General features: G+C 43.1%; 3 protein-coding genes across 7 annotated transcripts; 1 reads left to right on the top strand and 2 right to left on the bottom strand.

Annotated features, from left to right (window-relative positions):
- Positions 1-35,730: 35,730 nt before the first annotated feature.
- Positions 35,731-59,398, bottom strand: PUS7L (pseudouridine synthase 7 like). 4 transcript variants are annotated; one of them, XM_083182664.1, is made up of 9 exons: positions 59,333-59,398; positions 56,043-56,923; positions 50,144-50,303; positions 48,858-49,053; positions 44,205-44,303; positions 42,210-42,291; positions 41,193-41,473; positions 41,035-41,088; positions 35,731-36,393 (listed from the first exon to the last, which is right to left on the bottom strand). In XM_083182664.1, the coding sequence occupies exons 2-9, from the start codon at positions 56,905-56,907 to the stop codon at positions 36,052-36,054; spliced, it is 2,079 nt and encodes a 692-aa protein (XP_083038790.1). In that variant the 5' UTR covers positions 56,908-56,923; positions 59,333-59,398; the 3' UTR covers positions 35,731-36,051. The 4 variants fall into 4 exon arrangements, with proteins under 4 accessions (XP_083038790.1, XP_083038791.1, XP_083038788.1 ...); XM_083182665.1 differs by lacking the exon at positions 59,333-59,398 and adding an exon at positions 58,823-59,106 and having other exon boundaries at positions 56,592-56,923; XM_083182662.1 differs by lacking the exon at positions 59,333-59,398 and adding an exon at positions 58,823-59,103.
- IRAK4 (interleukin 1 receptor associated kinase 4) lies at positions 58,929-95,404 on the top strand. Of its 2 annotated transcripts, none has more exons than XM_083182668.1 (12): positions 58,929-59,016; positions 62,120-62,289; positions 66,041-66,186; positions 67,247-67,387; positions 72,587-72,747; positions 79,564-79,628; positions 82,506-82,620; positions 82,855-82,964; positions 91,538-91,721; positions 94,834-94,896; positions 95,026-95,184; positions 95,288-95,404. In XM_083182668.1, exons 2-12 carry the CDS (start codon positions 62,129-62,131, stop codon positions 95,345-95,347), a joined length of 1,365 nt encoding a protein of 454 aa, XP_083038794.1. In that variant the 5' UTR covers positions 58,929-59,016; positions 62,120-62,128; the 3' UTR covers positions 95,348-95,404. The 2 variants fall into 2 exon arrangements, with proteins under 2 accessions (XP_083038794.1, XP_083038792.1); XM_083182666.1 differs by lacking the exon at positions 58,929-59,016 and adding an exon at positions 59,151-59,338.
- A 20,598-nt stretch (positions 95,405-116,002) lies between these two features.
- Positions 116,003-139,259, bottom strand: TWF1 (twinfilin actin binding protein 1). Its single transcript, XM_083182661.1, has 9 exons — positions 139,031-139,259; positions 128,526-128,603; positions 127,460-127,638; positions 127,058-127,153; positions 125,571-125,675; positions 124,931-125,056; positions 121,319-121,469; positions 120,030-120,151; positions 116,003-118,981 (listed from the first exon to the last, which is right to left on the bottom strand). Exons 1-9 carry the CDS (start codon positions 139,242-139,244, stop codon positions 118,811-118,813), a joined length of 1,242 nt encoding a protein of 413 aa, XP_083038787.1. The 5' UTR covers positions 139,245-139,259; the 3' UTR covers positions 116,003-118,810.
- Between the last annotated feature and the right edge of the window lie 4,920 nt (positions 139,260-144,179).

Raw genomic sequence — 144,179 nt, 5'->3', positions numbered from 1 at the left:
CAACTGATCACATAGATGTATTTTTTACATAGGCCGGGCGATGATCGATAGACTGCGCATACGTACTACCAGTAGTATGCGTGCGCAAGGCTGTCCTGCAATAAAATAAGCTACTTTTTTATCATTGGCCATTCACAAGGTAATTTACAGGAAGCTGGCTTTTGGAGGGCGGTAACTTGCCGGTTTTTGGGAGTGTCGGGGAAAACGCAGGCGTGCACAGACGTTTTATAGGAAGTCATAGGCCATAGTATAGGCCACGAACAGCCTGTTTCTATCACAGAAGCTGAGTCCTGGACTACGCACAGACTGTACACACACAGGAAAAATCATTAGATGGTGAGAAACTTGCAAATGGATTTGAAGCTATTTGCAAGCCTGTGATATTTTTGCAACCCATGCTAAGCAATTTGCAGGCTTGCACAGGGGGTGGGATTTCATTCCGGTGGGGCAGTGTATACATGATTGCAAGGCTCTGAGAATTAGCAGCCCAGTGATCAGGTCTGAATTAGGCCCTGTGTATGGAACTCTTCATAGAATAAAACAGGGCAATAAAGGATATAGCAGATAATGGGCCAGATACACTAAGCTTCAAAAGTGATAAAATGGAGAGTGATAAACAGCCAGCCAATCAGCTCCTAACTGCCATGTCAAAGGCTGTGTTTGAGAAATGTCAGGCAGGAGCTGATTGGTTGGCTTCCATTTTCTCACTTTTGAAACTTAGTGCATCTGACCCGATGTAGTTTATTGTTTAGGCAGGTGTGGCATAATAGGTAGACAATGAAAAGGTTGATAGTGTCTAGGTCAGGCCTGGGCAATTGCGGCCCTCCAGATGTTGAGGAACTACACATCCCAGGATGCTTTGCATTAGTTTTGCTATGTGGCCATGCTGAAACTGATGCAAGGCATGCTGGGATGTGTAGTTCCTCAACATCTGGAGGGCCGCAATTGCCCAGCCTTGGTCTAGGTTGATGTGTGCTAGATTGACATGGGGAAAATGTTTGTATGTTTTATGTGTCAATTTGTAGAATTTAGTAAACGAGACCCCAATTAGTGTACCGTGCTTTGCTTGTCATGCTCCAGGCAATGACATTGTTCCCAGTCGTAGTCCATGTGGATGGTAAAGTATACAGATGGGGCTGCACTCATCCTTGCAGCCAGATCTCACACACTCGCGCATCCATTGCCGAGAATGTGGTGCGCGAGTGTCTCACCGTGCATGCGCATATAACACTAGGACATACACAGAGATCAGTTGATGTTGGAAATATATTTAATCACGGTAGGTCGTACAGCCATTACATTCATTCAGTATTCAAGCACCGTAAATAATAAAATAATTTTACTGGTGAAATATAAAAATCTAAATGTATATTAGGGTAATCGACCCGCCTTTGTTCCCAGGGGAACGCCCAGCATTCTTATGGCGACACCCTTAAAACCCTGGGCGTTCCCTGCTCCAGCCCCATGTCCACCGAAATAAAACTCAACAAATCTGTTCCCTCCCAGAGTTTGCACATGTGCATAAACGCACATGATGAACCCCCCCCCCCACCATCGGACAAGGGGACAAATTTGGACACGACCGAACGGGACTGAATCGGCCCTCTTAGAACACTGTTTTTCCACTCCTCATGAAGTTCGCACATGCTCGGCGCTCTATACATTGCAAGGTCCTGAAATATACAGAAGTATAGATGCTATTTAGCTTAATAAAGAGTGATATTTCACCAAATTCTTTACACTTGTGTAGTGCGAGCTCATATGAAATTCTCCCATGATGTTGAAAGAGTCAATCAAGAGTGTACAGTGTCCACTGGAAGAGGTCTCTGGTTGCTGTAATTGAGCACACCAACATATGATATATCCTTTGGATTCTACACTTGCTTTTTACTGAATATTTCGGTACTTGTTTATTATCACGGTGCCCGATTTTAGCTAAATCGTATACGATATCGCATACGACTTTGCGGCCGATTTGCTTCCGATTCGATCCGTGATACAATTTGGCGGCCGATTTGGCGCAAATTCCTGCCGATTTGCATGCTTTTCCATCCTTGCACACCCCACTATCCAAGTCAGCCTGAAGCGTGGTGTGCGGACGCAGTATGCGTCCTCCCGACCTGTTCATACCCCCACTATTCACGTTGGCGTGGAGTTGATTCTATATAGCGTGGCGAGCGCAGCGAGCAACCGAGCCTGAAGCGTGGCTAGGTGACGCAGAAACTGATCCCGAAGAGTGGCGAGAGGACACGGAATACACGTCAAGTAATCCGCATCCGCTCGCCACGCTTCAGGATCGTTTTCCGCGTCCGCTCGCCACGCTTCGGGCTCGGTGGTACGCTGTGCTCGCCACGCTTTGGGCTAACTTGGATAGTGAGGGTGTGCAAGGATGGAATAGCATGCAAATCGGCAGAAAATTGCGCAAAATTGGCCAAAAATCGGTAGAAAATCAGCCGCTAAATCGCATCCGATTTGTGCATGCGATTTGCGGCCGATTTCGCGGGCGCCATGATAATACACAAGTAGCAATATTTCTATATAAGGTGATTCCTGCATAGTTTATGCTTCATCCAGATGTGGCAACTCGATGGAACTGTGCAGAAATGAATCAATCAAGGATCTTTTCTGTATTATAAATCACAGCTGAGAGCTCATAGTTATAAGTAGGGTGGCCAATACCTGGATCGGGATCATCAGGATCCTGGGATTTGGCCGCAAAATGTCTGGGATTTCAATCTCAGGAATGGAGTATCCAATCCCAGGATTTTGGGATCAGACTGCGCATGCGCAATCTAAACCCGGGCAGCATCTGAGCACTAGCTCAGATGCTGCCTGGCTGTTTTTGACCCAGTGTGCGGCCTGTACAGCATGACTTGGTCATGGGTAAGGCTCTGCAGGCCGCACATCCACCTCCAGATTATTGCTTCCAGCTCTCTCCCCCCAGCGCTCCATGCAGGGATGGACTCTTGACAACCACTGGACCCGACTGAAGGGTCCTGAATCGACTCCTTAATGTCTAAGCGATCTAATTAGATCGTTTAGAATTTAGGCAGAAATTGCTACGTGTGTAGGGGCCTATATATTCTAATATTGTATACACATCAACTGCAGTTTCAGGAGTGTTAGACAGCTGCTCATCAGTTCACTGTACTCTAGCATCTCACAAAATAATCATAGCTAGATATACATTTATATGGACATGTGAGATTTATTTATTAATAGTTTCTTATATAGCGCTAGGAATTCAGTTGTGCTTTAGAGATAAGATAAACACTGGCACAGTTCCCATTCTCATGGGCGCTATAGATAGCCTAGGCGCATTTTGCACATAGCATGTTTATAAATGAAATAAAGTATAAAGCCAGAGAGGAAGATTAGTTCTCAACAGTGACCAGAGGTAGCAGACTGAGGGGGTAGATGTATTAAAATGTATTGTACATTTTGTAATGATGGGGTTCCGCTTCTCCTGCATAACGTGGAGAAGCGGGCACCGGTATCTCTTTAATGTATTGTTATCCTCCTTGACGATAAGGAGAGTGGTTATGTTCTCCGTCCATGGCTCTCCTTAGCAGCACCTCTGTTAGGACCGTGCATGCACCTTTTATTAAAAAAAAAGTTCTCTCTCTCCCCGGCTGGCTCACTGTGTATGCGCACAGCCAGGAGCCAGCAGCTACTGTTGTCCCTGCTGTGAGAATAGGACAACGCTAGCCCGGGGCCATGTATGCCTGACAGCCAGTCATACATCTCCCGGGCCATAAACAGGAGGGGGATTGAAGGGGACAGCCACGCCAGTTAGTACATCTACCTCTGAGTGTCAGGATTGCACAAACATGCCAGGGTATCTGGATGGCTGACAGACAATGTCTAGATCCACTGTCCAACATGCAGAAGGTCAACACTGACCTTTCGGTCGACGCATGAAAAGGTCAACATGAGTATTTGGGAATTTATTTTCTTTGAACTCTTTCATACTTTATCATCAACGTGGACTCTAATTGGGAATGGAAAAATGTCCCAAGTACAGTGAGGCACCTGTTCTGAAGCATGGGGAGTGCAGTGAGGCATGCAAGGGGACAATGATTGGAGGTCCATGTGTAGATATTGAAACAAAAAAAAAAAATCTGAAAACGTCATATCAACATTTTTATAATGTTGACATAGACATTGTTTGTGACCTATACCACACACACACACCATAATGTTTAGACATGGGATTGAACAAGGGACTTCATAGACACAATATTGCTCGGGTATGGATCATTAGGTCACCAACATTACGCTCGACACCACTAGGTCGATATGCATTTAGGTCGACAGGGTCATTAGGTCAACATGAGTAATGTCGACATTGAAAAAGTCAACATTTTGTTTGTTTGTTTTTTTAACCGGAATGTCAACATAAACACTAAAACGTAGCACCGCATCCGCTCGCCATGCTTCGGGCACACTATTTTGTTCTCCCACCACACCCTAGTGGATGGTAGGGCATGACATACCGCCTGTAGGCACATTTTGGCTAAAAAAAACCCATTCCAACCTAATGACCCTGTCGAGTCGACCTAACCCATGTTGACCATCATGCTGGTGACCCAATGACCGTATCCCTATTGCTCACAAGTAGCCCAGAGACTAAATGCAGGATTGCACGGTATAGCTCTGATAGCAAAGTGTCAGGTGCTCACAATAGAACAATATTAGCAGCGTGTTGGGAATGTGAAATGACACACTAGCAGTAAGACATCAGAAACTAAGCAATTGCATTTAAAACAAAGTCATTAAATTGTTACAAGAAATGTTATAATTATTAGATATTATATATTGTAACACTGTAGGGGAACTGGATGCCTTTTCCTGGGGTAGAAGGCAGCAAGCAGCAGCTGAGAAATCATGCAAGTCCAGTCTTTGGGGTGCAACTGGCCGCAACCAGTTTTATTCAGCAGAAAATAAAAATAAACAACAAAAGAAAATACCTTGCCTGTCTGGCACTAACTAAACACAGGATATTCCTATCTATCTCTAAACAAAACACCAAGTTTTACAGTCACTACTGGATGGCTTACTTGCATCAGAAAGCATGTTCCTCTCACGGAGATTCTGCAGCCTCCCCAGGCAGTCTGCCCACACTGATCAGTCCAGCAGCTCTACATGGGCCTTGGACAGTTGAAAGTGCTGATTAGCCCTCTGTGAGGCCAAACACCTGAGCTGGGCCTTTACTCAGCTTTAACAAAACAGAAACATTATCCTGAAAGTTTTCCTGTTTCTAAAAGGTGTAAGACAAGAACCTGGGACAAATATACCTGCCCTCAAATACTATTCCAGTATTCTTGTCACATATTATATATTAATAGTATTAATGACATGGGAGCATTTACATTGAAAACAAAATGCAGTTATATCCTAATATATTATTATATGTCGAGTTATACTCATTTATGAAGTCATACCATCCATATACTTGGTAGCATAGCTACCATTATTACCACACATATCCATGGTGTAAGACAGGGGTTGCCAAACTGGTCCTCGAGATCTACCAACGGTCCACATTTTCCAAATGACCTAGCTGGTGCACATTAACTGTCACATTTTCAAACATACTGTATTCATTCCTACTATAGTTCCAAAGGTTGACTGAAAAACATGAACTGTTGGTAGATCTTGAGGACAGGTTTGGCCACCTTTCCATTTGCAATTAGATAAATCTCTGCACTTTGCATACTTACAAATCTGCATGGCCTGCAATCCTGCCTCTCTAAATTAATATTCAACAGTATGTAACTGCTCCTTTACCAATCAAATATTCCTATTTAGCTTTAAGGGCGTATGCAAATGACACATGTACAGTAGGACTCTGAATAATGTGCAGATGTTATGTGTGTGTAACTACAGCATAACTCCTATATATGTGGCCTGTCCAGTCTCAGCTGCTACATAATTAGTTTCTCCTTTACCAGCCATCCGGATTGTGCCTTGCTCCCTATACTAAGCAGCCTGCCCTAGAATCAATGCTGCTTATATCCTGATAAACCTTGATCCTGTCTGTGTGCATATTGACCAAGCCTGTGTTATTCTGTATCCTGACTCAGTCCTTGCCTGTATACTCTGATCCTAAATCAGGGTTGCACCTGCACTCTCCTCCTTCAGCTTGCTGCAATACAAATCTCTGTAGGTAAGACCTCACATATTGTTTAGGGCTGGGGTAGCCAACCCTAGTCCTCAAGATCTACCAACAGTGCATGTTTTGCAGGTCTTCTCACAGAATCACAAGTGAGCTAATTAGCTCCATCTATGTATCTTTTAAAATGTGTCAGTGATTAATGAGTGCAGCTGTGCAGCAGCTAGGTTGTCTGGATAATGTGCACTGTTGGTAGCTCTCGAGGGCTAGGGTTGGCTAACACTGGTTTAGGGTGTGCAGTCTAGGGCCCCTCCCCCTATGTATTCTTGTCTGTCTGACCCTTCCTTTGTGTCCTAGCCTGACTCCATTTCTGTACTTGCCTTGCCCAGCCTCCTGTAGCAGCCTTGTCCCTTAGTAAGTCCTGGCTGCACCCCAGTACCTGGTGGCCCTAATCCACTGGGGAAATGTGGCTGTTAAAGGTGAAGTTTTAGTATGCAGGAGGCGTTAAGGACTGCTGGATAGGGATGCCCATCGAACATCGATGATTATAAATGATAGAGATTATATAAATTATGGCTGATGTTGACTAGTTTTGACATCGATGGGGGAGAACCATCGATGTCAAGCTGAAACAAATAGTTTTTGCTGTTTCCTCAAGGTGCCGAGACACGGAGCATAGCTTCGCCCCCCAACACCCGTGAAGCCCGTCCCCATATTTTGATTGGCCCTCAGACCAATCAAAGAAAATGGATGACCATCGATATGTAAAAACATTAATGGTCATCCATTGAATGGTATTACACTATCGATGGCCAGTTGTACTTTTGCCATCGATGGCAAAGGCAACGATGGCCATCCCTACTGCTGGACCAGAGCACTAGTGCCACCTAGTACCACCTGATGACCATCATAACAGTAGATGTGTTCACCCACCTACACAGCATTAACATTGCTACAAAGTCACAAGATTTGTCTGCAAGACGGACTTGTGTGCAACTGTGCATTAGCCCTATGTGTAAACAGGAAGTGACCAATACAATGATGAAAAATAATAATCATTTGAGAAGTAAATCTGAAATAGAAAATCAATGTGAACTGTACTTTAACTTCCAGTTACTTTACCATGTAACTGTAGCATTGGAATTAGTAACATGAATAACAGCATTTGTGTACTGTACACTGTATATGGCAACACTACACCTACAAGCTATTGCATGAAATATGGGACAAATACTATAGATTTCAATTAGTGTGTGCAATCCGGACATGGAATATTTCATATAAATCATAGTGAGCTACAAATCCCCAAACACTAGAAGCCCTTCAAACTGCTTATCTCTCATCTCAGAATATTCTCCCACATACCCTTTTACATCTACCCCATGCACATCATCTGCTCATTTCATTCTCGCCTACAAGCTTCTATGCCTAGTCATGTTAATGCTTGTAGTCCTGTAAGCACCTTCCTACTATAGCAGCCATTGTTTTGTGCAGACAGTCATATCTTCATGCATTTTTGTTCACATTATACTTCAATGTTTTTTCAAATGTGACCAACTCTACATGGGGCCCACGGTGTCAATCTTGTTACATTCCCAGTTTCATCCAATACATTTAATTTATTTTCTAATGTTTAACTAGATGTTCTGTCATTGTTTAGTGACATATAACCATTATTGCATATACAATGAGACTGTTACTTAAAAGAGCAATGACTAAAGTTCTTTGTTACATGGAATTCATGACTTACAGTTGTTGGCAGACAATTACTGTTAGTAAATCTTTCCATGGTCACAAAATAGCCACTGTGTATTCAGTCATTCTTATTCATGGACAGTGGTGTTAGAATTTCTAAATTGTTGCATCAGCCCCTTCTTTTTAGGCGCCTAAATAATAGGGAAATATGATACATTTGACACAATCTAACATTGTGATGCTAAATTTGAATTACTGGAAATATAGTAAAAGTTTTTCATATGTAAAATAACTTTTTATTATAATACTTATAATTATTTATTAACAGTTATTTATATAGCGCATACATATTCTGCAGCGCTTTACAAAGAATATTTGAACATTCACATCAGTTCCTGCCCCAGGGGAGCTTATATTATATTTAAGAGCTTAATTAATTATATTCCCTACCACATGTACATGCACACATGCAAGCACGGAGAGAATATACCAATTCTGCACAGTTGGGGCCGTGGTGGGAATCGTACCTATGACCTCAGTGCTGTGAGGCAGTAATGCTAACCATTACACCATCCGTGCTGCCCAATTGTGATATGCTATTTTTACTCCTAATATGGGAAAGAAATGTATTTATGAATAGATATGTTTTCTGTATATATTTGTGGTGTTTATTAAAATGTTGTAGAGAAGAAACGCCACTCCGTGACTTGTACAATTGTTTTTTATTAAAATAAATGTGAACATACGGCACACAATAGTATAGGAAATGAAAATTAGAAAAGGAGAGTTGGACAGTTTGTGATGTGGGGGCAGGAATTTTAACACATATGTAGTGCTTCCAATCCAACTACTAATTTCAGCAGATAGACAATCTAGGTTTTTAAAATTCTATTCATTTTGATGTTATGGGGGAAATTCGTTTGGGTGCGAGGGTTATCAAGGTGCGCTGCTGATACTCGCATTATCCAATTTTTTTAAATGGTTGCAGCATCTTCAGCACTGAAACCCCTCCTCATAATTCCTAATGAGGAGATGACTACTGAGAGCCTAAGAGACTACTGAGAAGCACCATGTGTTTTGAGTTTTTCAAATTTCCCGCTGTCAATTAGATTCCCCCAAGTTTTTTCAATCTTAGCCCAACTATTTCTCACAGCAACATTTATCTACCTGTCAAAACACTCACATTGGGGGCAGATTCTGAGTTGGAAGTAAAGCAAGTATCATGTACATACCATGTTGTAACACAAATCATGCAAATTTTATGTCCCCAAAGATTGTAAGCTTGCAGCAGGGCCCTCCTACCTCCAACTCTGTCTGTTGTTACCCAGTTTGTTTTGTCACTGTTTACTATTGTAAAGCGAAACAGAATCTGCTGCGCTATATAAGACACTGTAAATAAATAAAATTATTTGTTTTTATTATTTTTTTGCGTGCAGTGTATTTACATTGTCTGCTTTACATGTAGCCCCCAAATGCTGGTCAGCTTTATTGGTTTAATTTTGAATATACCCTTCTTAACTCTAAGGGAAAATACAAAAACCCTGAAAGAAAATGGGACTTTTTATAGAAATCACCATTTTTTTTGCACCCCCAGAGCAAGGCTGGTTTTTCCTAATATCGTTAAATTTATGAAAACCAGCGACACTCCATCTGAGGACTAATTTAAGTAATTGGACGTATCCACTCCGCTCAGTCTGTAATTACCTTCCAAATCTTCTTCTCCTCAATGCTCAAGTTCTGGGTCTTCTGCAGCAGGGTATATAAGGTGTGTGTTATTGTGAGTGAGTGACTCCATGTGTGTGTGTATGACACACCCATGTAGCATACGTCTCCCTGAACCCGGCTGCTGGGAGAACAACATCTCCCAGCAGTCCCTGATGAGAAGAGAGTACGGAGAGGATATTTCATTCATTACATATTTGTTCAAGTATTATTTGTAACTGATAGAACAATTTTTTGTATTTTTTTTAAACTATTTCCTAATTTACTTGATGTGGATAGTCATATGTCAGTACTGTAATTGCTCACTGTAATTTGATAATTATTTATCATGTAACTATATCCAGTCATGAGTATTCAGGGGGCTATTACTGTATCCTGTTATTATTAGTATCAATAGTTTTTTATTCAGATTGTATAATAGAAAAGTGGTACAGAAAATAAAGAAAGGGAAGGGGTCAGAGACACAATAGAAAATCAATAACATATTTCAATATACATACAATGCAATACATAGTACAGAAATCAACAAAAATGAAATACACAAACTAATCTAATGGTACTTGTTTCCTAGCACGGCCACCCCGATTTGCATCGGGGTGATCGTGACGGAAAAATTGCGTTGGTCGCATCGCATGCGATGCGACCGACGCGATCGCCCCGATTTTTACATTGAATGAAATGTGAATAGGGTCCCTGGGACCCTATTTTACATTGGATTCAATGTAAAGTATTCCCCAGACCCCCAATTTTACCCCCTCAATGCCACCCCACGATTGACGCCAACCCGAAGCGTGGCGAGCGCAGCGAGCCCGCGAGGGGTGGCGGTGCGCGTCCTCCGACCTTTTCATACACCTACTATCCACGTCGGCGTGGAGTTGAGAATATAAAGTGTGGCGAGCGCAGCGAGCCACCGAGCCCGAAGCGTGGCGAGCCCCGCGAGGGGACGCGTATAACTTCACAGGTATAAGTGTCCCCTCGCGGGCTCGCTGCGCTCGCCACGCTTCGGGTTGGCGTCAATCGTGGGGTGACGCTCACAATGGGGTTGCGTAACCCATGACGGGGCCATATACAATGTGAAATGGGTCATATTGGCCCATTTCACATTGTTTCCTATGTGAGATGGACTTAATCAAGTCCATCTCATCTTGTGCCATTATAATGGCACAAGACCGACGCGATGCTCCCGATTTCAATGTTAAAAATATTTTAACATTGAAGCCTATGGCAAAATCTCGGGCTTTGCGTCGGGGGCCATGTTAATGCACGTGACCGACGCGATGCCCCTGATTTTGCCTTTGCCGGCAAAATGAACCTGATTTCAAAGGAAATCGGGTCCATCGCGGGCATCGTGTACCTTAACTTTAAGGTACACGATGCCCGCGATTGTGGCCGTTCTAGGAAACAAGTACCAATCTAATAAATGGAAAACTAAGCCCAGAGGACTGTATTACACTTGGAAACCCATGAAAGACTTGCAAATACTGTCTGTGGAGAATAAGAAGTAGTGTGTTTATAGTGGAGAGAATGAGAAAACTATTACACTCCAATCACACCAATTTTTACCACAGCTCTGAAAGAAAAGGCAGGGATGGGATTGAAAATTCCAGAATCCAAGAAACAAATTTATCCCAGACATGCAAAAAGGCTTTAATATAAGAAAGAAATAGGAGGGCAGGTGGTGCTTTTGTGTGGGAGCCCACACTAAATCAAATATAAAAGAACCTGGACAACAAGTTTCTGAAAACCAGGTTGAAACATAATTTTATACTGTATATGAGCAATCAACATACTTTACCAGGAATGTGTGTGAGCCTCCAAAAATTCAGGGGCTTTCCCAGACTCCCAAGTAAGTAGGCCAGCTGTCTGGCTTCATGCCATGTCAGTGGCTTCATGATGGCATTCCATATTTGCAGGGAGTGCCCTGAACCCCTGGAAGAGCAGACCATCCTCCTGTATCCATAAATATCCTAGTGAATTAGGTAGGATATGAGCCATAATGGGGCGGAGGAAGGGCCATTTTGATTAAATTGTATGAGAATTAAGGATTTTGGCCCCTTCCCCACTTGTCAGCTGCATCTACATTCCAAGCTTCTCCTGGATGCAAGAAATCAAAGTAGGCAAGTATGAGTTATTAATAGCATCATGTTCCTGTGCCCCTCCACCACACGTTCCACCTGGCTTTCCCTCTGGGATTCTACTGGAGTGCCATTATTTAAGTTGGTAAGTGTGGCTTTAAAACACACTATTAAAATGGTTTACTCAGCATACAAGCTGTGGTAATCAAAATATAATATAAGTAATGTTTCTAGCTCTGATATTTGCTGTTTGTGGGGGACTGGAATGTGACAATCTGAGGACAGTGATCACTGATTTATTACTAAGATGAACTTCAAGGCTATGGACCGAGAAATTGCTTTGGAATTCACTGTGTGATAAACTACACTACAGGCATTCTCTGTATTAAACCAACTGCGTTCCGCAATGCATAATTCATTTGCTTACTGTATACTAATTGTTCATTGTACTCTTATTTGTTACTCCTCATTCAGTATATTTTTCCATAACAAATATTGTGTGCAATGAAAGCATGATAATGAATACAAACTCAATGATTCTGTGTTTTATAAAAATGGATAATCTCAAAAAAAATAAAATATATAAGTGTTGTAAACATTTAATCAAAATATAAAAGAAAACTAAATTTCCCTCTCCCATACCTCGATAATATGTTATTTTATACTAGTTTTATGGCATTAGATTCAGTGTGATGTCTCAGCATGGGCAGATCTATACATGGTGCAGGGCACATGGGCCCCTGAGATAAGGGAACCCGCACAGTACATCCTGTTACCCATACATGATAACTAGCTCTCCGGTGTCCAGCATAGAATTCACCAGGAAAATAACTTAAGTGCCATGTTTCCAGAGACCTGAGCATGTGCAGAAAACTGTAGCACAGTATCAGAGTCTACCTTGCAAATGCTTTGGCAATAGAAGGGTAGTGTACAGAGACTGCACATGATTCCCCATTTCTCTTAAACTGTGCCTGTGCCTCAGATTATAATTTGTGGCCCAGACAAGTCATTAACTACAAAGGGATTAAAATACTATATGAGTGATGTTGTTAATTCAGTGTTACCCTTAGGCTATTCGTTCTGACCCGAATCATTGCCATGGTTGCTGGAATGATTACTGGATTCTGTGCTATTTACTAGAACTAAAGTTAGCTGATTCAACGCAACAGTGATTTCCATCAGGGACCCACAAGTAAATGTGGGCTTCTCTGCATAAAATACAGAGGTTACAACCACCTGCTCAGCTTTCTAGTATAATAGGCTGGCGTTATATAATAGATTAGTATGTCTAGCCAAGTATTGGCGAATCTACTGTATACTGTAGAAAAAGTGACAGAAAGTAGGTTTAAAGAGAATAGTCAACAGTAGCCAAGTGTCAGAACCATATGGACACCAAATTAAGGCAACTTATACATAGGCAATATGGAACAACAAAAGTCAAAAAATGGGAGTCAAACATAATGTAACAGGTTGATGGCAGTCAAATATGGTGGAGAAACATGTCAGAGATCTTTTAGGTGGACAGTCCTGGAATCCACATATGTTGCTATCCACATATGATGTCTCCTTAATGGATCACAAGCTCTGGATACATAGAAGCGATCCTGCCCGGCTGATATTCACCTGACCACAATTGCCAGAGCCCAGACAGCAGTAAGACTCATCAGAGCCAAGAGCTGCTTGCCCGGTGCTGCTGTGTTGGAAACTGCGCTGGTTAACCCTGTTCAGTAAATTCTCCAAAGTCATTTTGCTTGGAAAATTGTGTGTGGCTGATTAACACACTACCGAAGCCCACAATGCTAATACTGGCAGTATTCCATTTCCTCAATACAGCTATTTGAAATGGCATACAGGGCAGAAAACTAAAGAGGAGCACTGATTTGATCATTATTCATACATATAATTAATTACCTGAAGTCTAATAATATTTTTCCTCGGGACCATTATGTTAATATGACATTTATGTATATAAATGATCTATGATTAGTCTGTTTTTGAACTATTGTCTAGGTGTATCTTTTAATGTACAGTATTAATAAATTTGGCTACTTTTAACGATTTTATACACTAATATCTAGGGCTAGCCTTTGAATGAAAATACATACTTTAAGCATGTTATTTTTAATAAAAAAGTGTTGCTTAAGTCATACTTGCCTACCTGACACTCTCCATGTGGGAAAAAAATGCTCTGTTCCTGGACTTCCCTGGTAATGTGGTGAGCTACGCAATTGATAAGAAAGGTGTTTCACCGCCTCGTGCGTGTGCGCCCCTGGCGGTAGCTGGCGATGGAATCACCAGCACCTGCAAAGAAGAGAGGGGCTACATCTGTAAGGGTTGTATGAGACCAGAATATTATTTCCTAGTCCCCAGGTGTAGTCCCTTAGGTATTTAATACTGTCTTGTGTGTGATTCCCCTTGAAGGACTAAGACCCCCCTTTTCTGTCCTTTTATTATTGCTAGTTGATGGTTGGTATTGGTCACATTTCATGTATATAACTGAAAAGTTTCCATTTTCCTCATGATATCTCTAGTAAGGCTATATTGTTTAAGAGTACAATTTGCAATGTGTCCAACATGGTGCTTATATGTATATGTGTTATTTATATAAAACAGTATTAAAGTGTCAACATAAATGCAAGAAATTCAGTGTTGCACGCATACTACAAGTCTTTTATTACAAAATAGCGGACTGTTGGTAGCTCTTGTGGACTGGCTTGGTTATCCCTGATCTACAAGAACTCACATACCAACAACAAATAGAAGCAAGATTTGCTAATTGCTCTATTTATTTGGAATGCAGACACTGGTATAAGCAGAACAAGTGTATGTGGAGCACAACTGGCAAATAAAAGGCCCATTACTAGAGCTGACTCACACTCATCTTACGACACAGAGAAGGTTGGTCAATCGCACAGGACCCTCATTATTACTTGAGGAGAAAGTAGTGGACCCCCCAGGATTTCTGTATACTAGGTATTTTCCTAGAGATAAATTCTGTGGGAGGTGTGCTACCACTGGACACAGTATGGGATATACACAAGACAAGAAAAGAGAAAAGTGTGTCTCAGTGTGGTGCACCTTTAATGACTCTCACACATAAAAATTAACTTTTATTATTGTAGTATAAAACTAGCGAAATATAAAAACACACAAGACAAAGACAACATGAATATGGTGTGTTTAAAAAACGGCGGCTCACTCCCTCAGCACAATGTGAAAATTGTAATGCACTGTTGACAGGTAATTCCCGTCAACACCTGTTTATATTACGTCAAATGGATTAATATCCTATATATTGGTGTTCGATTCGGGTTACATTTCCAGTATAGGGGCGCGTATCAACTGCGTGAAATACCCTCACGTATGGTAGGCTTAATGTGACCTATTATTTGATCAAATGAATTATAACCATTGTATCATTCTCTATATCTTATATTTATGGTAAATGCGTCGTGTTGACCTGTGTCGATGGTTCTGTGTAAGAGTTCTTTTAACACATATACATTCTTATAGACCAAGGCCAATTTGAGTAGGCGATATTCAACAGGTCAGCTCAACTGTCTTGTCACCTGTCACAGGTCGTCACACTGAGTTATGCTACAACAGTGTGTTTTTACTATAAATTCTAAGTGCAATGGAATGATATTACCTAAGTGCGGCCACACTTGATTGTGGATAGAAATGCACTTAGAAAACACACAGTGCTGTTAAATAGGTTATGCTATGTAGCAATATCCTATCTAGCAGTGTTTTGTTTTACCATAAATTGTCTTTAGGTTAAATAGACCCTGCTAATAATAGGTTATACTCTATAATAGTGTCATATATCACACTGATTGGTTACACAATTGAGTCTATGTCACAATGTATTAAAATTTTAATAGTAAGCCTGGAAAGCCATATACTAAGTATTAGTTGAAAATAACAACCTGTGTGTCGACCATTATGTCAACATTTGTGTGCTGGGTTTTCACTTAACCAGTTTCTGTAGATACAGGGCATATGACCAACACTATCCGCATAGATCAGTGCTGGTTAGTATGTTTCTATCTCAGAGCTTGTAAACAGTAACAATTTCTATTGATAGGGCTGTATCAGCTGTGTAGAATAGCTAGAATTGCTATATGTTACTATATAAGTAGAAGCCGAGCAGTCCTATTATAGAGTGATCGGTACTTGTTTCCTAGAACGACCACACCGATGTTGATCGGGTCGGTCGCATCGCATCGATCGCATGCGACCAAATCGCATGCGATGCGACCAAATCGCATGCGATGCGACCGACGTGATGGTCCCGATTTTTACATTGATTAAAATGTGAATAGGGTCCCTGGGACCCTATTTTACATTGGATTTAATGTAAAATTCTCCCCAGACCCCAATTTTAACCCCCTCAACGGCACCCCACGATTGACGCCAACCCAAAGCATGGCGAGCGTAGCGAGCCCGCGAGGGGCGGCGGTATGTGTCCTCCGACCTTTTCATACCCCTACTATCCACGTCGGCGTGGAGTTGAGAATATAAAGTGTGGCGAGCGCAGCGAGCCACCGAGCCCGAAGCGTGGTGAGCGCAGCGAGCCCCGCGAGGGGACGCGTATAACTTCACAGGTATACTCGTGCGCTCGCCACGCTTCGGGATCGGTGGCTCGCTGCGCTCGTCACACTTTATATTCTCAACTCCACGCCGACGTGGATAGTAGGGGTATGAAAAGGTCGGAGGCCGCGTACCGCCGCCCCTCGCGGGCTCGCCACACTTCGGGTTGGCGTCAATTGTGGGGTGACGTTCACAATGGGGGGGGGGGGGCATATACAATGAGAAATGGCGAATATTGGCCCATTTCCCATTTTTTTCCCGATTACAATGTTAAAAATATTTTAACATTGAACCCTATGGCAAAATCGGGTCCATCGCGTCGCGTGCCATGTTAATGCACCCGACCGACACGATGGACCCGATTTTGCCTTTGCCGGCAAAATGGACCTGATTTCAAAGGAAATCAGGTCCATCGGGGGTAATTGTGTGTACACGATTACCCCTGATTGTGGCCGTTCTAGGAAACAAGTACTGAGTGATCACTCCCTAGTGTGCACAGGTTTTTATAGACCAGTAACAGCAGACAGAGTCATTAAGTATGTACTCTGTCCACAAATGGTCCAGCGTGAAACATTCAAATGTGGCGTACCCAGGCTGTGTTTGACCAATAGTAGTGTGTAGTCTTACAGTATAATAGTGCACCCCCTGGTTATGATACCTGTTGAAAAAAATTACAGATCAAAATACATTTCTAAGTGCTGAGAATGAGTGAGCGTCACCGCTAGCCGGCGTACGCTTCGCTATTAGCTTTTTCAAGGCCAACCCGACTGGCCGCATCTAGGCTGCTTAAGTACCTCCCCGTCCTGGACGCGTCATCTATTCCCTTCCCATTCTTCAGATTGACAGCTGCCGTCTACCACACGGCTTGCGGTATCGCATGTGTACCCTCCCATTGGTCGGTTGAAGGACCGACCATACGTGAGAGTATTATGTTTCTATTTCCATAGTGTGGAATCGAAAAGTACATTCTATGTCTCAGGAGATCTTACCGGAATATCTTTAAGGAGTTTAGTTTGAGACATTTTATATTTGATCCGAGCATCCCCGTCTCAGGGGACCCGGGTTTCTTCTAAGTGTAATGTGCTGATTTCAAACATACATGAATATGATCAATTAACTCAATTGTGCCTATGTCTCGCGCATTCACGTTGATATAATCTGATGGCTGCTGTGACATATCCTTGGGGGCATTTATTACGAGACCATAGGGAAGGATTATATATGTGCATTAATTGCAGGTTCACAGGAGAGAATTCTTCATGGTTATGTGTTAAAAGATCAGAGAGGAGGATTCTTCACATGCATATACTGCAAAATCCACATTAGAATCCCAAAGAAAAGTTCTTGGGGGAGGATTCTTTACAGGCATATGTTGTGGAATCATCAGAAAAAAATCATCAAAAAAAAATTCAGAAAAAATCTTTTATAGACATGCGTTATAGGATCAGAGAGGAGGATTCTTTGTGAAGAATAGGGTAATGATGAGAGGAAGGGATAATTGTGGTTGGTTTACAGGAGTATTATAGACATAACTATCCCAGCATGATTATATCCCTACCACGGGATCTCTAGTGCCGATCGATGTCATATAGAGTTTCCTCCTATCTTAAGGAGGATGCTCTATTACGGATTATTCATTGGGTTGGATATGCAATCATATCCGCAATTTCAATGGAATTCTCAGTGGGCATGTGCATTGGATGTCCCTTCATGGATTTTATATCCATGTCTTAGGTTTTATATCCATGAGATAGTATGGGGTGAAAGAGGGAGAGCATGTGGACTTTCGTCTCAGTATTATCATGGGTGGTAATATTATACAGATATGCTGGCACCTATTGTTACCATGACAGTATATTTTTCTCTAACTGTCATACATTAGTAATTCTTGAGTATTGTTATCCATTATAGTGTCTGTGTGGGGTGATATTGGGTATGGCTGTTAATGTTGTGCCAATATTAGTGTGATGTGATAGGGTGAGGGAGGCCTGTGTATTGGTATCCAGGATAACTCATCTTAAGATTGTGGTGACTTCGCATAAGGTCATAATGGTGCCTTTTTCAATTATTGCAAAATTGAGCCTGCAACTTGGGATGCAGTTACAGCCAACCCTGCATAAAATGATGATCCATAGTGGGTATCTGATACTTACTGTTCCCATTGTCTCTGCAGTTCCGGTCATCTCTCCTCCAGCTTTCCACTGCGGAGAAGGATGCTGGGAGGGGAGGTGGCTGATGAGAGATGTAGTTCTCCCTGCACTGTGACCCCCAAACTGGGGTCACATACCTGACATGTGTCTCACAAACACTCTTACACACACCACTGATAAGCTATTATAAACATAAGTTGAACTAGATGGACGCAAGTCTTTATTCAGCCTCACCTACTATGTAACTATGGGCCTTATTCTAGTTCACTCTTTCTGGCAAAATCCTTCTTAGATGGACAAAACCATGTGCACTGCAGGTGGGGCAGATGTAACTTGTGCAGAGAGAGTTAGATTTGGGTGGGGTTTTATTTCAAAGTGAGATCTATATTGCAGTGTAAAAAGAAAGCAGCCAGTATTTACCCTGCACAGAAACAAAATAGCTCACCCAAATCTAATTCTATCTGCACGTTACATCTGCCCCACCTGCAGTGCACATGGTTTTGTCCATCTAAGAAGGATTTTGTCAGAAAGAGTGAACTAGAATAAGGCCCTATGTAACACTGCTTTAGAAGACATTATTTTGGAAAGGGAGTAATTAAGTAATAATTAAGCTACTACCAAATGCCAGAGCAAGTCCCAAAAGTTTTTCGTAGAAACAATGATTTCAGAAAAATCAAACAATCTGGGGGTGCAATAAAAAAAACAAAAAAAAACAGTGATTTCTATCGAAATCAGTGTGTCTCAATTTCTATCTGTCAATTACCCTGCACTGCGCAGTTATTCAAAGCTTTGCATCCAATCCAGTTTTTCTACTGCTACATCGTTTCCTAAAAAGACAAGGGGCTGGATGTAATAGAGTCCGAGAATGCTGGAAGTGTGAGATGCAAGACCATCTCAAATGTGTTTTTTTTTTTTTTTAAATGGGCAGTTATTTACAAGGCAAAACCATGTATTATAAATGACTGTCCGACTTGAACAGGGGTGTGTAAATGTAACCATCCTTATTAACCAGAATATGGTCCTGGCATTGATGGACACTAATAGTGAACTCACTTTGATCTCAGGTTCTCTGATCCTAGCAGAGCCAGCACCTATTTTGCCAAAAGTGAAGGTCTTGTGTATTTAAGTGACATCGGAAGAATAAGTGAATACCCTCCTTCCAGTCCCCCTCAAGGGCAAGACCATGTTGACTGTGGTGGCATTATCTCCTAAGCTGCCATTTACACTTATCTTGGGACATGATTTTCCATTGCTGAAAGAGGTGATTTTACAGCAAGGCCAACTGGACATACCAGCAACTAATTCACCAGCCAGGTCATAGGTTTTAATGGAACTGCCCAAGGGGTAGATCTACACCACAGGACAGCAGAATTGCTGTTGCAGGAAGCTGCTCTACCGACTGCAAGCAATGCAACATGAAAAATGCACTGGTTGAAGAACATGGGTCGACAATTCATGGGCCTCCCCAGGGAACCCTCTGATAAGCACATTCTGGAGGACACGGACTGATCACCGATGATGAGACTATTTCCATCACTGATCTTTACACATTACAAAGTTAATGAAGTCACCCTGGAAGACGTCTTTAAGACTGTGACAGAGGCTACCAGGAGAGGTAGATGTGTCCGATATCCAACAAATTGTTGTTAAATCTCTGTGTTTTAGGCCTAAATAAGACCTGTTCGCAAAGCTCCAGATGGGGCAAATGTAAAATGTGCAAAAAGAGTCAGATTTGGGTGGGGTCACTGTCAAACTGAAAGGTACTTGTGTAGTTTCATGGCGCTGTGCTACTTCCGGGTTCTACGCTCTGCAAACTATCTAAAATAAAGTTACTTAACTCCATGCCAACGTGGATAGTTCATACCCCCACTATCCACATTGGCATGGAGTTGATTTTAGATAGTGTGGCAAGTGCAGTGAGCCCGCAGCGTGGGCGAGCGAAGCGAGCCCCCAAAGGGGACTCAGACGCACTGCACCATGCTAGCGCCATGAAACTACACAAGTACCCCCAAATCTAACTCTTTCTGCACATGTTACATTTGCCCCACCTGCAGTGCAGTATGAATTTTCCATCTGGAAAAACTGCAGCCTTGTTCGCAATTTCAATCAGACCCTTTAAGTAATTTGTGTTAGGGGTCCAACAAAATCCAAACTTCTTTGCATGGGTCCCTGGTTAAAAAGCACCAGTGCATTAGACTCTGCACTCTTGTCTCATGTCTCGGTTGAAAATCATTTAAGTCATCTCTAGTAATAATGTGTTTGTATTATTAACATTTTTGCATTTGTAAATACTGGTCAGTTTGCAATGTCACTTTATTTTACAGAAGAAAAAATGGTTGTATCTATTCTGTTCAATTCACTGTTTGTATTAATATTCTTGTGCCCTCAGATGGGTGCAATACTTTGCAATAGAGACATTTGGAAGTAGATAGGGAAACCAGTACTCTAAATAATCATGGTTTCATCTAACTTGGTTCTGAAAACTCATTTTTTCTGAAAACACTTGATTATTAACATGTGTTAATTGTGATGTACAGTTAAAGCAAAATAGAATATATAGCAATCAGCTTTTAAACTTAAACCTGAATATACAAAGCCGGATTATACTATTTATTTCTTTACAGTCTATTTTTGCATCCAGAAATGAAATATCTGTATTAGAAGATAGCTTTCTACTATGACTGTTTAGAAGATGTACAGCAGAAATTATGTTACACAAGGACATTCTCTCTGTGGGGTTACTTGTTTCAGTAGCAGCGTGGAATGGTAAAATTGCTAGCATACATGTGGAAAGATAAGCCATCATGCAAAATGACAGATAACATAGTGGATGCTTGTGTGAAAGAACACATGGCCCAATGTGATGGTGAGAGCAATACGCATATATAGAGGATGCACTGCAGAACAGAGTTACTTTGTGTTGAGATGGGCTAAAGCAGGCATGTCCAAACTATGGCCCTCCAGCTGTTGTGAAACTACAAGTTCCATCATGCTTTGCCACAGTATTGCTATTAGGGAGTGCTAAAACTATGGCAAAGCATGCTGGGATGTGTAGTTTTACAACAGCTGGAGGGCCACAGTTTGGACATGCCTGGGCTAAAGGTCCCCATACAAGGTGCAATGCACACCATGGGTTTTAAACTAGATTGCATTGCATCTAGTTCAAAACGCATAGGTTGGGCTAAAGCACCATGGGTTTTGAACTAGATGTGATGAAATCTAATTCAAATAGTACGGGCAGCGCTTAATTTATTTGCTGCGCGATGGGATGTGCTTGGAAGCGCATCTCATCGCACCCGTACATCACACGGTGTATGGGCACCATAAGAAACCAAGTTAACCTATTGTATTTATGTATTTTATATTTATATATAAATTTAATGGAGATGTTATACAAAGAAGATTTTGTGGATCTACCTCTGTTTTAGGATTAGGAGCGACTTGAGAATCAGGGATGGTGAATCTGGCAGGATAGCGTCTGTGCATACACCAGTTGACATGGGAGATGACAGAACTCCTAAGCCATGGAGTCTAACTGCCTGGCTGTGTTTACCAGGGACTCCCAGAAGGAGATTTGGGCTTAGCTGCGTTCAGAGAGCAGATCACAGCCCTCTGCTGGGAGTACCCAACGTAGTCCAAAGTATGGTGACTGAACTGTGGCTGAGGTTCTGACTGAGAACTGAATCCAGGGTAGCCGGAATGGTTTAAGACTTGACAAAGTGGAACGTAGCAGGATCCGGGCATACCAGTGAACTCTGTTTGCCTAGTTGGAAATAATGAAATTCTAGGATACCAGAAATAACTCAGGAGTACCTACTTGGCAATAACAGATCCGGGGATACTGGAAATAACTCAGGAGTACCTACTTGGCAATAATGGAATCCAGGGATACTGTAAACAACTCAGGAGTGCCTGCTTGGCAATAACAGAAGCTGGGAATACCGGAACAAGGAGTCTAGATTGTTGCAGGTCACAAGGAGCTTGGATAATAGTTGACACAGGATACAGGAGAGTAACTGGATGATTTCCTGTCACTGGCTATTGGGGAATGACTCACAATAGATCCTGGAGACTGAACTTGGATGTGGCTGGTAGCCAATATTGAATTGGTAGCTAGTAGCAGTTAGTTGGCCAATAGCAACTCAGTAGCTGGTAGTAGCTACTCAACCAATAGTAACTCAGTAGTTGGTAGCGGTTGGTTAGCCAATAGCAACTGGATGACAAGCGCTCAGAATGTATAGTAAGCTCAAGTGTGGTAACACAGGAAGTCCACAATGTAGGAAGTTGTTCTTAGGGAGGAGGAAATCCCAACACGGGAATGTAATCCCCTGAGAGGTAGGTCATTGGACGAGAATAGGACATTGCTGCAATTTATTGCTGATGTATGGGGCCATAATCCTACAATCATTACTGGACAGATTAAAAAGGGTGTTTCTAACATTGCAGAGAAGTACAATTGCTTTGTATTCTGATACAAAAGCCACCCTACATTGCTAGGCACAATTGAATATCCTAACCCAGCGGTTCTCAAGCTGTGGGTCCTGACTCCAAAGTGGGTCCCGACCTTCTCAGTATGGGGTCGTCTGAAAAATCTGTTCAATTGTGTTATTTTAGATTCCTCCCATCATTTTATGCCTCCACAATGCTGCCATGTTTGTGCTGTCTGCTGACTACATACACGTGATGTGATGACCTTCTGCAGTAACTTGCTGGGGTCCTGTCATTATTTTTATTGTCTGATGGGGTCCCAGAGCAAAATAGTTTGAGGACCCCTGTCCTAACCTAATAAATGGATCCCTTTTTCTTTGAGATTGCTGATGAAAACACAATAATAAAGATAATTGCTCCTGAACCTATTTACTGTACTTGATAACGTGAAACTTGACATTACAGACCACCGGGAAATCAGATGTTTAAGACGTTAATGGCAAAATGATGGGAAGTGAGAAACATCAAACATACTAGTACAGGTCGAGTATCCCGTATCCGAATATCCGTTATCCGAATTATTCCGAAATACGGACATTCCAGAAAGTGAAAAAAAAAATTTTTTTTGCTAAAAACTCACTGGGGACATTTGTAACAGCATCACTGAGGACATGATATGTAACTGGCACTATATATGTACAAGAAAATGATTGCTTGGCATTCAAATTCAGTGCTGAGATAGTACACACATTTTGTTTCACGTTTTGAAACCTTGTTTTTTGAACAAATAAAATATATTTGTGTGTATTTTATGTGGTAATAAAATATATTTGTGTGTATATTATGTGTTTATACAGCATAAATGCAAGATACTTCAAAATACATCATTGAAATATTAAAATATTCCGAAATACGGAATAATCCGTTATCCAAAATTCTCCTGGTCCCGAGCATTTTGGATACGGGATACTCAACCTGTACAAGTTCTTGGAGCATGGCAGTAAAATGCAGGATGTGCTTCATCAGCAGACTTATTACCGACATGGTTACAATTAGCTCTAGTTTCCTAGTTCAAAAGCTGTACAAGCTAAGTACTCATGCAGAGATCAGAGGTGTAGCTATGTAAAAGGAAAATCTGCTATTTTCTGAAGTTTTGTGAAATGTTTCTCTGTAGTAGGTAGCCAAATGAAACAATATATTTCTTTGAATTAATCACAATAGGTGATAGTTATTTTTTATAATGATAGTATATTTAACATGCCTGGTAGACAAGTGGATTGAAGGAGGCATTTGGCCTAATTCAGACCTCACTGTACAGCTGCAAATTATCAGCGATTATCGATAATACGCATGTACGAGGCTATCCTGCAATAAAATTATGCGACTTTTTGGATAGCTGGCCACAGGCAAGTTAGTTGACAGAAAGACCGCGTTTGTGGGCGTTAATCATCCATTTTCTGGGAGTGTTAGGGAAAACACAGATGTGCCCAGGTATTTGAGGGGAAGGTGTGTGACATCAGCTCCGGCAATGATCAGCCTGTTTCTATCGCAGCCGCAGAGTAAGTTCTGCGCTACGCAGACTGCACACAGTGGAAAAATCATTCGATGGTGAGCAGCTTGTGAATTTGGGAGGCGTATACCTGATCTCTGGGCCCTAAAAATTAGCAGCCGTGTAACCAGGTTTGAATTAGGCCCTATTAACGGGTCTCTTATCAATCGGCTGTCCCAGATGTATTGGCAGTCCTATACATGGTGATTAAAAACTTCCCTTCCACAACATGAAACATATATCAACTATATGATTTCCACATCTAAATTGCTTAAATAAGTCCTATTGGTGCATTAAGGTGGGTGGTGATCCTTGGTGACTGGATGTGAAGTGGGGGATGCGGCTCCTGTGTATAGCTCTAGGTAATTAAAAAAAGCGGTTACTAATGGTAAGAGGGCATGCCTAAATGCTTCCATACACTAGTGAGATGTATTGGAGCCTTGAAGTCACATGTGGTTTCCCTTGAACGGGGGCAGCTTCCCAGGTGGCAGGACAACATGTACAAAACATACAATGTATCATATGCGATCCCAGTCATGGCTGCGGGATACTATAAATCTTGATTTTCAGCTCCAGTCCAATGAACATCGGATCAGAATCGGAGGTACTGTAGAACACATACAATTTGACACTTTTCACAAGATTTCTAAGCACGAGGCATAGGAATTAGGTGAACGGGGTACAAGTCACACTGTATGAGCACCTTAAGGGCTATTTCACACGCTTCGGCTCCTGCCGGGCAGCGAAAACCCCGGACGGCCAGGAAGCCGTGCCGCACACAGCAGTTTACAATGATGGGGATGGCCACAGCCCGGCAGCTGTCCCTTCCAGTGTTGGGATCCGGCTGCAACTGGGAGGCCGGGCCGTGGCCATCCCGTGTGAATGGACACATTTGTGTCCATTATTAACTACAGTGTGTGGCACGGCTTTTTGCCATGCAGGGTTTCGCCGCTCGGGAGAAGCCGGAGCGTGTGAAATAGCCCTTAGAGTTGTAAAAGGGGGTAAAGCTTTTTCATCTTTTTTTTGGGGAAATCATACACTATCACCTGTGACAGCCCCTCAACCTAGAAAATCATTTTCTGCACAATATCTTAGATCATATATACTTGAAAACCCTCTAAAAAACATTTCATATAACAATCAGCATACAGCTACAGTATAACTCTCATAAACCCCCTCTTTTCATTTGATCAAAATAAGCAATCTGCTGGAAATTGAAGATAATTCATATACAGATATGTCCACATACATCTATCCTCCATGCGCTACAAGTCAAGTTACACATGAGTGGGCTCTGTATGACTTTCTGTTAAAATGCAGAAAATGGATGCACAAGCAGCTTCTGTTGATTAAAATTATATGTGGCATGCCTAACATATGTTTGTGACTGCTGCTGTATCTGCATACGAAATGCTATGTTACAGTGTTTTACTGGAAAGTGCAGACAACGCAGTGCAACTGTGTAAGCACAAACTTCTGGCTTCTATGAACTACATCAGTTGCAGCAGGGAGTGCCTTCATAAAAGGTAGCTAGCTCTCTGCTTATTCCAGAGGGAGGGATTGCCTGTAGTGTCTCAGAGAGAGTTAGATTTGTGTGAGTTATTTTGTTTCTGTGCAGTGTAAATACTGGCTGCATTATTTTTACCCTGCAATTTACATTTCAGTTTCAACACACCCCACACAAATTTAACTCTCTCTGCACATGTTACATCGGTCCCACCTGCAGTGCACATGGTTTTGCCCATTTTCCAAACAAATTTGTACTGCAATCAGATCTGAATAAAGGCCATTGTTTTAAGAAGTACACAAGATTAAAAAAAATACCCTTCTTTTTAAAGTAAGCAACATAAGTGACACTCTGATGAAGCCTGAAAAGACCAAAACATACATTTTCACTTTAACAAAAATGGGTATGTATCCCTGGCTCTTTTTCATTATACACAAGTTTACAATTATTATCAAAGCATTAGGAGTCAACAACTTGTGAATTACAACATACTCTGTATGCTATCAAATATTTTACTACTTTGGCAAATTATTAGAATTCTAGAGTCTTTCATATGAGATATGGTGGTGAAATCAGAAAAGTCTTAACTTTCATGGATCCACATGGTATGTATTGTTATTAGAATGTCACGCAAGTTGTTTGACAAATCAATCTGAACCACAGCTGTGTGATTACACAGATGTTTGGACTTGTATGTGAAAGTTTCAATCACATGGTCTGCTGCTTCACTGAACGGTTTGGATTTATATACATAGAACGTTTGGGGTAGATGTATTGTACCAGTGCATATCTGCCATTCTAAAGCTTCTGTCTAATCCTCTATACTGAGGCAAAGCAGTAGGCCACACAGCCAAAATGTATAAATGGATCAGCTCCTGGCGATTCTATCACCAATCGCCACTGTGTGCCATCTGCCAGAAGGGGACGGCGCCCTCTCCACTAACCCTGCCTGTCTCCCTGAAGCGGTAAATCCCCTCTCCGCTGCCGAGTGGCTGGGACTGCGAGCATGTGAGACACTAGCACATCCCCATCAGATGGAGCGCCTCTCCCCCAGCTCAGGGAATCTGGCTATTCCCTGAGCTGGTGGAGAGGCGCTCCATCTGTATTAACATTTTGTCTGCTGGAACGACAAAAGCAAACAATGCATCAGCCTAGGGCTCTCTCTCCACTGAGCATGCGCAAGATCTCCTATGCAACTCTGAGACGGCAGACGCTGCAGAGTGATCACTGCTATGGCAAATGGGAAACAACACCTGCAACTGTCAATACCGATAGCTGCAGGTGTTAGAATGATCAGTGCTACTGATCATTCATACATTCTCCCGCATATCGGCATGCTATTTTGTAAATAGCAGAGCAGATAAGGACTGGGGTAGTGGTCATACTTGGAAAATATAATAGGACTGTCCCCTAGGGGTCAGAATTTGGGGGCGCTAGGTCACAAGTGAGCTTAACCTGCAGCTGTTCGATAACCGGGGTAGTTAGTCCCGTGAAAAATGTGGAGAATGCAAAAGAGTTTGAACAGCGCAATAGTTTTGAGAATCGATATGAAAATGTATTCAATAACAATACATATATAAAAAGAATCAATAACGGTACAATGATAAAAAACTGTGGTTATAAAAAACAACAATGGATAAAGGGCGGGTATAAAATGAGGGGGTCCCCCTGCAAATGAAATGGAGCTGGAACCGAGGTTTAAGCATGAGATCCTATTTAAGAGGAAACATGCGGGGGGTCTCCAACTCCCTCACTTCTCTTCATATTACAATGCAGTCTTACTGACAAGAATAATGGAGTGGTCCTCTCAATCGGGTAAAAAACAGTGGGTAGACCTAGAATTAGCCACCATTCCAAAAGCCCACCCCGACCTCCCCTGGTGCAAAAAACCCCCGAAAATCACACATCCACTAGCATCCCCCATGTTTGACTGTTGGACTCGACTCCGCTCTTCCCCCATGATTTCCCCTCCCGGGTCCCCTCTAATGCCTCTATTTGGGAATCCGGAATTCCCTCCGGGTATGGTTGAAAATTCATTCGCCGCGTGGAGATCTAGAGGGATATCCCGAATAGATCAATTAATAACCACGACGGGGGTCCTGCCATTCCCGGAAATTCAAGAGAAATGGGACTTACCGGGTAGGGAGATTTGGAGATACCTACAGCTCAAACATTTTCTCCTAAGCCTAGGCCCCCCAACAAAAAAGCTGAGGCCCAATACCCCATTTGAAAAACTATGTAGTGCTGAAACATACCCCAGACACCTCCTTTCATACATCTACAAACTGGTCATTGAAGATATCTTTCCATCTAAACCGAAATTTATGGCGGATTGGGAAAGAGATCTCCACGACCTGAAAGGAGATGATGATTGGCCAGAAATTTTTAGAAACACCTTCTCCTCGTCACTAAATGTCTTGACAACGGAAACCCACTATAAAGTCCTTACTAGATGGTACCGATGCCCGACCTTGCTGGCAAAAATATACCCTGGAGTCTCCAACCTATGCTGGAGATGTAAGGCACACCCAGGTACAATGCTGCACATATGGTGGGACTGTCCGCTCATTCAGACATATTGGAAAAAGGTAATTGAAACTGCAAACATTGTCCTGCAAGATGATTTCCCCGCCACCCCTAGCTTCTGGCTACTCAACCTTATACACAGACCCCAATCCAATTATAAAAAATCCCTAGTACGACATATTCTTAGTGCATCAAAAGCGGTGATCCCAGTATATTGGAAGTCCACTACTATCCCCTCAATGGCGGACTGGTGCAACCGAATTGATCAATATATGGCAATGGACGACCTCGTATACTCCATAACCTCCAAAGACCAAACATTCAATGCGATTTGGCTCCCATGGTTAACATATAAGGAATCGGATCACTACAAAACATTAAAATGATATCCTCTGGGGTCTTTTTATCTAAAAAAGTAAATAAATAAATAAATAAATAAATATAAAAAATAAAAATCTTAATACCAAAAATATCTTCCAAATTACACAGTACAAGGCATGAGAGTCGCACCGACACCCAAACCCCCTTTCCCCCACTTCTTCTTTCTTCCCTTATACAACTCTAAAACTTTTCTTCTTCCTCTCTCTGAAATGAGAAACAAGGAGATTTTCGCCTTAGTATCTAACAACATTTGAATATTAAAGATATCTTTGCTCTTTGGTTTATTTTGTAACAGAGAGTGTGAAGCGTTCGGCATCGCTCAATATTTGCTTACTCTGTTTCTGATGTGATATGTTCCTGTTTGAAAATCTTAATAAAAACTATTTGCAAAAAAAAAAAAAAAAAAAAAATGAAATGGGGCTGGAGAGTCCGTTCCTATATTTCCCTTGGATTAGATAGATGAAAACATGTATAGTTACCACCCTTGATGGGTATGGAATGTCCTCGTCCGAGTGTCCACTAATCGGCCCAAGTTGGCACAAATAACCGATGGTGGGATGTTAGCACTATGCTCGGATGCTCCAAGGATAGATGTTGATAGGTATATTACCAATGCTGGTCCTTTTAATGGAGGCACGAGGAAACAATGTCCTTTGGTGGTGTTTTGTAAATCCAAGGAATGGTTCGGGCTGCAATCCAGGATGGTGAAGGTAAGTGCAGGGGGGGATGGGTTCCCCAGTAGCTCCCTGACGCGTTTCACCACTCCAGGTGGCTTTATCAAAGGTGGTCATACTTCTCTTCCTTCATAAGTGGCGGAAGAGCGGAATAAGCTCACATTACTGCACAGACACCGCTTCTCCCTGAAGACCTATCTTACACCTTCTCCTAAGTATGTTTTTTTCTGCCTATTTGATTGGATTTGACGTTCGTTATTGGATTAGTCCATAAGCAGAGATCCTGCTCTTTGTTTCATGCCTTATGATTCCCTTCTGTAATATCACACATTTTGGGACATATGCAGATAGCCGCGACTATGTATGTGCCTCTTTGTGTATGTAGTCTTGCCTTTTGTAATGTGACTACCTGCTACATGGCTAGTAATTAGTCCAGCTTGAGCGATGGTTTAGCGAACTCAAAGCTCACCTGGCGTATATGTGGATGATTCTGTTCATTTAACCTACAATCCTTAGGATTTTGCGATGAGAAAATGCAACTTTCACAATTTGACAACAAAACGCTAAAACATAGAAATCAAGTTATTTAATCTAAGCTTTCCGTAATGCTAGTAAATAGCCATACTTAAATAAGTTATCATTATCTCAAACTCACTGTAGTCAAGGTGGGAAAGCAGATTACTTTGCTTCCTCAATTTTTCCCAAATGTAGCTCTCCACACACACACAAAAAAAAATATATATATCAACAAATTAGAAAGCACCATTAAGTATTATTTGATGAAACAGTTAAAAAAAAAAAATTGATATGAGAGATTTATCAATTCTTGGACGGATATATAACCAAGAAGTTGCTCATAACAATCCACTTCTGTCACTCTACAGGCTGTGCTAGAAAAAGGAGATATAAAGTGATTGGTTTTCTATGAACTTCTCCAATTTCCCGCTCTTGTTTTATTTTAATGCAGCAGCAGTTACTGGATTAGGCTACACAACCTTTTCATTTAAAACTGGAAGTACTGAAAACACTATTGCTGTTACTAGTCAGAACTGCTTACAACATAGCAGCCCCAGCGAGGCATGCATGGAGAAATCTAAACACAATCAAAGCAACTGCCTGAGTTCAAATATATGTTATGCCCACAGCTGTCGCGGGGCTGGTACTTGTCTATAGCGGTCAAGAACTTAGCTACAGTTTAAATAAAGTTGCATGACTTACATTCTATTATAGACTTCACACGTAAAACAACTGTACAAATATAAAAATTTGTTCAGCGTGAAATCATTAAAAGGCATGAGGTCACACATAAATGTACTACAGCAGGGATTCCAAATTTAAGCACTACAGGTAGCTGCACTCTATAAACTCAGATTTTCCTCCACAATTGTTCTTCAGGTTAGTGAGGGTACAGAAGGGTGTTCACAGAGTGATATAATAATCAAATTACAGCATTCATTACAGAAAGGTTCTCATTCTTTTAATCACCAAAACTAAACATGTTAGAAGATGCTCATATATAGTATGCCTTACATGATTTCTGAGAGAAATTAGTGTTGTTTTGGACTCCACTTTTCTCTTATGCTGCTTTCCCACTGCCTACACGGGTAATGACCCGTTTTTTTTAAACGGGTCTTTAAACGGGTAAGAGCCATAAAGACTCTTTCCCACTGCAGCTTTTAAACGGTAAATTACCGTTTAAAAGCTGTTTTTGTCACATTCACACTTACCCGTTTAAAAACCCAATTAAGCAGTGTAAAGATAGGGGGGGGGGGGGAGAATTTAAAAAAAAAAAACGGCGTGGGGTCCCCCCCACTGCCGTAACCAGCACCAGGCTGAAAGAGCCGGGGCTGGTAATAAAAAAATCAGGAAACCCGACAAATAGGGGTTCCCTGATTTTTTACAACCAGCCCCAGGCTCCAGTTCCGGGGCTGGTTCCCAAAATACGGGGGACAAAATGACTAGGGGTCCCCCGTATTTTAAGAACCAGCCCCAGGCACAACCAGCCAGCAGGGTAATGCCACAGCCGGGGGACACTTATGATATAAGTTCCCGCGGCCAAAGCATTAACCCTACCGACCAGTCAGCCTGGCCAGGGGCCCTGGGGGAGTGGGGACCCCCCCAATAAAGGGGTCCCCCCCCTCCAGGACTTACCTGACCAGGCTGAAGCCTGGTGCTGTCCTCGATGCCCCTGGGCGGTGGGCATCGAGCTGATGGTATGGTGTAAAAAATAGAATAAAAACCATTGTCTTTTACTGGTGAACTATGAGTCCCAGCAAGCCTCCCCCGCAAGCTGGGACTTGGAGAACCACAAGTCCCAGCCTGCGGGGCATTAAAGGGCCCGCTGGGTCTTGTAGTTCCACAGTAAAAGAAAGAGTTAAATAAACACACTGACACACGTGAAAAATAAAAGTTTAATACATACATAACACATACATACTGATACTTACCTATCTTGAGCCCGTAGGTAGCCCTGGTCCTGATGTCCTGGTCCGTGTCGGCGTCTGTATCCATGTCGGCATCCCTGTCGGCGACGGCGTCGGCGGTCCGGAGTCCGCAGAAATCTATTTGGGAAGCTGTGGAAGGAAACCATACTCACCTGTCCCAGCGCGACGTAGTCCAGGTAAGGTCTTTGCAAAAAAAACAAACCGAACACCCGAACCAAGCGAACAGGCAGAGAGCCGCACGGTGTTTGTTTACATCGTGCGGCTCCGCCCCCGAATGCCGCTATTGGCCGCTAGGCCGCAAGGCGGCCAATAGCGGCATTCGGGGGCGGAGCCGCACGATGTAAACACACCGTGCGGCTCTCAGCTGTCCGCTTGGTTCGGGTGTTCGGTTTGTTTTTTTTGCAAAGACCTTACCTGGACTACGTCGCGCTGGGACAGGTGAGTATGGTTTCCTTCCACAGCTTCCCAAATGGATTTCTTCGGACTCCGGACCGCCAACGCCATCGCCGACAGGGATGCCGACATGGATACAGACGCCGACACGGACCAGGACATCAGGACCAGGGCTACCTACGGGCTCAAGATAGGTAAGTATCAGTATGTATGTGTTATGTATGTATTAAACTTTTATTTTTCACGTGTGTCAGTGTGTTTATTTAACTCTTTCTTTTACTGTGGAACTACAAGACCCAGCGGGCCCTTTAATGCCCCGCAGGCTGGGACTTGTGGTTCTCCAAGTCCCAGCTTGCGGGGGAGGCTTGCTGGGACTCATAGTTCACCAGTAAAAGACAATGGTTTTTATTCTATTTTTTACACCATACCATCAGCTCGATGCCCACCGCCCAGGGGCATCGAGGACAGCACCAGGCTTCAGCCTGGTCAGGTAAGTCCTGGAGGGGGGGGACCCCTTTATTGGGGGGGTCCCCACTCCCCCAGGGCCCCTGGCCAGGCTGACTGGTCGGTAGGGTTAATGCTTTGGCCGCGGGAACTTATATCATAAGTGTCCCCCGGCTGTGGCATTACCCTGCTGGCTGGTTGTGCCTGGGGCTGGTTCTTAAAATACGGGGGACCCCTAGTCATTTTGTCCCCCGTATTTTGGGAACCAGCCCCGGACCTGGAGCCTGGGGCTGGTTGTAAAAAATCAGGGAACCCCTATTTGTCGGGTTTCCTGATTTTTTTAATACCAGCCCCGGCTCCTTCAGCCTGGTGCTGGTTACAGCAGTGGGGGGGGACCCCATGCCGGTTTTTTTTTTAACGGGTAAAGGGCTACCCCTTTCCCACTGCCGAAAAAACGGCTCTTACACGGTAAAAACACTGCTTTTTACCCGGTTAACAAATACCGGTATTTGTTAACCGTGTAAAGCAACCTGGAGCTTTCACACTGCAGCTCTAGCCGTTTAAAAAGGCTAAAAAAACGGCATTTTACCGTGTAAAGCCTGCAGTGGGAAAGGGGTATGATACTAACAACTAAATCAGCGGTTCTCAAACTGTGGGTCCTGACCTCAAAGTGGGTCCCTACCTGCTCAGCATGGGGTTGGGACTCCATGTTGCTGATCATCAGGCTGATGACTTTTCTAATCTCAGTCAGTGATTCAAGGAGTCTGAAAAATCTGTTGAATTGTCTGTTATGTTAGACTCCTCCCATAATTTTGTGCCTCCACAATGCTGCCATGTATGTGCTGTCTGCTGACTACACATGTGATGTGATGACCTTCTGCAGTAACTTGTTGGGGTCCTGTAATTTTTTTACTGTTTGATGGGGGTCCAGAGCAAAATAGTTTGAGGACCCCTGAACTAAATAAATTAAATATCACCCAGTATTACCCTCTTTTCTGCAAATCTCAAGTAAAATTTCGGGTTCTTGTTTAGTTTCACAGCGGCAGCATGGCCGGCCGCTACTTCCGGGTTCGGCGCTCGGCAAACTTTCTAAAATAAAGTCCATGCCAACATGAATAGTTCATACCCCCACTATCCACATTGGCATGGAGTTGATTTTATATAGCGTGGCGAGCATAGCAAGCCACCGAGCCCGTAGTGTAGGCAAGTGAAGCAAGCCCCGCAAGGGGACACAGACGCTGCTGCGACTGAGATGCTGCCACCGTGAAACTAAACAAGTACCAAATATCTTAAGTTGTTATTTATTTTACAAGGCTTATAAAAACAAACCAGATCACTTTTGGCCACATCTAGAATCTACAGTGTTTATGCTGAGGCATATAATAATGTAATGAATACATACATTAACCCTTAGAGTGCTAATGTTGCTGTGAGAGATCCTCAAAATATCCGCAAAAAAATAACTGCGTCACTCACAGCGACTGTTCTTTTTTGGGTGATATATTTAACTAAACTTCAATTAATTGACCTGGCTGTATTTGTATTTATGCATACTAAAAGAACAGTTGCTGTGGGCGACACTGGCATTTTAGCAGATATTTTGAGGATCGCTCACAGCAACATTGGCACTCAAATGGTTAAGGAAAATACTACATCTGAAATTGAGAGTTCAAATACAATTGCTTGGCTTAATTCATACTGCCACCAGCTGGATAAAAACTTTATTGCAGTGTAATCAATACACACTAAATATAGTGATTTGGTTGTGTCAACCCTTTTTGTATCCGCATTTGTGGGATCATTACATTATAAAGTGGGAGTACCGTAATATTTATTATTCAATTGAAGATACTTTTGCGTGGAGAACATACCTGATGCTAAGCAAATCTTGCATTATAAAATATACATTGTATTGATGCTGTGTGTTATGGTTTCTCCTATAAACAAAGTATATACCAAATATGCATCGGACTTCTTAGCAGCCAACAATATATAGAAGGATTTCATCGACCCTTCAACATAAAAAAACAATAAAAGTAGTATATTGTCACCTGCGCTTGAGAGTAGGTTTAGGGCGGTATACAATAACGGGTCACGAACGTCGGGCCAGCTCGACAGTCATGACCTGGTCCCGTTCTGGTCCCGCTCAACTGCATCTTGGCAGGCAGGACTCAATTTCCCACCTGCCGAGTACCGAAAAGGAGGCGTGGCTGCCAGAAATGCTGTGATTCGTCGAGATCCAGCCGTGAACTCGACAATCCACGGACGTTCTCGGCAAAACAAGCCTGACTGGTTTTAAAATTGGTCTTGTTTTGCCGAGATGCCTGTTCAATGCTGTCTGGAAAGACAGCATTGAATAGGCACCCGCCGCTATTTCTCCCATCGGATATAGTGGCGAGGGATTGAATACTCTCCTTGGAGTCCAAAATCACGCTGACACTTTAAGGGTGATTATGAGTCCCAGTGTGAAGCTTCTGACGAAGGACTTTCAGTCCAAAATGCATTGAGCTGGTGTGTCTTGGCAGGAGGAGAACGCTGTTATTTTGTTGATATTGATGCTATTGCCTTCATTTCTTTGACATCCGCACGCCCCTGGTCCATCCTTTGAGGTTCCGGAGCCATAGAAGGATCCAGTAGCGGCGTGGTGAGGTCCAAATCGCAGATGCTCGTTATATGGGTTTTCCTATAGCTATAAGCTTATTGACCTAACTTCTGGGTGGCTAAATTATCCAAGTAGCGGTGTGGTGAGGTCCAAATCGCAGATGCTCGTTATATGGGTTTTCCTATAGCTATACGCTTATTGACCTAACTTCTGGGTGGCTAAATTATCCAAGAAAGAGAACTATCCTTGTGTAGAAAAAAAGCAACAAACACTGGGACTCATAATCACACTTAAAGTGTAAGTGTCATTTTGGACTCTAAGCCTACTCAAGCGCCGGTGACAATATATTACTTGTATTGTTTGCTTACAATTTCTCCCATGTAAGGTGCTTTGTGAGAGCTAACAAAACATAATACTAAAAGAGGTACAATAAAAAGGTGGAAAGTTATTCTTTATTGTATTTATTATGGAATAAGGATGCGGGTGGTGGGGGCGGAACTCTACCTCTTTATACTGATACAAGTACTTCATAGATTTATACAGATTTTATTTGTATTAACCATGACAGCCTTAAACAATTGTATTGAAAAGCACATTGGCCCAACACCCCATGACCCCCTCAACAACTCTTGGTAAATTGACGTTTTCTGTTTACAACAAAAAAAGACAATGCAATTGGATAATATTAGTATATTTTCTCTGGAGCTAAAAGGTTTGTGTTTTTTTTCCTATTAAACCCCCCAAAATAGAAGATTAAAAGTTGCATTTCATCATCTCTCTGAGTAGAACAGTGGCATAACAGGAAGTATCTAATTCAAATGACAGTTTTAATGATGTTTCCTGTGATTTTAGACCTTTGGTATTAGTCCAGTCTGCCATTTCTTGACATTGGTCATCACTTCCAGAAATAAGTTTGTATAACAAATTGTGAGGATATTTTACCATATGCCTATAACAGCCAGGAACATTCAGCTGCAATTCGCCTATCCGAAACTTACAGGACTGCAGCCCAGCTTTGGCAAGCGCTTCAACATACCACTGTCCAACCTGGTTAGTGGGATATGCGATACTGTGTCCTGGCATCGGAAGAACTACCTAGAATCAAAGGATTAGAAAACATAAATCCAGGACAATCAAGTAATTCATTTTCTGAACAGTGTAACGAAATAAAAGGTGAATGGAAAGTGCAGGCTGAATTTTGTCAATTAGCAAGATTGGGCGGAAGGCTCAGCAGCAGCAGAGCATACCTGGCTGATGCCTGCATCACATGAGTGGATGTGAGAGTCACAAGATCTGCTGGCATCCACTCATGTGATATCCCTGTTAATTGGATTTACTGCAAAGTGCAAAGATTTTATTAAATACATAAACATTGATTAATAATGAAAATATATTGCATTGTTATTTTTTTTCTTGCTTTTGTATAAATTAATTAAATAATGTTATTTTTTAATTCAAACATATTCTTTTAAATATTACAAATTTCTAGGAAACACTTGTGAACTAACTGCTTACTGGGTAAATGGAAACAGGAAAATGAAACCTGTAGCCCCCTCTTTACACATATACATAGGACACATATACATAGGACACATATATATACCGTATTCAGATAAACATTGCAGTTTTTACAAGTAACAGCTACAACTACCCATACATCCCTCTCCTCATTTTTTATTTTTGTTTACAATAGCAAAAGGCAAGTTACTAAAATAATCCCTTAAGCAGTCAAATCTAGGTGTCCTTGCAGTTTTTGTCTTAGTCCAAAATGTCCACTGCCCTCCCAGTAAAATCTGCCACCTGCATGGACTGCCAAGAAGTGCCTTCCATCAGGAATCCCTCTCTTCTAATCACAGCCAGGCTGGAAGTCCCAGGGGGAGGTGATTTTCCCCCTGGGACTACCACTCCAGCTCCAATAGCAGAGAGAGCGCTTAACATGGGAAGCCACTTTCATGATATGACATCAGTCCTATCTGGCTTCTATTGGCCTCAGCAAATACATTCTACAGAAACAATACACAAATAAAAATGCAGCGCCTAAAAGTAATAAAAACCAATGAAAGATTGCATTGACTTTACATTAGTTTATATTTGTAGAGCATCAATGGATAATACAATTTCTTTTTCGTCCACTAGGGGGCACAGGAGTTCACGCTGGGTATGAGAGGTGAGGTAGCAGAGCGTGCACCAAAGGGTTACAAAAATGTACCCAGCATGCTCCCTGCCTCCCTTCTCCCTCATAACCCGCCCCCTGACCCTGGGTCACCAGTTTTTTCTTTGGTGCCAAGGAGAGAGCAGCACCATTATCGCGGCTGTTAGAACAGCCATGGGTTAGAGCTGCTGCGGCGGGTGCTCTTTTAGTGAATCACCGGCAGCGCAGCTCCATCACTCGGCGGCGGCGGCGACGGCAGCGCTGGCGACTGGGCTGGGGACTTCCGTCGCGGGACCCTCTCTCGGAGGCTCCCGCATGCTGCACTCCGTCGAGGGTGCCCTGTAAAGATCCGGTCCGACAGCACCATGCCCGTGGCCTTTATCAACAGGCAGGGCGGGACACGCAGCAAAGGAGCGATGAAAGAAGTCTCCAAGATATTCAGGTGGCCGGAGAAGCAGATTTCTGCAATCTCTGCAGTCTTCATCCCAGGGGTTCTCAATTTTGAGGCAGACTTTTTAAGTCGGCAAGATAGTGTACGCATTCCCCCTGTTTCAACTCCTACTTCGCCTTCTGTGGAAGTTCAGGAAGGAGGGAGGAATGATGATCCTAGTGGCCCCAGATTGGCCCCGTCGAGGTTGTTACGCGGATCTATGGAACCTGTTGGTAGCCTCTCCTCTGAGTCTACCTCTTTGTCCAGACCTAATTTCACAGGGGCCATTCCGACACCCGGTCTTGAGTCGCCTGGCCTTGACGGGCTGGCTGTTGAGGTGTCCCTCTTTAGAGGTTTTCCGGGCACTTCAATCGTCTCCTTTCGAGCCTCTGGAGGAGGTGGATCTGAAATGGCTATCCTGGAAGGTGGCTTCTTGTTGGCTATTTCCTCAGCACGAAGGGGGTCTGACATGAGTGCATTATCATGGAAACCGTCTTTTCTGGTATTTCACCCGGACAGGGCGGTTCTTTGTACCAAACTGGATTTTCTTCCAAAGGTGGTGTCTGAGTTTCACCTTAACCAGGAAATAGTGGTGCCTTCTTTTCCAGGTTCTTCTGAAGCTGAAGCTTCTCTTGATGTAGTCCGTGCGTTGCAGATTTATCTTCGCAGGACTAAGTCAACTTGTAAGTCGGGTTCACTGTTTGTGCTTTATGGGGCCAATAAGAGGGGCTGGCCCGCTTCCAAACAGTCCTTGGCGAGATGGCTCAGATCAGTGGTTCGCCAAGCGTATCTTTCCGCACTGATTACTCCCCCGGAGGGGATTACTGCACATTCTACCAGGTCTGTGGGTACATCCTGGGCCGCTAATCGAGGCGCCTCGGCTGAACAGCTCTGTAAGGTGGCTACTTGGTCCTCTTCCCAGACCTTTATCAAGTTTTATGCATTTGATACCTTTGCATCGGCTAATGCACAGTTTGGTAGACATGTGCTTTCCGCAGTCCAGGAGCGTCCCCCACCCGTGAGGGGACAGCGTTAGGACATCCCAGCGTGAACTCCTGTGCCCCCTAGTGGACGAAAAAGAAAATAGGATTTATGGACTTACCTTGATAAATCCCTTTCTTTGAGTCCATAGGGGGCACAGGACGCCCTCCCAGACGCACCTGGTAGCGGGGCTTCCTATGTAGGAAAGTTCCATGGCTTTAGGGCCTGTATGCTATGTGGGCGTGCGTTTGCTCTTCCTTCTTCTCTGGCTCTGCTCCTACCTTGGGCTTGCTAACGAAACTGGTGACCCAGGGTCAGGGGGCGGGTTATGAGGGAGAAGGGAGGCAGGGAGCATGCTGGGTACATTTTTGTAACCCTTTGGTGCACGCTCTGCTACCTCACCTCTCATACCCAGCGTGAACTCCTGTGCCCCCTATGGACTCAAAGAAAGGGATTTATCAAGGTAAGACCATAAATCCTATTTTTTAATCAATAAAAATACTAACACAAAAAAAAATTGACTAAGGGTACACAGATGTAATCTATCCACCCCATTTAGTAGGGTATAAAAGTACCAACATCATGCAACCACTCTATTCCCTTTGGAAAAGCTTTTTTCTAGCGAAACGCGTCAGTGAACCAGCAGCAGCAACACTTATTATCACCTTGGACACTATCTGGACCACTGTGCTTTTTGTTACATCATCTCAAGCCATAGCAACGTTTATTCGCCATACTGCACCTTTACCAATATTCGGATTACAAATAAGGGACGTTGACACCCCCCACATCTCCAATGAGACTTTGGTAATTCCTGCGGAGGAACCTAAGTATTTATTACTATCAGGACACTTCAAGCCCCTAATCCGAGAAGGTGGATGGTAAATATACATTTCTTCGATTAGTCCATAACATTGTTCCAGGTATATATAGGAACGGATGGTGACAAAACTATGCTGCTCATGCTTACCAATCAATTCATTGATCTAGTGTGGTTACTCATTATAAAAATTTTATATTCATATAAAAAAAAAAATTGTGTTCGTATTTTTATTGATTAAAAATTGTATTATCCATTGATGCTCTACAAATATAAACTAATGTAAAGTCAATCAAATCTTTCATTGTTTTTTATTACTTTTAGGCGCTGCATTTTTATTTGTGTATTGTATCTTTCTCCCCAGGTTAGACTAATAGCCCTTTCACATCGCACTTTTAAAACGGTAAATTGCCGTTTTTTTCCCTTTTTAAAACGTTTAAGCCTGCACTGTGAATGCACCACAGCCGATTTACCGTTTAAAGTTAACTGGCATTTCGAACCGTGTAAAAAGCAGAGTCCTACACGGTTCCTTGCCGTTTTTTGTGCAATGTGAATGTGTACAATGCTATGCATTCACAGTGCAGGCTTAAACGTTTTAAAAAAGGGGAAAAAAAACCGGCAATTTACCGTTTTAAAAGTGCGATGTGAAAGGGGTATAAACCGGTATTTAAAACGGTAATCTGCGGCAATGTTAAGGCTCTGACCCGTTTTAATTACCGTTTTAAATACCGGTTTTTAAAACGTGTCGGCGATGTGAAAGTGGTATCAACCTGTTGTTTTGCAGCAGCCATCTAGAGTTAACCAGCTCATCCGTTGCACCCCCTATCCTTCAGTGTACCTGCGCCCCTTTTAGGAGACAGGAGCATCGATATTTTTATCTACATTCTACAGAAGCCAGCCTGTATAGCAGCACTGGACAGACGCTCTGGACCTAAGCCCCACCTCCCAGCGACATCAGCCATCGATCATAGGGAAAGCATGGAATCAGAAGAGGAGGTCTGCAGACTCCCCAGCTAGACAGGTAATGTATCACTGCTGTATTGTGTGTGTGTGTGTCTGTGTGTATATGTGTATGTATATATATATATATATATATATATATATATATATATATACATATACATACACACACATTCTATTAAAAACAACTTTTAAAATACCAATAGTATAGGGTGACTAATAGCATGGATTCATCTTTAATCATTGTCAACAAACTTTATGTATTCCCTAAATATATTTACTTATTTAATTATGGTATGGTTTGCTGTTCTGTAATAATATGGGGGCAGCAGTTCTGCCACTGTTCACCAAAAATGGCAGTGTTAGCAACCATAATCCTTTTAATAAGCTTACCTGATGTATCGAATATACATTTTCTTCCTCTTCAGAAGCTGTAACAACCCGAACCTATATATGTATATAAAAAAAAAACAAGCCTGCTAGATCTGGGCATGCAAATACAATATGTGCACTCACAAGGTTATTAACAAGAACAGATATAATGTACTCACTCTATCGCTTAATGAAGATTTTTCATGTGAATCCTCATTGCGAAGCACCAGGTCTCCTTCTACAACCTTTGGGCCATATGTTTGAATCCTGTAAGATGCAGCTTCATTCCAGACCTTACTGCAATAGGCATGGAGGTAGAAGATACGCATGGCATGCGGAATACTGAGCCAGCTACGTACACATCCCTCAACACTCCACCCATACCTATTCAATGCCCGCAGCACCAGTCTTTCACGTATTTTATAACCAGGCATTAATGCAAGTGCACCTTTAGCATCTTCTGAAATAAGAAGGGAAAAAATCTATTGAATTTGGAGGTGCGGCAGGTGGTTCCATCCTGCTGAAAGTAACCAGTACAGATTTTTTTTCCTCCTGTACTAACTGATTTCAAACTCATTTAACATACATACACTGCTGTGTGTAGATGAATAGGCCGATAATATGGTTCCATGACAAAGCATACCAAGTTTTTCAGCATATTTTTTATGGTCTTTGGCATGCCTTTATCGACATGTCTGGACAATAAATACGCACTGTACCAGTCCAAATTGGCAGGTAACACACAGACACGATGAATGATGACACCACAGTACACACCACCACTGTCAGCAGCAGGAATATCTACTGACTAGGCGGGAGATGAAAAGCTGGCCTTCTCTTTTGGCATTCACAAGCAGCTAGCCTGGATGCTAATGGCGAACTCTGTCAACATGGAGGGCCTTATTTAAAAAAACCTTGTAACTAATTTCTCAAACAAAAAATTGCATGCAGCCCATGGGCACAGATCTACTAACTGGCTTGTGGTCAGTGATATCAATGGCATACCATTACTCACTCCATCTGATTTATGCATGGACAGCACAGAGCAATGCATATAAAGGATTAATGTGCTGAGATACACTAGTGTCCACCTTCAGCCGTCCTAAATAGTATTTTGGTATTTAAGAACAAAGTTCTGGTGAGTATACGGTGAGTAGATTCCGAGAAGCAGGCAACAATTAATGCTTGAAGCTTACCAGTTTCAAAAAAATATTTTTTTGCTTTGTTTACAGGATCATCACCATCTTCCGGAGTGAACAACAACTTTGTAGCATGTGTCTAAGAAAAGAAAGCACAATCTTTTAGTGCAGAGCCCATCCCTTCCATGTGTATAGTTTTCATTCTAGCACTTTGCACCAGTCACAACCCGTACAGTTCTTTCCTGTGAGAGCTCTCGCTCTAGCACACTTTGGTCTGCATCTCAGCACCTACAATGAACACTAGATGTACATGAATTTGATTACATGCTTTTTTACTGAGAATTAAGGAAAAGTGTGATTCTTTCACAGATTACATAATAGCTGGAATATTTTGACAATTTTCATACTTTTCTATGCATTCAAGTTTTGCACCATTTAGAGTATCTGGTGGGTAAAATGTGGTGTGTCTCAAATGCAAAAAAACAAAACACAACACACTTAGGAGTACAGTGGTCATAAATATTTAAGAGGGTGTCCCACTGAAGTAGTAACATTGGGCTTTATTTACTAAGCCTTGGAGAGCACCAGCCAATCAGCTCATGTCTGTTAGTTTACAGGTTGCGTTTGAAAATGATAGTAGATTGGTGCTTTTTCTCTCTCCAATGCCTAGCCGATAAACCCCACTAAATGTAATAATCATGCTCTCAAGTAAAAGAAGTTTCTCTGTAATGTTTTTATAAATGGGAGTTTAAAGAGGGATGTACACCCCCACCGCATAACCCCTGTGTTTGATTTCCTGCCACATTGCCATGTCAGAAAATGCAAGGAACAAACGCTATCTCTACTCAATGTATACAGTGAAGTTAATATAATATACTGCTACTATTTTCTACTATATCTAATATTGGCAGGGTTTCATCCATCCATATATTGAAGCTGTAGGGACTGCAATCCAGAGCATGAAGAGCTGTCACCAGGCTTATTAGGTAGAGGAAACATTTCCCATCCCCAGCATTCTGAAGACACCTTGCTGTAGAAATAACTTAAATCTGAAAAGCCCAATACAGATCAAATGAACAGTATATTTAAGTGGCTGGCTATAAAATATACACAGTGACAACGGTTTCAGTACTTGGTTCTTTTCTTCTGAATTTCCAACCTTTGGCTGCAATGAGCCACAAAGTATGTACACTGTAAGCAGTGATTGGCAACAGAAATCTTGGGGACCAGTACTGTGATAGCTCTAGCGCATGGGTCCTCAAACTGCGGCCCTCCAGATGTTGTGAAACTACAAATCCCAGCATGCCTTGCCACAGTTTTGCTATAAGGGAGTGTTAAAACTGTGTCAAGGCATGCTGGGATTTGTAGTTTCACAACATCTGGAGGGCCGCAGTTTGAGGAACCATGCTCTAGCGGGACCATTGGGTCTGGCATAGCCTGGAGTCAGTCACAACACTGCTTGTTCCATATTTTGTTTATTTATTGCTAATTATTTAGTTGCCAATCATTCTCATCAATTGTGTTTTCTTTTGCAACTATGTTTGCCAATGTGCAGTATTTCATACATGTCAGCACTATCATTTCTTATTTTACTCACCAGTCCAGTCAAGCAAAATGTATTGCATACACAAAATGTCCTTATGTCTCACATATACATTTTATACAGAAAGCCTGAAGATAATTCTATTCAGTATTTGTAAGAATTGTGTTATCCCCGGACTGTAAATGTATATGTAGCTGTAGGAAAGGGAACTACTATTTGGGAGCTCAGAAGGGAGAAAAGTTTATCCTTCTACAGCACATTATTTAAATAAAGGCGCACAGACCGGAGACAGAATTAGTCTGAATTATAAATAAAGCTCATGTTTTATAATTATATATCTATATCTCTCTCTCTTTATTACACATTTGATGTATTGTGTTTCTCCTTCAGCCTATGGCTATTTTTTAAAGGTGCATATGTCAAATATAAAACAATGCAAACAGTAAGATAATCTTCTTTGTATGCCAAACTACTGACAAGGAGATGGTACACGAATCCCGGATACCTACCATTTCTTCTTTCAGCAAAGCCAATCCAATTTCATGTGATTGCATATTCTGCCCCTTCCCAAAGCGCTGGGGTCCATAATAGTTTAGAAAACCTGTGGTCTGAAATAAAACACGGAGACATTAGAAGATTCCTACAGTGTATGGGTTATATATATATATATATATATATATATATATATATATATATATATATATATATATATATATATATATATATATATATATATATATATACATACACATACACACACACACACACATACACACACACACACGTAGCAATCATTGCAAAATCTTCGAATATGAATGTATCACAAATAAACAAAATTGTTACTTTAGTGAGTAAAGGTAACCTATAACATGACCATCAAGAGCAAATCAAGAAATATAATAAAAGTACTTTGTGAACCTGCAATGAAAGATATCATGTGTATTCTTGTATATGCATATTAGTGTTCCCGCTAGGCTGTTTTAGCGGGGCGCTGCGCCCTGCCCGATTTTTAAAGGGCAAAATGCGCCCTGCCCCTCTTGCAGCACCCGCTAAAACAGCCTCACGGGGAAGCCCAGCATCGCCGTAGACGGCGATGCCCGGCACTTCCCTGGCAGCATAGTGGCTTTGGAGGGGCCGGTCCCACCCCCTTTGACGATGCCGGCGGCCCGGGCACGCCCCTTTGATGATGCCGGCAGCCCGGGCGCACCCCTTTGATGACGCCGGCAGCCCGGACATGTCCCTTTGATGACGCCGGCGGCCCGGGCACGCCCCTTTGATGGCGCCGGTGGCCCGGGCACGCCCCTTTGATGGCGCCGGTGGCCCGGGACCGCCCCCAGCTGTGGCCCGGTCCACCCCCCGGCGCCCTGCCCGGTCTCCATCCTAGAGTTAACACTACATATAACATGGCTTCTACCCCAATATAAACTGTCCTTGCAACAAAAAGAGGGGGGTGAACAATCGCACTGGCAGTGTTTATAAGGTAACCCCTTGTTTCAATCAATATTCATAGACTTTATTATGTGGGGTGTGCTGTCACTTCAACAGTAATTTGAGCAATTACAAGGGAAGAGAAGAAAGACTGTTATGTACGTGACGCACTGTCAGGACAAGAAAAATTTATAAAATTTAACCTTTAATTGTTTATTTTAAGATTTGCGACATATAAAAACAATTGCCAAGGAGGCAAAGAGGAAGAAACAAAGTGTTTTTAAAAAAGGGGATATAGATCCTCTCAAATTGAACCCCAATGTCCAGTTCCCAGTGTAATTGCTAGATTAGGTGCGTGTTGCTGTATATCTTACAGTGTGTACCCACTCATGAAATTAACAAATCTGTTACAATTTTCACTTAATTAAGTTACTTTTGTTTAATATTAGTTTATAACACAGATTGCTCCCAAGGACTGTGCAGATAAATTAGGACAGCAAAGTAAATATGTCTGTTTGGTCCTTTTAAACATCAAAAAAAGGGGTTGCCGTCTAGTATCTGCACAGATATTGCGCAGTGTGTAGCACAGTCTTAAATAATAACAGACTACGGGGCCGGCTGGTAGTATACGTGCCGTATTTCACATCTAAAGTGTACCCGTTAGATCTGATATTGGGAACACAAATCGGCTGTTAGTGTTCTCCGCCGTTTGTTTGGTTCCTCTCCGCAGGGAAAGTGGCTTGTATGTATGCCGCTGTTCCCGGCTGTGCTGGTAGTGCGTCGGTGTCTGTGGGGAGATCACAGTCAGTGGTGAGGCTGTGATTCTCCAACTCGCAGACCCGCGTCGCGCTCCGTCACTTGACACTGCGCCTAACAGAGGGACGCACCGGCCGGGTGCTGTATCTGCACTGGCGTGCTGTAATCACATCTGAGTCTTGGGAGACCGTGGTCAGGTTCTGACCCCACAGCTCCTATCAGATGCGCCCTCTGTGAGTGGATACTGTAACGCCCTATACATCAATCAAAATACATTTCATGGGGGAAGGGGACATGGGGATATTTCACACGCTAAGTGTGTCTGGTCAACGCGCGTGTCTGGTCCAGGTGCTGATGAAGCTGGTGGCGACACGCGCGTTGACCAGACACACTTAGTGTGTGAAATATCCCCATGTCCCCTTCCCCCATGAAATGTATTTTGATTGATGTATAGGGCGTCAGATGTGATTACAGCACGCCAGTGCAGATACAGCACCCGGCCGGTGTGTCCCTCTGTTAGGCGCAGTGTCAAGTGACGGAGCGCGACGCGGGTCTGCGAGTTGGAGAATCACAGCCTCACCACTGACTGTGATCTCCCCACAGACACCGACGCACTACCAGCACAGCCGGGAACAGCGGCATACATACAAGCCACTTTCCCTGCGGAGAGGAACCAAACAAACGGCGGAGAACACTAACAGCCGATTTGTGTTCCCAATATCAGATCTAACGGGTACACTTTAGATGTGAAATACGGCACGTATACTACCAGCCGGCCCCGTAGTCTGTTATTATTTAAGACTGTGCTACACACTGCGCAATATCTGTGCAGATACTAGGCGGCAACCCCTTTTTTTGATGTTTAAAAGGACCAAACAGACATATTTACTTTGCTGTCCTAATTTATCTGCACAGTCCTTGGGAGCAATCTGTGTTATAAACTAATATTAAACAAAAGTAACTTAATTAAGTGAAAATTGTAACAGATTTGTTCATTTCATGAGTGGGTACACACTGTAAGATATACAGCAACACGCACCTAATCTAGCAATTACACTGGGAACAGGACATTGGGGTTCAATTTGAGAGGATCTATATCCCCTTTTTAAAAACACTTTGTTTCTTCCTCTTTGCCTCCTTGGCAATTGTTTTTATATGTCGCAAATCTTAAAATAAACAATTAAAGGTTACATTTTATAAATTTTTCTTGTCCTAACAGTGCGTCACGTACATAACAGTCTTTCTTCTCTTCCCTTGTGAACTGTCCTTGCACCTAAACAAAGTAACTGAAAATAAGAATTATTCATTTAGTACCTTTGCTGCAGTCACCTGTTTTTTTATGCACCTTACAAATAAAGTTGGCCATACATCAGAAAGATATTGTACCCAATCATACAATCTCAATTGATTGTAAGATGGATTGTATGCAGATTGTGTGCACATCTTGTGTACACAATCATACAATCAATCAGCATATGGATTGTATGACTGATTGTATGATGGATTGTGAGTAGATTGTGTGTCCAAAAACCACCAAGGACTGCCGGGGATTTCAAGGGAAATTGTACACAATCATGAGCGCAATCGATCTTAAGATCGATCTTTCAATGTATGGCCAGCTTAAGTATCGTGCCTTGTTATTGATACTGCTTTCCTATTCTGTTTATAGCATCAAATGCTGACTAACAAAGCCTAACATTTGGAACTGTGTAGCAACTGCATTACTAACTTGAAGGGACTTCTAGTAAAACCAGGACCTTCTAATCATGCCATTATCCTCTTAAGGTGGCCATACATCAGAAAGATATTGTACCCAATCATACAATCTCAATTAATTGTAAGATGGATTGTATGCAGATTGTGTGCACATCTTGTGTACACAATCATACAATCAATCAGCAGAGGGATTCTATGACTGATTGTATGATGGATTGTATGCAGATTGTGTGCACATCTTGCGTACCCAATCATGCAGAAGATGGATTGTATGACTGATTGTATGATGGATTGTGAGTAGATTGTGTGTCCATAAACTACCAAGGACTGCCGGGGATTTCAAGGGAAATTGTACACAATCATGAGCGCAATCGATCTTAAGATCGATCTTTCTGATGTATGGCCAGCTTTAGCTCAGAAAAGCTCTATTTGCACTAATATTTTCAGTGCAATATTTGAACGTACTGTTTTTTTAATACAGATTAAAACCGGAGTGCAGAGTCTGGGGGGAGCTGCAGGAAAGGTAGTGGTAGTGGCAGGGTCCGATTCCATGGCAGGGAGCGGGGACCGGAGAGCAGAGTCCGGGGGGAGCTGCAGGAGAGTTAGAGGTAGCAGTGGTGTGGAGCGAGGACCGGAGAGCAGAGTCCGTGGCATGGAGCGGGGACTGGAGAGCAGAGTCCAGGGTAGCGGCAAGCGGCAGGAGCACAGAAAAAAATCCTATTAAAAAACTGGGCGGCCACTGATTGGCTGAGCTCTTCCTGAGAGCTCAGCCAATCAGTGGCCACCCAGTTTTTTGGATAGGTTTTTTATTCTATTCTCCCGCCGCTTGCCGCGGGGAGCGGACTCTGCTCTCCGGTCCCCACTCCCCACCCCCTGCTGCTACCGCTCCCCATCCCTCTCCTGCAGCTTCCCCTGGACCCTGCTCTCCTGCTGCTGCCCCGGATTTACATATGATAAATCGAGACGATTTATCACATGTAATAAATGGCACATCCAGTGCCAAATCTTATCAAGCTCTCCCAGGGAGCTGCTGGGAGAGCTCAGGGAAAGTCGAGGCCGACTTGTCCTTAGGATAAGTCGACCTAATGTACGGGGGCCCTTAGATTTGGGTGGGGTGTGTTCAAACTGAAATCTAAATTGCACTGTAAGAATAAAGCAGCCAGTATTCACCCTGCACAGAAACAAAATAACTCCCCCAAATCTAACTCTGAAGAGAAAAATATCCAAGACAATGCATTAAACCTCAGAAGGGGACCCCATACCGTGACATTATGAACTGCCTCATCAACTCTCTTCTGCAAATCTTCACAGGTATCACCATTGTGATGTCTGACGTCCCTCACAATAATCAAGAAATGGTTTCCAGCCATCTGGCCAAGATGCAGGTGCTGGCTTGCAGGATGTACATTATGTATTTTCAGCCCTTTTTTTTCAAGTGAGCTTTCAACTTCATGCAATCTGAAGATAGGATAAAAAAAAACAAGTCTAGTCAAAGTGAATTTATTGGTATTTTTTTATTATGGTGGGGAATATCAATTCTAGCTACATCCTACCCCTATTTGCCTGCATTCCAGCACACTATATTGCCAGTATGCATGTACATTTATGCCAGGACAGCTCTTCTGGTATAGAGATGTCCCAACAATTTAGAAAAAAACTACCGGAAGTCCTAATGCACATATGCAGCCATGGTTGCACACGCCGCGGGGTATGGAAAGGAATTCTTCAGATTCCTCTCTGGGGATTTATTGTGTAAAGAAGCTCCTATGCTTCTGTAAAGCAACACCATCTATAGATGGAATTGCCATTGGCTTGGTGCATGTGGACTATATAATCTTATTCTGTGTTCATACATATGGGGATGTAAATAGATGGAGGTTTAACTGTATAATAGCTTCCAATCTTAGTATTAAACCATAGTTCATTTTCCAGTGGGACACTTAATACAGTACTGCGTACTGAAATCCGTGAGATGTGGAGGTTATTAATCTTCAGGCTAAAAAGAGGGCAGAAATAGGTTCAGTTTTGTTGATTTATACAATTCCAAAAATTGTCTAAGTAAGAAAAAACAATACACAATGAAAAGATTAAACAAATATTCAAATCTAAAATATAATAAAAAGTCTAAAGGTGCCCATACACTGCTGCGATGTCTCGCAGCAGTGTACGGACACCCGATACCCTGCAAGCCGCCCGGGGCCTTCCCGGCGGCAGGGATGCATGCGATCCATCACAATTTGTTGTGATGATCACATGCGTCCCTGGTTTCTGCCCGTCTAGCCACCAGGAGGGAGGTCCAAGGTTGGGTGGTCGGATGGCCAGCCGATCCGACCACCTGCTCGGGTCTGCACACAGGACCGCGCATCAGACCCGATGGCATGTCAGGAACAGTCGATTTGGTCCGATTTAACCGCCCGATTGGCCGCAATTGGACCAAATCGGCTCAGTGTATGGGGGGCCTTAAGATTTACACATAATCCCATGAATAAATAGATTATTGCTTTTTGTATAGACACAACAAACAGCAAAGAAAAGACAAATATCACACCTCTGAGGAGTCACTTTCTTTACAACCATAGACTGATAGGTGACGGCTTTCTTATCTTTAATTCCAGCATAACTAAAGTCTGACGGTAGCACGCCGAGTGAGGAAGAGAGGTAGCTGATTGCTTCCAGCGTTTCCAGGTTCTCTTTCTCAAGTGTAAATGCTGAAACAAAGATGTCGTCATTTCGGATGAGACAATTATGTTAAATAGACAATATAATGTTAAAAGGGAAAAAAAATAGAAAAATTGTTTATCAAAACACATATTGATGAAAATGTATTTTCCAGTTCATGTGATCAATAATCAGCTCTGTGGCCAGCATGGCTACACACAGGATAGGGTCCCACTGGTTCATTATAAGGTGGCTGTTATTAGACCTCCCCAGTAAAATCTTCTTTTGACCTATTATGTAATATGTATAAACAGCCCAATATCAAAACCCAAAATGTTAAAGACTATAGGGATGTAGTTGATGGTACTGCATCTCAAATACACTCCACACAATCTGCCACTATATTTGCAGTGTAACTACATCACATCGCCAAAGCAACATGGTATTAAACATTGCTTTTATGCAGCTGAAGTTGAGATGAAGCGTTCACATGTCTATCAGTCATTCAAACACTCTTTGGCAAGTTGCCTAAATCTGTCAGACTGCGCCAATATTGAATCCCACCACATTTACTACTTTGGATCCAATTCCAGAACCCTGCTAATGTTTCCTAGCTGATCACTCTACGGGGGTGATTCTGGTGGGTTTGCAAAAGCAAACTCCTTCTTTAATGGACAAAACCATGTGCACTGCAGGTGGTGCAGATGTAACGGGGGTGGTATAGGGTTCTGACAGTCATTAGCCGACGTTGGGATGCTGACTGGCTGGACTCAGACAACATGGCGAGCGCAACAAAGCCCCTTGCGGGCTCGCTGTGCTCGCCACGCTGCGCTCGCCACCTATTCTATTCTCCATCATGGGGGTTGTGGACCCCCACGAGGGAGAACAGCCGGTGACCGTCGGGAACCCGTCTGTCGGTGTTTTAAGTTGGGATCCAGACGTCGGTTAAATGACTGTCGGGACCCCGTCCGGCACCCGATGTAACATGTGCAGATAGAGTTACATTTGGGAGGGGGATGTTCAAACTTAAATCTAAATTGCAGTGTAAAAATAATGCAGACAGTATTTACCCAGCACAGAAACAATAACTCCCCCAAATGTAACTCTCTCTGCACATGTTACATCTGCCCCACCTGCAGTGCACATGGTTTTGTCCATTAAAGAAGGAGTTTGCTTTTACAAACCAAACAGAATCATCGGTACTTGTGAGTTATCTGGGCGTCCGATTTTTTGATTGTATGCCTTAAGTTAAGGCATACAATCAGATGCGATGCGATGCGATATCGCATCGCATCGCATGCGACCATCGGATGCGATGACCCGATTTTTCCATAGGAATCAATGTTAAAATGGACGGAGTCCATTTTAACATGGAATTCAATGGGAAAAAGGGGTCCTTTTCATACCCCTACTATCCAAGTGGGCATGGAGTTGGATATAAACCTGTGGCGAGCGTAGCGAGCCACCGAGCCTGAAGCGTGGCGAGCGAAGCGAGCCCCGCGAGGGGACGGTATTCCGTGTCCCCTCGCCACGCTTCGGGCTCGGTGGCTCGCTACGCTCGCCACAGGTTTATATCCAACTCCATGCCCACTTGGATAGTAGGGGTATGAAAAGGACCCCTTTTTCCCATTGAATTCCATGTTAAAATGGACTCAGTCCATTTTAACATTGATTCCTATGGAAAAATCGGGTCATCGCATCGCATCGCATCCGATGGTCGCATGCGATGCGATGTCCCGATCCGACCCGATTTAAAAATCGGACGCCCGGATAACTCACAAGTACCGAATCATCCCCTACTTCTGTTTTATCTGCTTCGAGTGTAAAGACCCATACACACTAGACGATATTCAGCTGAAAAATCGCTCAATAAAAGGTATTTTGAGCGATTTTCAGCTGAAAGTCACCTAGGGCCTTATTTTGGTTCATTCTTTCTGACAAAATCCTTCTTAGATGGGCAAAACCATGTGCACTGCAGGTGGGGCAGGTGTTACTTGTGCAGAGAGAATTAGATTTGGGTGGGGTTTTACTTCAAAGTGAGATCTATATTGCAGTGTAAAAATAAAACAGTCAGTATTTTCCCTGCACAGAAACAAAATTACTCACCCAAATCTAATTCTCTCTGCACATGTTACATCTGCCCCCCTGCAGTGCACATGGTTTTGTCCATCTAAGAAGGATTTTGTCAGAAAGAATGAACCAAAATAAGGCCCCTAGTGTGTATGCGCCAGCAATGCCAGACTAGCGATAATGCGTGCTCCTGTATCAACATTAGAAAGGTGGGCCATCAGCTGGTTTTACCAGCACATCTAGCAATGATGGCTCATATTTGAGCCATTATCGCTGTGTGTGTGCGGTCGCTAAGATCTTTTGTCGTTTCATATTACAAGTGTTTAATGGTCATATGCAAAAGTCTGATATAAAGATAAAATTAAGTCAGACTTTTTTCCCCTCCTTTAATGTTACCATTCAGCCAACTAAATTACCTTTTTTCCTATTTTTTTTTAGGAAAGTAAAATATAAACTCTACAATACTAAAATACAAATGTGGAGAGGTCTTCTCCTTGACCAATACAGTTCTCAAAGCATACTTTCATAAATCACCCTCTCTAATGGTGTGTACACATGGGCCCAAGGTTTTGAATTTCGCAGCCTTGCAAGTCCACCAACAGCTGATTTGCATAATCATCCGTTCGCAGCCTTGGAAATCATTCGATGGTCGGCGATCATCGAATAATTTCTTCAGCGCTCACAGACCTGAGACACCTCTATGGTGTCTCATACCTGTAGGCGCCCTGTGTGAGGATAGGGCAGCTAATATCCCCTGAGGTCTACTGCCCGCCCCACCAGGCAATTTGCATGGGAACCCCCAGCATTCCCATGGGAACGCCCATGAAACACTGGACGTTCCCATATGCAAATTGCCTGGCCCACCACCGCATGCCTGGATTGAATCAAAATACCCCCCCCCCCCATGGTGCTATTCAGGGCAATTTTGACTATCCAATTTTGACTAACTACACATAAGATATACACTATCCTACTATGTGGCCCTAGGCCAAATACATTTTACAAGTGACATAGTCAAGATAGACCTGTACATACTGACGCTGCAGGGCCGCCAATCGGGATCACATTTGGCTGAACACTGCTCCATTTTGAATAACTTGCAATGCACCGTGTATACACAGCTTATCCCTTTGATTTGCATACCTTTAAACATATTCAGATTGCCACCACTAAAGGACACAACTGTTAAGAGCCCATTAAATTAGAACGATTTGGGCAGATTCCGACCATTCGGGCCGATATATCGACTGAAAAGTGACACATCATTTGTGTTTTCCATCCGATCCGATGCGCGGTCCCGTGAGAGTCGGATAAGAGCCTCTAGGTGGGTCGGACCACACCTGCAATATATCGGAATTGGATGGAAAATGGAGTGTTTTTTGCGCATGCGATATATCATATGTTATATATTGCAGAAAGATTGACTGACAGTTTCCAGTCCCTGTAGCCACTAATCCAGCCCATCAGATATATTTTATGGTACAATAGTATACCATAAGATATATCTCATTCGATTTATCTCGGCTTGATCAATTGTATGAGATATATCTTATGCAAAAAATGACAACAAAGTACCAAACCATCTGGAATCACTCCCGGGAAGGTCCAGGGGGAGTTCAAGGGAAATTGCATCCAATTTCAGCATTAGATATATCGTTCTAGAGTACTGGGCAGGGGGCTACAATGCTTCTTGCAGTATCATGAAAATCTTTCAGGTATTCCTACTGTTAAGGGTAGGAATACCTGAAAGCCTAGAATGTTACTTTCTGTATTCTATAACATGTGCCTTTGATTGCCACTAGGGAACATATTCTCCGGTTGTTGAATGTGCCACTGTGATTTATAATCCTCCCTTTCTCTTTTCTGTACCCCTCCCTTTCTAGGCTTACTGAAATCTAAAAAACTTCAAGAAGAAATAGATGAAAAAATATATATTTGTGGCGTTAATACACATTTATTCTCTGCTTTGCTACATCTGAGCAGAGTGATTTGAAAGCACAGCACTATTGCCAGCTTCCCTAAAGAGCTCTTACATCGGCTGGAGGGTAATTTATCCGGCTGCACCACTGGCCCTGGTGGGCTCCTAAGGAGCTCATTACCTCTTGCTAACTTGTGCTCCATTCCAGCAAGCCATACAACACTGGTGGATGTGCCCCACTCTGCTCTATATCAACACTATACTAAAACCCAGATACTCTTCAACAAGTCACTTAACAGGGAATACCAGTGAGTGACAGTTTGCTGTGTAAAGACTGACGAGACAACATTGAGAGTCTCCACAGCATTAAAATGGTTTGCCATCCATCGATGGTTACTATCTATCGAATTTCTTGCTGAAAGTGTGATTCTGAGAACCATTATTATACAGTTTTTCACTTTTATATTTGTTAATATACTATATTGTTTTTTTAACTGCTGATTCAGAGCTACAGTTTTATTCCAAAGAAAATATGCTGATCAATGTATCTTTCTTTACTCTAAGTACATTGTTACACAATCTATCTTTCTTTACTCTAAGTGCATTGTTACAAATTGTATACAGTGTGTTACAAACTGTCAAGATCTCAGTAAATCACCTAAAGAGGGCTTGTGTACAGGAGATTCTCTAACTATTTGATGGACCTTAAGACTTGTTTACAGGATAGAGTAGGAACGAATTGCAAAGCTGATAGGAGCTTCTTCAAATCTACTCACTATAATGCTGCTTAAAACGGGTCTGAGACACCAAACCCCTTTCACATTGCAGGTGAAAACCGTTTTAAATAGCATTTAAGTACCATTCACATTCAACCCGTTTAACTCCCAAAGAACACGTTTTAAGCCATAGAAAATAGAGCCATTCACAATGCATAAAAAATGGCTCTGAAATGGGTAGGACCCTGCTTTTTAGCCGTTTAAGAAATATCGGTATTTCTTAAACGGTTAAAGCATGCTGGAGCTTTCACACTGCAGCTCTAACCGTTGTAAAAGGCAAAAAAACGGCAATATACCGTTTTAAGAGCTGCAGTGTGAAAGGGGTATAAGTAAAAGGGTCTTCACAGAATTAGGTTTAGGGGTGTACATAATTCTGCAATCAAAGGTATCTGGCTTTATTACGATCACCTCTTTTTACTTACATTTTAGTGATTGCAAGGTCATATTAATGTTGGAAGAAAGTCTGACTGGATTTTTCTTAATGTCAGGCTTTATATCACAAAAAAAACTGTATAGCCACTTTATAAGCACAATTTTTCTCTAACGAGAAAAACTTGTATTTTAAAATCCCAGGACATCCTTGAAGGGTGTGGTAGTGTTCATTTTAGCACCCTCCATCTTTGAAAACCCATGCAGTTCCTCTTCCCTGCCTGGGGTGTCGCGGTCTGCTGTGGTGTTTCTAGCACAGTGTGGTCTGTATATCAACACTGATATGCAAGCCAGAACTGTGTTTGCAACACAACAGCAGAGAGCGACACCCCAGGCAAGGAAGAGGGTTTTCAAAGATGGCGGGTGCTGGTGGTATGACAATCGAGATCCCGACGGTCAGTATCCCGACATCAGAATCTGACTGCCGGTGCTCTGACAGGGGGGCAAGCACAAAGAAGCCATCGGCCAGTCATCCGGCACCCATCCTTGAAAGTAAGGTAACTCCCAATTTCCTTATTAGTGGGAACGCTTTTGTTTCTATAAATAAAATAAAATGTCATTATTAATGGAAAGGTCAGTAGCAGAAGATCTCCTACCTGTAAATATGTCAGAAGTTTCTTCTGTCCTTTGCCTCTTCCCAGATGAGCCCTTCCTCTCCCTGAATCTAACAGTTATAGATATTTTTTGCAATCCATCATTGCTTTCCTCAGAAAAAGATTTGGTTTCTAAAAGCTTCCCGAATTTCTTACTGATGAAATGGTGCACAGATGTTCTGTGTTCCTTACTCACATCTGGCTGAAAGGTAAACCTGGAGTTCTCAACTTTTGCATCTAAAAATTTAAAGAATGCATCTGTTTCCTCTTCAGTAGTCAGCAGGGAAAGCTCTAGGTAATCCAGGTTTGGTTTAACAAGTAGCTCCGTACTTCTTGTAACAGTGAGGAGAAACGGGAATGTCTGCCGGACAGCACTATGGATGTTGGCTCTGTTATTTTTGTCGGAAAACAGGCCCAAGGACAGTTCACAATGATCACTCCCAGATATAGTGGATTCAAAAGAAGATTTTACTAAGCATGCAAAGTCATTTAAAGAATTCAGCACATCTACACTCAACAATGTGGTAAGTAGGTTATACTGGTCTGACTCACATTCAAGCAAAACGCGGTCAGAGACATCCACTTTCTCCTTCACTGATCCAGATATGCCTTTGACACATGCAGAAATACTGTGTGCGATATCCACAACATTTGGGCCTATCCTTCGCTTTTTAATGTCATTTTCATTGTTGTCTCTTTGTATTCCTTCACTTCGATTCGTGCAGTCCTTTGTGACTAACTGGCCACTGACATCTATCTCTGTTACCACAAAGTCAGAAGAAGATTGTTTGATGGTTCCATAAAATCCAATGTGACCACTTATATAGTAAAGTGGAACAAGAAACGTGTCTAATGAGTTTTCTTCCATTTTACATATGAACAATCTAAAAACAAAAACAGCTTGTTAATACATACTTGCCAATTTTGGAACATTACATCAAATTATTTACCTCCCTCTCAAAGTGTAGCTGGGACTTATCACTTTTCCTCCATTCCAACTCATGGTGTCTCACTAGCTGAAGCTGCAAGCTAGTCCTGTACCTGCCATTTTACCTCTTAGGCTCCAGTCCTGTTGTATGCTGTTTTATATTACTCAAGCTTATACTATGCGGTCTCCAGCCAATTGAGAAAGCCTCTACTGCTGCAGTTTATGCCCTGGCGGCATCCTAAGTACCAGTGTGCATTCAACAGTAAAGCCCATTACAAACTGGCAAATAAATGAGCGATATAGCTATTTTTGCCCTTATGTCATATCACTTATTATATTGGCCATTGGGTATGCTCCTGCTCCTTCTGTGCATGTACAGATGAGGGAGCGGATCATTAGCGAGTGCCATGCATGCCTCCACCCCCGCCGTCATTTGAAGCCCACCAGTATTGTCAAGTGTGTATGAACATGCTGATGTCTGCACCCCTCTGGGCCCCAGCGGCTAAAAAGGATTGTCAGTTGTGTACAGTACGGAGCTTATGGGCACAACAGTTGGCTGTTAAAGGCAGAATACTCCTTGGTTGGTTCTAGGGGTCTTACACATAGGCTTCAGAGTTGATCGCAGATGCAAAATCATTCTCATATGGGCAAAACCATGTGCACTGCAGGTGGGGCACAATTAACAAGTGCTGAGAATTAGATTTGGGTGAGTTATTATCTTTCTTTGCAGGGTAAAAACAAAATGATATCTAAATTGCAGTGTAAAAATAAAGCAGTTTGAACACACCCCATCCAAATCTACTCTCTCTGAACATGTTGCATTTGCCCCTCGCAGGGATGTCAACAGCTCGGTCAGGCCCCGGTAAATTAAGGAGGGGCGTGGCTACTGGGCGGGGGCGTGACCTGAAAAAAAAATAACCAAGAGGGAGAGAGATAACAAGTAGGCACATCCCCCATCGATGGTTGCCATCGATGGCTTCTAGAGCAGGAACCATCGATGGCTATAAACCATTGTACCTCACATCATCGATGGTTCCTGCCATCCCTTAGCCGCGCATGTGCAGAGCAACGGGACGGGTCGCTGCGGGCAGCCTGCCCGGCCGGGATCCGGGCGCATGCGCAGAAGAAACTTTAGCCATCAATCCAGTTGAAGTTTCTTTTGCGCGTGCGTGCACCTCCCGGCGGGCCGCCCGCAGCGACGCCGCTGGACGCAATGATGCTGCGCACGCAATGCACATGCGCCCCCAAATTTTACCATCGTAAGCCATCCATCGATGGCATATGCATACCTCCCAACTGTCCCGCTTACCGCGGGAACGTCCCGATATTCGGGGACGTTCCCGCGTCCCGCCCGACACGGGAACGTCCCCGAATAGCGGCGGAAAATGGGGACGCGCCCCCTTTTCGGGAGTGCGCGCGGCCTCGCCGCACGAGAGTTTCGACCTCCCAACTGCAGAAGTTGGGAGGTATGCATGTAACTATTCGACCACCCACTATCGATGCCCAAAACATCGAGCACTAGGTCCCAACCATCGATGTTTTGGGAACATCGATAGTCATCCCTAATAACAAGCTGCTGCTGCTGTCTTTCTTCCCAACTTAGCACATGGCACTGGTAGCATGTGCTGAGCTGCTGGGGAGAGAGGCTGTGCTGTAGCCTGTCATCTCTCTCCCTACTGTTCGGCTCCTTACAACAGTGGGGAGCAAGGCCAAAGCCACTCCAGCAGACCCGGGCCAAAAGTATGACACCCGTAACCAAGCCCAGGGCAGATCTCAGCATGCTGAGACTTGTAGTTTTACAGAAACAGAAGTCTATGCTATCCGTGTTGTTTCGTGATAAAATGTCAGTACATACACGCTCCCAGCTCATGGCTCTGACCTGACCACATGCACTTGCACTAGTAACGACGATCACCGCCGCCGGTACAGCATGCATACATCCTCTGCTTCCTGTCAGCAGGACTCAGCTCATCCTGATTGCTGGAACCATCACACCGCGTCACACGCCGCCGGGCTGCCCCTTAAAGGCGCAGTACCCATAGCAAGCAGGTCGCTGGATGTTATTATGTAGCTGTAGTAAAAGTCTGTAAAGTAGGCTGCAAGTCACTGACTGAATGCAGTGTGTTTGGCTGTCACCGTGTGTCTGACACACACACACAGTATACGGCACACACACACAGCGCGCCCCCTGCTGGCGGCTGCCGGCGCTGGGCTGGACTCGGGAGTTTCTAGGATTGTGAAAGAGGAGGATGCGGAAACGGGTGTGTGTGTGTGTGTGTGCAGTGAGTGAGAGGCTGAGGCTGGTGCTAGTAAGTAGTGTCCGGCGCTGGGAGTTCATTCACTCTCCTTCCCCGCACCTGTCTACCTGGTGGTAAGTGCTCACTGGAGATGCAAGTTGTGGAGTAGTGTGAGTGTGACCACTGCAGGGCCGCCTGCGTATGTGGGGGGGCGGGGGAGTGCCGGAGCCTGACGTCATTTACTGGGTACCTGCGATGGTGTTATAGGAGAACTTCCAGAAAGTGTCATGGGCAGATGTATTAAGCGCGGTGAAGAGATAAATTGGAGATAAAGTGGAAGGAGATAACGCACCAGCCAATCAGATCCCAACTGTCATATTTCAAACATAGGGGCAGATGTATCATAGCAGCGCTTATCGCGCCGCTATGATACTTCCTGCTTCGCCTCATTAGCGAGGCGAAGCAGGAAGGGACATCGACAAGATGTATTAACATCTTGTCTGCCGAAGCGGGGGAGCGTTAACTCCCCCCTCCGGCGATGTCCCTTTCTGGAGATAGCGCATCAGTTAATACTGATACGCTATCTCCTGTCCCCCGGCCGGCCGCACTGGGCATGCGCGGGATCTCACTGTTCACGCGAGATCCCCAGCGCAGCCCAGACCTAACAGCAGGGACAGCGCTGTCCCTGCTGTTTAGATAGGGCTTCGCCAGCCTGATGCTGGCGAAGCCAAAGCAGGCTTCGTGCGGAACGGTCAGCGATGCTGACCGTTCATACATTCGGCCTGCTATCATTTTGATAGCAGCGCCGATATGGACAGGGGCGCATAGCGCCCCTGTCCATTACCGCATCCCGGCCGCTTCATACATGGGGGAGAAGCGGTAACAGTGCACATAACGTGCGCTGATACCCCTTCTCCCCCATAACGACCCTTCATACATCTGCCCCATAGCTGATTGGCTAGTGCGTTATCTCTTCCATGTTATCTCCACTTTATCTCCAGTTTATCTCTTCTCCAGGCTTAATACATCTGCCCCATGCGATATTAAGACCCCGATGTTACTATGATCCCTTTAGCGCAGACGCTCATCCCTTTCCGTATACGGCCGCCTACACCCCTACTCTTATAACCATGTCGCGGAATGCGGAATGACGGCTGCTTGCTATGGAATGACTGCAGTTTATCACCACTTCTGGCACTGTAAAGATGCACCTAATTAAATGGTGGGGGTCTTAAAAATCACCAATTTAAAGGACTGTTTTGTTAATTTTAGGGCTGACTAGTATTTTTAGATGTGACTAGTATGGTGGTACTTCATCTTTGCAGCCACCCCTATGCCAGTTAGCTGTTATTCTGAAAGAAATTGCTGAGGTCTGGCCACCTGTCTCCGATAACTAAAGGTACTTTCACACCACCCTCCTCTGTCCACGCCACCATTTATTACCTTTAGTAAAGTTGTGGCGAGCGGAGCGGCCCACTGCGCCAGAAGCATGGCGAGCGAATAATGATGCTTATCAGCACCAGTATGCAAGTTCCGTAGTGTAGGAGTGGCCGCAATGATGACGAAGTACCAAAAGTATTCCGAAATACGGAATAATCTGTTATCCAAAATGCTTCTTGTACCAAACATTTTGGATAAGGGATACACAACCTGTATATACAACCAGAAAAGCAAGCAACACATCTAGTTTTTATTTATTTATTTTAAATGAATACTGTAGATTTCATGACACTGCTTAATATGCCCCTTACATTTATATGAGGATTTTACCAAAATGATGATACACATTGATAAGTCATGAAAATATAACAAAATATGGTACTCTTTACCTAGAACGGCGCCCATCGCGGGCATCGCATGTACATCGCATGCCATTATAATGGCATGCGATGCCCGCAATTTTACATAGAAATGCATGTTAAAATGTGAATCGCATCGGTCGCATCGCATGCGCCCAAAAAAATCGCATGCGATGCAACCGACGCGATTACCGCAATTTTACATAGGGAACAATGTTAAATGGCCCAATTGACCCGATTTTACATAGGGAACAATGTTAAATAGCCCACAGACCCCAAATAGCCACCCTGAAGTGTGAAATGGCCCCCCCAGATGTTAACGCCACCCCACGATCAACGCCAACTTGAAGCGTGGCGAGCGCAGCGGTACGCGTCCTCCGACCTTTTCATACCCCCACTATCCACGTCGGCGTGGAGTTGAGAATAGAAAGTGTGGCGAGCGCAGCGAGCCACCAAGCCCGAAGCGTGGCGAGACCCGCGAGGGGACGCGGATCCCTGTGAAGCCCGCAAGGGGACGTGGATACCTGTGAAGGTATCCGCGTCCCCTCGCCACGCTTCGGGCTCGCTGCGCTCGCCACACTTTCTATTCTCAACTCCGTGCCGACGTGGATAGTGGGGGTATGAAAAGGTCGGAGGACGCGTACCGCCGCCCCTCGCGGGCTCGCTGTGCTCGCCATGCTTCGGGTTGACGTTGATCGTGGGGTGGTGTTAACAATTGGGGGGGCCATTTCACACTTCAGGGTGGCTATTTGGGGTCTGTGGGCCATTTAACATTGTTTCCTATGTAAAATCGGGTCAATTGGGCCATTTAACATTGTTCCCTATGTAAAATCGCGGTGGTCGCATCGCATGCGATTTTTTGGCCGAATGCGATGCGACCGACGCGATTTTCTACCTTGCGATGCCTAAGATCAAAATCGTGGGCGCCGTTCTAGGTAAAGAGTACCCAAAATATTTTTCTTTAAAAGTACTAAATATTTTAGTGGTTTTATTTCCCTAATACGTAGCACAGTGTAGTAAGAGAACACAGTGACATATGTTACATTGCATACAAATACTATTTTTTTTTATTATTTTTAATGTTTTTCATTGGTACATTGTTTATTTTTATTATAGGATTTAGGTATGAGCAAAATAATAACACCATCAACTTATGTCCGTAACCTGGGCCCTGGCCTGTTCAGGCAACTGGCTGATTTTCTTGATCCCCAAGAAGGGTGGAAAACAATAGCTATGGATATATATAAAGTTTCTGGTGAACCCCGATACACACAATTTCATATACGGTATGAAACCTTTGTTATTTATACTATTCCATGATGGTGGTAATTCAATTATGCCCGAAATAATTTTAAGGTGAAAAACACAGGCTTTAATGTCATTTTTGGTCTGGTGGGGGTTTTTTTTTGCGGGGGGGGGGGGGGGGGGGGAGAGGCAATTCAATTGAGTGAAATAAAAATCCTGTTTTAAGGCTAAAACACATAGCATTTAGTATAAATTCCCAGATTCACGTGTTTTCACGGCAGCAGTCAAAAAATGGGTAATCTATCAGGGATCTCTTTTGATTCCCTATGGGCAAGTGAAGAAATGCCCAGATAATCAGGACAGCCGCCGGGGGGATTTAATTAGCCACATTAAATTACAATGGCCAATAGATCACCTAATTAGTGGAGGTCATTTATCGAAGCTGACTGATTTGCCGGGGTCTATTCAGTAAGCCCTGATACCCAGTACTTATTGAAGATTATACTTCGGGTGCATCAGGCATAGAAAACATTATCCCCGATAAACAGCCAGGACAGCCATCACAGATTATGTGGCCCAGGACTGACAGCCCTGTATAGACTAAAGGTACCCATAGACGGTCCGTTCCCGGACCGTCCGTTTTGTACTATGCGATGCGCGCTCCCGCGCATCACATAGTACGGTACAAAAAGTATGTGCTGCACATACTTTTTGTACTAGCTAAACATCGTATCGGATCGCATTGCATGCACTAGGCATGCACTAGGCATGCGATCCGATACGATGCATGCTAATTAAGACCCAAACGGATCCGTTTAACGGACCGTGTATGGGCACCATAACACAAACACACAAGCGCTCCCCCTATAGTCACATTCTCCTTGATCTCTGTGCCCTTCCCCCCCTCCCCCACACACACACATACACACACCACTCTGTCTCTCAGCGTCCCTTCCGACATTTCCATCTCTGTTGCCCCCCACACATTTCCCTCTGTGTCTCACAATAACCCTCCCAACACACACATACATTTCTTTCAATATTCACCCCTACATTTCACATTTCACATTGGACATGGGTCCATCCTGGGAGCGACCTGGTATTTGCGCTTTAATACAAAAACACAAGAATAAAAAGTCCCAAGGCGCAAACAATACAAATCTTCAGCCAAGTCCACAAAAGAAGGGTCACCACTCAACTCAACCCTAGGTAGGTACGATTTGTTTGGAGAAATGGACCAGAGGTGATGATGAGCTGTTCACACAGTTGTCCGATGGTCTCGGAAGAATGTGGATAAATAAACACATAAAAAATATATGTATCAGAAATGGATTCCGTATAAATGATAAATAAGAGTGCATACAAAGGGTCATTAGCAGCGTACCCTCACTCACGATTAGAAAAGGAAGCATGTGTACATAAAGATACCTTTATGTACACATACTTCCTTTTCTAATCCAATCCATTCTAATATGGAATCCATTTCTGATACATATATTTTTTATGTGTTTATTTATCCACATTCTTCCGAGACCATCGGACAACTGTGTGAACAGCTCATCATCGCCTCTGGTATTTGCGCTTTGTATCTTGTTTTCCACCTCCAATCTTAAAACTTTTCAAGGGAACACCTCCAATATTTATTAGACTCACATGATACCATAGTTAAGGTTTGTAACTTCACTATTTAATTCATACAAAATACAGTATAAGGATTAAAAACCACTAAATGACAAATAGAAATTATTTGAATAAAGTCTCTGGTGGTGTTGTATTTGTGTGGCTAGTGTTAGGCAGACGTGTTCTGAGCAACCAATATTAAATCTGCCAATTGACAACTGAATGTGCATCTTATGCTGTTATATAGTGGTATGTTATCTCAACATTCATAATGAACACAGTGATGAAATAGAGAATGGGTAAATAATGCAGATTAGGGCCTTATTCTGGTTTACTCTCAGAGGCAAATTCCTTCTCGCATGGACAAAACCATGTGCACTGCAGGTGGGGCAGATGTAACATGTGCAGAGAGAATTAGATTTGGGTGACTTATTTTGTTTCTGTGCAGGGAAAATACTGACTGCTTTATTTTTACACTGCAATATAGATCTCACTTTCTAATTCTCTCTCCACAAATTACTTTTGACCCACCTGCAGTGCACATGGTTTTGTCCATTTGAGAAGGAATTTGCCTCTGAGCACAATTACTTTTAGGCACACTAAGTTCTTTTATTTTCAAAGGATTTAATTCAAGTCAAATATAAAAAAACACAGAACATTTCGGTCATAAAAACATGGGCGATATCCTACCAAAAAGTGGTGGTGCGTGTCAAAAGGAATGATGACAGTATAGGGAGTCCATATTAACTCCCTATCTTTGACACTCACAGGCGTTTCTGATCCGATATCTCCAATAACAATATTCAGAGTAAATATGCAAACAACATCAAAGTGCAGAGTAAAATAAAGTGCAAGTTGGTCCTAACAAATAGCGGAGGTGAGTGTCAGGAGGGATGGTAAGGAATAGGGAGTCTGCAGTTACTCCCTATTTCTGACACTCACTCTGTTTTTATGATCAATCTGATGTAACATGTGCAGAGAGAGTTAGATTTGGGTGGGGGGTGTACTTCAAACTGATATCTATATTGCAGTGTAAAAATAAAGCAGCCAACACAGAAACAATAAAACACCCAAATCTAACTCTCTCTGCACATGTTACATCAGCCCCACCTGCAGTGCATATGGTTTTGTCCATTAGAGAGTGATTATGCATTTGCGAGTGAACCAGAATAACCCTCTAAGTGCACCTAAAAGTCCCTGTGCTTATCCTTTTTACAGTGATAAAATGGTGACTTGTTAGAATGTCGACATGTCCTTGGTGGCCCAGTGGTTGCTTACCTTCTCCTGGAGGCTCCAGAGCATGGGTCCTCAAACTGCGGCCCTCCAGATGTTGTGAAACTACAAATCCCAGCATGCCTTGCCACAGTTTTGCTATAAGGGAGTGTTAAAACTGTGGCAAGGCATGCTGGGATTTGTAGTTTCACAACATCTGGAGGGCCGCAGTTTGAGGACCCATGCTCCAGAGTAAGATCTGTGATCCTTTGACATTCCAGTGATTATCCCAAACCCTTACCCTACCTCTAGTACCCAACCCTAAATTTCCCCTCAACATATTGTCAACATCAATATGTTACATTGTTAACGTCATAATTGTCAACTTTATGAATGTTGACATTGTCATCTTTGACTTTCTGCCTACATCCCATGATAATGTATGCTTCTATATTTGTGGAATGTACATGCATAGTAAAGCTGGTAAAATACATAGATCCATCAAGTTTAATCATACATTTTATAATAATTCTACAAAAGCATATCCTGATTGGGTGTGTGCCCCCTCCCCCTTTCCCAGCCAACATCTGTCACTGCTGCTACCGTGATGGATCAGGGGAGTGAAGAGCCCTGCAGCGCTGGGGTAAATGTGGGTCGGGGATGGCAGCCCTGGGAGATGAGCTGGCTTATGCTGTGTCCATAGTACTACTACTGGTGGAGAGACAAGCAAATTCTCCCGTGCAACAGTTACCATTTTAGCCTCTCAGAAGAGAGAAATGAATTCACTCAGTCACACCCTCCTCTATCTCTGCTAATTATAGTTATTTCTTACAAGAAATGTAACCAATCCATTTTGTTACTGCATTTCATAAGGAATTTTTCATCTTGTCTACCTTTTACTGTGAATAAAAGTATAGGTACATGTCATTTATTTGTTTATTTCAATCATTTATTTTAAAGGCGTTTTGAAGGAATTATTCCAAAGGGGAAAAGTCCAACACATGAATTGCTGTATGACTGGGGAACGACTAACTGCACTGTCCGCGATCTTACTGACCTGCTAATGAGGAATGGTTTCTTAGCTGCGGCTTCACTTTTCCCTCATGGTAATTATATTTATTCAAGTGAAAGCTGTACTGTAGAAATAGAAGAAAGTGACTGTGTGGGTAGTTAAATATTTATCTGATTGAGGACCTGCTTGTATGTTGTGTTCTTACTGTACTGGTAGTATTCAGGGAGAAACCAAACACAGGGTTACTTGTTCAAGATCCCATGATTGGTATCAAATAATAATAATAATATGACTGCTTGACCTACTGTAGAATGACTTTAGTCTACAATCTTTACCAAATCTCATTATCACACCACGCCCCCTTCACTGCAGCAGTGGATGGGATCTTGGCGGGTGACATTATTGGACAGTAAGTAACTATGGGCTTGATTCATATTTGTGTGGAATTGCACAGCTGCATAAAAGGGGCTGTGCAGCGAAGTCTAGTTAAAATTCTAAGCAAGAGGTGCCTGTAGGAGAAAGATGGCCCTTTTTAGCATTAGTGAGGATGAGGGCTTCATCCTTGTATTACCATCACACCCATGTTTACATGCACTGGCCAGCCTAAGTTAGCTGAAGTCGTCGCATCTGGACATAGGGGTCCAGGAAATCTGTATCTGACAATGCAGACCCTGAATTCCTCACAGCTTCAAAATGGGGGATTACATGCCCCAGTTTCAAATGGTGGGGTGCCACCATCCCCAAATACCACAGCATGTCAGTCATATGGTTGACGGGGCTGCAAGCGTCATTACTAAACCCATTCTGCACATGTGGAAAATGAGAAATGCGCATGTGCAGAACAGTTCTTGTGCCTGTGCAGACCCCCAAACATTGTATTTGTACGTAAACCCTTGGGTATGAGTACAAATAGGAATCGGCCCTATGGTGTGAAGGCTCCTTCTATAGTATGCCGTCTGTGTCCTTTTGTTTGCCGTCAACTCTGTTGTCTACTTAATCCCCTGATTGTGTTACATCTATTCCCTTCCTTTCTAACCTTTGTGTTACATCTATCCCCTTCTTTATCTAACCTTACACTTCAAAAATTGTGCAGCTATCAATTTTGTCAAATAACAATATATTAATACATTTTCTGTTTATCTGTTTGTGACCAGAACAAAAGACAGAATCTGTGTGTATGGTTCCTGTAGAAGAATGTCAGACACATCAGTTAACACCACAGACTGCTCTCAGAACCGAACATGGTAACCCTGTTACTCAAAGCACAGATCCAAAGGAGAATGATGAAGAAACAGGTACATGTGCAGTCCTATTGCTACAAACTTCATATTTATTTTTTATAGCGTATAAAGAGAGGTATTCAATTAGCTGTGGTAATTTACGATAGCTAATTGATTCACTGGGAGCGATTCAATTAGCCCAGATGCCAATGCTTATTGTAGATTATGGGTGAGATTTAATAGGATGAGAGATTCCGAAAGTGAGAGATTTGGGAAGAAATCTCCAGTTTTTTTAAAGCGGCAATCATTTACACTGCAAAATCAAACTGGTTTTGCAGTGTAAATGATTGCCGCTTTAAAAAAACTGGAGATTTCTTCCCAAATCTCTCACTTTCGGAATCTCTCATCCTATTAAATCTCACCCTATGCTTTGTACCTCAGACATGTGAAGAATAATCCCTGATAAACAGCCATTGGAGCCACGTTATCACATGGGGCCTGGATACTTATTCCAACTCCCATGTGTTGTCTCCTGAAGAGAGGACAATTTTCTCCTCCCAAAAAGCAGGTTTTAATTGGAGAGGCCGATAATGACCATTACACCCTAAAGTCCAAACACTGAGGAATTTATTTATTTATTTAAATATTGGGCATAAATGCAATCAGAAGCGCTGGGTTTTACAATCTGACACTTTGTAAACAAATACCAAGGGTGAAATGTAATAGAATTAGAGATTCAGAAATAGAGAGATAGTGACTATTACTTCCCACTCTTGGTCATCACAACTTAGACTCTTTTAACATTTGGATAACTAAAACCATGATGTTGTTTAACACATTTTAGTTATAAACCATTTTGATTTATTAACCTCTCTGGTCAATAAATAACAAGGAACTACATACATATATATGGGGCATGTGTAAAAGGGTCCGAGTTTGCCTTAGGCGAAAGATGCCTGCAGATCTTGGATTTTTTTTTTTTTAAGCGTCAGTCAAGGCCTTGTAAATGATTACTACTTTAAAAAAAAAAATGTCTGAGATCGCCTAGCTTTGGATGCCAGCAATCTGCATATTAATGCTGGAATCCCAAAGGAGGGAATCCAGTAAGTAAACTTACCTCCCCCTAACCGTCTCTTCTTGCAACCTAACCCTGACCATCGCCACTAGTGCCTAACCTACCCCCCCCCCACTGCCTAAACCTAACCCTCCCTCCCTGCAGCCTAAGCCAAACCTTCTCTGCAGCCTAAAACTAGAATAAAGCCTAAAGTCCTAGAATAGTACCCAAACCCCACCACCAGCCTAACGCTATCCTGTCTGCTTACTTCCGATAGGGATGTCGGCTGCTGGGGTCCTGGAGTTGGCACCCTCATCAATGTTTCTGGTTGCAAGTCAGAAAGTTGGCATGGGTATGCTCACTGCCGGCTTCCCATCTGCTGGGAATGTTACCGCATCCCATTATAAATACACCAGTATATTGAAGTACAAGTATAGAGTTATCATATAAATAACATTTTCTAAACTATGTATGAAGAGTACCTAAAACAAGTCACAGATATTACACAAATGTTAAAACATGGACCTATATCAATCTACATTAGAAATTCTGTAAATATGATACAAAGCTCATAGTAAAGTTTTGTATTTTAAGCTACTACGGCCTCAACCGTGAATTAAGTTGATTAAGTATCAAAACTTCTAAAGAATAGATAAGTGGGAAATTTCTTCCACATCAGCAATTGAAAAATTGTAACTGAAAGCTGTCAGCAACTTCTCCTTATGTACACTACTTTACTCTTTAGAAAGGTTTAATACATCCCCCCTACCTTGTACGTACTGTATGTTGTCTTTTAATGTTGTACAGTAGGAATCATTATCGAGGAATGGACTGGCAGCCTTTATATGATCAACGAGAAGGTGAATGTTGGAATTCTAATAAAAAATTTTAACAAAAACCTACTTGACAATTTAGGAAATGTATTTATTTTTCAAACAATACCATGATCCAGAACATACTTTAATATAAATTTTGGGTGGATTAAGAAAATGTATGTTTGGTATTTTCTACGTACTCAAACGTAGGGAAATCGCATCGCAAGGCCCATTTTAGAGCCTCGCGATGCTATGCGATGCAATACGATTTTTTAATGTAATTTATTCACTGCTCTGTGTGCCCCAGGGGATCGCATCGCAACTCCCGCAAAATCGCATGCGATTGCATTACATTAGCTATACAATGATATCATTGTATGACATACAATGATGTTTCTCTTTCGTCCAGTCCGGTGACACAGCTTACGATGGGATGAAGGAGGGGTCTGCAGGAGCCAGGCACCTATGCTTCTAAGTCTTTGGGAGCAGGCTCCTCCCTACTGCATCCCATAATGCTCCAGTTAGTTTTAGGTGCCCACAGGAGTGGGTGCTATGCTTTGCAGCTGCGCTGCAGCTGCGTTTTTTCTTTGGATTTTTCAGATAGTTAGGCTTTTGTTATTTTATTAATGCACTAGCTAGAGCAGGTTTGCCAGTGTGTCGCTTCTCACAGAAGTGCACACACACTGAGAGCGCAGCAGAGGCTGACAGGAGCGCGTCCTGTCAGCTCTCTGTGTGCAGAGGGACACCTTTTTATTCCCTCTGCACAGCACTTAGTCTCTTTAGGATAGAGACTTTCCTGGGCCCCGTGGGTGTCCTAACCGGCTCCTTGCAGAAGGGGATCGTGGGGGACGGACCCCCCGCGATGGCGCCCGCCATCTTGAAGGGTTTAGGGACGGAAATCCCGCCAGGGAAGTGAAGTCCCTTACAGGAGTCCGGCGCTGCTGGACGACTCCATTGTGGTCCCACTGAGGGAGGTACAACGAGGTGAGAGAGACATCTGCGGGAGCGGCTGATGGGGGAGAAAGCACCAGATGGGCTGGTCTCCCCGCTGAAGCAGAGACTTGGTCTCTTCCTGCTCTGTGTTTGGCGCCATTTTCACCGTGTTGCGGAGCTGACAGGGTGATTTTACACAGACTACAGTCTCTTCTCAGAAGCGCTTCCCTCGCTGATCGCTGACAGGATTACCAGCTCAGATAATTACTCTGATACATTGCTCTGTGCGGTGCCTGTTCATTTGCATTGTGTTAAATACATGGCTGAGGGTTTTACTTCTGCTGCTTATTTGGACGACCTTTTATTCAAGGCGGAGTCGGCGGGAAAACTTCAGGAACACCTGAGTGTTGCGACGCAGTTCTTGCAGGAACAGGGTTGGGTGCTAAACCTTCCCAAGTCACATCTAACACCCACACAGAATCTGCAGTTCCTCTGGGTTATTTTGGACACACATCTTCACAGGGTGTTCTTTCCCCACTCCAAAGCGGTGGAGATTCGGCAGATGGTGCTGACAATTCTCCGGGCCCCTGCACCGACGGTGTGGCAGGGAGTAAGGCTGCTGGGAAAAATGGTAGCGACCTTCGAGACGCTGCAGTTTGCCAGATTCCATTCAAGGTCTTTCCAATGGAACATACTAGCATGCTGGTCCGGCAATGCCAAGACCATGAAACAGGAGCGGCTGGTCTTGTCTCAGGAAGCAAGATAATCCCTGGAATGGTGGACGGATATAGAGACTCTGCAGATAGGGCGGTCCCTTTGCTCATGGGACTGGTTGGTCATCACGACGGATGCCAGTCTCAGGGGCTGGGGGGCAGTGGTACTTCACTTGAGATTACAGGGCCTTTGGTCAGTGGAGGAATCCAGTCTTCCCATAAATATACTGGAACTGAGAGCAGTTTGGAATGCCTTGTGCCAAGCAGAGGAATTTCTGAAAGGTTTGCCAGTACGAGTACAATCAGACAATGCCACTACGGTGGCATACTTAAATCACCAGGGCGGTACTCGGAGCAAGATGGCGATGGCAGAGATTGTGAAGATCTTCACCTGGGCGGAGGTTCAGGTTCCAGCTCTGTCAGCCGTTTTCATTCTGGGGATCCGGAATGTGGAGGCGGACTATCTCAGCAGGGCGGACCTGCTGGAGGGGGAGTGGTCACTCCATCGGGAGGTGTTTCAGAAGATGGTAGACAGATGGGGACTGCCAGACATAGATCTTATGGCGTCCAGGACCAATTGTCAAGTACTGAGATTTTGCTCTCGGTTGAGGGATCCGTTGGCTTGGGCAGTGGATGCCATGACGATTCCTTGGTCCTTCAATCTGGTCTACATCTTCCCCCCCGTTCCCAATGCTCTCGAGGGTGTTGAAGAGGATAAAGAACCAGAGAGTACCGGCCATTCTGGTTGCACCAGATTGGCCCAGGAGGTCATGGTACTCGGACATACTGAGATTATCAACGGAATCGTGGCGACTTCCTCTTCAGCCGGACTTGTTAAGTGGCGAGCAGACGCGTATTACTTTACTTGTATTTCACGTATCCTCATGGGGCTCTCTTCGCTCGCCACGCTTCGGGCTCCCCACACTATATAAAATCAACTTCACGCCAACGTGTATAGTGGGGGTATGAAAAAGTTGGAGGATGCGTTCCGCTGCGCTCGCCTTGCTTCGGGGTGGCGTGGATAGTGTGTGGGGGGGGGGGGTGCGTAAAACCTCATTTGATGACATACAATCGTATTATTGTATACCTAATATTACATACAAAAAATCGCATCGCATGGCACTACAATGACCCATGCGATGCAATGCAATTTCCCTACGCAGAATAGCCCACTAAGCAAATAGCTCATTGGGCGCCGTTCTAGGAAACAAGTACCATATGTTTTTATATAACTTAAACAGAATCCCTTGGAAGATTTGGGTAATATAGCAAATATTCTTTCATGCCCCAAATAATTTGAATCAGCTTCAGCAATTTTGCTAGTGAATTTGGTAAATATGCTCCATCTTTGTGCTCAAAGTTAAAGTCATCCAGCAGAGAACTGGTTTTCATTATTGCATGGAAAATATTTCTAGCTAAATGACGCAGGATAGTACTGACAGAGAATGCAAAGTGCAAAAAAGTTATTGTCGCTTGGAAACATTGGTGGAAGGCCAACATCATTTATAATGTCTGTCTCTTTATTATAATTGTTTATATAGCCCATATCATATTATGCAGCACTGTACAGAGAATAAAATGTGTAATCGTTCACAACAGTATCTGCCTGAGAGGAGCTCACATTCTAAACTCCCTACCTTACAGAGAACCTATGGGCCCATTTTTTCAGAAGTCAATTAATTTACCAACATGTTTTTCGATTTGCTATATTATAGGACATATCAGCATTCTCTGTAATTTTTGCTGTTTATTGTCTCAGGCTTTGGCAGTTTCTCTTTTAATGAACTGAAAAGAATTACGAGGAACTTTGACGAACGACCCCTTTCTGAAGGAGGACACAAACTTGGAGAGGGAGGTTTTGGAGTTGTTTTCAAGGGTCAAATAAAGAATGAAAATGTTGCAGTAAAGAAATTGACAACTGTAAGTGTCGATCCCATGCTTGCCATATTGCACATTTCATTTTATTTCATTTATAAATTAAGTAAAAGTGGTAAAATGACACTTGTTGTGGGCAGATTTAAATCTAACCTTTTTCAATAGTTATTTAAAAGATGTTTAGATTATCTTAAGTGAATGTGTTCTGGAAATATTAACAAGGCAGTTAGAAATGTGATGTAATAAGCATGGTCAGTGACCTAAGAAATGCAAAGTTTACAGTATCTCCACCACATACTTCAACCAACTTCCATCAGACATTTTGAATTGAGCATTTAGATTTGAGAATTTTCAATTTTTTTATAGTTTTATTTTTAAAATACTGTTTAGTAAGAAGATCACATAAACATAAGAAAGAATACACAATTACAAATATCAAACATACTGAACATGTTAGATGTAGCAATAATATGAAAAAAATATATTTTTTGTTAGATTTGAGGACTTTCTGGGTAAAATGACTAGTGCAGGCCCCAGCAGAAAAGATACTCTCTTTTTACTGACCTGGACCTAGACATGGAGCATCAGCTCTTCTATTAGTTAGGACTGGGCTGAAACTAGGATTTTGGTCACCTGGGGCTGTCAGAACACGGCATCGTAACTTCGAATAGGATCAGTATGTGCAGGGTCAATTCTGCCTGCTTTATTTTTACACTGCAATTTTCACACCCCACCGAAATCACACAAGATTTCACACACCCCACCGAAATCTAACTCTCTCTGTACAGGTTACATTTGCCCCACCTGCAGTGCATGTGGTTTTGCCCATTTAAGAAAAAAATTACTTTGCTATCAAGTATGAATTAGGTCTCTTATTCTAAAATGACATCTGCGTCTTTTGCTCAAATTGTGCACATGTGCATCATTATTAGTCTGAGGCTTGATTTTAGACTGTGTAGGACTAAGCAGCCAGGACCAGAATGGTGGTGCAGTTGTGTGATCTGGGCATACATGCAGTCGCAGTGACAGCACAGTAATAGCATGGTACAAGTACTCCCAGGTGTACTCACTCTATTGTTCGGGAATACCCGAAAGGTTTTCTCTAATGGATATGTCAAAGCAGGACCCGGGGAGTGAAATGATCTGCATATACAGTAGTAAAAAACAGATAATTGACACAGTGCCACTAATGTAAAAGCAGCATACAGTATGATATTGCATGTTAATATGTTTAACAAATCATTAATTAATTTAAAACCGTAATTCGTTGCAGATATACCAATCCTTTTGTGTACTTAATATCTGGTCTATCCATTAATTGTAATATGTTTTCCGATGATTACTGCAATTTTTACCATTTTGTAAAAACTTACTGAAACCGCGCCTCTAGTCTTATTTCACTCTCCTCTCAGCAGCGCATGGGCAGAGGCACCACTTACTTAAGATTTTCATTTCACAAATACTTGGTTACAATAAGACTGTATTTGCGATTCCGGATGCATCTGACCAGGGACAGACTGTCCTAAGAGCCCTTGCATTGTATACGCATTAAAAAAGGCCATGGACATGGCTCATGCCACAAATCAAGGGGGCCTTACAGTATGCCCTCTGTCTGTGAGCCAGTCTACCACCAAAGAGTACTTGTCCAGCCCCGGTCTCTCTGCATGGCCAGAACAGCCCATGTCATTGGCTCTTCTAAAGCTCCATACACACTGGATGATTCTGCACAGCGTGTATGGACAACTATGATCGGGAAAATCTCTAGGTTGAAAACCGCTCAGTACATGCACACTGAGCGATTTTTTTATTTTTTTTTTCATTATTTTTTTTTTTTTTTTTGCCCTTCTGAGCGATTTTCCCAGGGGTAATACCAGCAGATAAGTGGCCGGGCCAGAGATTATTGGGTGGCTTTTAAGATGAAAGCAGCTCAAACGAGAAAACTGAGCTGCTTTCAGCGCAATGTCGCCCAGTGTGTATGAGTCTTAACATTTGTCAGAAGTGCCAGATAGACAGTCTTGCCCTCCATCTGACTCTGAATAAGATCATTAATCCTTTAGGTAACTAATAATTTTGTATTTTTTTTATTTTAGTATTTTTTATTGACTTTTGAAGACAAAAAGACTAAGGTAGATAGTAGTGCTATGACAGAGACATATATCACATATGGCGCATCCATATACATAAGATATATAGGAGTTTACATATACATTCACGCCCTTAGACATAAGGATATGGGAAGCAAATCTCGACCAATCATGGCAAACAATAAGTACACAGTCACCCGGAGGTGCCATCCGGGCTCTTGCGGACATCAGATCGGCAAAGGGCACAAATATGAAATCACAGTACATGGATATGCAATTAAATATTAACGAATTGCACTATAAAAGGAAAAGGAGAGAAGGTTAAAAGCAAAACTGACAACAGTCAGTTGCACTACCATCTAAAATAAAATAACCCACCACCCCCCAACCTACAAAAGCTAAACCTACTTATAACCTAAAATACTAAGAAAGCAAACCATCCATAAAAAAACCTCAAAGGAAACCTCCCTATAACCCCCTCCACCCTGTATAACCTAACCCCAACCTAGGCATACCTGGATCCCAAACAACTTATTCCCCCTCTAAACATCTATACCAACTATCTATGTATAATCTTCTATTATCCCAGATAAAAAAACAAAACAAACAATGGACTATAGGAAGGAGTAGATTAGGGTATTTAGCCAAAGTCAAGTGAACACCACCCTAAAGCTGGGTACACATATATACAATTGTCGGGCCGTTCTTCCGTTCTGGGTCGGACAGCCGTTCAATTGTATATGTGTGTACACTGTCCCGTACGAGCGATAAACGGCAAAAAACTGTCTTGTCCGTCCATACTCGGTCGGTCGATGGTTCTTTGCAGTTTAATTTTCATCCGACAGGACGGCCTCATATCGGAACAAAAGTGCAGTGTGTACGCACGTTCGATCGATATGCTGCCGTCCTTGCGACTATACTGCCAAAGCTGGAACGCCCATGTGGGCGTTCCATAGCTGCATAATCTCTCCTACAGATATAGTTACAATATAATAAGTACATTGCATTCAGAACGCACACATGAATAAATCATGTGTGGAGGTGACAGGGTTAATGCAGTTCACGGAGCCGCGGCTCCGCTGCTCATGATATATCAGGCTGTCACAACATAAAGGAATTTGAGAGGCACAAGCAGACCGACAATAGCCCTTAAAATGGCTAAGGATAATACAAGGCACAGTTGCTAATATTTCAATATGCATTACATAATGTGACACACACGGAGCACCAAACTTCTATAAAGCCGGGTATGCGACTAGTCAGTTTGCGGTAGTCACCCTGCCAAACTTCTATAAAGCCGGGTATGTGAGTATAGTCTGTTTGCGGTAGTCACCCTGTAGTCGCATACCCGGCTTTATAGCAGTTTGGCAGGGTGACTACCGCAAACTGACTAGTCGCATACCCGGCTTTATAGAAATAATGAACTACAATAGTTACACTATAATAAGTACATAGATTCCATTCATGAAGTTGTAATGGCTGGACGAACATGCATATTAGATGTAAATGTGTAGCAGCAAATGATATCAGAAATAAAAAGGGGAGATTTATGAGGTGAATATACTGAACACAGTTTATTTAATCAGTAATAGTGCAATGTTACAATGTTGTCAAAACAAGTCTAGATGGTAACAATTGGATGCAACACATGTAACAATGTTAGATAAAAGGATATGTGCACATATAATAGACAATAACAATAGCCCTTAAAATGGCTAAGGATAATACAAGGCACAGTTGCTAATATTTCAATATGCATTACATAATGTGACACACACGGAGCACCAAACTTCTATAAAGCCGGGTATGCGAGTATAGTCAGTTTGCGGTAGTCACCCTGTAGTCGCATACCCGGCTTTATAGAAGTTTGGTGCTCCGTGTGTGTCACATTATGTAATGCATATTGAAATATTAGCAACTGTGCCTTGTATTATCCTTAGCCATTTTAAGGGCTATTGTCTGTCTGCTTGTGCACATTATATGTGCACATACCCTTTTATCTAACATTGTTACATGTGTTGCTTCCAATTGTTACCATCTAGACTTGTTTTGACAACATTGTAACATTGCACTATTACTGATTAAATAAACTGTGTTCAGTATATTCACCTCATAAATCTCCGCTTTTTATTTCTGATATCATTTGCTGCTACACATTTACATCTAATATGCATGTTCGTCCAGCCATTACAACTTTATGAATGGAATCTATGTACTTATTATAGTGTAACTATTGTAGTTCATTATTTCTATAAAGCCGGGTATGCGTTGATCCCGCGGAGACAGGAAGATGTTTGAAATGTGGGTACCACTCGGCATCCTTCTTCCACAATTTCTGGACCTGCGGGAACATAAAAAAGTTCTGGTATAAAATACTGTATTACCTAGACAACAACCTTTCTCTGAAACTTAGCCTTCTCCAAGTACCGATATTATTTCTCAACTTTGATGCATGGCAACTAGAGGCAAACAAAAGCCAACTCATATCATTCCTAACGATTTTGTTCACAGTGGCGAAAAAGGTGATCCTAAAGTCCTGGATCAACAATCACAAACCCAACATCTCAGAGGTGGAGGAAATGCTGAATGGCTACATGTCTTTTGACAGGTACAACTCCATCCATTCCTCACACTCTATCTCAACTTCCTTTCTGAGAAAGTGGGAACCATATATCCGGTCTAAACCTTTGGCCACTCAGAGCAAAATCCTGGAGACATTAGACTTACACATGGCCTGAGCCTAAGTAAATAATAACCGCTATAACCCCATTCTGGCCAACCACACACTGAAACTGCAGACGATCATACACTTGCGCTCCTCAAGAAGCTTGAGTATTCATAAGAGACATTCAGACACGCTAAAGCACAGCAGGATAAATAGCCCCGGGTAATGCACTCTCTACACTAGCCCCCCCCCCCCCCCCCTTCTCCCCCCCCCCCTCTTCCCCCCCCCCCCTTACCCTCTGTTGATATTTTTATTACAGTTAAAGTCTAGATAGTTTTATTGTACCATATGGTTAAATTAAATCATATGCATGCTCCCTAAGGAAAAGAACCACATCCAAATCCGATGCAGGAAACTGTAATAGAATCAAAGGTCAGCTGGCTGACCAATAGTACCTGTTATCTCACCAATCACAGCGGAGATGGAACTGATCAAAGAGCTTTCTCCCTTCCCGTCGGGACATGTGAATAGAAGAATATGTTAACTCTTACCTGTAAACCGGGTGGTATGTTTCTCCACCACATGTAAATGTAACGTAATGTTATTTTGCCTGTTATTTATTCGTGAAAAATGAATAAAAATACTTTTCAAAAAAAAAAAAGCCGGGTATGCGACTAGTCAGTTTGCGGTAGTCACCCTGCCAAACTGCTATAAAGCCGGGTATGCGACTACAGGGTGACTACCGCAAACTGACTATACTCGCATACCCGGCTTTATAGAAGTTTGGCAGGGTGACGACCGCAAACTGACTAGTCGCATACCCGGCTTTATAGAAGTTTGGTGCTCCGTGTGTGTCACATTATGTAATGCATATTGAAATATTAGCAACTGTGCCTTGTATTATCCTTAGCCATTTTAAGGGCTATTGTCTGTCTGCTTGTGCCTCTCAAATTTAACTGCGGGACCAGACCGACATTTCTATACTGAAGTTTAGTAGACGCGTACCCCGTCACTTTTGTTTAGGTTCTGTACTCACGCCTCTTTGTTTTGGTATGCCCTTAACCCAGCCCATTATGATAATTTTGTTCATATATATCGTTTCAAAAGCCCAAATCGAGAGAGTGTGTACGGTGGTACAATCTTTTTCTTGCGACTGTTTGGACGGGAGTACATCGGATGTCGCAAGTAAAATTGTACAGGTGTGTACAGGTGTGTACGCGCGTGATCGGCTGTTGTTTGTGGACGGTCCGACAGGAGTACAGTCGGCCAAACGGTTAAAAGAGACTTGGATTGTATATATGTGTACCCAGCTTTACAGAATATAACCACAACAAGTTTACCTAACCTATACCGACAACTAATCTACCCCCTCCACCCATCTAAAGGATAATTGCTAAATGGACCTACAGGGGCAATAGACAAACAATATTGTAGTGTAGCAGGCGCAGTGGTTTAAGAGAGTAATTTGAACATACCAAATGGATTAACAACCTTGGCTAGAATAAACCCAACTCTCCCACTATAGAAAGAATTAAAGCAGTTTTAGGCATATTGGCCCAAAGCCGACAACCCCCCCCCCCCCCCCCCACACACACACACACACACACACACACATACTTCAGCAAAGTAAATAGAATCCATACGGTGTGTCATGAAAAAGGAGAGATAAAGCAGTGTGCAACCACATAACATTAAGATAAATAATAAAGGGCAAAAGTAATTAGAAACAGTATCCTAAATTAAAGGAAAACATGAGTCATTAATCCGGCCAATTTTCGGAGCCCCGAAAAATAATGGCCAACATAACACACTTGTTTACGGTTATTCGAGATAAACAGTCAGACATCTAGATTATTTAGAAAGCCAAGGCAGGATCTTATCTGTTCCAGAATTGAAAGAAAAAGGGTCTTCCAGCCAACCCTATAACAGATGGGGTGTTCAGGATCAGGACAGCAATTGAGTTTCATTTATTTTTTGTTTTAAATACTTTGTTAAGGTCAGATTTATTTTATATAATATAAGTGGTTTCATGTATTTGGTGAGCTTTATGGAATGTCTTTCCTTGTTAAAACAGTGACAGGATATAACCTTTAACACTAATCTGTTTCTTAGATCGAGGACTCTAGTCTACAGGACCTTAGAGATCAATTTCATCAAGAAATTCAAACCATGGCTAAGTAAGTATATACTCCATTGGCTAAATGTCATCTATCATTCAAATAGTGCTTGTAATTCATTTCCATTCAAATGCAGGCAGCAAATCAAATTTCAAGGTCCATTAAATGTAAATTACAAGATATAAATGTGTGTATGTATTCATCCATAACATTCAAATGACTGACAGATGAGGTGAATAACATTGATTATCTTGTTACAATGGCACCTGTCAAGGGATGGTATATATTAGGCAGCATGTTAAAATTAGTTCTTAAATGTTGGAAGCAGTAAAATAGGCAAGCGTAAGGATCTGATTGAATTTAACAAGGGCACATTGGGATGGCTAGATGACTGGGTCAAAGCATTTAAAAAAATGGCAGGTCTTTTAGGTGTTCCTGGTATGCAGTGGTTAGTACCTACTAAAAGACTTCCAGCAATGACAAGTTCATGGGCACCCCATGTTAAAAACAGTGACAAGGCCATGGGTGCTCTAGATTCATTGATGTGCGTGAGGAATAAAGGCTAGCTCCTCTGATCCTGTTCTGCAGAAGAACTATTGAAGCACAAATTGCTAAAAAAGTTAATGCTGGCTATGATAGAAAGGTGTCAGAACACATAGGGGCCAATTCTGGTTCTCTTAGTGAATCGAATTCGGCCCCTGCCCCTTTGGTCGGGGTTTGCGCATGCAGATGAGGGCGGTGGCAGCCCTGAAACATGGGAACACCCAGCATTTCATGGGCATCCCCATGAAAACCCTGGGCTTTCCCATGGATAGGTGGGCAGGCCTATGCCTGCTGGGGGGTGGGCAGCTGACATCACATGACTTCAGCCGCCCGCCCTGTCTTCATCCCAGGCACCCGCAAATATAAGTCAGTTGAGACTGACTCATATTTGCGAGGGCAACCATGGTGGCCATCAAATGATTTCTCCTGCAGCGGGCACATGGGAGGGGATGGGTTTTGTAACACATCCCCTCACATGGTTGTAAGAGGAAATGGTGGTGGGGGGGCATGCCCGCAGACCAGTCAGCTTGCCCCTCCTGACACCACTGAAAAAACTACAATGGAAGCATGAACGTCAGAATTGGACCATTGAAAAATGGCAAAATTGAAAGTACAAAATTTGTGACAAAATTACATACAGTACAACCAAACATACTAAACAGGCCACTGAGAATAAGAAAAAGCACCATATCTACATAACTAGTAGTTTTTGGTGTTCAGCAGCCATTGGTAAGAACTTGTACAATTTTATCATTTTAGAAGTTATCTATGGCTGATGAACATATATGTGTGTGTGTATACTGTATATACATATATACTCCAGCACGCATGGTACGGAATTGCCTGTCCAATCATAGGTGCCGATTTATGTTTTTGCTGGTGGGTGCTCAAACAAAAAATATAGGGGAGTGGCTTAATGGGGAAGGGGCATGGCCACAAAATAATACCAATTTATTTTATTTTATTTGTTTTATTTTAAAAATCAAATAAATAGTAAAAAAACAATGTTCCTTTAAGAAACTTAAAATACATATAATCCAGCAACTCAGGGTTAAAATATCCATAAGGGGTGATACAGGGTGGGAAAAGCAAGTAAAAGTTCTACCTACACTCCAGTCCTCACCTTATAATTAATGGCATTGAGGTCATTGGAAAGCTCTGTTCTCCTCTGCTGCAGCCCTGGTCCCGGCTTCCAGCAGCATAGACAAGTAGATTTATATGTGAGAGGCAGTCTGTGCAGGAGCCGTCTATGCAGGAGTTACTATCGTGCGGCCGACTTTTGATCCTTCCCATGCCGTCTGTGATTGGAATGTCTATAGCAAACGCTGGTTCTCTCCCGGCTTTTTGTGATATAATGCCGGCTTTGAGCTGTCAGTGCAACAAGTTCCTTGTGGGTGCTTTTCTGTCTCCGGAGTTCGCTGGATAAAGTGAAGTGAGCTAAAATATTGTATAATAAGTGTGACCACATCCACCCGTCTCCTGTACTGACTCAGGAGGAGTACAGCGCAGGACGGGGGAGAGGGAGGGGCGGTGTGATGCCAGCGCATCACATCGCGAGCCAGACAGAGCTTCAATATGGGTGGGCTGGCTGTGCAGCCATCCACCAGCTGAATTGACGGGTGGCGGGCCTGGTGGGTGCTCAAGATTTTCCGTGGGTGCTCAGGCCCCGGAGCACCCACGGAATCGGTGCCTATGTGTCCAATAGCAAAGGACGAAGACTAGCCAGAAACTGAGATCAAGCAGACATTCAGCCTTGCCCTGATGTTTTGATTGGTCAGCACCATGATAACAAAGTGTCCAAGGACGAATTGCTCACCTATGGAGAAAAAACCCCACTGCATTTCTGCATATTTGATGTATGCCCATATTTGATTATTACCTGACTATCTAAAGACCTATCAGCAATTAAACAAAAACACTGATCTATTGGATCTTGTGTTTGTTGTTATTGTGTCATTTAGAAAATACCAAATAACTGTTGGAACTTAATTTACTGACACATTTAACCTTTTTTGCACTTTCTTGCTAATGCACTCCAATATCTTGTTACACTGCCTTGTCTATCTCATTAACGTTTGTTTGGTGTTAAGTGGAATGATTAAGACCAGACTATGGTGTCTGTGTTAAGGTGGCCATACACACGCAGATTTATCTTCAGATCTGGCTGGTTGGAACAAACACATGGTTATGGATGAGCGCAAATGACAGTTGACCATTTGCTTGGAAATGCTGGAAAACTGACAAACTGTCACTCATCCATAACCATGTTTTTGTTCCAACCAGCCAGATCTGAAGATAAATCTTACTAGTGTATGGGCACCTTTACACAGGTGCCATCTCAATAAAGCTGTAGGCATTCAGTATGTCTTTGTGTAATTACATTTTATATCATAGATGTCATCATGAAAACATTGTGAAACTGCTTGGCTTCTCAGATGATGGTGAGCATTACTGCCTGGTCTACGTATATATGTCAAATGGTTCTCTGCTGGACCGTTTGGCTTGTCTGGTAAGTAGCAATTTAGCATCCAATGATTGTTCAAATTGTAATCTTGAAATTTACTAAGATGGGAGTTCTATAGAAGATGGGATGTTGCCCATAGCAACCAATCAGATTCTATTTATTATCTTCTAGAAGGTGCTAAACAAATAACGAGATGATCCAGACAAACTGAATGCTTTGCTGGCAAGTTTGCCTCTGTGTAGTAAGTTAGTAATGTATGTAAATCTATTTTTCTTCCAGAATAACACCGCTCCATTGTCCTGGCACAGGAGATGTAATATTGTATTTGGAACAGCACAAGGTATCAAATATTTGCATGAAAACAATCATGTTCACAGAGACATTAAGAGGTTGGTATGCTGCGAAAAGTAGTATTATATTTAATCTTGTGCTTATAAAAAAAGGTACTAAAATATTTTTTAGCATTTTCATTATTATCTCACAGCAGAGTAGTTATTTTAAGAGTATATATACAGGCAATACGTTGACAACTATTGGTCGACATAGTCAAAAAGTTTACAAGTTTTTCATGTTTATTTGTGTCTATGACGACATAGGTTGACCTGTACTGTGTACCCTCGCATGGCTCTCCGACACAGACAGACATACAAATATTAGATGCAGACTAAAGCCCCATACACACTATGAAACATTGTTCACAATATCGCTCAGAAAGGGCTTTCTCAGAGATATTGTGGACAATAGGACCTAGTGTGTACGCTTACTGTCATTAACCCCACCCCCTCCCTCGTCCAAGCATGTCTGGATGAGGGAGGTCATTGTTAACAACAGCAATGCTGCAGCACATCCATAGCTCCCCATTCCGTCCCTCTGCAGTTGCTCACCTCGGTGCAGGCATCGGTACGTGTGTATTCACTTGCGGATGCATCCCCCCACCAGGTCCCCTTCGTCGCCAGTATCGGCAGTGGGGTGCATCGGCTAGTATGTATGGGCCTCTACTTTTCTGAATTATCATCTTGGATGCAGATAACATGCATCATTGGCCTAATTCACACGATCCATCAACTAAAGCATTCTTCTCTAATCATGGTGCTAGATTTCAATCTGATTTCTTGGCTGTTCATGTTCATTGTGTTATTCTCCTTCTACAATTGTGTTGGTCAGTGGTGTTGCTTCTCATCCCTATTAAATCTTCATTATGAGCCACCAGGGCAGCCCTCTCTAAGGGCCCCCATACATTAGCCCGACTTGTCCTAGGGACAAGTCGGACCTGATTTCCCCGGCAGCTCCCCTGGAGGGTTCACACATTATTAGGCACTTGATGTGCCAAGGTTTGCATATGATAAATCGCCATGCGATTTATCATATGCAACTTCCGGAAAGCTGCAGTGGGAGATGCGGGCAGGGGGTGAGCCGGGAAGAGTCAGCGGCTGCAGATGCTGGGGAGCTGCAGGGGGGGAGCCGGGCATGGTAAGCTGTCAAATAGGCAGCGGGTGGGGGGGCGCTTGAGCCGGGCAGGGGACACAGAGGCAGCGCGCGGGGGGACGCCGGTGAACCGACGAGTGAGCTGGGCAGGAGGATCGGGGACTCGCTCTGCAAGGCTGAGAGCTCTCTCAGCTAATCACTGGCTGCCCATTCATTTGTAATGTTTTTTTTTTCCCTTGCAGACTAGAGTGAGTCCCCGTCCCCGATCCTCCTGCCCAGCTCCATCGTTGGTTCACCTGCGTCCCCCCGAGCGCTGTCTCTGTGTCCCCTACCCGGCTCTCCAGCGCCCTCGCGCCCGTTGCCTATTTGACAGTTTATCATGCCCCCCTGCAGCTCCCCAGCATCTGCCGCCGCTGACTCTGACCGGCTCTCCCCCTGCCCGGCTCTCCTGCGTCCCCCGCCCACTGACCCTGCCCGGAGGCTGCACATAAGATTTAGAGAATCTTATGTGCAGCCGGTCCGACACCACCTTACTCCCTCCCAATGGGAGGAGACGCTCACCCACTGCCAGGAGCTGCATACAGTCCCCCACCCTCCTCCAGTTCTAGGGATGCCCATCGACCATCAATGATTTCAAATCATCGATGGTTTATGGCCGATGTTGAATACTTTTGCCAATCGATGTGGGAGGACCAGATGGTTTCCCTACATCGATGGCAAAGGAGAACCGATCAAGTTTCAAATTTTTTTATGGTGCCTGGACACGGACCATAGCTCCGCCCCCCACACCCAACAGTTCCGCCACCGAGTTCTGATTGTCCCACGGCCTATTCAGTCAGATATAATGGATGACCATCGATAGCTACAACAATCGATGGTTATCCAAGTAATATTTTAATATTATCGATGGCAGGGTGCAAAATTGCCATCAATGCCAACCATCGATGGAGTCTGCACCAATGCCCAACCCTACTCTGCAACAGGCAAAAACCTTTACTACCCCTCATGCCCACACACCTCTATCACTGCCCTGCCTCCTGTTCTCCTGCCCCGTAACTTCCGCCAGTGGGGACCCGCTCACCCTGTGTTGCCCACATACCCCTATCATGCTTTACCACCCACCCTTCTGCTCTCATGCACCCTAACTCCCACCCAGTAGGAGTAGACACTGACTCAGGGGCACCGTCCTGTACTCCTGTGCTGCCACGCTGGACCCTCACCCACTGGCAGAAGCTGCACAGTGTCCCCCACCCTCCTCTTTAGTCCTCCGTATGCCCACACACCCCTATCACTACCCAGCCTCCTGTTTTCCTGTGTCGTGACCTCCGCCAGTGGGGAGCCGCTGACTCAAAAACACCCTACTATACTATTGCACACACTCCTAAACAACACGCACCCCCCACATCTGCAAATGGCACTGTACCATCCACACTATCAATGTACATCTTACTCTGTAACTGCTTTTTAATTAAACAAAACAATACACACCCCCTTCCAAATCATATGCTCTCTATTTAACACATTTCACCTATAACTCAAGTTGCAATACAGGCATCTTTCATACAATTCTAACCATATTACTCACAATACAAACGTTCACAAATTAAGGGGGCGCAGTCCCTTACGACGGTGTGAAGAGCACCCGTAGGACGCGATGAATCACCTAGTGTATATGTGTATATATGTGTGTGTGTATATATATATATATTAGTGAAAATTGCAGTTAGAATGAACCAAGTGCTGCCAAAACATTGAGTTAGAGACTCTTCTTCAGGGCAATTCTTCTTAGCTACAATTTCCATAGGTGTAGGTTATTTTATAGTAACTGGATTGTACGCTCCCCACACTTTTATATTCCCTCACCAAGGGACCCAGTGCATGATGGTGGTTTGCTTCCAGTGGGGTCCGGGGATGGTCGCATGCTCGTGGAGCTCCAATCTCCAAGCTTCCAACCTTTCCCCCCGGAGAAGTGTGGCGGAGAAGGTGGATGGTTGCGGAGGGGGTATGGATCATTCAGTCGACCCAAGAAAGGGCGACAGACAGAAGGTCAACAGGGTCCTTAAGTTGACCTGCAGAAGGTCGACAATGCAGAAGGTTTTTTTTTGGGGCGCCTATTTCTGGACACTGTCTAAGTGTACGTCAGCCGCTATAGCAACACTATTCTATTCTCTCTCCATGCCCTAGTGGATGGTAGGACATGAACTACCGCCTGTTCTAGAACCACAGTGGGGAAAAATAAAAAAACCTTGTTGACCAGTCCCTGACGACCTAAGGAGTGTCAACCTTTTCTGTACCGACCTAACAACCATATCCCGAGTGAGGATGAGGACAGGAGTGCTGAGAACTGATGAGTGTCTCCTGGCGCAGGATGCGGGGACACCCCTTCTGGGATGGCCCTGGCTTGACTGCCAGGGGTAAGGATCACCATCGACCTGAAGGATCCCTCCCCTATGAGACCACCGGGAACATACTAGCCCCGGCTGCAACATCGTTGGATTTCCGACCTGCATGTCCTGCCCCAGCAGACTGCGGGAGCACGTTTGCCCCATTGATGCTCCAGGTGAAACCCAGTGGTGGCGGCTCCCAATGGAGTTGGTACGGCTTCACTATTGGGGGCAGCGGCATGGAACTCAACCCAGAGAAGGCACAACTCTGGCCCCCCTCATGGATGGACTCCACACCCTCCCCGGCCTTACTGACTCTCCCACGGCCCCACTGACTCTTCCCCCCCCCACTCTCCGCCACCACCATCACCCATGCTGGCTCTGCCTCCAGCAGCGGCTCAAGCCAGGGCCTCATTCACACTGGTTACCCCCCCCCCCTCCCAGCCCCACAGCAGGACAGCCTCAGGATTCATCCACGCTGACTCCTGTGTGTGGATTGCTGGAGGGGAGATGGCCTGTTGAGCCCCTCCACTGCTGCCCTGTGAGTAAGCAATCTCAAGATGGCACCGCTAACGGCTGCCTAGGATTATGCCGCTCAGCCAAAATATGTACCCCGTGTCTCCGACACGGGTTCTATATCGATTCTGTTTTTACTTGTCTACTTATCTGGCTGTTGCAATCACCAAGTGGCGCAGCTGAATGGCTGCCTGGGTGTAGTACAGCTTATTAAATATATGTTCCCAATGTCTGTGTCTCTCATCAGGATACGTCTATTGCATATCTGTACCTGTGATCTGCTGTATATCTAATTCCTAGTATATGCAAGTATACCTGGCCAATAAAGCAGATTCTGAATACCACCACTACCTCACCATCCCCACCACAAAATAAATAAATAGAAACAAGGAAGCCATCACCATGAAACCACAAACACACACACACACACACACACACACACACACACACACACACACTATATCTGTGAATTGCCATCCAGTACAACATAAAATCTTAGACAAATCATAATTTTTAAACCTTTTTTGAAATTCTGATTTGGTGATCCCAATCAATTTTTGAACAAGATTGCAACTAGGGGAGCCCATATATCACAAACTTATTGTCTTCAATGGAGAATTGCCACAATTTATTGTAGGCATATGAGGCCTTTTACATGGCAATTAGGAACTGGTTGGTTGCTACTATATCTCTCCACTTTATCGCTCACCAAGGCTTAGTAAATACTCCACCAACTAATGCTAAATTTAGGATGGCTCCTTATTCCTTTTTTTAATAACTGACTTTGCTTCCGAATGTACTCCCACTGCCATTGAGTCATGGCTATCTGGATGTATTCGATACATAAATGACCTCATTAGGGCCCTCATCTTCCCTTCTTTCACAGACGTGAAGGACAATTTCTCAATTCCAAACATGTTCTATTTTTAGATCTGACACTTTCATTCCTCCATTAAATTAAATGGGTGTCTTTTGAAGAGACATAGAAAGAACGACAAGGTTTTTGGGGCACACTTGAAATGAAAAGATGGTGAAAAGATGGTGTACATATGAATGATTTAAAATCTAACCTTTATTGATTACACTTAAAAAGCATACACACGTCAAAATTCGAAATAGGTAACAATTTTTTCAAAGACAATTTGATAAAGTTATATATAAAAATCAGTAAGTGAATTCAAATACGGATTTTATTTTATAACCGTAAATACACAATACAAAATATGAAATTGTAATACAGTGACCGTCAAATGGGCGAAAATGATTTGACAGGGAATTTACCAGGTCAAAAGTTGTTAGAGCAAGACAAATCAATACCAAACAATAATGCAGTGCATATAAATGTTGCAGAGCTCCATGATTTTGTTATTTCTTTAATTATCCCACGGCCCCACTGACTCTTCCCCCCCCCACTCTCCGCCACCACCATCACCCATGCTGGCTCTGCCTCCAGCAGCGGCTCAAGCCAGGGCCTCATTCACACTGGTTACCCCCCCCCCCTCCCAGCCCCACAGCAGGACAGCCTCAGGATTCATCCACGCTGACTCCTGTGTGTGGATTGCTGGAGGGGAGATGGCCTGTTGAGCCCCTCCACTGCTGCCCTGTGAGTAAGCAATCTCAAGATGGCACCGCTAACGGCTGCCTAGGATTATGCCGCTCAGCCAAAATATGTACCCCGTGTCTCCGACACGGGTTCTATATCGATTCTGTTTTTACTTTTCTACTTATCTGGCTGTTGCAATCACCAAGTGGCGCAGCTGAATGGCTGCCTGGGTGTAGTACAGCTTATTAAATATATGTTCCCAATGTCTGTGTCTCTCATCAGGATACGTCTATTGCATATCTGTACCTGTGATATGCTGTATATCTAATTCCTAGTATATGCAAGTATACCTGGCCAATAAAGCAGATTCTGAATACCACCACTACCTCACCATCCCCACCACAAAATAAATAAATAGAAACAAGGAAGCCATCACCATGAAACCACAAACACACACACACACACACACACACACACACTATATCTGTGAATTGCCATCCAGTACAACATAAAATCTTAGACAAATCATAATTTTTAAACCTTTTTTGAAATTCTGATTTGGTGATCCCAATCAATTTTTGAACAAGATTGCAACTAGGGGAGCCCATATATCACAAACTTATTGTCTTCAATGGAGAATTGCCACAATTTATTGTAGGCATATGAGGCCTTTTACATGGCAATTAGGAACTGGTTGGTTGCTACTATATCTCTCCACTTTATCGCTCACCAAGGCTTAGTAAATACTCCACCAACTAATGCTAAATTTAGGATGGCTCCTTATTCCTTTTTTTAATAACTGACTTTGCTTCCGAATGTACTCCCACTGCCATTGAGTCATGGCTATCTGGATGTATTCGATACATAAATGACCTCATTAGGGCCCTCATCTTCCCTTCTTTCACAGACGTGAAGGACAATTTCTCAATTCCAAACATGTTCTATTTTTAGATCTGACACTTTCATTCCTCCGTTAAAACCAAACTCTGCTTTAGATCTCTCACTACTTTTGAATGTTATTAATTTAGCCACGGTATATTACCACCGCTAATGAATCTCACTGGAGGCTGTCTAATTTTGTAGTGCTGTACTGTCATTAGAATATGTGGAATCCTGCTTCCCATGTCCTAATTATTCTTCCTACTAAATTTTGTTACCTCAATCTACAGACAGCTCTAAATAGTGGACATTTAATTATGGCCACCCTGTACCACCAATCAGTCCCATTCTAGACTAGATACCCCAAACTGTCTGGTACCACCCACATGAGGAGGAGCCTCATCAGGCCTAGTATCTTCCTACACTCCCCTTATACTCAAGCCATCTCTCCGCAGTAGCGCACGCAGGGGGGGGTTCTGAGTACCCAGAAACCCCCCCAGGAGTCTAAGGAACCTCAGCTGAAAGCTGAGGGTCCCCTCTTTCCATGGATATAAGAATTGTAAAAATCGGCCCTTGGGAACCGGAGATATCTGACTTCAAAGCAGTGGTCCCCATCCAAGCCTGTTAATTGTTATTCCCAGTCAGATATTTCAGGTTCTGTCTGACTTAGCGTTTTTCTGAGGGTATATTCCAAAAGCTGTGACTCTTCCCCTTTGAGTGACACTAGTAGCTTGTCTCTACTGTTCCCAGAACCAGAGATATCAGCCTTCCAGCAGCTGGTTACTGCTCCAGCTCCACACACCTGGTATGTAGTTTTATATACTCGTTGGCAGATTGCTCTGCCTCCTGAACTCTGATCCCCTAGTCTCCAATACCATTTGGTAGGTGGTATTCTCTAGTTTTTCCATTCCAATCTAAGAAATCTATTTCTGGGAACTGGAGATATCTGCAGTCAAGCAAGCTGTCCTCCCACCAGAGAATTATGAATAATGAGCCCACTCCACTATACACCCCTCTGCATATTAAACATCCTCTACCACCCTGGAAGTTATATATCAGAGCCCCTTCAATCAGCCCAATGCCCCCTTCTCCCACCATCTGTGCAGTAAAGGGGTAATTAGTGGAAATTACTGATCCAGGCCCTACATGCAGAGCGGTTGATATAATATCCCCTACCACCTGCAGGACATCAAATCTTCCCCCACCACTACCGCTGGAGGATCGGTAGGGGCCCCAATACATTGCTATGCCCAGGGGTCATACACTGCTGTTGACGCCCCTGTATGTATGTATGTATGTATGTGTATATATATATATATATATATATATATATATATATATATATATTATTATCATTTATATTCATTTGGTCTATCTATAATACTTTAACTGACTCGGCATATACTGGGTCACCTAAGTGTCCATCTCCGTGCTTTGCTCCGCCCCTCTGGAAACCCCCTTCTGAAAATCCTGCGTTTGCCACTGCTCCGATTCCTGATCAAGGTTCACAAAATCCCAGAGACCTGATACACTAAGAGGTTTTTGTTATTTTATGTTGTTCTGACAACTGATATTGCAATGCTCTTAAATTCGAGCTGTAGTTTTCCTAATTCTTCAGAACAGGGCAGGGATATAAATGTACCCACCCAGTTGAGATGCCATTCACCAGCGGTCCCTGCCACATGTGTACGGGCATTCAGGGGCCACCTTTATGCACAGCCATAAGTGCCAGTATGTTCTATACAGCCATAAGTGCCATATGTTCTATGCAGATATATCCGGCATCGGTTGTGCTGTAGAAACGGTGTAAAATGGCTGTGAATTATATTGTTCACAGACATATTGGTCAGCAATAAATTGTTTCCACCAGAATTTCAGATAGCTATCCCCAGAGGGTGGTGATCTGAAATGCGTGGCTAAACTTATCTATAATGAGCGCGATATATGCCAAAAATAAATCAATTGTATATTGCCCTATGATCTCTTGTCATTTTAGAAGGAGATCGGGTGCAATTGTCTATATACAAAAATTTATACAATAGATGTATTTTGCCCGTTCACTGTAACGGGTGATGTTATCTGTCAGCTGGTACCTAGCATTACTATTTTTACATGAAAAAAAGTTTGGTCAGTTTTGAACATTAAAATAGAAATTTTGGTGTTTAGTAGTTCTTTTGCATTATTAAATTAAGCAACAATATTGCTTTTCTCCTAGTGCAAATATCCTCCTAGATGATCATTTTACTCCCAAAATTTCTGACTTTGGCCTGACAAGGGCGACTGGACAATTAGCACGTACCATGATGACAGAAAGAATTGTTGGAACTACAGCTTATATGGCACCAGAGGCCTTGCGAGGAGAAGTTACTATAAAGTCTGATATATTCAGTTTTGGTGTGGTACGTAACAATAATAATCAATGGAAATCTCATAATGTACAATATGTGTTCTGTACCTAAATGACAAATGTAGTTACAATACATTACATCACACTGCACTGGTAGTATCCTTGTTTTATTTTTTACACAGAATAATACATTTTTTACAGGCTTGGACTGGCCAACAGGGGAAACCCTGGTAGGCCCCACTTTCTCCTCTCGTGATCAGGTTCTATCCTCTGCAGTTGTATTATACATATGTTACCTTATGATGCACAGGACTATAGTGTATATTCTACGGTGCATTGCTGCTATTAATGTGATACCTTCTCATGCATAGAAGACACTGCTAAAACTCGAATCCATGCTCTCATCATCTCCCAGATTGATTATTGCAGTAGTCTCCTTATCGGCCTCCCCAATACAGACTCTCACCACTACAGTCCATCATGAATGCAGCTGCGAGGCTAATCTTCAATGCCATTCGTTCATTGTCTGCAAAGCTACTCTGTCAGTCACTTCATTGGTTACCTGTATTCTACCGTATTCATTACAAAATACTTTTACTTGCACACAAAGCCATAAACCAAACTACACCAACATACTGTACATCTATTCTACGTCTCTCATCCACACTCATCACCCACTCCCATTCACGATTGCAGGACTTTCTTCAGGCTGCACCCACTCTTTGAAATGCTCTCCCATGCACAATAAGACTCATCCAGTCTCCATTCCTTGAAGCGTTTCCTGAAAACTCAGCACTTCAGGCAAGCCTATAAAATTTTAGAACCGGCCTCTTAACTTTCATATACTGTTCCTATCTAATCACATCCCCACTGTACAGTTCACACAAATCCACTCTCTTTTCTTTTTCTCACTTTCCATCCTCCTGACCCCTAGCCAAACTGCTGGGTCACTGTATCATACAGCATACCAGGAACCTTTGCATTCTGACAGATTTTATGCAATAAATAAAATCTATCCTTATGTATCAATGCCTTTTTCCTTATAGATGGTAAGCTTGCAAGCAGGGCCCTTTTACCTTTTCACTGTCTGTAAATACCTAGTTTGTTGTATCACTGTCTCCTATTGTAAAGTGCAGCGGAATATGCTGCACTATATAAGAAACTGTTTATAAATAAATAAATGCATGCACTAGCATCATTTACTACATATATTTATCAAAGGGCCCAGACTATGCACTCTCTAATGGTAAGCCAGGCCTCTGAGGTGGCTGACCTCACCTGCTCTGGAGACTGACCACACCCCAAAACATGGGGCCCTACCTCAGCACTTCCCCGGTGGGCCCTTTATGCCCCAGTCCAACACTGACTATTTATATTGTTTCTTTATTTTACTATTATTTCAATTCTGTGTCAGACAAGTGTAATACTTGCAAAGGCAGCATAGTTAGATGGATACCAGTCTAAGGGGTTGATTTATTAAGCTCGGTGAAGTGATAAAGTGTCTGGTTTTTATCACCGGCCAATCAGCTCCTACATGTAATTTTTCAAAACCAAGCCTGTAACTTCACAGTTAGCAGCTGATTGGCCGGTGATAAAAAAAAAGACACTTTATCACTTCACCGAGCTTAATAAATCTGCCCCTAAATGTTTAAAGATCCATGAGAATCTCACTCTAATGCCCTCTATATACAAAGCAAGTTGAACCTCCATGCTTAATTTCTAAGCGATCTAAAAAGATTGCTTAGAAATGGAGCTGTGTGTATGGCCCATTAGTTTAGCCCCCATTTTCTACTCAATAATTTGTAGACTTTCCACTGCTATTGGTGAGCCAGAAAGATGAGTCCTCGATTGATTAGGTATCCTTGTTCCAGCTTTGTACATAGAGCCCTTGTTCATGTTTGTATGCAATGGCCGATTATGATGCAACAATGCACTTCTTGGCAGACTGCATGGGTGCCGGACGGGGTTCCGACAGGCATTTACCCGACGTCAGAATCCCAACTGTCAAAACACCGCCAGCCGGGTTCCCGACGGCCACCTCCTATTTTCCCTCGTGGGGGTCCATGACCCCCATAGAAGGAGAATAGATTAGGTGGCTCGTGTAGCGAGCCACCATGCCCGCAGCATGGCGAATGCAGCAAGCCCACAAGGGGCTTTGTTGCGCTAACCATGCTGTCTGGGTCCGGCCAGTCGGGATCCCGATGTCGGGCTAATGACTGTGGGGATCCCGACTGTCGGACCGCTGTACCACACTCAGACTGCATATGTGCTGTAATTGCAGGAAAAGATTCCATTGCAATGTGATTGACAGGAAGGTATCATTTGGTGGACAACTGGGAGTTTACGAGAATGGTGCGGCAAAATGCAGGTGTATCATTGCCATTTTCAAAACGAGTATCTGCTGCAAGCTCTTACATACAAATGCATGGCTTCTGCATCACTACTGATGTGTTCTGTCTGTGTAACTATAGGAATATCCTTAGCGTTGATGTTCCTCCTTCTTTTGTATAAGACCTTATTCAGAAGTTGACACCAAAACAGCAGCAATGTCTATCGGTTTTTGCATAAAGTCATAGACCGATGAACATCGGTAAAGTTCCATTTGTACATCTGTGCATTCAAATGTGCAAGGATTGGGCCTCTTTTGTCGGCGTCCAAAGAAGCCAGCATCTGTTGCACCATTGTATCTTGCACCAGACCTATGGACAGGTGCAGATTCTCAGTCCCAGTAGGGCCTCCTAGTTGAGCGGACTCTATGGTCACAATCAGGATGCATGCGCCGTGCCACAGACAAGATCTCCAATGTACCAGACATCAGCAGTGTGTAGAACTCTGAATCAGACCCATAGTTTGCGTATTGGCTGTTTATGCTGATGGATGTTCTTCAGATGTCAGTCCTGGTAATGGGAAGGGAATAGGTCCCAGCCCTCAACAGAAAAATAAAAATGCATTCCTGGGCCTGGCTTACAGTACATGAAAATGAAAACCCCTGACTAAAATAGAATATTTCATTTTAAATGCCTCAGCAATGTAAGATGCATTGAAAAGGATTTTAAAATGTTACTTGTTTAAAATCAATACCTCAGTCTATTGGTTACTTATAAAGCTTTGACATTAAATCATAAAAAAGTATTTTAATTAATGAAATATTAATATCTTCATAGGTATTGTTGGAAATAATCTCTGGACTTCCACCATTTGATGACGAAAGGAATCCACCATTACTGGTAATATGAATGTTATCGCCTTCAGTATCAAATGCTGCATTGTTGGCATGCAATTGTGTTTATCACATAAAAAAAAAATATATATATATATATGTAATTCTCAACTAGATCAATAATTTCATTCATTAGCTCGATATCAAAGAAGAAATTGAGGAGGAAGAGAGAACTCTTGAAGATTATGTGGATAAAAAGATGGAAGAGGTAGAAGTTCACCTAATAGAAAAAATGTACTCCACTTCTAGTCAGTGCTTGAACCAGATGAAAAACAAGAGACCTGACATTAATACGGTACATGATACATTTATATTATTGTACATGATCTATTTATGTGCGTATTTGGCAATTCATATTTAGCTTTCATTTTTTTTTCTTCTCACTTTTATTTTTACAGGTTCTACATGATCTTGAAGCTATAACCTGCAACCTTTCCATTTCCATATGTACGCAGTGAATTTAAAATGTTTTGTAAATATTATACATTTTGTATTTAAATGGGTTTTAAACCTTCCATTTTGTGAAGAGTCCGTCTGGTGTCAGAGCTTTTTGAAAGGGATTTAGCCAGGGTTAGGTGTTGTGTGTCATGGTAGGTGATGGGGACAGTTTACCTGGAAAATAATGGAATAGGGCCAGGAGAGGGTTTATTGGTACTTCACTTCCTAGTACCTTTTGAAATAAAGAAGAATACATTACTTCATAATGATCGCCGTACCGGACAGGACCAGAAGACATGTAAGACATGTAAAATATCACCTACCATCCCACAGTTCCTCCAACAGCAACAGTTGTTCGTTTATCAACAGCAGATGGGGTAAACAAATCAGATCAGGGAGGACAAAAGGAGTGTAAGAAATATAAACTGAGTGCAAAAGCACTGGTTTAGGTCCAACCTGCCGCTGTTTAAATCGATACGCAACCCTTTTATATGACAATAAATTTGGACCAAACCGAGAAAAGTTTCATAACTCCTTTTATTTTTAGTTTACATACATATTCATTTCCACCGGCTGGTAGGGTAAAAACAATAAAATAACAATCAACATAATATAAAATAAAGCAGCGGCCATCTGCTGCTATCTGGCGAATGGTGATCCCACAGACGTGGATGCGCAAGCACCTCACAGGCTCGCGCGTCCATTACCGAGAAGGGGCGCACGAGCATCTCTCGTATGAGTTAGTATACATGCTGAATAGTATTTCTCTAAATCCGGGTATGCAAAAGACAGGGAAGTTCTCGCTACGGTTTTGCTCCTCTCCAGATTTAGGAAGACATTACGCTATTGAGTTTATTACAAACTAGCTGGAGCACATGGCGTTGCCAGGGATTTTAACCCCTTCCCTACATTTGACTTATATATACGTCATGGCCGGGATGTACTTCCCGACACATGACGTATATATACGTCATGACTTTAAACTGTCCCCGCGTCTATAGACGCGGTGACGGTTTAAACATGTCTGCTGTCCCTGACAGCAGACATGTCCCTGCATGCCCAGGGGGGGCGGCGATGCCTCCCCCCCGTCGGCGATCGCTGTGATTGGCTGTTCAATGTGAACAGCCAGTCGCAGCGTTTTCCTGTGTTACCGGCGAATCAGACGCTCGGTAACACAGGTGTCAATCACCGCCCTCACCCCACCACACCTCACCCCACCTGCCCCCAAGGCTGTGATTGGTCCGTCGGACCGACGGACCAATCACAGCCATAGCGCGTGATTTAAACTAACGGTGACTGCGCTGCAGACGCCATTCCGGTCTGGAATTGCGTGCAGAGCGGTCACCGACCAATCTGTCGTGATATACATACCTGATCCTTGCCTGATACTTACCTGATCACCGCTGGTAGCATGCTGCCAGCAGCTGGATGCTTCCTGGATCTTGTCACTTCCTGTGTGCTGCTGCTGCAGTGTCATAGAGTGACAGATAGTGACAGATAGTGACAGAGAGTGATAGAGAGTGCTATATTTTGTGTCTGCTGCACCCCCTTTTGTGCTGATCAGTATAAATTAAATGATCAGCAACTTTTTGGGGGTCCAGGGTTTTTTTTTTTATATATACCCTGTCAGGTTGCACCCACAGTTGTGTGCCTGCTGCCCCTCACTGCTAATCAGTGTTGCATCACTGATCTGCAGTTTTTTTTTTTTGGAGAGTGCAGTGGGGTTTTGTTTTTACACCCATGTTGCTTTTGTGGGTGTCCTGTGGCCGCTGAGCGCTGATCAGTAACGTACATCACTGAACAGCATTTTTGGCACAGGGTTGATATAATTTTTTTTCTGCAGTTTTTTTTAAATTGTTTTTCTTTTTGGAGAGTGCTGTGGTTTATTTTTATTAAATTGTTTTTACACCCACGTTGCTTTTGTGGGTGTCCTGTGGCCGCTGAGCGCTGATCAGTGACGTACATCACTGAACAGCATTTTTGGCACAGGGTTGATATTTTTTTTTTGGATCAAATTCCTGTTGCCTTTGAGCGCTGTTCAGTGACGGACGTTACTGACCAACATCTGTGCTCAATTTTTGGCGCAGGACCTTTTTTTTTTTTTTTTTTTTAACCCCTTCAATTTTTTTTTTTTTTATTGGGATCAAATTCCTGTATAAAGTATTTTTTTTCTGCACTACATACACACTACACACTACATACCCCCCGTGTTGAAATAAAGTTTGTACCCCCCCTACACTATACACGTGTTGAAACATTACACTTACAGAAACACAAAAATAAAAATGGCATCCCAAATGTCATCCCAAATGTCATCCCAGTCATCCAGAAGAATGTATTCAGCGGAGGAGGCATATGCCATGCTTGCCTCTGACTCTGACACAGCCAGTGATGCAAGCGGGGAATTTGAAGGATTCGTCTTAAGCTCCTCTTCCTCCTCTAGTGATGAGGGACCCCCTCAAAGACGCCCCCGTAGAGCAGCTGAGACCCCCCCCCCCCCCCAAATGATTGATCCCGTATGGACCCCACCACCAGACAATTTTGAGCCCCAGGTTCCTGAGTTTTTGGCCATCCCAGGAATCCAATTTGATTCAACAGGTCTCAGAGAAATTGACTTTTTCAAATTATTTTTCTCTGATGATTTTATAAATTTAATGGTGGACTAAAGTAATTTATATGCCCAGCAGTTTATTGCTCAAAACCCCACGTCATCATTTGCTAGGTGGACCCCTGTAGATGCAGTAGAGATGATGACGTTTTGGGGTCTGGTGTTACATATGGGCATAGTAAAAAAGCCAGAAATTAGGCAATATTGGAGTACAGATGTTCTGTACAGCACCCCACTTTACCGTATGGCCATGACTCGGACTCGTTTTGAGATAATCCTTAAATTTTTACATTACACCGATAATGCACAGTGCCCACCCAGAGATGATCCCACCTTTGACCGGCTATTCAAAGTCAGGCCGGTCATTGATCATTTCAGTGCCAAATTTGCAGAGTTGTACATCCCTGAAAAATTTATTTGTGTCGACGAGTCCCTTGTACATTTTAAAGGAAGGGTTAAATTCCGCCAGTACCTTCCCAGTAAGAGGGCAAGGTATGGCATAAAAATGTATAAACTGTGTGAAAGCACCTCAGGGTACACCCACAGGTTTAGGGTATATGAAGGGAAGGATTCAAGAATTGAACCGCCAGAATGCCCCCCCTCCCTCGTAGGTGTTAGTGGAAAAATTGTCTGGGATTTAGTGCACCCCTTCCTGGATAAAGGTTATCACCTCTATGTGGATAACTTTTACACTAGCATCCCCCTGTTTAAGGCCCTTGGTTCAAGAGGTACAGCAGCTTGCGGTACTGTGCGCAAGAACCAAAGAGGCCTCCCAAAAACGCACATTGCCCAAGTACTGAGAAGGGGTGAAAGCAGGGGAATATGCACCGAAAATATGTTGTTGGTCAAATATAAGGACAAGAGGGATGTCATTATACTGACAACAATTCACGGAGACAGTACCACCTCCGTCCCTGTACGAGGTACCAGTACCCACACCTCAAAACCGAATTGTATCCTAGATTACAATAAGTACATGGGCGGAGTGGATCTTTCAGATCAGGTACTGAAGCCGTACAGTCCCCTGCGGAAAACAAAAATCTGGTACAAGAAGCTGGCCGTGTATATCATCCAGATGGCACTGTATAACGCTTACGTGCTATTCCGTTCTACCAGCCAGAGGGGGACATTTATGCACTTTCAAGAGGAATTCATAAAGGGCCTTATATTTGGGAACCAGCAGGCAGAGGGCCCCAGTACTTCTAGTACTGGCCCCCATATTGTACCAGGGCAGCATTTTCCTAACGAAATCCCCTCCACTGCAAAAAAGGGCAGGACACAAAAAAGGTGCAAAGTTTGCTATAAAAAGGGAATAAGAAAGGATACTATTTTCCACTGTGAAACTTGCCCCGACAAACCCGGCCTATGTATAAAGGAGTGTTTTAAAATATACCACACATCTATGGATTATTAGGTTCATCATTTCACCGTGCTTCGGGGGTCTTGCTAATGCCACATAGCACCCACCATTCATTCCACCAGAATCTGAGCTGCAAAATCCAAAAATCACTCCTTCCCTTCTGAGTCCTGCCATGCACCCAACTGGTATTTTTTGGTCACATATGAGGCATTGCCATACTCGGGAGAAATTGGGGCACAGATGTTGGGGTGCTTTTTCTCCTTCATACCTTATGAAAATGAAAAATTTTGAGCCAGAACTGCATTTTTGTGTAAAAAAATGTAATTTTTCATTTGCACAGCCCAGTTGTATCAAAATTGGTGAAACCCCTGGGGGTTTGAAATGTACACTATACCCCTAGATGAATTCCCTGAGGGGTGTAGTTTGCAAAATGGGGTCACTTGTGGGGGGGTTCCACTGTATTGGTGCTTCGGGGGTCTTGCTAATGCGACATAGCACCCACCAACATTCCACCAGAATCTGTGCTGCAAAATCCAAATATCACTCCTTCCCTTCTGAGTCCTGCCATTTTTTGGTCACACATGAGGCATTGCCGTACTCGGGAGAAATTGGGGCACAGATTTTGGGGTGCTTTGTCTCCTTCATTCCTTGTGAAAATGAAAAATTTTGAGCCAGAACTGCATTTTTGTGTAAAAAATTTAATTTTTCATTTTCACTGCCCAGTTGTACCACAATTGGTGAAACCCCTGGGGGTTTGAAATGTTTACTATACCCCTAGATGAATTCCCTGAGGGGTGTAGTTTGCAAAATGGGGTCACTTGTGGGGGGGTTCCTAACTTTTAGCATCTTATGGTGCCTAGAAACCTACATGGTGCCTAAAAAATAATCTCATAAAAAGGAGGCTCCAAAATCAAGTAGGTGCTCCTTCTATTATGAAGCCTGTGGTTTGGTCAACGTGCACACTAGGGCCACATATAGGATATTTATGAAAACAAAAGAATTGGGGGAATCAATTTTTAGTCACATTTCTTTAGTAAAATCTACTGTGTTCCTTAGAAAAATGTATTAAAATTGCAAATCTGCAAAAAAAAAAAATGAAATTTTGAAATTTCACCTACACTTTGTTTTAATTCCTGTGAAACACCTAAAGGGTTAACAAACTTCCAAAATGCTGTTTTGAATACTGTGAGGGGTGCAGTTTTTGAAATGGCATCATTTATGGGGGTGTCTCACATACAAGTCCCTCAAAGTCACATCAGAACTGAACTGGTCCCTAAAAAAAAATCAGTGTTTGAAATTTTCTTGAAAATTTGAGAATTTGCTATTCATATTTTAAGCCTCCTAGTGTCCAAAAAAATTAAAAGGAGGTTGTAATAATGATGGAAACATAAAGTAGACATAGTAGTAGACAAAGTTCGTTAATTTATGTTGGAGCACAGCACATTACGCATCTCCTGATATACTCTATGCTGCTGTGGGACCCTGCTACTGCCACTATATAACTCTGTGTGTGGGTTTGTGTTACCTCCATTCCCCTCCTCACATCATGTCACTGTCCCTGTCACATGCAGCTCTGTCATCACTGACATATCATGCATGCTGCCCCACCCCTAGGGGTGCTATGGGTGTGTTACCCCCACAGTGTTTGTTCACAGATCGTAATTAATATGTGTACCAAGTTTGGTGTAAATTACTCCAGTCGTGTTGTCTGCTGAAATACTGGGCTGCTGGCTCAGTCCTAGGGGGTGCTATGGGATGTCTTACACCCATAGTGTTTGTTCCCAGATAGAACGTCATATGTGTACCAAGTTTGTTGTAAATTGCTTCAGCCACTCCAGAGTTATGCTGTATGCTGATTTACTGTGTCACTGTCGCACCCTTAGGGGTATGTTAGCCCCACAGTGTTTGTACCCAGATTGTAAGTCATATGTGTACCAAGTTTGGTGTAGATTGCTGCAGTTATTCTGGAGATATGCTTGAACATACATATGAGCGTACAGCAAAAATTGTGTTTTTTAATTAATAAAAAATTAAGAGTTCTCTGATTGAGAAGACACAACAAAACAAACTTGTCTTATGGGGACACCCACTATAGTGGGCCTAAGTACCAAGCTCTGAGACCTAATACATTCAGCCATAGGGTAAATCACCAAAACAAAAAGAGAGGCTGTTGTGTTGGTACCAGGTTATGGTAACCTTAGGAGTAGGCCCGAAGGTGTGACCAGAATAGAGGTGATGAAATATATAAAACAAGTCTTTTATTTAGCACACAGGTAATACAACAAACAGCTGCAGATGGTACTGAGAGCAATACTGTAGCAAGTAACATTGATAGTAGGAACACTGATGAAGTTCCAGTATAGCTGAGCAAACAGCAGAAGATACAATAGATGTTGGCACTGTGTACTGACCGTGGAAGACTGTGAAGATACCGACAGTGATAAATGTTGATGATGGAGCACCAATAGTGAAGAGTATCGATTGCAGAATACTGATAGAGCAGAAGTATCGATGGTGGAATACCGATGGTATCAGAGACGATGCTGGAACATCGCTGGAGTCAGGCAGCACCGTGGATGGAACAGGTGCAGGTATTTTTAAGCAGGGACTGAAATTATCTGGCGCTGGGTAGCCAGGAAGCTGAAACCGAACACAGCAACAGCAGCGAGAGACTGTCATAGGATTGACAACCATAGCACGGACAGTCCAGAAGCATTGAATCAGAGAACTTAGACCTGCTGGGAAGCAGGGATTGGCTGACTAATTAGAAAGGGATACTGAGAGCAGCGGATTGGCTGTGGGAAGCCATGTGACTTATCCAAACATGACTGCACCATGTCTGTTTGGAAACAGCATGCTGCGGCCTACAGTAATTTTGGCAGCTCCGGAGACCACGGAGAGCAGAGAGTTACATCCGCGATGACCGGAGGTTTATGCTGTATAGCTGCGAAATCAACGGCGCCAAGAGATCTCAGGAATGACTGGAGGCGATGTGCTGCGGAACACACGCAAACAGCGCATAAGGTAGCTGGATCTGGTATGCAGGGACAGGCACTTGATAGGTAAATATGTGTCTTGTTGCCCAGATCGTGACAGTGTGGACACCCATGGCGAGTGAAATTAGTAATATTGAACTCTCGCTGACCGTAAGGAATATAAAGCTTAGTATTATATCTATAAAACCAAAATGGCACAAGCACAATGGGGTTTATTCTAGTTCATTCTTTCTGACAAAATCCTTCTTAGATGGACAAAACCATGTGCACTGCAGGGGGGCAGATGTAACATGTGCAGATAGAATTAGATTTGGGTGAGTTATTTTGTTTCTGTGCAGGGAAAATACTGACTGCTTTATTTTACACTGCAATATAGATCTCACTTTGAAGAAAAACCCCACCCAAATCTAATTCTCTCTGCACACGTTACATCTGCCCACCTGCAGTGCACATGGTTTTGTCCATCTAAGAAGGATTTTATCAGAAAGAATGAACTAGAATAACCCCCAATGGTAGCTTGCATATAACCCCAATGGAGCCGGTCTGTCTTGATTATTTTAACACTATTCAGTTAATTTTCTTCCTTTATACTAGATGTGAGGAGCTCAGTCTTTTTTGTTTTAATTCAATAATTTTTTAGGTTAGTAGCAGCCAGTGGTACATAATGGACTTCATATGATATATGACATCAGATATAAAAGAGACATAGGATCGTATACTGTACTACTGAGAAGGTACAGTATATGCATCATATTACAGGAAAGACTAAATTGCCGCTGTAGCACAAGTGTAGCAACTCAAATACCCAAAGGCGCCATTTGGGTATGACCACATGAGAGGCAATGCGGAGTATATAGACGAAGATAATAGTCTCAGAATAAGGTAAATAATACCCACTCCTATATTTCTAGACATATAATTATATTGAAGGGTAGTGCAGCAACAAAGCAAATCAAATACACCCAGCTACTAAAAAGAAAAAAAAAACACAATAAAACAAATCCCAAAACAAACCTACCATATGAACCCCACAGAAGGAAAGACAGGTAGGTGGGGGTGTGACGTGGTAGGAAAGACAGGTAGGTGGGTGTGATGTGGTACAAAAGAAGGGAAAGTGGACGTAATGCGGTAGGGAAGATGGGCAGGTGGCTGTGATGCAAGCAGAAAGAAATTGAGGTGGATATAACCCAGTTAGGTAAACAGTTGGTTGTGACACATAAAAAGAATTAACATCTCTGTACACACTGATGCTTTCCATATCATATGCATATCCCTTCACCTGGCTTTCTGTAGTTGAGGCTCCCTGGATCCACTGTCTTCTCCTCAGTATCTGGCTCTTCTGCATGGATCACATGCAGATTGGTTTCACATCATTACACTGATCCCTGCAGCTGCACAGTGCAGTGCACTCTGACACAGCCTGCTGCCTGGCGCCACTGTGCACTTCACTGTGTGCAGCAACTGTAGTCAGACCCCCTCCTCCCTGACATGAGTACACTGATACCAGGAAATGGAATACAGCTGTTCCCTCCCTGACTGAGCCTGCTGCCTCTGTACAGTGACAGTGAGCGTCTGCAGCTGCCCAATGTAAAGGGCATCTCAAACTGTAATGTGGCATCAAACGCTAGTCCAGCCAACATTCAAGACCAAGAAAGGACTGCAATATAATAGAGAAGGCACATCTGGGTATTTGTGGATCGCACACCTGCAGAAAGGATAGATGGATGAATTATTAAGTGGACCACAGCCTCTTCCAAGCATGTAGATTTAGGATACCAAGCATCATCAGAACCAGATATATCCATCCTAGAGATCCCAGCCGAAATATGAGCAAATATAGGTGCTGCAGGAGTCACATATGTATAGCACTGAGGCAGGATCCTCTCGTCTCTAGCAGTAGATTCATTAAAAACCAGTAGAGGCATATATAGCCAGCAGGATTTGTTGGACATAATTAAGGAGGTTGCTGCCACTGAAGGATCCTTAACAGGCTAGCACACCACCAACCTATAGGGGAGACTGGCAGCAGTAGGATAATCGTCCACAATCAGTTTGGAGAATAATCAGAAGGTAAGTAAATGTACAGTCACCGAGAAGCAGTATGCACGAGGCCGAGATGCAGAGTCAGGGGAACCGCAAAATGGACAAGACCGCATCCAGACCACCGGAGCACAGCGGTTACGACTCCAGCCAGCAGCCAAGAAAGGATTTGCTGCACCATAATCGGAGCCAGAGACCGATCCTTAGGGATCTAGAAATGGATCCACATGATCAAGTGGCGCTTGCAAACAGTATCTTTTTTTTAGATAGGTACATGCAGTGTTAGAAGTCCTGTTTTAACATAATTTTAGGTTTTTGTTCCAGAGTGTTAAAGGCTGTATCAGCCACAATGTAGGTTATGCTGTGAAGCATAGAATTGACAATTTGTATTCCCTTTGTATTCAAATAGTCCTCGGTATTAACTGGAGTTAAGACAGATTGCATACAGGGAGTTGAAATACAAAAGTCAATTTGACAGAAAATTGTTAGTATAGCTTTCTGTTTCTTTAAACAATTGCAAAGAAAGTGGTACTTGCACTCTTAAAATAAAACTAGCACCTACTGCTTCTGATTACATCTGTAGGATTCTCTCATTATCTTATAAAGGTTGCTGTGCTAGATGTTTGCTGAACTGGAGCTAAGTGCCGATGCCTGTGCAGTAGCTTCCAGGCTCAGGAAACAGCTCACAGAACAGACTCTGGATGAAGCCTTCACTTGTGCCAAGCCCAGAGCGCAGACAGAGCCCTACACAGCTATCAGATATTGAAAGTTCCCAGTTCTGCAATAAACTAGCACATTCTTATATGAACTGGCAGATGTTGCATCTTGAAAAAAGTTAATAGTTTTTAGAGGATGGCTATGAATTGGAGTGAGGTTTAAATAAAGCTGTAAAATGTTAAGATGAACCATATCCATACGCAGACAATGATGGTTATGCAGAATAGCTTATGCCAAAGTTGCATTATAAAAAAGTTAAAGAAACTAGAAATAAAAACAATTTATTTATTTTAATTAAACTTTCTCATATAGCGCATACATATTCCGCAGCGCTTTACAGAGTATAGTTGAACAATTCACATCAGTCCCTGCCCCAGTGGAGCTTACAATCTATATTCCCTACCACATGTACACACGCGCGCACACACACACATTCTAGGGTTAATTTTGTTGGAAGCCAATTGACCTACCAGTATATTTTTGGATTGTGGGAGGAAACTGGAGTTCCCCGTGGAAACCCACACAAACACATGGGGATAATACAAACTCCGCACAGTTAAGCTGGGTACACATATGTACAATCGTCGGGCCGTTCTTCCGATCTGCGGACGAACGGCCGTTCGATTGTATATATGTGTACGCTGTCCCGATCCCTTCGTTGCGATCGATAAACGGCCAAAAACGCTCTTGGCCGTCCACGGTCGGTCGGTCGCAGGTTCTTTGCTGCTTAATATTCTTCCGACAGGACGGCTCCATATCGGAAGAAAAGTGACATGTGTACGCACATTCGATCGATATGCAGCCCGTTCCTGCGATCATTCCTCCCAAAAGCAGCACGCCCATGTGGGTGTTGACTAGCTGCGTCATCCCTCCATCAGCGCAGCATGTAAACAACAGGAAGTCTTCTCCCCCGTACTTTCCGCGCCATGCTGTTAAAGAATATTCGTTGTGTGTGCATTCCTTTTGAAATAAATAATCGTTGTGTGTGCATTCCTGACAGATATAGTTATAGAAGATAGATAGATAGATAGATAGATAGATAGATATGTGATGTTCATTGTTCTGCATAAACACTTAACATTTATTAAGAAATACTGACAAAAAATACTGTGAACACTTTGTTTATTTGGGTGGTCGGACCTGAACAGAGTATCACATACAGGTGCTTGCGTGAAGGTGTAGCAGGAACGCCCACCCACCCAAAAAACATAAAAACACATTTGAACATGGTGGTGTATGTAGTGGAAAGCGGTCCCACGGCAGCAACGCATCACATGGGAACATCCCGGCCTGCTCACATGTGATGCATTGCTGCCGTGGGACTGCTTGCCATGACATAAGTGCCACGTGTGAAGGTGTAGCAGGAAAGCCCACCCACCCAAAAAACATAAAAACACATTTGAACATGGTGGTGTATGTAGTGGAAAGCGGTCCCACGGCAGCAACGCATCACATGGGAACATCCCGGCCTGCTCACATGTGATGCATTGCTGCCGTGGGACTGCTTGCCATGACATAAGTGCCACGTGTGAAGGTGTAGCAGGAAAGCCCACCCACCCAAAAAACATAAAAACACATTTGAACATGGTGGTGTATGTAGTGGAAAGCGGTCCCACGGCAGCAACGCATCACATGGGAACATCCCGGCCTGCTCACATGTGATGCATTGCTGCCGTGGGACTGCTTGCCATGACATAAGTGCCACGTCTGAAGGTGTAGCAGGAAAGCCCACCCACCCAAAAAACATAAAAACACATTTGAACATGGTGGTGTATGTAGTGGAAAGCGGTCCCACGGCAGCAACGCATCACATGGGAACATCCCGGCCTGCTCACATGTGATGCATTGCTGCCGTGGGACTGCTTGCCATGACATAAGTGCCACGTGTGAAGGTGTAGCAGGAAAGCCCACCCACCCAAAAAACATAAAAACACATTTGAACATGGTGGTGTATGTAGTGGAAAGCGGTCCCACGGCAGCAACGCATCACATGGGAACATCCCGGCCTGCTCACATGTGATGCATTGCTGCCGTGGGACTGCTTGCCATGACATAAGTGCCACGTGTGAAGGTGTAGCAGGAAAGCCCACCCACCCAAAAAACATAAAAACACATTTGAACATGGTGGTGTATGTAGTGGAAAGCGGTGCCACGGCAGCAACGCATCACATGGGAACATCCCGGCCTGCTCACATGTGATGCATTGCTGCCGTGGGACTGCTTGCCATGACATAAGTGCCACGTGTGAAGGTGTAGCAGGAAAGCCCACCCACCCAAAAAACATAAAAACACATTTGAACATGGTGGTGTATGTAGTGGAAAGCGGTCCCACGGCAGCAACGCATCACATGGGAACATCCCGGCCTGCTCACATGTGATGCATTGCTGCCATGGGACTGCTTGCCATGACATAAGTGCCACGTGTGAAGGTGTAGCAGGAAAGCCCACCCACCCAAAAAACATAAAAACACATTTAAACATGGTGGTGTATGTAGTGGAAAGCGGTCCCACGGCAGCAACGCATCACATGGGAACATCCCAGCCTGCTCACATGTGATGCATTGCTGCCGTGGGACTGCTTGCCATGACATAAGTGCCACGTCTGAAGGTGTAGCAGGAAAGCCCACCCACCCAAAAAACATAAAAACACATTTGAACATGGTGGTGTATGTAGTTGAAAGCGGTCCCACGGCAGCAACGCATCACATGGGAACATCCCGGCCTGCTCACATGTGATGCATTGCTGCCGTGGGACTGCTTGCCATGACATGCACCATTTTAAGGTGCATGCTGCTGGCCTCCAAATAAACAAGAAGGAGAAAAAAGTAAAATAAAGTACACAAACTATTTTTTGACTTTATAATGCAAACCGTTATACATTTTTTCATATAAAGAGTGTACTACTGCTACGCCTTTTTGGATTTTCGTAATTTTTTGGGCTACGGTATGGACTTTCCCGCTTAGTTCTTGTAGACATTTATGGACTTGTGTCATGTTTTCTTGCATTGTGCTTTCGTCGCTGGACGTGTCAGGTGATGGTGTGTTCTTCTCCCCCTCTGCACTGACATCTGAAATCTCGATGATATCTATAATAAGTACAGATAAAGAAATGTTTACTTTTCCACAAATGATACGTCACTATCCCATAAAGATGATTTGCAGTATACACTCACCATCTACACTGCTGGTGATCGCAATCACTTGGTGGCCCTCTGTGGTCCCTTCCATCGGCTGCGCAGCCTGGATATCATCTATAGTGACAAGGTAAAGTGACATATTACTACCCCTTGTTGTGTGTATAAAACATGTGTTGTTCTGTTGGTGTGCTGGTACAAAACCTTACCTGTTGTACTCTCCTTCTTTATTTTCAGGTTGGAGGCCCTGTCTCTGCCTTCCTCATGTCTTCTCCTGGATTGGATTTCCTCTGAGTAAAAACAAGCAACATGTCAGCAAAACACACAAAATGTAATGGATCAAGACAGTATATTAATAAAGCCACCTAGGGCATTGGACTCACTTCTTTTAATAATTCCACGAATTTTCTTGAGCTTGGCCTGCTCCTTGTGCTTCAGGTCCGACCACCGTTTTTGTAGCTGGTATTTGGACCTTCTTTACCCAAACTTCTCCTTTATCTCCTTGCATACAAGCTGCATAATAATTTCTTTTCTATAATTTGTCTTGGGGTATGTTTTTCTCGAACAATCGTAGTCCCTTCTATCCAGCATTTTGACCATCAGTTCCACCTCTGCAGATGACATGGCGGATGCGCGCGTCACTTTTTTCTCCTTGTTGTCCTGTCTCTCAGCGATTTCTTTATCTGTTGTTATCAGTGCTGAATTGGAAAACAAAGGTGCTGTACTGGCCTCCCCCATATGCGGTGGCGCCAGACCCTCCGACATGGCTCCTCGATGTCCCGTGTCTGTGTGACGCGAAGCACGTGAGTGGGGCGGAGATTCCTGCGCTCATCCAATCACTGTGTTTCAAGCCACGTTCAGCACGAAAGAATATTCCGTCGTTGCTGTTCGAGTGATCGGAGCTGCGCTGCGAATTTTCCGGACTATTTATCGACATTTCTTTCGGTGAGTATTAAAACAAAATGTGTAGTTTTCTATGACAGGGACTTCAATCTGTGGGCCATGGGTATGCTGGGACTTGTAGTGACCGTGTATCCTATGTCCCACAGAGTTTCAACTCCTGTACTATAGCTACAGTATATCTAGTGGCCCACAGACTGAACACCTGTACATTAAATGGTTTATGGTGTGCTTTGTGTATCAAGAAAATAATATGCCTTTTTATTTTATTTTTTGGAACAGAAATTCAACCATGGCAGAAAAAAATGTCGAATTTATGAAGGACTTCATTGAGGCCTACAGGGATCAGAATTGTCTCTGGAATACCAAATCCAAAGACCATTCGAATCGGCAGAAGAGGCTATCTGCTCTGGAGGAGCTGGTGAGGGTGAGCCAGACATACTACCCCACAGCAAATGTAGAGTGGGTCCGGACTCGGATCGCTAATATGAGGACCGTATTTAAAAAGGAACTAAATAAGGTGGAGTCCTCAAAGAGGTCTGGGGCAGGGGCAGACCAAGTCTATGTGCCCAGGCTGTGGTACTACGACCTGCTGGCCTTCACGGTGGACCAGGAGCTGCCCAGGGATTCGGTCAGCAACACTGCAAGGAACCAGCCTGCCCCCTCCACCTCCGCGTGCAACCAAGAGGTTTCTGATGACACCATTTGCGGCACAGTAAGTAGACGGATTTTATTTAAAAAATTTTTTTTAAAACCAGATAAATAACAGCAAGTACAGTATAAAAATTGTGAACATGTAAAATGAAAAGGGGGGGTTGTTGGGCACAACAGAGAGGTCAGTTGCAGGGGGCGATACCCCCCCTTTTGGTTATACATCGTCAATTTGACCTTCTCTGTGGCACTAATTCTGGTTCTTCTCAGTGGTGTGTGGGCTGCGTTCTTCTGCGTAGATATAAAAATATATGGAAGTCTTAAAAATCGATAGTGATACATCATCTTGTTTTGTTACAGCCATCGCTATTTGCCGAGGATGAATCTTCGGCATCGCTGGAGGTGGCATCACAGCTGCCTTCACCGGCCCTCTGCTCCACCCCCACACCAACCGCCACGACCAGCGCTGAACCTCTAGCAAGCGCTCAAACTACAGCAGAAGCACCATCAAGAAGAGGGCGCAAAAGGCCGAGGCAGACTCCAGATGCTGCGGACGTGGCAACCACCAAGATCCTGGAGTCTGCCAACAGATTGATGACCATGGAGGAGGATGATGCGGACCGGGTGGGTTGTGTATTGGCTGACAATTTGCGAAAGTTGGACCCGGCTACAAGGGTGGAGGTAGAGCGCATATTTTATGAGACGCTGTACCGGGCCCGTGTGGGGACTCTGTCCCGGCACACACGGCTCACCGATGAGACCCCTCTGCCTAGGGTTGAATTTCAACCCATCAGCCCAGCTCCTATACCCCAACAAGCGGTATTTCACCCGGTGCAATATCCCCAGTACCAACATTTCCAGCCACCAACTGGGCAAAGGCAGCACCAACCGGCAACGTCGGCTAATACGCTCCCACCAGGTCCACCTGGTGGCCCCTTCCAGAGTTTAGTGGAAAGTCCATCTCCCTCCCAACCACCGATGGATACAGGGGATTATGGGGTGGGACAAGTTTACCACAATATGTAAATATTTTATATAGTTTATTCAAGTGCATTATTTTTTTAATAATATAGTTTAAATATTTTTATGTTTAAGTATTTCTTTATTATTTATTTACTTGTTATTTATGTTATATTTGTTATAAGTTTATAAGTTAATAATTTATATAAAAATTAAAAATTCTCTAATCTAGTTGGTGTCCGTGTGAAAATATCATTTACCATGCAGGGTGACTATAGGGCACAGATATACATATGGGGTACATGCATATTGTTTCAATATTTACCTTCATGTATTGCTCCTGGAGACTGTACAAAAGTACCAGGAGAAATTGGCATAGAAATAGGTGTGGTGGAGCAACTACTTGCTAGTACATAAACACCAGTACTGGGTACAGTCTGCACTCCAGGTGTCGTGGCATTGTGCCCTCCAGGAATGCCTGGCACCTGAGTACTACCACTCACTTGCCGTGATTCGGCCTCCACCTCCCCCTCCTTGCTGCAAGAAGACGCAGAGGACAACTTGTGCGGAACTGTGAGTATACAAATTTTATTGGCAAAATATTGATTAGTACACACCAAAAAACAATATATTTACAATGACAAAAACGTACATTTTTAAGCAATCATGTCATTCTGCCACTCCACAGCCCCAACACCATTGAAATAATTCAAGTACTCGTCTCTTGACAACTTTGCTTGCGTTGATGCATTTCTGATGTTTAAATTATTTGCCAAAGCTGTCAGACCAATAGGCTCGTCAACAACTTGGCCGTCGTCCACTGTAGCCCCCAGTTGTTGTGTGTGCACCGCTTTTCTGCGCATGTAGTTGTGCAGCACACAACAGGCCAGCACCACTTTGTCAATCTTATCTAGGCGCAGATTGATGGCACTGTGAAAAATTCTGAATTTATTACTCAGAATTCCAAACGCATTTTCAACCACTCGCCTGGCACGTGACAGGCGATAGTTAAAAATGCGCCGTTCCCTGTTCAGTGCCCTTTGTGGGTAGGGTTTAAGGACATTAGGGTGCAATGCAAAGGCCTCATCCGCCACAAAAACAAAGTTCAAACCGTGCTCATTTTCAGTCCGCTCTGGCAGATTCAGTTCATTTTTTTTCAGTTGGTCGTGGAAAAAGGTATTCTCCAGGGCTCCTCCATCTGAAACTCTACCATTTTTCCCAATGTCCACAAATACAAACTCGTATCGAGCATTAGCGATGGCCATTAGAACAATGCTGAAGAACCCCTTATAGTTATAATAAAAAGAGCCACTCTTTGCAGGGGGCATGATTCTGACGTGTTTGCCATCGATAGCTCCACCACAATTAGGGAAATTCCAAAGATCACGGAAATCACGTGCAATATTTTGCCACTCCTCCTTGGTCGATGGAAACTGCAATATAAAAGTATATGCGTATTAATAATCTGTTGGGTTGATTTTAGACCCATCAGCCCTCCCCCATTGCAGCCTCAAAGCTATTACCCGCCTTATCAAAATGACCCCCCACCCACTGGTGTAAAAGTTTAAATTAACAGGCATTGTAAAGATATACATATAGGGTACAGGTATGTGCACAGCTATACATATGGGGGACATGTATGTAATTTCCATATTTACCTTCATGTATTTGTCCTGTAGAACTTGGACGATGGCATCACAGGTGTCTGGTATTATCAACCCCAGCGCTTGAGATGATATTGCGGTGGTGAATCTCAGGTCGGCAAGGGTCCTGCCTGTTGCCAGGTAACGCAGCGTTGCCACCAGTCTCTGCTCTGCAGAAATAGGCCTCCTGAAATAGGTGTCCTCTCTCTCTATTAAAGGGGTAACCAGTGTCAGCAGCTCCATGAAGGTAGCGTCATCCATACGGAGATAATTCCTGAAATCATCAGGATTGTTCTCCTGTAGCAATGGCATGTGGGAGAAGGTGTCTCTCCTCAGAAGCCAGTCTCTGGTCCAGCAGCTCCGATTCTTGGTCCTTTTTCTTTTTTTAATAGCCTGCAATCTAATGGCCATAGCAGCCAAAATGCACGCACGAGCCTTCCTTCTCCTCAAGCTCATAATTAAAAAGGCCCAAATGCACCGATAGACGAACGTACGTACGTATATCCTGCACAGCTAGCAATGGATCTGAATAGTCACGGCTCTATTCACTGTACTACACGAACGATTCTTTGTTCCGTGATCACGCCTCGTTTTGGTATGCTCTTTTAATCCAGCCCATTATGATAATGTTGTGTACATTTTTATCGTGCGAATAGCCAGAACGGGAGAGCGTGTACGGTGGTACAATCTTTTTCTTGCGATTGTTTGGACGGGAGTACATCGGACGTCGCAAGTAAAATTGTACATATGTGTACGCGCAGATCGGTCGTATGTTTCGAACGGCCGAACGTGTATTCGGTCGATCGAACGGTCGCAAGAAAAATGAAATTGTAAATATGTGTACCCAGCTTTAGGGTCATGGTGGGTATTGAACCCATGACCTCAGTGCTGTGAGGCAGTAATGCTAACCATTACACCGTCCGTGATGCCCCACAATTACTTACCTTGCTTAACTACCCTTACGTATGAAATATTTCCCTGTAATAAGAAATATTCGGAGATACCAAAGCAGACATAGAAAACTCATTCTGGTATTGTACAAGACTAGCAATTTTTGGGATTTTTAAATTGCTAAAAAGTACTGTGATTGTGGTGACTTTGGTCCAGAGGTCATGGGATTTAATAGAACCTGAGTAACTAAGCTGCTGGAATGGTGTGGGGTGTTAAGAAGCCACACATTGCTGACATTCTGATGCATTTCAACCATGCTTTCCCATAAGCACAGCCAGCAATAAAGTTTCTGCCTAGTCTGTTTTTGTAAAAAGCTTGTCTGGTATATTGCGAACTATATCACTACGAAAATGCCCCTACATCGCTCCTTGTGTAGGGGCGATAGTGATGCAGGACACCGCTCGTCACTATCGCCAGGCGATTTATAACGAGCATGATAGATAAATCTAGTTAAATCGTCTGTCTGACACATCGCTTTGTGCTCAGCATTCCGAGCGATCTATCATCACTCAGCAAATCTCCCCATGTGTAGGCACCTTTAGAGTGCCTTGAGGGGGTATGGTTTTGCGCTCCAACAGAGGGGATCCCCACGTCCAGTATCCCGACATCGGAATACCGATTGCTGGTGTTTTGACAGGGGGGCGAGAGAAAAAGCCCCTTGCAGGCTCGCTTCGCTCGCCACAGGTTCTATTCGTGGACCCCCACAAGGGAGAATAGCCCCTGCAAGTAAGGATCCTAGGCAGTCGGGATGCCCCCTGTCGGGCAGTTATCCGGATCCCGCCTTGAGGAACAGGGTTGTAAACTCCGGATGTAGAATGTTCATCTCTTTAACTGACCCATTGAAGTGTGCTGAATGAATGTCCTATTTGATTATCTAGATTACCCCCTCCATTACATGCACATGGGATGAGCCAGTAAATTGAATACAAATGTATGTATGTATTCAGGCACTAATATAATTATTACTAGAGTTAAAATCCTTTAACAGCTGCAGATTGTGTTAGTATGCTTGTGGGTGCGTACTTAACCTGCGCATCTCACAGGTGAATGAATCAATTAACACTGCGCTTATTATCAAAGATAGACTGATATGAAATAAATAAATACCATAATTAAACATTGAAGTCAGTCTATTATGTATTTATTCAATTATAATATACCAATTTCTTATAACCAGTTTCTATGTAAGAGGTAGATAACCTATATATGATGAACCTAATTTCAGAATAGTTTGTTTAGTCTTTATATATTGAAACAAGTCTCTAGTTTAGTAGTTTGACAAATAAATGTATTTTGCGCTTTTACCATGTTCACTCAGGGAGCTAGATGTGCCAAAACCACTTCTCCCGCACACCATCAATGGAGCCAGACTCACATTGTAGAGTTAAATCTTTGGACTACTCCAACCTGAGTACTTACATCCAAACCACCATGGTTACAGATTGCACTTCTCTACATCCTCCAGTAAGTTTGTGGGCTTCAAGTGTATAACGTCACCATGCTACAACACCTCCATACCACCTCTGTTGTCCAGCAGTTCACACAGCTCCATATGCCATTCCAAATTACATAGCAGCTTTTCCTTCATTTTCTTCAAATAATTTTTGCTTTGGGACCCCGTAAGACAATACAAATTATAACAAGCCTCCAACAAGTTCCTGCAGAATGGTCAGCACATGTACAGTTGCACAAAGGAAGTAAAGTGACCACTAGTGCGACAGTGAGGAGCCAGTGGGTAATGGGGGATGAAAGAGGGAGGCAGAGCCTGATTACTTGAGTTTCCCCCTGTTGCCACCCCCCCCCCCCCCCCTCTCTCTCTCTCTCTCTCTCTCTCTCTCTCTCTCTCTCTCTCTCTCTACAGACACGTACCATAAAGTCTGTTCTCAGTGCTCCCCACCTTTGCTCCCCTGCTGTTGTTTTTTGGAACTGCCCCTCCCGGAGCCTGAAGATTACACCTACTCCCTATCATACTGCACTTGATTATAAAGTGAATATTCACAGATTCTGAGTCCTGTTAATCGAGAACTGGCGCTTCTGAATCGGACTGTGGGCTGCCTGTTTTATCTGTAAGTTTATAGCTCGGAAGCCCCTGGATATCTGTATGTAGATGAGGGATCTATTGCACAGAATGGCACCACCAACAACAACTTTGCAGTGTGCAGAAAACATGAGAAAGAAACACCACTTTCCTAAATAAAAATGTGAATAAAATCTAGACATTATTGTTAGACTTTTATTAGGCTTCACACTTAGGAAAAATTGAGTCAAATATTAATTCCCCAACAAAAACGGTTTAATGAATGTAAGTTCGCTACAAGAGTCGCAAGCCTATACTGTCCTTCCTATCACCCAATGCCTATATCACAAGTGCCTTGATAAGGTTTCTGGCCAGGCATGCTATTGGCTCATTTTGTAATGCAACAATAGTTTCTTACAAATGCACAGTTCTGGATGCTATAAGTAACATTTAAAAGAAAGGGTGTCCCTTGCAATGAAATTAACATTAGTTTGTGAGCACAGTGCTTCTCCATCCATTTTATGACCAGACTGGACTGTGTCTATCCGCGTACTGAATGCAGATCATGCTCAATGTGGGAGACGGTAATATTGATCTTTATGGAGTTATAAAACATGAAAGATCGGAACACAAAAATATTCCTTAATAGGTATATAGAGATCAGATAAGTAAATTGCAAGACACGACAAAAACATTGATGCCTCAATAAATGTTTATTCACAAATATTGTTCATCAGGTATAGAATCATTCTGAAATTAATCTAGTAAATCATATGTACATCAACAATATTCAAATGCCACATTTGAAAAATATTATTGCTATTTTCTAGTTATATAAAGTTGCATAATCAGGTCATAGATTGTAAAACATGCGGTTGTAATACAATTCTTTTTAAAGCATTAGAAAGGTACTTTGAGAGTTAGAAACCTGTGGTACAAAAAAACATTTTTAAAAATAAAAGTGTTGCATACGGCTTTAGTCAACAATATTCAAAGAGCCGCCTCAAAAATCAAGTGCTCCACACTGCGTATAATGATTTGTCAGGAAGGAGATTACAGTACTGTCGAATGAAACATTTTTTAACCCTTTGAGTGCCAAGTGAATTTGTAAAAAAGGTGTGAAAATTGGCAAGCAAACATTTTTTGTTCATCATAATGACCTACAATTTTTACCTTGTATAGGAAATATAATCTATATTTACCCATCGTTTGTTATTTGAATTTATAAAACAATGTGAGACACGCTGGTATTTTTAGCTGATATTTTGAAACGCTCTCACAGAAGTTGGCACTCAAAGGGTTTAATAGAGGACAGTCTGGAATAACAAACATTGTTGCTACAAATGTAGCAACTGCTTACAAACTTGCATGTTACAATAGCAAAAGCTTTGGTTCCAAAAGAAAAAGCATGCTGTACTGACATTTCTATGAAAGTACAGATTTTTTTTTAACAAAAAAAACATTCCAATGAAAGTAGGGAATGTTCTTCTATTTTCCTTTAGTTTTAAAGAGAGAGCGAGAGAAAGAGTGATAAACATTTGTTTCCACAAATTAATTCTTAAAAATGAAGACTGCACACTATATACACAACTGTGGCGTAAATGTCAATACATATTTTGTAATTATCCCATATTAGACCTTATTTTCTAAAAGCAAGATGCATTCATCTGCCACTAATATGTACTGAGGCCACAGGGCTAAACTCACATTTATGATCTATTAACTTTTTATTATGACGTTATTTTCACCAAATAAACCCATGGCATCAGCCCTATGAAACAGCAATGCTGACCATCATGCTTTCTTTTTTATTAGAACAGAAAACACAAAGAAGCAGTGTCTGCAGGAGAAAACCAAGATTCCCTAAAATCTGTTTATAGTGCAAAAAGTTGTAGTGTGATATTTTCTCACTAATGTGAGCACACACGGCAGATTCAAGTTTTATGGATAGAGATTAGTGTATTGGTACTTCCATGTGGAGATTACACATTCTCCCAAGAAGATAATCATCAAGAAAAAAAATATTGCGTACTTATAAGATTATTATGTGACCATTAGTTTTTACACTTGAGTAGTGTTTCTCTTACTTTCCTTTGTTAGATGGTGGTGCCATCAGCAGCATATGGCCAGAATGGGAATTCTAAAGGGTTTTATAAAGGCATATACGTACAAACTATAAATCACACATTATACTATCTTAGGGTGTGAACCCTAATTATCATAAATGTATATATTGCCTTTATTATCAAAACAAACCACTCAGTTAATCACTTAAGCTCCATACATACTGGGCGACTATGCCCAGTGATGATAGCATTCATCGCTATGGGGAAAGCCGCTCAGTGCATACCCCCTGCCCAGCGCCAATGAAGGGGGGGGGGGGGGGCGGCATTGCATAGCGGAGCGCTATGCAAAGCCGCTCAACTGCTGGTATAACCAGCAGATGAACGGCTTTCCCGGCGATGTTGCGGGAGTGCGCAGCAGCGCTCACCGCTTCATCACCGGGGCATACACACTGGGCAGCTTTGAGCTGAAAGCCGCTCAAACCTACTGTTTTGAGCGACTTTTAGCTCAAAGTCACCCAGTGTGTATGGGCCTTTTGAGTTCAAGATATACTTCTGTACAGCATGGTTCCACCCTGTTAGTGTATATGGATTCATGCATACTCAGTACACATAAGCAGAGATAGGTACAGGACAGAGATAGGCTGTAGTGAGTCGTCTCTTGGAAATGTTGCATCAGATAGTCATAGTAAAGTTTTAAACAAAAGCAAATATATATATAAAAAAAAGGATAAAAGAAAACTAATTTGGATTTAAGTATATTACAAAGACCCAGTCAGATCATAAAGCATGTTACTAACCCAGTGCAACTTCATTAAAAGGAAATTAAGTGGGTTGAGTTGCTAAAATATAAAAACAAAAAAAATCATCAAAAATAAGGGGTAGATGTATGAAGCAGTGATAGGGGAGAAGTGAGTCAGAGAAGTGTCCCATGGCAACCAATCAGCACTGAAGTAACATCTATCATTTGCATAATATAAAATTATATAGAGCAGCTGATTGGTTGCCATGAGCCACTTCTTCTGTGGCTTACTCCTCCCTTATCACTGCTTCATATATCTACCTATAAGTGTGGTAACATGTTTTAAAGCATCAGTGCCCAGAGTACAGGCAGCAATGATTATTCTTCCACAAAATCATTATATTGCAAATGCAACCAATACAATGCATTGGGCTCCTGCTTCTTTCCGTTTAGTTTTGCTGGAACACATAATGTGTGCTTAAAACTAAAAGTTGTTCCATCTACATCCATAATGTAAGATCAGCCTTTCATTCATAAACTAAAGGGCAGGTGTTGCAGGTACAAGGAAAGGAGGTTAACATTAGGAGGAGTGACATGCCTAAATGACAGTGTCCTGCATAAAATAACAGTGTTCATTATATAAGAACACAGCCATGGAATGATTACAGTTCTGCCTCTCCACACAAGGACTTCCTACTGTTCTAGTCATTGGCCATTTCAGCTTCTGCAGGACCTCTAATCAGTCTTCTGATGCCTCTTTTTCCAGCTGGGCCCTTAGGCCTTTGAAAAGCATTTTTGTGTGCATGTTGCTTCGGGTGTACTTCTTCATAGAGGAAATCCGAAGTCAGTTCATCTCCGTTGTCTATCTCTATCTGTAAAAAAAATAAAATTAATGCACTGCATATTTGTAATCATAACACTAAGTATAGGGTCTGGTTTTAGCACATTAATGGGCAGATGTATGAAGCCTTAACAAGAGATAAATGCAAGGGTGATAAAGAGAGAGATAAACGTCCAGCCAATCAGCTCCTTACTGACTTTTTTCAAACACAGCCTGTAACATGGCAGTTAGCAGGTGATTGGCTGGACATTTATCTCTCTTTATCACCCTTGTATTTATTTCTTGTTAAGATATATGATTGGGTGGCAATATAATTTAGCACCATGGAAGGCACAGCTTTAGTCTAAAAACATTTACAACACTTTATAGTATAATCATTTTTTCTCTTAATAAAAAAAGACAGACATATAACACAAACAAATAAAACTTATAAAAAAATAATAGATGAAGAGGCAATGGTATGAGGCAATGATAGAATGTCTCTTTGTAAGGCTATTATGGCTGATATTCAATGTCTCTTTATAATTAAGCAGCATAATTACCTATCACGGTTATGGGTATGTGGGTCTCCTGTTGTTATTATTATTATTATTATTAGAGTAAAGCTGCGCCTTCCAAGGTGCCAATTTATATGGTCATATATTGACATTATATTGTCACCCAATTATATATCTTTCCAACAGAGGTACACAATTCCTCTGAGGGGAGGGCTGCAACTAAACTCTAAATATATAAATGTTATTATTGCCACCAGTGATAGGACCAGCGCTGGTGTGTGACCTGTAGTCATTTTATCTCTTTTTAAGACTTAATACATCTGCCCCAATATTAGAAATCTTACCAATTGTGATTATTAGTTAAAGAAAAAACAATTCTGCACTCCATAGCAGGTATTGTCTTATCTAGGCTGAAATACCCCTTAATGAGTTGAAAAAACCTGGCCGGTATAAATCAGAGATTGCTATAGCCTTCAAGCTCTTCCGGTGGATTGGGGAAACTCTTATCATCTGGAGGTAATTACATAATATGTGACATCAATACCCATACACACAAAAGGACAAAAAAGAAAATAATCTTACCTTTTTGGTAATTTCCATCATTAGTTGTTTTTCAATAACATCTATCAAAGGATTCTTACAGCTAGAATACAGCATGCGCTCCCTTATGCTGCAGTTATACCCGGGCATTGAATAAATAAATACTGCAAAGAAAATAAAAAAACACATGTAAAACACTGAAAACCTTGAAAATAAATATTTGTGTAGTGTTCATTCTAGCACGCTGCAGTTTTCAAACCCAATGTAGTTCCTCTTTTCTGCCTGGTGTGTCGTTCCCTGCTTTTGGATTTATAGCACACTCTGATCTGTGCATTAAGATACAAACCAGACTGTGCTAGAAGCCCCAGAGCAGAGAACACCACCTCTGTCAGGAAAGAGGAACTGCATTGGTTTTGAAAGGGGCAGGGCGCTAGAATGAACCCAGTGTGTGTGTGTGTGTGTGTGTGTGTGTGTGTGTGTGTGTGGTTGTAGTCTATCTGTAAATGCTAGAATGGTTGTAAAATAGCTTTGGATAATATGGAGTACAGTTTGGGTAACTGTCCCTTTAAGAAAGAATGATTGAGGTTAGTATTGTATACAGAAAGCAAAGTTTACAATAGTTATTTAATAGGACACTTAATATATTTATGCAACGGGTTCAATAAAGAAAAAAAAAAAAAAAAGTAGTATTTTTTATTTTTAGGTACATTATAGGTCACGAATAAGAACAGATTAAGCCTACACTAATCGGCATAAGATTTTTACATCATAGCAGCAACTATAAAAAGAAAATAAAAAAATGTAATAATAATATTAATATAGTAATGTATACCTTTGTTAAGCAACTAAAATGTAACCTAGCATTTGGACTCTGGAAGAAAAGTTACCATAAAGATTTCATGGTGACTCCTTAATAAACACCCGTGATACTTCTAATAACCTGGATAAAGCGATTTGTAAATAATTTAATATATTGAAAAATCAATATTTAATTAAGTAATTGTCAGAAAGTCAAGATATTTGGAAAAAAATGTTTGCTTGGCAAAAAGGGTTAAATAAGTGTTACCTCCTGTATATACTACTAAGTGACTGACCACAACTATTCACTTGTAGGGCTTGTGAAGTACAACTAGATGTATGAAGTGATGTATGACAGGCACCTGACCGTGCTGCTTATCGAACAGAAAATGGCACCACAACTTAATAAATGTGCTGGACTCAATACAAAAACATCCTGTAAGAAAGAGGCTCAATCTGTGGTTTGATTTATTTGAGCTTTCTTCACACCATTAATGATTGAAAACACAATAACTGTCTGCATAATACTTTACCTATTGAATCCAAGTAATCCCCTTCGTGGGAATGTTTGTACAGGAAAAAGTGGTAACGTGCAGCATCCTTCGGAACCCTTGCAGGCAAGTCCTTCACATCAGTGTATGCAGTGCTGGCCAACACAATAGTTTCATTTTTTATATCAATTTTCTGTAGACAATAAATAATGGTTATTGGAGAGATATGCTTAATTACACTGGGCCAGATGTATTAAGCCGTAACAAGTGATAAAGTGGAGAGTGATAGAGTGTTAAAAGAGCAGCCAGTCAGCTCCTAACTGTCATGGTACAGGCTGGGTTTAAAAAATGACATTAGGAGCCAATTGGCTGGTCCTTTATCACTCTACACTTGTTAAGGCTTAATACATCCGGCCCCTTATGTGCTGACAGATGTATGCAAAGTAGTTACTTCACTGCCAGCATTCTGAGTTACATCCTATACATTTGCATCAGAGAAACCTATATACAACAAGGAAACGTGCAGGATGAGACTTGTATTTCCCTTTGTTATGGCTACACAATAAAAGTTTTCAGACAGTTTTATTACATCTATTTTCCAATGTGGTGTACTCTGCTAGGCGGGTGTTACATAAATCACCTATAGGCATCTGTGACACCTACAGTATGAGATACACAGCTTTTATACACATATACACACACACACACATTTTGTCGATTCTTTGATGAACCACTAATACATGCATACTGGGGCATACACTTGTAGAGATGTGTGCTAAGCAATTTTGCTAAGCGATTTCCTGGTGTGCAGATCCCCCATGGGTAGCACATACTCATGCAAAGATTTGTGCTAAGCTATTTTGCTTAAGCAAAAAAAGGCCCGTTAGTGGTTCATAATGAAAGATTGATAAGTATCTCTCAGTCTATACACACAGAGAGATTTTGACTGCATGCACTGACTTAGTTAGCAGGAGATATTTAATCTCTCGGGGCATACACACGGAGAGATCTGTGCTTACTTACTAAGCAATCTATTCAGTTGGTTATAAAATAGCACAAAATTGCTCTGTGTGTATGCTCCTTAACACACGTTATGTTAGGCTCTCTCACATACACAAACATGTTTATATTCTCATGCTTATTCACGTGTGCTCAGCTTTGAAAATGGTTGGGGTAGTCTGTAGGAGTTTATTTTCTTTCCCCACAGCAGCATAGATTATTTCTCAGGAGACACAGAATGTGACAGAGCCGTTGTCAAAATGGGGAGAGCGTTAAAGTAAGTAGAAACCCACAGCGTTACAAAGTGGAAGCAGCAAGGTTTTCTGAGGTAGTGGTCCGAAACTAGCAAACTACAGTATACTGTGGAAGATTATTAGTGGCAAAAATGTTGACACACCAGGGTTCACAAATACTCGCTGTAGCGCGTAATTTACCCATTATTGAACACCAGGGACTCATTTCTCAAATATTCTTGCGTCCCCAGGGACACGCTACGCCCAAACCAGCGCCCACTTTATGTTCCAGGGAGGTAATGGATCTTGCAGGGCCACCAGGGCGCTGGGCAGTCAAGCATACAAGGAGGAGACCAGCCTTGTGACCCTGTCAGTACTGCGCACTGCAGTGCCGTCCCCCTCGATGCTGCTGCTGCTCTGGATTGTTTGACGGCTGGCTGGCACCTCACAGCAGTGGCTGCAATGTTATCATCATGCTTGGTACTGTATGTACACTGCTGGGGAGGGGGGTGGACATACCCAGCATGATCGTAACATTGTAGCCACTGTTATGAGGTCCCGCACAGCTTTTAAAGAGGAGTTTCAGCAGGGCCGTAGCTAGGGGGTCACATGACCCGGGCAGCAGAGACAGCCCAGAGCTCCTACGCAGGGGAAGAATGAGTGGGACACAGGCAGCTAATCACTTCCTGAATGTAGATGGAGCTGCAGCACATCACACAGCCCTGGAGCATGCAGGGACAACTGCCGCAATGCATAGATGGTCAGTGTGTCTCCAGGGTCCTGGCAGGGAGGGGATGTGGGGGCTGTAGCTATCTGGCAGTACGGATGGTGTAATGGTTAGCATTACTGCCAGCACTGAGGTCATGGGTTCTATACCCACCATGGCTGTAACTGTGCGGAGTTTGTATATTCTCCCCGTACTTGCATGGGTTTCCTCCGGGTACTCTGGTTTCCTCCCACAATCCAAAAATATACTGGTAGGCTAATTGGCTCCTAACAAATTAACCCTAGAATGTCTGTGTGTACATGTATGTGTGGTTGGGAATATAGATTGTAAGCTCCACTGGGGCAGGGACTGATGTGAATGTTCAACTGTACTCTGTAAAACGCTGCGGAATATGTGTGCGCTATATAAGAAACTGTTAATAAATAAATATTCATTGGACTGCATTAATTTTGTTAAAGGAAAGAGGTCTGTGTATGGTGGGCTATTTATGTGTGTGTGGTGTGCAGTATGTGTGATATACTATGCATGCATTACTGGTAAGCGGTGTGTGTGGAGTGGTGTGGTAATTATGTGAATGCAAGTACTGTGTGTGTGTGTGTGTGTGTGTGTGTGTGTGTGTGTGTGGTGTGCAGTATGTGTGGAACCACTGCTATAGATGACAATACAATGTATAGCCCAGGCAAAAGCTTCATATTGGCCTTAAATGTTTAAGTTTTCAGATTATTAACCTTCATTGGGACCCAGAAAAGGCTCAGGTAGGACCCCAATTTTTAGAAGTAAAGGGTCCCAGGGACCCACTTTTTTGGTAGGTTTTCGCGATCACTGCACACTTATAGGTTTATCTATTCAATCTGGCTGGTAGGAACACAAATCTGGTACTGTGTGGGAGCAAATGACAATCAATCATTTGCTCCCAAATGCTGTGAAAAGGACAAAAACATTGATCCTGACATCTATACAACCAGCAGTTACAGAAGCAGCAGCAGAAACAAACGATTGGTCATACATCATTTTCTAGCACTGTGACTCATGGATGCATAGGGCAATACAATTATGTATAGGGTATAGGGTAGAACTTGAAGGGAAAAAAATGACAATAGTTTTGTCAGCATGAAAATGCAGGAGAGATCAAGAGCTTTAATACACATAGGATGTTTCACTTATGTAGGGTACACACCAGAACGGCCATGATCGTGCGACAATCGTGAAACAATTTCCTGAAATCGTATGATGGTCGCACGATTGGATTGGAGTACACGATCTGTACCCAGTCCAATGTAGATGATGAATCTTTAGTACAGCAGGTAAAATCTCCAAAGTGACCAAACAACAGACGTGCATCGGAATCACAATGAAAACATGTACAGTTCTGCTCTTTTTACATACAATCGGTCATTAGACGCATCGAAATTGGGGAACTTGAGTCCAAATTCATCTGGTGTGTACCCAGCATTAGAGTTGGGCTGTACTTTTTTAATAGAACGCTGAGGTAATAGCATTGCTGAGCAGAATTTCTAACCCTTTAGAACATTTTAATGCTTTGAATGCCCTTTGTAAAATGTGGTAAATGGTCAAATAAAAATAGAAACCAAAGTGATCATCTACGATATGAAAAGCAGTTTGCCCATCACCAACAAAGATGTATAATACCATAAGTATATGATATGATAAGTATTCAATGTCTTCAGTACTTACCAATTGGACATAATTTAGAGTTTTGTTTTTCAGCTGTTCCAATGCCTGGAATGCATCACTTGCTATTGGGAATGCGATGCCTTGAAGAGTCTGATGTTTAGTGTCTACCCCAACCTCTGTTTGAGTCTGAAACATTGCAGGAATAGGAGTATAGTAGTTACATTAATGACATTCTTTTATAAACCATTACATCTGCCGATTATAAAGTGGGTTTTATCTTATTGCATTCTACAACGCACGATTCTATCTCCTAGCTGTTTCTATGTGGTGTTGCCCATGAAGGGGGAACGAAAACATTTTTTTTTTTAATCTAAGTTTAGTTATTATATAACAACTCTTTTAATCTATCAGCAAAAATATTTTCTAAAACCAGACAAATCCTGAGGGATCCTGAGGGATAAGCTTCCAATATAAGCTGCTTATTCTAACTGGCAGAGAGCTATTAGTCAAACATCAAGATGGCCATTTCCAAACCTGCTCCTCTGCTGCAGTGCCCCGAAATGTGGATGCTGAAAATACCAGGAGTTATGATTTAAGAACAATTTAACAAACAAAATAATACGTTTGTGAAACTATTGACTACAGGATTTATCTTAAAACCAGATGGAATAATCCTTGCCATCTACAGAGTAAAGCTTACCTCTTTAATCTTTATTTGCCGCAGTTCTTCTTCTGATGCAGTAAGAGGTGCAGGAGCGGACCGGCAGACCAAATACTTATTGTATCCACTCAGTGAGAGATCCTCCTGTACACAGAACAAAAATAAAAAAAGGGACATTATGCTAATTGATAGAGATCAAACCCATGGGAGAGTTGCTGCTAAATATCTATTTAATAGTACAACTCTATTATTCTACAAATATTTTTGATAATATTTTTATAGCTACTTTTATTTTTCAATTCTGTCCACACGGACTGCATGGCAAAGCATAGAGAGATAAGCTGTAGTAGGTGGTATTAAATTTACCATAAAAAAGGACCCAACCCATGCATTAAATTTGTGTAGGCAAGCACTGACTGTTTCCTTGCAAGAAGCAGGGCCTTAACTAGGGTGGTGCAACATGAACCACTGCAAATGACACCGCAAGGCAGGGGATGCTGTTCTGCAGCACCTGTTCATATTCTGTTTTAATCAATCTCCCATTCAAAATTCACCTCTTGAAACTTTAGGATCATCTGGTTGCCCCCACCACCCCTTGTGTGCCTAAGCAACTTCAGTCACTCAATCCTTTATTTAGGACACACATTTCCAAATACTCTCACACATCTCATACAGGAGCAAATTGATCCATGAGTAAGGTGTCTGACACATCTCTATAAAAACATCTCCTACTTACTTCACTGGATGTGGATCTTGCAAGGGTGCATTTGGACTTTGTTATAGGCGCCATACCACTATTGGGTAAAAAAAAATATTGGGCTTTGTTTGTTCCCTATCCCTCAGGGAACATAGTGGTGAGGCTGCCAAGCATTTAATTGTGACACATTGTAAACAAATTTGGGAAATAGGCTTTACAAACAGTGTCACTGGGACAATGGGGAATGGGGTGATTATGGGGCAGATGTATTAAGCTTGGAGAAGAGATAAACTGGAGATAAAGTGGAGAAAAGGTAAAAGGAGATAAAGCACCAGCCAATCACCTCCCAACTGTCTTTTTCAAACACAGCTGGTGCTTTATCTCCTTTTACCTTTTCTCCACTTTATCTCAAGTTTATCTCTTCTCCAAGCTTAATACATCTGCCCCTGTGTACTTAGCAGTCCATGCTAAGCGATCGAGCCCCAGCGTTCTGTCTAGATATTTAGTGCATGCATTTAATATCTGGGCCGGTGATGGAGATGGGCGGACCATCTCTATGGGGCATACACATAAGGCGGTGTGTGCTTATTTTCTAAGATATCTAGACAGACCGCTTACAAAAGAGGCAAAAAAACACCTTGTGTTTACAAATTCTCTGACAAATGCGTTACTTTATAGCTTGACATTAGATAGAGGTTAATAAAAATGAATGTGCCATAGCTATAGATGAGCCATCCCCAGCATCATATAGTAGCAATACAAGGCTTCAAATACATCAATAAAAGCAGGTTATGGTGTCAATTTATTATTAAAAACTCAACTCACTTACCTTGGCTGTTCCAAACATTTCCTCTTTTATATGTCCGCCTCCAAATTCCTTTTTTACAGTTGCTCTAGTTGCAGCATACAACATCTTTTGTCGTACCTAAAGGTTTAAAATACAATAATCTTATTAAGTTATGTTTAGTACAAATCAAAACCTTTAAAAAGGTGATTATAAAAAAAATAAAAAAAGGGCTGTTTATATTTACACTTTGAAGCACAAATACATTTTTAAAGATGACAAAAAAACAAGAGAGGTCTCTCCTTCACTTTCCTGTATTCTTTACAGTTGGGAAACATTGTAATGCTGTGTATATTTTAAGTCTAAATAAGAAATATAATGAATATATTTTTCTCACAAATTAAACTATATTTTTATTAACTTAATTAAAAAATAAGAATAACTCACATGAGAGTAGTCTGGAGACCAGGACAGGAAGAGCCACTCATAGCCCTGTGCATTCTTAGAATCCAGCCGATACAAAATATAACATGGCTGCTTATCTTCTAACAGTGGCAAAATAAAGGAGTCAAAGTCTATGTCCCACGAGCTTTCAGGCTTTTCACGGACGCTTACAGTCAGTTGTTCTGTGAAATACATTGTTGTACAGATTGCAAAAATTACAGTGGTACAATTTTTTTTACTAATTTACATAAAAATCCCTCTGATTGTAAATTTAATTCTAAATATGGTATCAATGTTTGCCAACACAGGTGTTTAATATTCCAACTTCCAAAATGTACTAACCATCTGCTTGCTACATAATGTAATTGATGTTTGTTTTTTGTTTTTTTACATGAGATGGGATACACAATATTGTGCAAGGAACTATAGATGCTTCTAAAAAGACACCAATACCAAAATGCCAACTCGGTTATATTAAGATTTCCGGGAAGATTTATGGAAGATTTATCAAAGCTTGACTAGAGATAAAGGGGGTATTCAATCCTGGCTGCTATTCTCGCTGGGCGGAAATAGAGTCCATTTCCGACATTATTAGGCCAAATGTCATTTGACCTATTCCATGTGGGATCTTTTCTTCAGCCAGTCGGAAAGTCTCTACATCGACGAAAACGGGCGCTGATAGTCGGAAACTTCCGTGGATTCGGCAATCCAGCAGCGTTTCCAACAATACAATTCGCCTCCATAGGGAGGCAGACCTGTTGCAGGCGAGTCCCGGCTGGGATTGAATACCCCCCCCCCTCCCCCAAAGTACTAACTAATCAGTTTTGAACGGTCTATTTCAGAGACTATATTTGATAAATAATAGAATTGGATTAGATGGTACTTTAGAACTCTCCAAGCTTTGATGAATATTCACCTTTGTATAAAAATTACTAATATAACACATAATCAGTATAACTAAGCACACCCTACTACTGTCTGCTTACCATATTTTATACTACTATTAGTATTTCCACATAATTGAAAAAAAAGGAAAAAAAAAAAAAAAGGAAGAAAAAAAAATACAAACCATCTTCAATATCCAGTTTTAACAGCCTGTACTTTCCATTTCTGGCTTTGGCAAATGTTTCTTGAACATCTTCACTTGCTGGTGGAATAAAAAAAAAAAAAAAAAAGTTTACCAGCTTTAGAGAACACTACACATTCAGTACAATACATGCCTGGGCAAACAGCATCACACAAAGCCATCAAATACTGGGAATGTAAAAAAAATTAAAAAAAAAATCACTTTAAACTGAAAGAGCACATAGCAGCGCTCAGACCCTATTGTACATGCACGGATCTCAGGAAAAATGGCAAACTACTGTACGATTTCGGCAGCACTACTGCTGCTGCCTGCTGGACGGAGAGTAAGTATTACAAAAATGGGTGCAGTGTGGGCCCCCATGGGCCCGTGTACACTGCTTACATTATAGATACGCCATTGTTTCCAAGGTTTAGTACAGTACATCTTCCCTTTTGAATAAAAAACAAAACAAAGACACTTAGCCAGGAACTGGCCAGCAGAGGCACTGTTAATACCCCTTTCACACTGCAGCTCTTAACGTATACTGCCGATTTTTTTAGACTTTTAAAACAAACAGTTAGAGCTGCAGTGTGAAAGCTCCAGTCTGCATTTACCGGTTACAAATAAACGTTTTTTTGCAGTGTGAACGACTCTGAACCGGTATTTAGGACTCAGGCAGCACAGACACTGAGACAACGCAGTGCATATTTAATGAGCGGGTCAGCTTATTACATATGCGCATATTTAATGAGCTGACCCGCACATTAAATATACACTGCGCTGTCTCAGTGCTACTATCTGTCCTGTTCTCTGCTGCTTTCACACTGCAAACCTGCTTGAGACCTGGTATTTACTGCAGTGTGAAAGGGGTTTAAAACGGTAATATACCATTTTTCACCTGCAATGTGAAAGGGGTCAAGTGGCTCAGACCCGATTTAAATACTGTTTTAAAATACTGGGTCTTAAACGTTTTGGCAATGTGAAAGCAGCATTAGTGTGATTGAAGCTACATTGTATGTCGACACAACTGTATATATATCAATGTGGCAAGACTCAAGCCCCAAACACACTGCATGACCCACCCCACAGCCGTTATAGTATACCATATCTGCCACGGACAGTGAATGAAGTGTACACACTAAACAATATTGTTTAGTGATGTCACCGTGACTCGCTGAACATGCAGGTCATTGGCTATATAGCTAAACTGACCTACATGTTTAGCAAAAATGGGGGGGGGGGGGGGGGGGGTTGTTGTTGTTGTTTACTGTAACATGGTTAAATAGCAACGGGGCAGCATGGTTAGTTAGCATTACTGCCGCACAGCGCTGAGGTCATGGGATCGATTCACACCATGGCCCTAACTGTGCAGGGTTTGTGTATTCTCTCCGTACTTGCGTCCTCTGGGTACTCCGGTTTCCTCCCACAATCCAAAAATATACTGTAGGTTGATTGGCTCCCAACAAAATAACCCTAGAATGTCTGTGTGTGCACGTACATGTGGTAGGGAATATAGGTTGGTCCCTGCCCCAGTGGAGATTACAATGTGAATGTTCAAATATTCTCTGTAAAGCGCTGCGGAATATGTGTGCGCTATACAAGAAACTGATAATAAATAAACCTGCAGCAGGGCATGCAGGGATATTTAGTTCAACAACAGCTGAGGTTCTCCATGCCTGCTAGTGTGTATGGGGCTTAAGTAACTAGCTCGGAGTTGAAAATCAATCTAAAAGCAGCCCATACACGCTGCTATGAGGGCGTGCTTTCTGTGCTGTACTAGCAGGGATCACATTGCATTGCATTGCATTGCTGTGCATGCAATGTGATGAAACCTAAGTACAAAAAGTATGTTCAAGCACATACTTTTTAGCGGGAGCGCGCACCTCAAAGCACACATCGGAACAGCACGCATAGCAGCGTGTATGGGCAGCATTACAAATGTCTTTCTGCAAGTAACATGATTAGATAATTTTAGCATCTCTCTTTATTAGGTATCCTGTAGCAAAACACTATATTTGAAGAAGATTAGATTATATTAATTATTAGACAAAACTATTAAAGAATTGGAGGTTAAATTAAACAGGGCTCACAAAAGGTAATATAAGTGGATTAAATGCTTGTGTGTATTTGTGGTAAATATGGAAAGACAAGTTGAAACAAATTGTTACAGTAGTCATTTTTTCTTATATGCTTTGTTAGTATTTCAGTTGCTTTATCCAATGGGGATATAACACTGATGATATAAACAAAAGGACAAATAAACAATGTCTATTCAAAATGTTTTGGTCTTTCAGATGCAGCTGTAGCATAAAAAGTTTAGTCTATCACACAGTATTTCCTGCATGGAGACTACTGCCTGAAAGCGAACAACTGATCTACCTTAATGCATGATTTACCATGTGTGCGATACTGATCAGCATGCCTGGAAAGGCCGCTCCAGTGACTGGAGTCATTTTACTTCCCTGTTTTAGCACAGATAGCACAACTTCGCTTGAACACCTTTTTCTAACTTGATGTACCTAAATAATGAATATACTAAACCTTAGATTATTCCAGTACACATGTCAACCTGGATATTGTAGTTGTAGAGCTGCAGCTACCACACAGTAGTTGTAATAGCTGCGATTCTAAGCATCACTAAGCAAGACAGTGGGTTTCCTCTGGGTACTCTGGTTTCCTCCCACAATCCAAAAATATATTGGTAGGTTAATTGGCTCCCAACAAAATGAACCATAAAATGAATGTGTGTGTGTACATGTGGTAGGAAACATAGGGCCTTATTCTAGTTCACTCTGTCTGACAAAATCCTTCTTAGATGGACAAAACCATGTGCACTGCAGGTGGGGCAGATGTAAAATGTGCAGAGAGAATTAGATTTGGGTGAGTTATTTTGTTTCTGTACAGGGAAAATACTGACTGCTTTATTTTTACACTACAATATAGATCTCACTTTGAAATAAAACCCCACCCAAATCTTATTCTCTCTGCACAAGTAGCATCTGTCCCAACTGCAGTGCACATGGTTTTGACCCATCTAAAAAGGAATTTGTCAGAAAGATTGAACCAAAATAACCCCCATAGATAGTAAACTCCACTGGGGCAGGGACTGATGTGAATGTTCAAATACGCTCTCTGTAAAGCGCTGCAGAATGTGTGTGCGCTATATAAGTAACTGGTAATAAATAATAAGACAGGAATGACCCTGGACCATAGTACAATATGACAGCATGCAAAGAGCTGGTGATAAAAATCCAAATCTTATAGAATACGGTACTTCCACATCTTTGCAGCCACTGCTACACCAGTTACATTACCCACTACATAAGGATTTTCGGCAAGGGAACCATTACAAATCTGCTCTAGAGGCATTTTTGATGTAAAAGATGTTTACTATATTTAAATTTAAAAAAAAAAATGGTATTTTTAAACTGTATTTAAAACGGGTTTAAGCCTTCACATTGCAGTAGATTACCGTTTTAAATACCATTCACATCAGTCAACCCGTTTAATCCCCTGAACGCGTTTCAAGGCAGAATGCAGGAGACAGCCTATCACAGGTCTGTAATCTGTTGTTTTTACTAAATACCGTTTCAGAGCCATTCTCACTGCATAAAAAAAGTTTTTAAATACCAGTTATCTTTAACCGGTAAATCAACTCTGGCACTTTCCCACTGCAGCCTTAAATGTTTCGAGAAAAAAAACGGCAATATACCGTTTAACAAGTGCGGTGTGAAAGGGGTATAATTTTGTTCTTAGATTTCATTTACCCCAAACTAAGGAGGATGCAGTGACGTTTATGCAGCAAAGAGACATTTTACCGCAAATTAGAAAATGTGCCGATGGACACGAGATGAAATTATATGTCCTGGAGAGTGTTTGCCACCACCTGTTACCTTTAATACCACCGAGCCCGAAGCATGGCGAATACATGTAAACTAATCCGGTGTCCCCTTGCGGGGCTCACTGCGCTCGCCACGCTTCGGGCTCGGTGGCTCGCCACACTATCTAAAATCAACTCCACGCCAACGTGGATAGTGGGGGTATGAAAAGGTCGGAGGACGCGTACCGTCGTCGCTCGCCACGCTTCGGGTTGGCTTTGATAGTGGGGGTGGCGTTGACAATGGGGCCTCATTTAACATTGTAAGCACCCATTAGGGTGCTTGTACAATTAAAAATCGAATCGCATCGCATGTCGCTATATTGCATGCGATGCGATTGCATAAGATGCACTTCGATCAAAATCGGGGGGCACCGTGCTAGGAAACAAGTACCAATTATTTATTTATATACAAACTATTTGTAGAATATATTTAATCAGCGATGAACAGCAGGCCTCCAGCCTCTTTATACCTTGCTCTGTTCCTGCACTTCCCTCTTAATGTATGATTGCCAACACCTGTTTTAAACAAGTTCACTGCTATAAAGGTGTTCCACCACAGGTAATGGGAAGTCCAGTAAAAGAGCAATCTGTCCCTCCTGGAAATGGTTGTGTTGGAATGTATGCAATGTTGCACCATCATTATTTCTATTATTACACACAAGATACTCTATGATAAGATGAGATGATTGCTTAGGAGCATTCCCTTTTCTTTTACAACTGATTTTCTGATTGTCTATCTGGGGATTGCTTGATTTTTATTGGATGCAACATAAATAAATAGAAACAAAATGTGAATGACATGAAAATAATTTTGCATTACTATTCATTCGGAGATGTGGAAGTCAGTAAAGCATGTACAGGCTCATAGATTTAATGAATGTGTAAATACAATAGGACAGGAGTATTGTTACAGAGCAGGAATGTAGTGCTGATTATTCAAGGTTTACTACCAAGTGAGACATACAGTATTTCACTTGCACATAATGCTGACAGATTATCAGTAGGAAGTGCAAAGTACAGGTCTGAGGCCGAGGATAAAATAATGCTTCAGCAGTACGTAAGAAACTGACAGACTTCATGCAACGTCTTGTTAGTACAGTACTGCCCAACATTTCCAAAGATATATTTGCATTTGGCCCTAGCCACTGCACAGATTTTCCACTTTTGAAATGCACATTAAGGTGCAACACAAGTCTCTACTATGAAATACATAATGCAACAGAAACAATTAGCTCAACCACACATGGCTAACTATTATGAAATAATAATCAATACAAACAAGAACCAAGACCATAATCTTGCAAACAAGGTGCCCATACACCGGTGAGATGTATCTCACCAATTGTTTGCATGCAATTTGCTTGCAATGTGGGCGGGACCTTCCAGGGGGACAGGATGACATATGATACATTGTATGTCGTCCTTTTGCATGCAATGTATCTTACGTGATCCTATTAGGGATAGAGACAAATCTTTGTGGCAGCAAGTGAGATCTGCGATTGAGATGCACGCATCACAATCGCCCCCAAACCATCGGCAATGTGCCAGTTTTCATGAGATCTGTTGCACCAATGTGTCGCAATCGCATGAAAACTGACCATATCGCACCGGTGTATGCGTGCCTTAAAGGTGGTATTCAATCCCCGGCCACTATTTCCAATGGGGGAAATAGCGGCAGGTGCCTATTCAATGCTGTCTTTCCCGTACAGACCGACTTTAAAAGCAGTCAGGCCTGTTTTTCCCAGAACGGCCGTGGATTCTCAAGATCTACAGCAGTTTCTCACAGACACGCCCCCTTTTCGGTGCTCCGCAGGCGGGACATTGAATGCCGCATGAGGAATATCAGTCGAGATTCCAGGGTCAAGACATCCCGACAGTCGTGACCTGGGATTGAATACCCCCTGAGTGTAAAAATATAAAATGTAGTTCTTTTAGTAACTTTTGGACACTCACTTTTTAATAGACTTGTTGGGCCACCAAAAAAAATTTAAGTGAAACCTATTCCTACTTCTACCTGGTGGCACTATAGTCACTTGTACAACTCATGCTGCTCATAAGATGCACATTGTGCATTTTGGACTAGATCGCATCACATCTAGATAAAAAAGGATGCAATATGCCATTTTTGTAATTACTATCCAGATATCGGTTATCCAAATTATTCCAAAAACCATTGTTTCCAGAATGTAATTTTTTTTTATATGTGCGAAAAGCACTACTTGGGACATGATCTGTAACTGGCACTAAATATGTGCAAGAAAATGATTGCTTGGCCTTCACATTCAGGCCCTTATTCAGATCTGATCACAGTACAAATTTGTTCTCAAAATGGGCAAAACCATGTGCACTGCAGGTGGGGCAGATGTAAAATGTGCAGAGAGTTCGATTTGGGTGAGTTATTTTGTTTCTGTGCAGGGTAAATACTGGCTGCATTATTTTTACACTGCAATTTGCATTTCAGTTTCAACACACCCCACAAAATGTAACACTCTCTGCACATGTTACATCTGCCCCACCTGCAGTGCACATGGTTTGGCCCATTTTGAGAACACATTTGTACTGCGATCAGATCTAATTAAGGGCCTCAGTGTCTAAGATGGTACACAAACTTTGTTTCATGCAAATATAAAATATATATGTGTGTACTGACATTCCTCACAACGACCTACCTGTTTACCAACCGCTCAGACTTAGGACCCGCCTTCATTTATCGACCACACTGCAAATGCTCAGACTCACGACCCCCCGCCTACCCATTCGTACTTACGACACACCCAGACTGTTTAGTGACCCGTGCTGCACACGTTTTGCAGCGTCTCCGCAACATGTCAGAGATTAGGAGTATGACTTTTCTTTATTTAGAAGTATATTGTACTTGAATTATGTATTTATATACACGCTCATTTAATGACCGAATCGTAGGAATGGAAACCGGTCGTTAAGTGAGGAATGTTTGTATTTCATGTTTTGATATGTTTATCCTACATAAATCCATTTTGTGTTCACACTTGGGTCCAATCCTCAAGATACCTCATTGAAATATAAAAATTTTGGGAAATATTAAATAATTAGTTATCCCAACTGCTTCTGGTCCTGAGTATTTTGGATAAGGGATACTCAACCTATAATAGCCTTATTCAAATCAGAGAAAACCCATTCCCAGGAGCAATGTTTATTTACAAATAACAATGCAAACATTACATCGCAGGATATAAAGCAGACTCTACTATCCCCTTTCACTACATATATTGCAGAAAACTGAATATTTAAACTTTATTGTGTTTACCTTTTGAGTGTGATACAAGCTCTTTCCAATGCAAGGCCTGTAGTATCATATAGTATTTCTATAGCCTACACTGGATTTTGTTAGTTATAAAATAAAGATAATAAAGAGGAACTGCAGGTTGAAAATAAAATTTGATAGTCATGTAACTTTACTGGTTTGTAAATACAGTGTTGCAAATTGTACAACATACGTTTATGCTTTTAATTTGCTTATGCACTTTACAGCAAAATCTGTATGGCCCTGATTCAGTGTGGATGCAAGGTATCTGTGATAATAAGCTGCCAATAATGGCATCTCTGGTCTTTCCATTTGCTACCAATATGCACACACATAGGACATTATTCTGGTCCACACGCAACGCTGTGAATTTCGCAGCGTTGTGTGTGGACGAAACGCCACCCACAGGTCCGCTCAGTTGCCGCACGGCTGCGAATGGATGTTTTGGCAAAATATCCATTCGCAGCCTATGGGGTACACCCACATCATTCGATGGTCGCCGCTGCCCGCACCTGAGTCACCGGGCAGTTTGCATGGGCGAAACCCCCGGCCCACTCAGAGAACACTCAAAAATGCAAACCAGATTAACCCCCATAGATCACACCATGGAACCTATGAGTAACCCCATGGTTGCTCAGAATTTGCCAGAGCCTTTACAACTACATGCTGTACAATGGCATAGCCTCAGACATGTCTCCAAAATGGTCACAACATGCATGAGTATTTGAAGCCACCAACCCTTTCTCTCCCCCCCCCCCCCCCCCCATTTACCTACTACAAATGGACACTACCAGTCACTCAAACAAGTTTTCTGCCCACTATCGCTAAAAATTATCTGCTTTATAGTTTGATGGCTTTTTGGCATTGGGTTCTGTAGGTCTATGCCAGTGGTGGCCAACTCCAGTCCTCGAGAGCTACCAACAGTTCACATTTTCCAGACAACCTAGCTGCTGCACAGCTGCACTCATTTCTCACTAACACATTTTAGGAGATCCACAAGTTGAGCTAATTACTTCACTTGTGATTCTGTGAGGAGATCTGGAAAACATTAACTGTTGGTAGCTCTCGAGGACTTGAGTTGGGTACCCCAAGCCACTTTACACCTATGCAGACTTACTTGCGGGAGATTCCCCAGAGGAGTCTTAGGGCCTGATTCAGACTGGTTAACTAGGCTGCATGTAATCTCAGTCTTGCGAACAGGTAGATGGCACCCGGCGGAACAACCACCCTCTCCCGGCGCCTGAATCCCATCGCTAGCATTCGAGGACATGTGTACGCAAACACATCCCCTTGCATGTTGCCGAAAGGAGGTAATTTGATGGTCGCTGACCAAATGATTTAGTCGGCGAGGGTTATAATCACCAAAGGCGTTCACACAGCGGGGTTTGCACATGCGCATATTTGAAAACAGGGCCAAATTCGGACAGGTCTGAATCAGCCCCTGAGTACATAGCTGGGATAAAATCGATAAAAAAAAAAAAAAGGTACTCTTTACCTAGCACGGCGCCCACGATCTTGATCGTGGGCATCGTGAGGTAAAAAATCGCGTCGGTCGCGTCGTATGCGGGCTAAAGATGCCCGGCCGCGACGCGACCGACGCGATGTCCACGATTTCCCCATTGAAAACCATGTTAAACATGGACATCGCGTCGGTCGCGTCGCGGCCATCGTGTGCACATTTATGGCCAGCCGCGACGCGACCGACGCGATGTCCATGTTTAACATGGTTTTCAATGGGGAAATCGTGGCCCACGATTTGCCATAGGAATCAATGTTAAAAGGCCCGATGGACACGATTTTCATGTTAAATGGCTGAATGGACCCGATTTTACCATAGGAAACAATGTTAAATGGGCCTTAGAGCCCAAATAGTTACCCTGAACTCTGAAATGGCCCCCCCAATTGTTTACGCCACCCCACGATCAACTTCAACCCGAAGCGTGGCGAGCGCAGCGAGCCCGCGAGGGGCGGCGGTACGCGTCCTCCGACCTTTTCATACCCCCACTATCCACGTCGGCGTGGAGTTGAGAATAGAATAGTGTGGCGAGCGCAGCGAGCCACCGAGCCCGAAGCGTGGCAAACGCAGCGAGCCCCGCAAGGGGACGCGGATACCTTCACAGGTAAACGCGTCCCTTCGCGGGCTTCACAGGTGTCCGCGTCGCCATGGACACCTGTGAAGCCCGCGAGGGGACGCGTATAGCTGTGAAGGTATCCGCTGCGCTCGCCACGCTACGCGCTCGCCACACTATTCTATTCTCAACTCCACGCCGACGTGGATAGTGGGGGTATGAAAAGGTCGGAGGACGCGTACCGCCGCCCCTCGCGGGCTCGCTGCGCTCGCCACGCTTCGGGTTGACGTTGATCGTGGGGTGGCGTAAACAATTGGGGGGGCCATTTCAGAGTTCAGGGTAACTATTTGGGCTCTAAGGCCCATTTAACATTGTTTCCTATGGCCACATCCGGTCCATTGAGGCATTTAACAGTAAAATCGTGTCCATCGGGCCTTTTAACATTGATTCCTATGGCAAATCGGGAGCATCGCGTCGCGGGCATCGCGGGTACATTTATGGCCGGCCGCGATGCGACCGACGCGATTTCCATGTTTAACATGGGTTTCAATGGGAAATCGCGGGCATCGCGTCGGTCGCGTCGCGGCCAGACATAAATGTACCCGCGATGCCCGCGATGGGCGCCGTGCTAGGTAAAGAGTACCAAAAAAAAATAATAATAATAATAATCCCCGCTGAGTTGTACATTGAAAACATATAGGATTCTCTGTACATCGGCCCCCATCTATTATTAGTCTCACAAGATCCCAGCTCCTGGAATAAGGTGTAACATACCTATTACTCCTCTCACCTGCCGAGGGTCAGGTGTGAGCAAAATAATAAGTAAAATGGTAAAGCACAAATAATCTACCACATCACTGCTCTAAAGGAAAACAATGCGCTGGTTTCAGAATAAAGGCGAGATTTGCAATAGCCTGCAAATACTAAGCCACATCTATTGGTCTCCTATACAAGTGTTAAATTACTGTTATTCAATCCGTTTCCTGATGCAGAACTCTCTCCGGTAACAGAACAGAAAATGGTGTACACTAAACATAGAACCATGATGTACTATACAAATATATAGACTTGCACATCGGTTTCTGAGCCGCGCAATAGCGGTGGCGCTAACTACTGGGTCACTAGTCGGAGGCAGCGCCCGGCAGGGAGAATCCAGCACTGGGAGCCTAGGGCAGGCGGCAGCCTGGGCACACCAGCTTTATGTCAGGTAGTCAGAGCAGCTGGCGCCCAAACACACCATCGTCCTGTCACAGCGCCGGGTAGCGGCAAAACTCACCCTGGATGCCGGTCTGGTGGGACATGGTGAAGCCGTACAGCACCCGAAGTTCAACCAGGAAGTGAGAGCGGCAGGACAGAGCCGGCTCCCGCAGGGGATACACGTCATCACCCTGAGCGCACGTTGCCGGGTAACCGAGCTGCTCACTGACACACAACACGCAGCCCACGCCCTGATATGGAACACTGTTGCAATAGGGTAGGCAGCATTGCATCAAGTGCTTCTTGACTCATGTGTCGCCCGGCACACCGGTGGTCTGGCTGTATACGTGCGGCTCAAAGCTGCTGTCACATCCCAAATCATTTTTGCTTTTCCTTTTTCTATTATTGCACAGTAGCACAGGCAGCAGATCAGCACTGTTTTATTTATTATCCCCCCATATTTCTAAACTGACAGCGCCAAGGGAGAAAGTCTCCAATGAACCCAGTTTAAAGCGACATACAATATTGAGAACAATATTGTTCAGAAAGGGGTTTCTGTGTGATATTGTTCACAATATCTCTAGTCTCAATATCGTTAATAATGAGTGATATCTAGTCAATTTGGCAATATAGCCAAACCGGCCTTCATGTTCAGCCTGATGACTTCACCGAACAGTGTTGGCCGCGGGCATGTAGTGAGTATGGGGCTTTAAGCCTCATACACAATGGGTGCCTTTTGTCTAGAGCAGTAGTGTCAAACTCATGGCCCTCCAGTTGTTGTGGAACTACGTGCCCCAGCATGCCCTGCCACAGATTTTATATAATGGATGGTACTTGTGTAGTTTTACGGCGGCACGCTACGCTACGTTGTCTGCATAGTCAGCGTAGTGTTCCCGTCAGGCAGCGTAGTCACCGTACCGTCCCCACGGGTGCTTGCCGGGTCCCGACAGTCATTTACCCACGTTGGGATCCCGACTGTTAAAACACAGACAGACGGGTTCCCGACGGCCACCGGCTATTCTCGCTCGTGGGGGTCCACGACCGCCATAGAGGGAGAATAGAATAGGTGGCGAGCGTAGCTCGCCACCATGCCCTCAAGGGGCTTTGTTGCGCTTGCCATGCTGTCTGAGTCCGGCCAGTCGGGATCCTGACTGTCGGAACCCTATACCACACCCGTCACTGGAGAGGCTATCATGAGGGCGCCGGTGGAGAGGTGCTCCATCTGACTGAGACGCATGAGCATCTCATATCCTTGTGCGTCTCAGTAATTCGATCGGCAGGGTATGGCAACCCTGCCCGTTTCCCTTCAGGGAGACGGTCAGGGTTAGGGGTTTGGTCGAGCGTACGTCTCATGCACAAAGGGGGGTGCGGGCACAAGTGCATCTCACACACAATAAAAGACGCATTTGCCAGTGATCCATGTTACATACTGGCAAATGCCTCCATTTCAAACCCCCACTATCCACGTCAGCCCGAAGAGTGGCAAGCATAGCGAGCCCCGCGAGGGGACATGGTACGCATCCTCCCGACCTGTTCATACCCCCACTATCCACGTTGGAGTGGAGTTAATTTTATAAAGTGTGGAGAGCGCAGCGAGCCACCGAGCCCAAAGCGTGGTGAGCGCAGCGGAAAACGAGCCCAAAGCGTAGCGAGCGCACACGGAATACATGTCAAGTAATCCGCGTCCCCTCGCCACATTTCAGGCTTGTTTTCCGCGTCCACTCACCGGGGTCGTGGCTCGCTGAGCTCACCACACTTTATAAGCTCGCCACACTTCGGGCTGACGTGAATAGTGGGGGTGTTTTAGGAATACATTCAAACCTGTCATGTCATACTTCTGAAACAATAATGATGACACGTGTTAACTGTCAAATGGATTTTAATGACAGAACGAAGAAAAACAATGATCATTGTTAAAAAAAGTGTAGGACAACAAGTCCCAGAAAGTTCAAAAACATTTATTCTTCCCTGACAGCAGCCCCTCCAGATGCAGCTGATGTTGATGCAGCTGATGTCAACGCAGCTGCGTCATCCTCTACATCGGCTGCTTTGTCGCCAGTTGGGACAAGAGTCAGTGCATGTAATCTGCACAGTAAAGTATTCTCCACCCCTAGGGTTTTGTGCCGCATGAATTCCTGCAAGTATGATTCCAGGTATTGGCGTGCAGTGCCCCTCTGCCTCTTATTCCTCCACTTGCAGGAGCCCCAGAGCCTCTCGATATTCTGGGTATGGACTTCAGTGTCTGGGTCCACGAAGTTATAACGGTGGTTGACGCGCAGATGGAGGTACCCCGCCTGCTCAAGCGCTTTCATATTGTATGCACGCCAACGTCTGGATGGCGTCACGGCTGGCCATTTGTGTGATGAAGCATTCACCGGTCTCACGCGATATCCCATCGAAGAGCCACTGCTGTGGTAGGACACATCCAACATGGCTCTTACGCTGAACAAACAGACTTTTGTCCACCTCAACGATTTTGCCAGGTCTGCCAATCCAGCGTTGGGGCTGCGACATCAGATCGAGGGTGCACGCCTCCCGCATCAGATTGTTATATGTAACGGCAGTTTTGTTAGAAATCTTGAAGTGGCGCTCACAAAACTGAATTCTTGTCAGCTCCTCTGCCCACGAAAGTATGAACCGCAGAAGGGTCAGAAAGGTCAGGTGACATCTGCAAAACCATTGTGCGGCCCGGAGACTGACCTTTTTCCCACAGCTTCTTATGTGGCAGTGCCACATACGCTCCTTTACGTTGAGCCTCATAGGATGCCCGTTGACACAGGTCTGTATCTCCGGCAGCAAGTGGTGGCGTTGGAAAACTCCACCGACTCCTCCTCTGTCTGTGGCAGGTTGAAAATGGTCAATGGTTCGGCAGCCATAACCCACACAATGTAATAAGCGGTGACACAATGCTGACTGACTACGCTAACTGCGTAGCGCTGACTGACTATGCTAACTGCGTAACCTCTGGTTAGCCGCGAACATACACACAGTCGAAGATACAAGCTGACTATGCTGGCTGCGGGAACACAACGCTGACACTTGTTGCGATGCTGACAGGGACACTACGCAAACTACATAAGTGCCGCAGTGAAACTACACAAGTACCTAATGGATTGCTAAAACTATGGCAGGGCATGCTGGGATGTGTAGTTCCATGAGGGCCATGAGTTTAACACCACTGGTCTAGAGTGAATGAGTAGCAAACATTATGTGAAAATTACTGAGTGGAAAATTTTCGACCATTCCAGCAATTTTCACAGGGGGTGAACCACTTTCCACATACCTCCCAAGTGTTCCAATTTTTGTGGACAGTCCTTGTTATTCAGGATGTTCCTAGGGCCGGCAGTGTCCTGCAGTGTCCTGCAGTGGGAGGGGAGCATTTGAGAGTCCCTCCTGTCACTGGCTTCTCCACTCAGCAGAGCAGTGGTGAATATGCTATGCACACAGCCAGGGCCGGCAACAGAAATCTTGGGGCCCTGTACACTGAGATTTCTGGGACCCCCTGCTCCCCCCCCCACCCACGTGATCCCAAACCCACACTTCTGTATGTACCAATACATGTATTGCCTAATATAAGACACTGGAATACTAGAAATGTGCAGATAGAGGTAAATGTACAATTTGTAGGTAAGTGGCATTACCGAACATGACCGAACATACAGATGGAGCCGGGCTCTTCTTTGCAGGGGATGGCGACGCCATCCGCCATCCCCCGCCACCCGCCATCTGTATTTGCGAAAGGGGACGCGCGCGCACGAGATGCTCGCGCGTCCCCTTCCGACGGCTTCCCCCGGGTCCCCGCCGGCTTGTCGGCAGTCACCCGGGGTCCCCACCGCCTCCCCGTGCCCCCCCTAACCCTGTCTGTCTCCCTGAAGCGGAGACGGACAGGGTCCCGTTGCCCCGGTGCACGGACACTGAGACGCACGCGCGTCTCAGTCAGATGGCGAGCCGGGCTGCTGTGACGTTCTGGCGATTCGCCAGCAAAGATGAGCCCGGCACCATCTGTACCTCCCCACTGCACACGGGACTACAGACCGGAAGCCACGAGTAAAGTACAAACAGCCGTTGAGCTGTGCCGCAGCCAGGGTTCCAGAAAGGAGGGACAGTTAGGTTTTCCAACATAATTCCCCTAACACTCCTTTTATTATTTTAATCTAGTTTAACTCATTGGAGCTGCTTAAAAACAATTAAGGGCATGTTACATTTATTAGTATAATGCTGTATATGACAATAATGATGACACTGGCTCTCACTGCAGAGATGCTGTATATGACAATAATGTATAACAGAGCGCTAAAAAAAACCATGCAATACCAATAAAAATAAATAAATAAATGAAAGAGATTGTAATGTTAAGCTCCATACACAAAGAATACTAGATCTCTGAGCAATATACTGCTCAGCTTCCCGATTTCATCAGCGAAAAATTAGACTCTTTGCCGGGGGTAGCCGCTGGTTGCAGGAGCATGCTCGTGGGACCAGCGACCACCACTAGGGCTGGTTGAGGGAGCGTGTTCCTGTCGACATTTGCTCCGTACACACGGGGATATGGTCACTTAGCGACCATATCCCTGGCGATTATGGCTGAAATCACCCCGTGTGTACAGGGTTTTACAGCTATTTTTGAGTTTTTGCGGTAGCCAGGTTTTGTATTGCGTTGGTACAAAGTGCACTCTAACTTTCCCCTACTATTATGGTGCCTACGGATCCGCCGTTATCTGTGGCTTCTACTGCTGGGCAATCAACAGCAGATCATCTTTTATAAATACAGTATTTGCTTTTTTTAAATTTACGGAAGTTCCTATAAAAGTATTCTTGTTGATCGCTCAGCAGTAGAAGCCGCAGATAACGGCGGATCCGCTATAATAGTAAGGGAAAGTTAGCATGAACAAGTCTCTGCACCACCGCAACAAATAACAAAAAATAGCTGTAGCATAACAATCTCTTTTATTTATTTTTATTGGTATTGTGTGTTTATTTTAATGCTATTTTACGCACAATGTTTATTTTTTTAACAGTTAGAGCTGCTTCAATAATGCTCAAGACTACACACTGCCTGTCTCCCTCTGCAGAAAGATAAGGGGGTTATTCTAGTCCATTCTTTCTGACAAAATCCTTCTTAAATGGACAAAACCATGTGCACTGCGGGTGGGGCAGATGTAACTTGTGCAGAGAGAATTAGATTTGGGTGGGGTTTTACTTCAAAGTGAGATCTATATTGAAGTGTA

Source organism: Crinia signifera, chromosome 4 (assembly GCF_055691185.1).
Source record: "Crinia signifera chromosome 4, ASM5569118v1, whole genome shotgun sequence".
Lineage (NCBI taxonomy): Eukaryota > Metazoa > Chordata > Amphibia > Anura > Myobatrachidae > Crinia > Crinia signifera.
The sequence above is the reverse complement of the archived record's forward strand: the minus strand, read 5'-3'. Positions and strand labels throughout refer to the sequence as shown.

What these genes read in the sequence shown, in the direction of transcription:
- IRAK4 (XM_083182668.1), top strand. Translation starts at nt 62,129, where the DNA reads ATGAGCAAAATAATAACACCATCAACTTATGTCCGTAACCTGGGCCCT. An exon ending in TACACACAATTTCATATACG is followed by an intron (nt 62,290 to 66,040) that starts GTATGAAACCTT and finishes TTTATTTTAAAG; the next exon opens with GCGTTTTGAAGGAATTATTC. An exon ending in GAAATTCAAACCATGGCTAA is followed by an intron (nt 79,629 to 82,505) that starts GTAAGTATATAC and finishes TTTATATCATAG; the next exon opens with ATGTCATCATGAAAACATTG.
- PUS7L (XM_083182664.1), bottom strand. Translation starts at nt 56,907, where the DNA reads ATGGAAGAAAACTCATTAGACACGTTTCTTGTTCCACTTTACTATATA. An exon ending in AACTTCTGACATATTTACAG is followed by an intron (nt 50,304 to 56,042) that starts GTAGGAGATCTT and finishes TCTTTGTTTCAG; the next exon opens with CATTTACACTTGAGAAAGAG. An exon ending in AAGAAAGTGACTCCTCAGAG is followed by an intron (nt 49,054 to 50,143) that starts GTGTGATATTTG and finishes TCCTATCTTCAG; the next exon opens with ATTGCATGAAGTTGAAAGCT.
- TWF1 (XM_083182661.1), bottom strand. Translation starts at nt 139,244, where the DNA reads ATGCAATGCTGCCTACCCTATTGCAACAGTGTTCCATATCAGGGCGTG. An exon ending in AAAACTGGATATTGAAGATG is followed by an intron (nt 127,639 to 128,525) that starts GTTTGTATTTTT and finishes TGTATTTCACAG; the next exon opens with AACAACTGACTGTAAGCGTC. An exon ending in GGTCTCCAGACTACTCTCAT is followed by an intron (nt 127,154 to 127,459) that starts GTGAGTTATTCT and finishes TTAAACCTTTAG; the next exon opens with GTACGACAAAAGATGTTGTA.